Source organism: Oryctolagus cuniculus, chromosome 6 (genome assembly GCF_964237555.1).
Source record: "Oryctolagus cuniculus chromosome 6, mOryCun1.1, whole genome shotgun sequence".
NCBI lineage: Eukaryota > Metazoa > Chordata > Mammalia > Lagomorpha > Leporidae > Oryctolagus > Oryctolagus cuniculus.
In genome coordinates, this window is record NC_091437.1 from 77,845,866 (window position 1) to 77,990,044 (window position 144,179).

General features: G+C 39.5%; 1 pseudogene; it reads right to left on the reverse strand.

The window, feature by feature from the left end:
* Window positions 1–17,811: 17,811 nt before the first annotated feature.
* On the reverse strand, window positions 17,812–77,962 carry LOC103348058 (epithelial cell-transforming sequence 2 oncogene-like pseudogene; annotated as a pseudogene).
* Window positions 77,963–144,179: the final 66,217 nt, after the last annotated feature.

Consider the following 144,179-nt stretch of genomic DNA (forward strand, 5'->3'; position numbering starts at 1 on the left):
CCTTTGCCGTTGGTTCACCCTCCAATGGCCGCCGCTGCAGCCGGCGCACCGCGCTGATCCGATGGCAGGAGCCAGGATCCAGCTGCTTTTCCTGGTCTCCCATGTGGTGCAGGGCCCAAGCACCTGGGCCATCCTCCACTGCACTCCCTGGCCATAGCAGAGAGCTGGCCTGGAAGAGGGGCAACCGGGACAGAATCCGGCGCCCCGACCAGGACTAGAACCCGGTGTGCCGGCGCCGCAAGGTGGAGGATTAGCCTATTGAGCCACGGCGCCGGCCCTCCATTATTTTTATTACCTAGGAATGGCCTAGCTTGACTGGTGAGAATCAGAAAGTTCCTAGACAGAAGCAGAATGTAGCATGGAGCCTACCAAAATCAATATAGTTTATCCACATTAAGATATACACATTCTGGAAGGGTAAGGTTTTGATTTGGCTTTAAATAGTGACCAACTCCCAGTCAAAGCCCAAATCAACACAAACTGAAAGATGGTGGCTCAGTATAGCAGCTAGATAATGTCGAGTGATCAGGGCTACATAGAACTGAACATAGGGAGTGGGCTCCAAAGGAGGCAAAGCAGTCATTTCATTTCCGTGTGCTCTCTAAAAAGGACAGTTTCCAGCAAAGATACCTTCATATATGTGGTCTGTCATTGACTAAAATGTCATTATGTGGTGCATGACTGTACCATAAGGAAAAAAATTGTTTTCATACCACATTTTGAAAAAACAATTCTGAGCTTTAATTCCCTTAATATTGTGAACCCACAACATTGTATGGTAAACTTGGTTGTTTTCTCACAACCAGGCTTTTCCAAGAGATGATGATGATGATGATGATGACGATGATGATAGCAATGACAAAAACTTGCTTTGTAGAAAATAATTGGAGTATATTTTTATTATGAAATTGTGGTCTCTTGAACATAACTTATTTCTGCTGAAGTTAATAACTACTATCTGTTGGGCACCTAATGTGTCTCAAGCATCTTGAGAGGCACATTTTATGTGGAGCCTCGCATGCTTCTGTCTCTGTCGCATGCCATTAAGGAGTATGAACAGTGCAGAATGCAAATGAATTGAAAAGTATTTCCTTCTTTGGAAAGTTTTTTTTAAGACTCTGACAGAGTTTCTCATTTATAGTCTACAGAAAAATTTCTCCCAGTATCTTCCTTTTTCCCCTCAACTGTTTTGAACCCTTGCAGAGCTTCTCAAAAAACTCTTCTGCCCGTTGCTTTTCCACTGCGGTAAAGAAATCTTGGCCTTCAATCAAATGTTTTCTGGTCTCTCATTGTATGTGTTAAAAGGCATATGATAAGAGCCAAGAAGGATGCAATTCTACTTAATGGGTGAAAGTACCGGTTATTTTTTCAGTACAGCAAGACGTGACAAGCTGTCTGATTTCAGAGAAAGTAAATTTTAAGTATATATTTGTCTGCATAGTCTGCCTTTCAGACTAAAATTCAGAGGATAAATGTGGTTCATCTTCTAAAGCATCAATTACAAGTGATTGAAGACATTATTTTTTAAAAAAATAAAAACAGGTACAAATGTTTTATGATATGTGTCCAAAACTTCAGGTTATTTACCAAATATACTTTCTCATTTTCTTTTTTATAGATCCCTGTGTTTATTTTAAATGGCAACATGCCTAGTTAAAACTTTGCATTTCTTTACCTCCAACAACAAGCTGAAGCTATCAGGAAGGTCGTGGAAAACTCTTATATAGAGTTATTTTGGTTGTTTGAGTTCTTCTTGATTTTTTACTCTTTTCATACTTGCATCAGGGATATTTAGGTTCTAGATGTCATCTTTGAACTTTAAGTTGACCTTGAGAGTGGAAGCTGTAAGCTAAGGATGAAAGAGCAGAAGTAGCTGAAATTTCAGTTCAGATTCTAGCATTACAGCTAAAATAAAAAACATGTAAATTAAATTTGAACTTTAGACACATAATAAGTATTTTTATTATAAGTATATACCAGGTAATATTGGGGAGATATTTATATTAAATTTGAATTTCAGATTAGCAATAAATAATTTTTAGTATAAATATATCCCAAATATTGCATAGAGCACTAAAAATGTTCCTAGAAAATTTAAATTTAACTAGGAGACATTTTGGTTTAAAAATCATAAATTCTTTAAATTAACAAAATCAGAGTACAAAAATATGGCAAAGATAGTCTTTCAGTCTATGTGTATGTGAAGTGAGTTTTCTGGAAAGTATATAACAGGACGTTTTATTTTGGACGTTTAAAATTCTAGTGAAAAAAAAAGAAAAGCAGTATAGAGTTATCCTACCCCACACAAAATTTCTCTATTTTTATATTAGCATGATATCTTATTACAAGTAATGGAAAAAGATTAAGAAAATAATGTTAACTAAAATCTATAATCTATTCAGATTTCCTTTTTTTAACCTAATACCCTGTTAATGTCCTATCTAGTATACCATATCATATTCTATTTTGCAATCATGTTTTCTGAGACTACTCTATCCGTAATACTTTCAGACACTTTCCTCACTTTTGAGGCCTTTCAAATTGTTAAGGGTTTATGGTCAGATATTTTGTAGAATATCCCTCAGCTGGAGCCAGTGTTGTGTTGCAGTGGGTAAAGCAGGCACCTGCTAGGCCATTATCCCATATGGAGTCAGTACCTGTCCTAGCTGTTCCACTTCCAACGAAGCTCCCTGCTGCTGTGCCTAGGGAATCAGTGCAAGATGGCCCAACTTGTTGTGGCCATACACTCATGTGGGAGACCTGGATGGCATTTCAGACTCCTGGCTTTGGCCTGGCCCAACCTTAGCCATTGCAGTCATTTGGGGGAGTGAACCAGTGGATGGAAGATCTCTCTCTTTCTCTTTCTCTCTCCCTCTAACTCTGCATTTCAAATAAACAGATAAATCTTTTTTAAAAAGAATATGTCTCAACTGAGTTTGTCTGGTATTTTCCTAATGATAAAACTGAAATAATGTGTTTTAGGGGAGAAGAGCACAGAAATCACATCACATCATAGTCAAGGACACATGCTATCAACATGACATCAACTCAATAATTTTTTAAAGATTTTTTTTTATTTATTTGAAAGACAGAGTTACAGAGAGAGGTAGAGACAGAGAGAGAGGTCTTTCATCTGCTGGTTCACCCCCCAATTGGCCGCAACGGCTGATCTGAAGCCAGGAGCCAGGAGCTTCTTCAAGGTCTCCCATGTGGGTGCAGGGGCCCAAGGACCTGGGCCATCTTCTACTGTTATCCCAGGTCACAGTAGAGAGCTGGATTGGAAGAGGAGCAGCCGGGACTAGAACCTGCGCCCATATGGGATGCTGGCGCTTCAGGTCAGGGCTTTAACCTGCTGTGCCACAGTGCCGGCCCCAATAATTTTTTAATTTAAAAATATTTTCAAAAATTTATTGAAGGAGAGATAGACAGACAGACAGGCTAGTTCGTATTCACGGGTTCACACTCCAAATGCCTACAACAACCAGGGCTTGACTGAGGCTCAAGTAAGGACCCAGGAAATCAATCCAGGCCTCCCGTGTGGTTGTCAGGAACCCAATAACCTGAATCTTCACCATTTCCTCCCAGGTCTGCATTAGTTAGAAGCTGGTATCAGGAGCTGGATTTGAAGATTAAATCCAGGCCCTCTGATGCAGGGCTTCTTAATCAATAGGCTAATTGCCTGCCCCAATTTACCACTATTGATGTTAATCCGAGCATCTGGCTGAGGGAGTACTTGCTCAGGGTCTTTTGCATTGTTACGCTTCCCCTCACTCCTTAAGTCATGTTTTGGGTGATTTTATATATACTCTGCCAATGTCTTTTTATTGACATATTTAGATCATTTACTTTTAATGTACTCACTGATATATTACTTGATATGTTAAGACTAAGTCTGCCATTGCATTTTGTTTGTTTGTTTTCTCTCTGGTTTTTCTAAATTTTCTTTTTTCTTTCTTTCTTATGGATACCATGAGTTTTTAGGGCTTAATTTATATTTATCTGTAGTATTTATATATTTTTAAGTATCTCTCTTTGTAAGACAGTTTTAGTGATTGCTCTAGGCATTACATTATAAATAACTTATGGTCTGTTGATGCCAATAATTACCAACTTAAGAGTAGAAACTTTCTTCTTATAACTCTACCTTCTTCCCTTTATAACATAACTATTTCAAGTATTTCTACTATATACATTGGTGCCTATGCTACAGGGCCTTAAAATGCCTGTTTCAATCATCAAACACAACTCAGAAAACATGAAAAGGAAAGTGCATTATGTTTATGGCCAACATCTATGGTCACATGGCATTGTTGTCTAGTATGGTAACAGTTCATTCATGGGGATGCAGGATTGATTAGGCAGCACCTATGCCATCAGCACATAATATATCATGACAGGCCAGAGCTCCTGGGTCTAACTGTACTAACAGGGCCACCAGGAGAAGCAAGAGGTGCCACCAGAAAGCAGTAATACAGGCAGAGGGCTCTTGATGGAACAGCAGAGGAAGCAGAGGATACAAGTCAAGAAAAGACAGTGGTCTCAATCATGGGGTTCAGTCAAGAGAAAAAAAACCTAGGGGGGCCAGCACCATGGTGTAGCTGGTAAAGCCGCCGCCTGCAAGTGCTGGCATCCCATATGAGCAATGGTTCGAGTCCCGGCTGCTTCACTTCCTGTCCAGCTCCTCATGGCCTGGGAAAGCAGTAGAAGATGGCCCAAGTCCTTGGGCCCTTGCGCCCACGTAGGAGACCTGGAAGAAGCTCCTGGCTCCTGGCTTCAGATTGGTGCAGCTCCAGCTGTTGCGGCCAATTGCGGAGTGAACCAGCAGATGGAAACCTCTCTCTCTCTCTCTTTCTCTCTCTGCCTCTCCTTCTTTCTCTGTGTAACTCTTTCAAGTAAAATAAATAAACCTTTTTTTTAAACTTTTATATAATGAATATAAATTTCCAAAGTACAGCTTATGGATTACAATGGCTCCCCCTGCCCCATAACTTCCCTCCCACCCGCAACCCTACCCTTTCCCACTCCCTTTCCTCTTCCATTCACATCAAGATTCATTTTCAATTCTCTTTATATGCAGAAGATCAGTTTAGCATATATTAAGTAAAGATTTCAACAGTTTGCACCCACATAGAAACACAGAGTGAAAAATACTGTTTGAGTACTAGTTATAGCATTAAATCTCAATGTACAGTACACTAAGGACAAAGATCCTACATGAGGAGTAAGTGCACAGTGACTCCTGTTATTGACTTAACAATTGACACTCTTGTTTATGGCCTCAGTAATCACCCTAGGCTCTTGTCGTGAGTTGCCAAGGCTATGGAAGCCTTTTGAGTTCCCCGACTCTGATCATATTTAGACAAGGTCATAGTCAAAGTGGAAGTTCTCTCCTCCCTTCAGAGAAAGGTACCTCCTTCTTTGATGACCTGTTCTTTCCACTGGGATCTCACTCGCAGAAATCTTTCATTTAGGTCTTTTTTTTTTTTTTCTTTTGCCAGAGTGTCTTGGCTTTCCATGCCTGAAATACTCTCATGGGCTTTTCAGCCAGATCCGCATGCCTTAAGGGCTGATTCTGAGGCCAGAGTGCTGTTTAGGATATCTACCCTTGCCCTGACTGTTGATGAACAACTTAATACGTTACCCCTCTTAGTATTTTTTGTTTGTTTGTTCTACTTAATAGTTTTGGTTGAATACTGTAATCAATACACAGTTATTCTTAAGTGTTGAAACTTAACTGAAGAGTGATCACTGTTAATTATAAGAGTGGGAATAAGAGAGGGAAGAGATGTGCAATTCGGGACATGCTCAAGCTGACTTGCCCCAAACGGTAGAGTTAGAAACATACCAGGGGATTCCAATTCAATCCCATCGAGGTGGCATGTACCAATGCCATCTCACTAGTCCCAGTGATCAATTTCTGCTCACAATTGATCATAATGATAGGACTAAGAGCCAAAGGGATCACATAAACAAGAATAGTGTCTGCAAATACTAACTGATAGAATAAAAATGGAGAGAACAATCCAACATGGGAAGCGGGATACACAGAAAATAAATAAATCTTAAAAAAAAAAAAAAAAAAAAAAAAACTAAGAGCCTCCTTGAACCATTTGGAGAAAGTTTCATAACTCGGATTTCTAGCTACTTTTCCTGACTATACTAAGCCAGGAGGCAGATATTGCTATTGTTGACTTGGTCTATTATACCTTCCTGGTTGATGTGACTGCAGAAACAGATATGTGTCTATTTGTATATTAAAGTTAGTTCATTGTAGTTAGTTGAGGAATTAATGATTATAAAATTGAGAATTCTATTATAATTGTTAGATATGGTCTTTTAACTTCAGTACTTCCTTGTAATAAGATCAGATATCATTGAAAATAAAGTTTGATGATAGAAATCAATGAAATAAAGGAAAATGAAAATACACCATGTTTATTAGTATTTCTGGTCTCAGAAATTTTTTTCTTCCTTTCTGATATTCCAAAACCATACAGTCCTGAAAGATACTTTTGCCAATTATAGAATTGAGTCAATGATTCTTTTTTTTTTTTTTTTGACAGGCAGAGTGGACAGTGAGAGAGAGAGACAGAACGAAAGGTCTTCCTTTGCCGTTGGTTCACCCTCCAATGGCCGCCACGGCCGGCGCACCGCGCTGATCCGATGGCAGGAGCCAGGTACTTATCCTGGTCTCCCATGGGGTGCAGGGCCCAAGCACTTGGGCCATCCTCCACTGCACTCCCTGGCCACAGCAGAGAGCTGGCCTGGAAGAGGGGCAACCGGGACAGAATCCGGTGCCCCAACTGGGACTAAAACCCGGTGTGCCGGCGCTGCAACGCGGAGGATTAGCCTACTGAGCCGCAGCGCCGGCTCAAGTCAATGATTCTTTTAAGCACTTGAGAGTATTGTGCTACTCTTATTTAGATTGTAAACTGTTAAATCAACAACAGGATTTACTGTGCACTTGTTCCCCATGTAGGATCTCTGTCCTTAATGTGTTGTACTATAAGAATTAACAGTAAAATTAGCCTTCAAGCATTACTTTATACTTTGTGTGTCTGTGTGGGTGCAAACTGTTGAAATCTTAGTATTGAGTTGATTTGTATATAAAGATAATTAAAAATTAAGCTTAATGAAGAATAGGATGGGAGAGGGAGTAGGAGATGGGATGGTTTGTGGGGGGGGGGGTGGTTATAGGGAAAGAACCACTATACTCCAAAAGCTGTATTTTCAAAATTTATATTTATTAAATAAATGTTTTCAATTAAAAATAAATAAATAAAAGAAACATGCACAGAAAGAGAAAGTATTGTGCTACTTCCTCTTCCCTCCATGGATTCTGATGGGAAATTGTCTTTTGAATAGTTTTTCCCTTACAGCTAATATATTGTTCGTTTCTGAAGTATTCCAAAACCTTTTGTCTTAGTTTTCTGATACTTGACTACATGTTATCTTGGCACAGATTTATTTGGATTTTTTCTGTTCAGGATTCACTAAGCTTCTTGGCACTATACATTTATGGCTTTTGCCAAATTTAGAAAATATTTATCCATGATGTCTTCCAATCCTCTTTAACTGAATCCCACTTCTCATCTTTGGAAACTATCATGATATGAGTATTAGACTTTTTGTAGTGCCAAGGTTTAATTCACTTTTTCAGGTTATTCTGCCTCTGTAGTTAACTTTCACTGATTTCTATTGTTTCATTTTTTCATTAAGTGATTATCTCCTATGTCCTTTCATTCTGCTCTTAAATTCATATAGTGAGCTTTTCATTTCATGAAATGTTTAATTCTAAAACTTCCATTTGATTCTTTTTATATCCTTGATTTCTTTCTTGATACTATACATCTTTTTGATTGCTCCTAGCATACTCAAAATTGCTCATTGAATGGGCCAGTGCCATGGCTCACTTGGCTAATCCTCTGCCTGCAGCACTGGCACCTAGGGTTCTAGTCCCGTTTGGGGCACCGGGTACTAGTCCAGGTGCTCCTCTTCCAGTCCAGCTCTCTGCTGTGGCCCGTGGGGGCAGCAGAGGATGTTCCAGGTGCTTGGGTCCCTGCACCTGCATGGGAGACCGGGAAGAAGCACCCAGCTCCTGGCTTCGGATCAGCGCAATGCAGGCCGTAGCAGCCATTTGGGGAGTGAACCAATGGAAGGGAGACCTTTCCTTCTGTCTCTCTCTCACTGTCTATAACTCTTCCTGTGAAATAAAAAAAATTGCTCATTGGAAAATATTTATGATGTCTGCTTTAAAATCCTTATTTAATAACTTTAATGTCTTAATCCTCTCAGTTTTGGCATTTGTTTATTGTCCTTGCTTATTTGATATGTGAACTTCTGGTTTGTACAATGAGTGATTTTCTAGTGAAAACTTAGATGTTTTGGGTATAATGTTAAAGACTCTGAATCTTATTTAAATCTAATTTTTTTGTTTATATTTGGAAAAAATGGGATGTGAATCCTAACCCTAATTTCTGGGATATAAATACTACTAATTTTTTAAAACAGCTTTTATTTTTTTTTTTTTGCTTTCAAACTTTTATTTAATGAATATAAATTTCCAAAGTACAGCTTATGGATTGCAATGGCTTCCCCCCGCATAACGTCCCTCCAACCTGCAACCCTCCCCTTTCCCACTCCCTCTCCCCTTCCATTCACATCAAGATTCATTTTCGATTCTCTTTATATACAGAAGATCAGTTTAGCCTATATTAAGTAAAGATATCAACAGTTTGCTCCCACACAGAAACATAAAGTGAAAAATACTGTTTGAGTACTAGTTATAGCATTAAATCTCAATGTACAGCACACTAAGGACAAAGATCCTACATGAGGAGTAAGTGCACAGTGACTCCTGTTGTTGACTTAACAAATTGACACTCTTGTTTATGGCCTCAGTAATCACCCTAGGCTCTTGTCATGAGCTGCCAAGGCTATGGAAGTCCCCTGAGTTCACTGACTCTGATCATATTTAGACAAGGCCATGGTCAAAGTGGAAGTTCTCTCCTCCCTTCAGAGAAAGAAAAAAAGGTACCTCCTTCTTTGATGACCTGTTCTTTCCACTGGGATCTCACTCACGGAGATCTTTCATTTAGGTTTTTTTTTTTTTTCCCCAGAATGTCTTGGCTTTCCATGCCTGAAATACTCTCATGGGCTTTTCAGCCGGATCCGCATGCCTTAAGGGCTGATTCTGAGGCCATAGTTCTGTTTAGGAAATCTACCATTCTATGAGTCTGCTGTGTATCTCACTTCCCATGTTGGATCATTCTCTCCCTTTTTGATTCTATCAGCTAGTATTTGCAGACACTATTCTTGTTTATGTGATCCCTTTGGTTCTTAGTCCTATCATTACAATCAATTGTGAACAGAAATTGATCACTGGGACTAGTGAGATGGCATTGGTACATGCCACCTCGATGGGATTGAATTGGAATCCCCTGGTATGTTTCTAACTCTACCATTTGAGGTAAGTCAGCTTGAGCATGTCCCGAATTGCACATCTCTTCCCTCTCTTATTCCCACTCTTATAATTAACAGTGATCACTTTTCAGTTAAGTTTCAGCACTTAAGAAGAATTGTGTATTGATTACAGTATTCAACCAAAAGTATTAAGTAGAACAAACAAAAAAAAAATACTCAGAGGGATAACATATTAAGCTGCTCATCAACAGTCAGGGTGAGGGCTGATCAAGTCACTGTTTCTCATAGTGTTCATTTCACTTTAACAGGTTTCCTTTTTGGTGCTCAGTTAGTTGTCACCTATCAAGGAGAACAAGTGGTATTTGTCCCTTTGGGATTGGCTTATTTCACTCAACATAATGTTTTCCAAATTCCTAACAGGGATCACTTTTCAGTTAAAATTTAAACACCTAAGAATAATTGTGTGTTAATTACAGAGTTCAACCAATGGTACTAGAACAAAAAAACCACTAAAATGGATAAAGTATTACATTGTACATCAACTGTCAGGACAAGAGCTGATCAAGTCACTGTTTCTCATAGTGTCCATTTCACTTCAACAAGGTTCCCCTTTGGTGCTCAGTTAGTTGTCGCCAATCAGGGAGAACATATGATATTTGTCTCTTTGGAACTGGCTTAATTCACTCAGCATAATGTTTTCCAAATTCCTCCATCTTATTGCAAATGACTGGGTTTCGTTGTTTTTGACTGCTGTGTAGTATTGTATAGAGTACATGTCCCATAATTTCTTTATCCAGTCTACTGTTGATGGGCATTTGGGTTGGTTCCAGGTCTTAGCTATTGTGAACTGAGCTGCAATAAACATTAATGTGCAGACAGCTTGTTTGTTTGCCAATTTCATTTCCTTTGGGTAGGTGTGTTAGTCTCTTTTCTGGTATTAACAATGAAATACTTGACTCTGGGTAGTATTTATTTGGCTCACAGTTCTGAAGGTTCAAGGACACAGTATCAATATTAGAATGGATCTGGATAGGACGTCATGGCAGATAGAATCATGGCAAGCAGTCATGAGAAATAACATTGCAATTTAAGAAGCTAGAATGCAGGGAAGGCCAGGTTTTCTTTTTGTAGTAGACATCTCAGAACAAATAACTCAAGGACCCAAGAAAAATACTTTAATCTCTTCAAAGGGTAGAGTCTCCAATGACCCTGCAATAGGCTCTACCACCTGCCAACATTGCCACACTGGTGACCAAGCTTGCAATATATGAACCTAAGAGGATAAACTATATCCAAATCAAAGCAACGCACCTCCACTGATAACATTCCAGTGGGTTGAATATGTTGTTGCCTCATTACTGACAGGTAGAAGGTGAAATTTACTATTCTCTCCTTGGCCTTCTCTGGTACTCGGGATGAGGAAGGGTTATTGGAAGGAAGTAGGGTTTAGGTTCTTCCCTAACACTTTGCTGTGGCAGGGAAGGAGAAGATGCCTTGTTGCTGAATCCCACATGATCTCCATGGCACCATGTAGTTGAGGGTGGTCGTTACCCCACCACTTAACCACGGTGGAGAAGATAGGAAAACCTCATTACCTCTTGGATAAGAATGGAAATTCAGCTCCCCATGTGGTCTCCACTGGGAGTATGATGTGGAGAGGATTGCTACTGTTCAGCATGGATGAAAGTCTTAGCTTCTACTCAGTTCTCTGATGCCAACCCAGTGGAAGAGTAGAGGATCTCATTAGAATTGAGAAGGGAATGGGGAACACAGTGGCATAGTAGGCTAAGCCTCTGCCTGTGGCAGTGGCGCCCCATATGGGCACCAGTTCATGTCCCGGTTGCTCCTCTTCTGATATAGCGCTCTGATTTTGGTCTGGGAAAGCAGTAGAAGATGGCCCAAATGCTCGGATCCCTGCATCCATGTGGAAGACCCAAAAGAAGATCCTGGTTCCTGGCTTCAGATCAGCCCTATTCTGGTCGTTACGACCATTTGAAAAGTGAACTAGTGGATGGAAGACCTTTCTCTCTGTCTGTCTGTAATTCTACCTCTCAAATAAATAAAGTATTTTGTTAAGAAAAAAAATTGAGATGATGGAAGTCTGAACTCCCTGAACAGCCTTTGTTGGCATGAATAGCTTTTTCATTCAGTTGGGCTAGAATAGTATTATGCAAAGCCTGTGTGTCTAATGAGACTATCACTTTTCTGTTCCTTTGGCTAGAGAGACCACGATTTTGGGGGACTTTAAAAAAAAAATCTGTGACTAGGGGCCGGCACTGTGGCCACCGCTGTGGCCAGAGGGTTAAAGCCCTTGTCTGAAGTGCCAGCATCCCATATGGGTGCTGGTTCTAGTCCCGGCTGCTCCTCTTCCAATCCAGCTCTCTGCTATAGCCTGGGAAAGCAGTAGAAGATGGCCCAGGTCCTTGGGCCCCTGGTACCCAAGTGAGAGACTTAGAAGAAGCTCCTGGCTTTGGATCAGCACAGCTCTGGCCATTGCAGCCATCTATTGAGTGAACCAGTGGATGCAAGACCTCTCTCTCTGTCTCTACCTCTCTCTGTAACCCTGTCTTTCAAGTAAATAAAAATAAATCTTTAAAAAAAAATCTGTTCTCATTGCCAATTCGGGGTTCCAGATTGCCAGTGTAGAATATTGAAGCACAAAGAAAAAAAGAATTTATCACTATGTTTTTCCAAGTCCCTATGGCCCATAGGCCCATAGCAGATCTGTTTTCTCTCTCTCTCTCTCTTTTTTTTTTCCATTTGGGGGCTTCTTATATACTTATTTTTTTGAAATATTTCTTAAATTTATTTTTAATTGACAAAAATTTTATCTATTTATCACATGCAAATTGTCATTTTGAAATATGTATACACTATAGAATAGCAAAATTTAGCTCATTCATATAGGCATTTCCTACAATATTTGTCTTTTTTTAATGAGGACCCTGAAAAACTGTTCTAGCAATTTTCAAGAATGCAGTATGCTCTTTAACTATAGTTACTGTATTGTGTGCTGTGTTAGCTATCATTCATTGCCACAACAAAATACCCGAGAAAACTACTTTTATAAAGAGAAAAGATTTTTTAATGGTTTTCTCTTTCTTTCTTTCTTTCTTTCTTTCTTTCTTTCTTTCTTTCTTTCTTTCTTTCTTTCTTTTGTATTTGAAAGGCAGAGTGAAAGAGAGAGGGAATGACAGAGAGAGAAAAACATCTTCCATCTGCTGATTGATTCCCCAAATGGCTATTGAGGCTGGTCTAGGCAGAATCCAAGAGCCAGGAACTCCATCCAGGACCCCCACATGTGTGACAGGGGCTCAAAGACATGGACCATCTCCTGTTGCTTTCCCAGACTCATTAGCAGAGAGTTGGATGAGAAGCTGGGACCTGAACCATTATCTTGCTAAGAGATGCCGGTATTGCAAGCAGCAGCTTAATCCACTGAGTCATAACACTAGCCCCTAGAAAAAGTTTATTTAGCTTACAATTTTGGGGAGTCAAATGCATAATACAGATATTGGCTCTGGTACAGGTCCCATGACAGGTGGCAGAAGTGAATGGAAGAAGGATCCCAAATGAGCCAGGAAGCCTGGCTCGGGCTTTTATAACCCTTTTATAACCCTTTCTAAAATTTCCTTCTGAGGGCACACCCCCAATGACCTAAGGACCTCTCTGCAGGCCCACCTCCTAAGTAGTGTAATTTGATTAAGCCCTCTTAGCACCATTAACTTATGACTTTGGGATTAAAATTTCTTAATGAGCCCAGGAGTCCCATTTTATTCAAACTGAGGGAGATGTGATAGCATGTGCTATCACAACTTACTCAAGGCTAGGTAATTTATTAAGAAAAGAAGTTTCTATAGCTCACACTTTCAGAGGTTGAAAATTAAAGATTGGGTAGCTCCATTTGTTTGATTTCTGATGACTAGTGGCTTTACAATGGTTGAGTGTGAGTGTGTCAAGAAGAGGTGGTAAGACATAGAGATTCAGGTTTCAGACTTGCTTTTTTAATAACAACTCATTCTTGTGAGAATTAAGCAAGATCTAGAGAGAACTATATTAATCCCTTCCAAGTCTGGCGCCCCATGACTAATCACCTTCCATTAAGCTGCATCTTGTAAAGGTTCTACCACCCCAACCTTGCCACACTAGAGACCAAGACTCCAGCACATAGGCTTTGGGGTACAAGCCACATGCAAACTATACCATGGTAAAATACAGCTCTTGAACTTGTTCCTCCTATCTAGCTACAACTTCGTATGCTTTGACCACCATCTCTCAAAACAACCTCCCATCATCATTTAAAAAAATCATCTATTATTTTTCACTTTATGTTTCTGTGTGGGAACAAACTGTTGAAATCCATACTTAATGTATACTAAGCTGATCTTCTGTATATTAAGATAATCGAAAATGAATCTTGATGTGAATGGAAGGGGAGAGGGAGTGGGAAAGGGGAGGGTTGTGGGTGGGAGGGACGGTATGGGGGGGAAGCCATTGTAATCCATAAGTCGTACTTTGGAAATTTATATGCATTAAATAAAAGTTTAAAAAAAAAAAAAAAACAACCTCCCAGCCCCAGGCAACATAATTCTCTTCTCTACTTCTATGAATTCAACATTTGTAGATTCCATACCTAAGTGAGCTTTGCCAGTATAGTATTTGCCTTTCTGTGCATGGAATGTTTCATTTAAAATAATGTTTTTAGTATTTGCCTTTCTGTGCATGGAATGTTTCATTTAAAATAATGTTGTTGAAAATGATGAGATTTCTTTCTTTTTACGACTGAGTAGCATGTCATTTTATGTATCATATATATAGTATATATATAAATCATATATATATATATATATATATGGATTGAATCCATCCTTGGCTACTGTTAATAGTGTTCTAACTATGAAACTGAAAAAGGATCAATATCCAGAATCTATAAAGAGCTCACAAAACTCAACAATAAGAAAACAATCTAGTTAAGAATTAGGAAAAGGACTTGAACAGGCATTTTTAAAGAGAGGAAATTCAAATGGCCAACAGACAGTTGAAAAAATGCTCAGGATCATTAACCATCAGGGAAATGCAAATCAAAACCACAGTGGGGTTTCACTTCACCCCAGTTAGAATGGCCTTTATACAGAAATCAATAAAAAATAAATTTTGGTGACAATGTTAGGAAAAAGGTACCCTAATCACTGTTGGTGGTAATGTAAACTGGTGCAGCCACTATAGAAGGCAGTATGGAGATACCTCAGAAATCTGAATATAGACTTACCAAATGACCCAGCCATCCCTCTCCTGGGAATTTACCCAAATGAAAAGAAATCAGCATATGAAAGAGTGCTCTGTGCCCCCATGTTTATTGCAGCTCAGTTTACAATAGCTAAGATATGGAATCAACCCAGATGTCCATCAATTAAGAATGGATAAAAAATTATGATATGTATACACTGTGGAATAATACACTGTGGTAAAAAAAAAATGAATCCTGCCGTTTGCAACAAAATCAATGCAACTGGAAACCATTATACTTAGAGATATAAGACATTTCCCAAAGAGACAAATACTATATATTTTCCCTGATATGTGATAACTGATAGAGTACTTACAAAGTAATCTGTAGAACTGAAATTGACCTTTTGAGATGTGTTGATTTTTAACAACCCTTGTCTCTACTGTTGAGGTACAGTATTTTATTCCCTCATGGTATTTATTGAATTCTTTATTTAGTATAGGGTTAATTTCATGAGTATAAAGTTAACTAAAAATAGATCTTTGTAAAAATTAAGAGTGAGAGTAGGAGAGGAAGGGGAAAGAAGTGTGGGAACGTGGCCAGGAAGGAGGGTAGTATGGGAAGTATCACTATGTTCCTGATTCTTTATATAAGAAATACATAAATTCTGTATGTATACTTAAAATAATTTTTTAAAAAACAAAATACATATTCTAAAAAAATAGTGCTGCAACTTGAGGTTGCAAATATCTATTCAATAAGTGACTTCCTTTCCTTTGAATATATGTCCAGTAGTGGGGTTGCTGGGTATTTTTATTTTACATATAGTATCTAGGGATTTTAGTTGCACTGAGTGGAAGGAAGAGGGAAAATACTCATATTCCATCATCTCCAATCATCATCTCCAATGACTTGTGCTTTTATTTGCTAAGTAGCAACCTTTTTTTAAAATTTATTTGACAGGTAGTGTTATGGGCAGTGAGAGAGAGAGACAGAGAGAAAGGTCTTCCCTCCATTAGTTCACTCCCCAAATGGCTGCTACGGCCAGCGTTGCGCCGATCCAAAGCCAGGAGCTGGGTGCTTCTTCCTGTTCTCCCAGGTGGGTGCAGGGGCCCAATCACTTGGGCCATCTTCCACTGCCTTCCCGGGCCACAGCAGAGAGCTGGACTGGAAGAGGAGCAGCAGGGAATAGAACCGGCTCCCAGATGGGATGCCGGCGCCGCAGGCAGAGGATTAACCATGTTAGCCATGGTGCAGGCCCCGCTAAGTCACAACCTTACTAGATTATTACTATGAATTTACCCTGTTAGCTCTATAGGGTCTATATCTAGAATCATTTTTATGTGGGGAAAAAAACCATCTTATATATTTAAGTCATTACTTTGAGAGTATATGTTATTCTTAATTGAATACATTCCATAACTCATCGAAGCAACAATCATAGAAATATTTGAGACACATGAGGAATGTCAAAAATATTACCATCTGATAACACATCAATAGACTCTGAGAGTTCAAATTAAGGTATTTTCATGAAAAGATTTGGAAAGTGGTACCCATCAGGAATACCCTACTTTAATTTTAGTGTGTAAAGCCTAGTAAATATTGAAAAGAGACACTTTTATGTTTCAATCTTTTGTAAAGCAACATCAAATATTCCTAATATTAATGTTCATTTCTACTTTATTGGATGCTTTCTAGGCTAGTGCCAGGAATGGATTAATGTGCTTTTATATTTTAGTTTATTTAGTTCTTACCATGATTCTGTCAGGCAGTTATTCCCACTGTACATATAAAGTGCTTGAGATGCTACGTATTAGGGAACTTGCTAGAACACTGTGGCAAATGTTTAAGCTGGGCTTTCTCTGATTCAAACCTATGCCATGTTCTTTTTTTTTTTTTTTCTATGCCATGTTCTCCTCCTCCTGGGAGCACAGTGGACCTCACAGGCACTTACTCCACCTTCCCTCTCTAGTGTGCTCCTCCTATCATGTTGGCTTATTCTGCAGGCTTTTATCAAATCTCCCTTGTATGAGCTCTATTCACAAGTCTCCATTTTCCCATAGTTCTGGAACACTGCATTCAATAAGAAGCTTACTCCCTGATTAAGATATTCTTTTATTCACTTGAAGTCTTGTGGTATTATTAATAACACAGATGTTAAATCAGTGGTTATTTTGGTTCTGGGACATCACATTGAGAAATAATACTGTTTGAGTTACTTGATGTCCTTCGTAAGAAGGTATGAACTCCTGGGTGGAAAGCTTCATGCTTTTGTGGGTTTTATACTTTTCCTTTCATGATTTTTAATATATTGTTTGCAAGAGAAAATAAAGAAATGAATGTCTAGTGAATTTACAAATGTTCACAATTTAGTGCAAATTAACTGGAAGACAATGATATCATCTGGGAGACATCTAACTTAGCTTAGTTGTGAATTTGCTGCTCTGATTATTTAAACAATTTAAAATTCAGGCTGTAGTTTTTTCTTCTAATAATAGAGAGTCAAAGGAAGAGGAAATGAACAACACTGACTGGAGCTGCATGAAAAACTTCTAATTCCAAAACAATTTTACCTGACTAAAGCTGATATGGGCCTATACAGAAATAGAGATTGTCAGGAAGTGGATTGAATTAATTCACTCTGGGGTGTTTCACTAGAAATACAGTGTCTGGTAGCAACGAGCAGGCAATCAAGCTTTGCTTTGAATCAGCCAGGCCTGGACTGAATCCCTGCTCTCAAACTTCCCAACACTCACAAGTTTCAGAAAGTCTCTGAGTCTCATTTTCCTACCTAAAACATAAAGAGCAATATTTACCTTTGTGCAAATCAAATGATATAAAATATGCAGTGTTGGTCATATATTTGTTCAATAAAAGTCATTGTTATTGCTGTAGGTATGGTTATTCTGAGGCTAAATTTACCTGGGTTGTTTAATATATCCTCTCAACTAGGTTATAGAACTAGTTTGAAAATACTTCTTAATTCCTCCTGACTTGTGACTTTGCATGCCTATGCATCCCATCCATACATGCTCTATAGTCTCGTTGCATTTGGTCAGCCAGCCCTTCTGCTTTTGCAACAACTAAATTAAAGGCTGCTGACACCTGGGTGCAGAACAGTAGACTGAGGCACTTTTGTTAAAATTCTCTGGGTTATGTTATCTGCATATAGTTTTAGTCTTATCATGTCTCCTCAGGAAAGTACAGAAGGCTGGGGTCACTTCTCTGCACTTAATAGTTTTCAGATTGATGAGGTAATTGATGAAGAAGTCGGCATATGTGTTCAACTGGCTTCCAAACATCAGGAATATTTCCCCACACAGTGAGCTGGGCCCTACTCCTGCAATCTGAGTCCAGGTTATCTAGAAACTGCCTGTTGAGAGGTAAAACCTGCAGGATGTCAGAGAAAATGATCTACACATTTGCAGCACTCAGGATTGCTCTGTTCGACAACAATGCTGCTTTCAGTAGCACTATGTAAACGTCTCTCACAATCTGCAGCATCTGCGTATATTTCCTCTCATTCTGTATGAACTCCCTGCAACTCTGGTTCTCTTCTCCTGAGTCCATCTGAGGCTTTCTCTCCAGCTTAAGCAGCACCTCGAGATTTAGGTCATTTGTGCTGAGACAGGGTGTTGTGTCCTGGGCATTGTCTTCTGTAACTTATCTACCTTTCATCAATAAATCGCATGTTCTTCTTGGGTCACATTTTGTCAGAATGACATTTGCTTCAGAATTCTTGCTCTTATTATTATATTTATTTAGCAGAAACCAGGACAAAAATTCCAGAGGGTTGTCAGAATCTTCTTTTGACAATTCCATCAATCCCTCTGCCAGAGCTCTTGCAACTTCTTGGTTATTCAGAATGGTGGTCATACTCACAGCATCAAACATAAACTGCCCTATCATCCTACCACTGATGCTCTTCCTCAGCTCCCTGAAGAGAGGACATAACCATTTCCTCACTGCTGTCAAGGTGTCTTCCAGGAAGTTCACAAAGTGGGACTACATGTGCAGCTTGGCTTCCCTGAAATAGATAGAGGACATCCTTCCCCACGGAGGTCCCAGCTAGTCACTAAGAATGCTTTGGTTAGAGCCAGTTGCAATCCCTGTGGAGGTGGTAAAGAACATACCAGTTAGCTGAGACAGCTGACCAAGAACTTCATTTCTTGCCTCTGATGCTCCAAATGGCACAAACAAGTCTATATGCCCCCCTTCTTCTTCAGCAGCCACATAGCTTCCTAATTTCTCCTACAAGTCTCTCACTTCAGGCTTCACCAGATTTTTAATGCCAATTTTATAGCCTTGGAGCAAATTGATTTGCCTGCTATCTCCATCATCATATATGTCTACACTCTGCACCCTCTGCTCTGCCAGAGCTTTTCCTATGAGATAAAGCAGGCTCTCCTACATTGGCATGTAGGGCAGAAACCACCCAAACTTGATGCATTTGGGCATCCATATGCAATCCTATTCAGTTAAAAACTTCCAGGACCAGCTGACTTGGTCAGCTATATAGACAACTTTTGGATTCAGAAAAAATATATACAGAGAAATGAAATGTGCTAACACTGTAGAGAAATCCACTCTGGCTACCTGTGTCCTTTCCTAAAACCAGTCTTGGACAAATCTTAATTGTGAATTTATGCATTGTGAAAAAATTGTGTGTAGGAATTCTTGACATTGCTTGCTAGTCCAGAAGTCAAGCCAATAACTTATAACAGCAACTCTTTCCTGAGAGCCGTCTATTTAATGTTTCTAAAAGGTGTCCAGGCACTGAAACTTGTGTAGAAGTTCTCCATTTCCCAGCTGATGTCTTAGCAAATTATTTTTATTCACTTCTAGAAGCCACAGGTTTGTTTCAACAGATGTATGATTAAGATCACCAAGAAATAGCCAACATATTAATGTCCATTCGCTTTTTCTCTGTGTGATTTGTGTCTCATGCTCACAAAGAATGAGAAGCCCAGACAAGAAAGGGTGTATGAATCAGAAGTGACTTATTTAAAAAAATAAAAGTGAAGGAGCCAAAAAAAGCTCAATAGTACCAAGAGGACCCCTTAAGAAAGCAAAAGAGAAAGAGAAAAACTTCCAGGAGCACTGAGAGGGGCCTGCAAGAGGGAACCATTTTGAAGGCTGATGGGTTTTATAAGCTGGAAAGGTGGATGTTCTCTTTCATATACGTTTAAAAAATATCCCATAGAAGGCATACTCACTTAATTGAGAAACCTAGGCTAAAGTCTCAATCTTTCTTTATGATCATTTACTTCATTCTTAGTAAATCTGTTTTTAAAGATTTATTTATTTATTTGAAAGTCAGAGTTACACACAGAAAGAGAGGCAGAGAGGCAGAGAGAGAGAGAGAGAGAGAGGTCTTCCATCCTCTGGTTCACTTCCCAGATGGCCACACTGGCCAGAGCTGTGCTGATCTGAAGCTAGGAGCCAGGAGCTTCTTCTGGGTCTCCCACATGGGTGCAGGGGCCCAAGGACTTGGGATTGGAACCAGCACCCATATGGCATACCGGCACTGCAGACAGAAGCTTTACCGCTACACTACAGCACCAGCCCCTTACTTCATTCTTTTATAGTTAACTATGAACTTGGCCTCCTCGCTTACTATCTGCAGGCCCTCAAAGTTTTAAAATTCTCTACTTCTAGACACCTCATAAATGAAATAGAAGCAATGATGATGAGAACTGAGTAAAGCTGTCAAAAGGAATCATGTATAAAAGATAGATTTTCATTTATTCCAACATAGTGACCAGCCAATAAATGTCAACTGGTTTCCATGGTGTTGAACGTAGTTCTATGGGGCCTGCACTGTGGTTAAGCCACTGCCTGCAGTGCTAGCACCCCATATGGGCACAGGTTCAAGTCCTGGCTGCTCCATTTCCAATCTCACGTCCTGCAAATGCATCTAGGAAAGAAGCAGAAATTGGTCCAAGTCCTTGTGCCACTGCACCCACTTGGGAAACCTCACTGAAGCTTCTGGCCTCTGGCTTTGGTCTGGCTCAACCCTAGCTATTGCAGCCATTTGAGGACTGACCCAATGGATGGAAGATTTCTCTCCCTTTGACTCTCCCTCTCTTTCTGTAACTTTGCCCTTCACATAAATAAATAAAAACCTTTTTAAAAATGAAAATAGATCTAACTCTCTGAGATAAAATAATAAAGAAATAGACAGGAGTTCAGAGAGGAAGCTGCTAGAGCTTTGCAAATTTGAAACATAGATATCAAAAACAGTAAGACCAGCTGGATCCTCTGCAGGACTTCAGTCATTGTCACATTCTCACTTTCCCGTTACTCACACACAGTTCTATTGGTTGGTGCTGACGTAGGTCTCAATTTCTAATCTATTCAAGGAAGTGGTTGAACTGAGTACTTCAAAAATATGCTTTTAGTTATTACATTAGATTCTGGGATTTTTTTAACATTTATGTAACATTGAAATGAGAAGTATAAATCTCCTCTTTTGTCATCATCCCCTTCTAACATCTAACTCTGATTTCAGAACCTTGTTCTTGCCAAAGCATTGTTTCTTACTCACACCACATATCCCTATCTTCTCCATCTTTTATGTAGAATTAAAATCGTGCTCTGTCTTACATCAAAATCTTGCTGAATAAAAGCCTGAACCCTGGCCATGGAGAGAGAGAGGAAAAGGTTAGTGAGCTGGTACAGACAGAAGTCAGTTCTAGTGTTCTATTGCACTGTTGGGTGACTGTGTTTCAAAAAAAAGCTAGAGGTGGCTGGCGCCATGGCTCACTAGGCTAATCCTCTGCCTACAGTGCCGGCACCCCGGGTTCTAGTCCCGGTTGGGGCGCTGGATTCTGTCTGGTTGCTCCTCTTCCAGGCCAGCTCTCTGCTGTGGCCCAGGAGTGCAGCAGAGGATGGCCCAAGTGCTTGGGCCCTGATCCCGCATGGGAGACCAGGAGGAAGCACCTGGCTCCTGGATTCAGATCTGTGTGGCGGGCCAGCCACAGTGTGCTGGCCATAGTAGCCACTTGAGGGGTGAACCAAAGGAAAGGAAGACCTTTCTCTCTGTATCTCTCTCTCTCTCACTGTCTAAATCTGTCAAAAAAAAAAAAAAAGCTAGAGGAAAGGACTTTGAATTTTTCACCACAAGTAAATGATAAGTGCTTGAGGAATTATCTATGCTTACCCTGATTTGGAAATCATATGTGTACATGTGTATCAAAATATCAAATAGTACCCTTTAACTATGGACAATTTCATTCATCATTTAAAAACAAAAGCCTGTGCCTCATCTGCCCCTATGCAAATATAGGCCACATTGAGATCAGATTAATCTCTAAATATTCCTTTATCATATCATCTCCATACACATTGCTGTCTATAATCTCTCTTTTTATAAAAAAAATTTATTTATTTATATGAAAGGCAGAGTAACAGAGGGAGAGAGAGAGACAGAGAGAAATTTTCCATTCTCTGATTCACTCCTCAAATGGCTGCAATAACCAGGGTTGTACTAGGCTGATCTCAGTCTCCTATGATGGTGGCAGGGGCCCAGTTACTTGGGCCATCATCTGCTGCTTTCCCACAAGGATTAGCAGGTAGCCAGAACACTAACCCATTCTCTGATGGGCGATGCTGGTGTCACAAGCCGTAGCTTAACTCTCTAACCATAATACTATCCTCTGTATTCTTTTTTTTAATAACAAATATAATGTCATTTCCTTGTTTTTGAAGTTTCTCATAAAATTACCCTATACTACATATTCAATCTTATTCACTAATATTTCATTTTTTTTTTGACAGGCAGAGTGGACAGTGAGAGAGAGAGACAGAGAGAAGGGTCTTCCTTTGCTGTTGGTTCACCCTCCAATGGCCGGCGCTGCTGGCGCACTGCGGCCGGCGCACCACACTGATCTGATGGCAGGAGCCAGGTACTTATCCTGGTCTCCCATGGGGTGCAGGGCCCAAGCACTTAGGCCATCCTCCACTGCACTCCCTGGCCACAGCAGAGAGCTGGCCTGGAAGAGGGGCAACTGGGACAGAATCCGGCACCCCGACCGGGACTAGAACCTGGTGTGCCGGCGCCAAAAGGCGGAGGATTAGCCTAGTGAGCCGCAGCGCTGGCTCAATATTTCATTTTTTTCATTAAGTTTTTACCAAACACTGCATATGCGTGAGTCTTGGGATTCAGTGATGGGAAATTTAAGTGCATTCTTTTCACCTAGGAAGATGACAACTTATAGAAAAAGCAAGTGTGTAAAGGAAGCAAGAGTCGGGTGTTTGGCATATTGTTTGAGATGCTGTTTGGAACATCTTCATTCCATATGACAGGTAGTACCTGGATTTGAATACCAGTTCCACTTCTCATCCCAGCTTCTTGCTAATGTACACTCTGGGAGGCGGCTGCTGGTGGCTCAAGTAGCAGGATGAGAAGACTCAGATTGAGTTCTTAGCTTCCAAACATCTGGGGGAAGGAACCACTATAGAGGAGATATCTGTTTGTTTTTCTGCCTGTCTCATTGTTTTTCAAATAAACAAAATAAAATAATAAATTAATTTTTAAAAAAATAATTACACTGAAGCGGATCACTGTTATATCAGTAACACGAGAAAGAATCACCAGATCAGGTAACTTAGCTGAGTTGGGGAAAGATCAATGAAGCTGAAATCTGCTTTCAACTGATGCTGTAAGGAAAGTATTTGTTGCTGCTGTAAGAGTGGAGCCAGACTGTTTCAGCAGAGGAACAGCCTGTGAGAAGGCCCCAAGAGAAAAGGGCTTTCAGTGAGCTGGGCATCCATCCAAACAACCGGACTACAGTAGAAGGACATGGAGTCGGACGAAGTCAGGAGCATAATCATACTAGACTATTTGGGCAATATTTTTACTAGTCTGGGATAGTACAAACATTCTTCAAAAACATTTATCAATCTGCTAATGTCTGTCCAATGTCCCACATTAGAATACCTGTGTTCCATCCCTAGCCTGACTCCAGATTTCTGCTACTGTGGATCCTGAAAGGAAACAGGTAATGGTCACTGCCACCTGTGTTGGAGATCTGGATTGAGTTCCCAGCTCCCAACATTGAGGGCATCTGAGGAGAGAACCAGCGGATATGATATTCTCTCTCTCTCTCTATTTTATACATATATATATGTATATATAAAATATATATGTATGTACACACATATACATACTTACACATATATACATACATACATATGCATATACACATACACACACTCTTCCGCTCTTCGTGGAAAGTACATAATCTGAAAATTATGCATGGATTTCAAAAATTTTTGCACCAAAACAAACTTATCTTTTATTCCATTTTCCTTGAACTTTTTGAAGTACTCTCACTTTTTGTTCATCTATCAATACTACAGTGTTTTCCTACTTCCATACCATGGGGCTTTCACACATTTAACAAATGCAAAGGCAAAAAACTCCAAATGTTTGGTTATATGTGACAAGGCTTTTTAGACATTTTTAAATGTTAATTTAAACCCAATTTTATTGCCTTTTCTCCATTTTCATAGTGTCTCACTTCATTCCTGACAAGTGAGATGATTTTCTATATTTGCTTGAGATAGAAACTTCAGCTTACAATTTCATGGCAATGCTGTTTCTTGAAATTGCGAAGTTCAAGAAGATAGTAACAGGGATTTTCTCTCAGTCTTTTCCCTTTAATTAACTTGCTTGACACCAGAATTTTCCCAAATATTTAATACAGGTTCTCTTCTTCTACAAGTAAGTAGGCAGATTGTGTGTGAATGGCATTTGTTTGCAAACTGCCTGCAGAACCCATATGTGCAAATGATTCCTTACCCAAACTGAATCCCCTACACAGTTTTAAACTTAAAGTTCCTAGCATGGGAAGATAAAACTGTTCATAAAACCAGTGGGGAAGTTTTCATGACTTTTGGCTACAGAAGGATCCACTCCGGTTCCCAGGGGTGATTTTGTCAAACATAAACAAAGCTGCACATCAGTTACAGCTATAGGAACAGATTTTATTCTGTAAGACAGACAACAGGGAAAAGAGCTGTGTTCCATTCCAATTTTCAATTTGCACAGAGGCGACAGGTTGAATGAGGCTTGGTAGAGTCAGAACTGAAAGATTACAAAGGGCTGGTTATGGTAAGTATGGTTAGGCCAGCTGGCATTGTCAAGTTTGGGTTCTGTCCTCCTGCAAACTAGGAGGCCCAGGTCCTGCTCTTCCTGATGATTCTATTTCCAAGCAATGGCTTTCATGTCCTTGAGAAACATTTCTGAGGTGTAGGCGACACATACAAGCATACTTCAAAATATTCACTGGAAAATGGAATTGAAGGATACATTTATTTTCATGCAAAAAAATATTGAAACTCTTGCACAGTTTTACATAATGTACATTTTCCATGAACTTTTTGAAGTCTTTAAAAGTTACAAGCTCTTTTTAGTAAGTGCTCCAAGAAAGGATGATTGGGGGCCTATGTCAAGTGTTAGCTGTAATGAACAGTACATTATTTTAACAGCTGTGAGCTTTCCAAGGCAGGAATTCAAAAGGTACTGGGTGGTGCTAAAGAATGGAGCACCTGCTGTTGGAAGCCCTACTAAGGCTGTTAGAACCTCTCCCTGGGATATGCCTTTCCTTGCTGAGGGTTCTGCTATTCTAAGTTTCACCCAGAGAAACTCAATCCTTGGCTTCCATATATGCACAAAACAGCTTTTTACAGTTCTGAGCTCCTTACTTCTGACTTCAAGGGCACTGGTTATCCTGATATCATAAACAACGTTGAAGTAAGCAACATGGTCATTTCCTAGCATCTTTTTATTCGAATATTTTTAAAAATTTATTTACTTATTTGAATGTCAGAGCAAGATAGATAGAAAGATATATTATATATAATATAAATATATATAAAATATAAATGTAATATATGTATATATTCATTCCATCTGCTGGTTTGCTCTGCAAATGGTTGCAACAGCTAGGCCTGGTCCAGGCTGATGCCAGGAGCTAGATACCCCATCTGGGTCTCTCACATGGTGGCATTGTCCCAAGTACTTGGACCATCTTCCATTGGTTTCCTAGGAATATTATTAGGGAGCTGAATTGGAAGTGAAGCAGCTGGGACTCAAACCAGTGCTCCAATAGAAGATGCCAGAATTGCAGGCAGCAGCTTAACCTACTGTTCCACACTTGATTATTTTTATGATGTGCTTCTAAGCTCTCTGATTAGGACCTAGGGAGTCTGAGAAAAAACAGAATAAAGGAGTGTATTTGCTCAACAAATTTCTACCTGATTCAGTTACTTTTAATTTCTGTGTATAGTGATCAAAGTATTGACTTAAAACACAAGGGGTATCTTGTTTTATAATTTTTTCAATTTCATAAAAATTTAAATGCATTCACTATTGTCTCATTATACTCTTTTAAACTATCTTTTGAAATAATTCTTTTGTCTTATAATTTATTTTCACCCAGGACAGATTTGTAAACACTCTTTGATTAGTTTTGTAGAAAATCAATAACCTCTAAAATTACGGAAGCCCTTTGCCTATCCCTCAAAATTATTTATTATCCAATTAAAAGATTCCAAAACAACCGCAAATGGCTCCTGAATTTTAAAAGTAGGTTGATGATGATAATAGCTCCCCATGAGACAAGCTGTCAAAAGAATGACTGCCACTTACAATAAATGCTTCCCCATGGGCATTTCAAATCACCAGACTGAGACACTCTATTTCAGACTGTGACTATTCCAAAGTGCAATGTTTTGGAAAAGTGCGAATTTCATTTTTAGACAGCCAGAAGGTCCACATCACTTTCATAAGAGCCATGTTTCAGGGCACTGTTAATGATCTTTAAAAGCCCATTTGCAATCACAGAAGGCAACGAATGACATTCATCTTGTAAATTAACAAGATGCTTTTACTGTTGGTACATGCTTAAGTATGCTTCTGAGAAAGAGAGAGAAAGACAGAGGGAGTCAGAGACAGAGACAGAGAGAGGGAGATAAAAAGAAGGAGAAGAGGGAGAAGAGGAAGAGAAAGTGGAGGGTGAGGAGCAGGAGAAGGAGGGAGGAGAGGAGGGTAACAGAAAAGGAAATGAGTGAAAATAGAAGTCCATCCCTCTTTTCTATTCTGCACGTATCTATCTGTTCAGATCCATTCCCCTCACCCCCACCTTTCCACATAATCCTGTAACCCTGGCATAACCTAGTTCTCTTTCTCTTGCTTTTGGTTGAGTCAGCCAATGTGAATGGATAGATTGGATGAGGCTAGGTGATATTAGCATCTTCATTCCCGACCTGTCACTCTGTTTGGATATAAATGAACTGAGCTCTTGGTAGTGACCATGGCATCTGTTGGGTGGTCCTCTCCAATTGCTTCACAATTTGTTTTTCTACTTATACCTGGGATCTCATGGGGAGTTCCTAAGGCAGGTCAACAGAAGAGTAAAGAATACAGCCTATTGTTGACAATGCTACAATGTAGGCTGACCCCCAGACAGAGGAGGGTATCCATCCTTCCACAGCATCCTCTAAAGTGACTGTGGAAAACAACTATGAGAGAGAATTGTCCCAATGGGCAGAATCTTAGGTAGTTGGTCTCTCCAGACAGAAGAGATGCTATGAGGTATGGATATGCAATGGTTCGAGGACAGTGGTTAATGGGTTATCCAGTTGAGCATGGACCTGAGAAGAACAAGATTGGAAAATACTGGAAAGGATATCTGGCAGGAGCTTAGCGGTTAAGCCCTTTTGTAATGGTACAGAATGTGAGGATAGTTATGCAGTACCATCCAGCAGCAGGCATGCACTATGATGTAGCCTCAAGACTCAGTCAGCCTTTTCCTGCCATGCTTGTGTTTGTTTTCTGGGTCCACACACAAAATCTTGAGAGTAAGGATGGAATGAATTCATCAGTCAACAACTCAGTGACTACTACAACTACTGAGCACCAACTTGGAGTAGCAGAGGCAAATACTGAACCCTCAATATAATGCCAAGACCCTGAAGAACCAGCTGATTGCCTAGCTGCATGTGGTTACATGCTTTTCAGAGTTGAATTTGCCCTCCTTGTGTATGGCACTGGAGATAGTCCCTGACTTGCAATGATTTTTGATTTTCTGACTTCATGATGGTGTGAAAGTGTTACAACATTCAGCAGAAAATTGTTCTTCAAATCTTTAAATTTGGATCTTCTCCTGGGTTAGTGATATGCAGTATGACACTGTCTTGTGTTACTGGGCAGGGGCAGCAAATACAGATCCCAGGCAGCCATGAGATCAGGAGGGGGAACAACAGACTCTCTACAGTGAACTTGTGTTGCTGAACAAGGCATTTTTGACCTGTGAAACCTGTGATACTTTCAGTTTACAATGGTTTATCAGAAGATAACCCCATTGGTAAGTTAAGAAGCTTCTATATCTGTGAACTAACAGAAGGCCTTCTTCATCAACAGGATATCCCTCACACTCAAAATTTTCTCGGATTTTTTTCTCTAATTTGTTGTAGTAGTTTTTGCAAAGAAAATGTGCAATGAACTCATGATTAATTAACATATCTTTTTTTTTTTTTTTGACAGGCAGAGTGGACAGTGAGAGAGAGAGACAGAGAGAAAGGTTTTCCTTTGCTGTTGGTTCACCCTCCAATGGCCACCACGGCTGGCGCACCGCGCTGACCCAAAGGCAGGAGCCAGGTGCTTCTCCTGGTCTCCCATGGGGTGCAGGGCCCAAGCACTTGGGCCACCCTCCACTGCACTCCCGGGTCACAGCAGAGAGCTGGCCTGGAAGAGGGGCAACCGGGACAGAATCCGGGGCCCCGACCGGGACTAGAATCTGATGTGCCGGCGCCGCTAGGCGGAGGATTAGCCTACTGAGCCGTGGCGCCAGCTAATTAACATATCTGACCCACTATTTCCATCAGTCAAAAGTAGCTACCCAGGATGGTGAACTATTTAGGAAAAGGCTCAGTTATTTTATCATCCAAGAATTTATACTATGTGAGTTTGAGACACTGCTTCTAGATTCAGTGTGTGCCTTAAGCCAGAGGCTGATGCATGGTTTTATTCCCTTTTATAGCAAGGATATTCTAGTCAAAAGTCAAGGGAAAAAGGAAATGAGAGTGGCTTCTATTGCTATTAAGATGGCACATCAAAAAGCTAGTGGAAAACTGAAGTGAAAGATGTTTATTTTGTTGGAAAAAATTTGAAATTCATACATAGTTTTTTCACAATATGCATTTTCCATTAACTGTTTTCAGAGTTCTTATATGCATGGATTTCAATTTTCACATTATAAAAACATCTTTTTTTTTGACAGCCAGAGTTAGACAGTGAGAGAGGGAGAGACAGAAAGGTCTTCTCTGTCGGTTCACCCCCAAATGGCCGCTACAGCCAGCGTGCTGCGCCACTCTGAAGCCAGGAGCCAGGTGCTTCCTCCTGTTCTCCCATGTGGGTGCAAGGCCCAAGGACTTGGGCCATCCTCCACTGCACTCCCGGGCCACAGCAGAGAGCTGGACTGGAAGAGGAGCAATCAAGACAGAATCCGATGCCCCAACTTGGACTAGAACCCAGAGTGCCAGCGCCACAGTCGGAGGATTAGCCAATTGAGCCATGGTGCTGGCCAAAAACATCTTTTAATTATATTTCCCCATGAGCTTTTTTTAAAAAATATTTTATTATTTATTTATTTATTTTTTGTATTTTGAAAGGCAGAGCTACAAACAGAGAGGGAGAAACAGAGATAGATTTTCCATCGACTAGTTCACTCCCAAAATGGCTACAAGAGTCAGGTCTGGGCTAGGCTCAATCAAAAAGCCAGGAACACCATCCAGGTCTCCCACTTGATTGGCAGGGGCCCAAGTACTTGGGGAATTGTCCACTGGTTTCGCAGATGCATTATAAGGAACCCATATCAGATGTGGAGTAGTTGGCACTCTGGTATTGTATGCCATCATTACCAGTGATGGCCTAACCTGCTGTGTCATGCAGGCCCCAACAAAATTTTTTAATTCCTCTCATACACGTAGTAACCCATATACAAAATTTTGCTTTCCTTCCTTACTACTTTGGAGAAAATAGATTTGGTGGTTCAATTGGTCAACAGAGGAATTCTTTCCCCAGAGAACACAATCCTGGTCTCATCAAATTGGAAGATTTGACAACATCCTAATCATTTGAAGCACTTCATACCACATCACCAAAGTCTAAGACATTTCCTTGGCTGGACTATTGACCCGAGTTACAGAGGGAAAATTGATTTGTTGATAGAAAACAGTAAAGGGCTAACTATGGAAAATGCAAGATTCTCAAGGATGACAATCTCAGGATCTTGGTCAGTCCCTGATTAAATAATTATATTCAATGAAAACTTTGGTAATTGCTGTGATTGGATAAGGTTTGAGTGTGCCCCCCAAAGATGCATGCTATTGGAGGTTCCATCCTCTGAGTGACACTGTAAAAAGCTGTGGAATCTTTCAAAAGTGCTCTTAGCCTAATGCAAGGTAATTAGATTGACTCTTCCCCAGTCTCCACAAATGATCTCTCCCTCTCTCACATTCTCCTACCATTTCAATGCTATCTACCATGAGGTCCTCGCCATAGCTGAGCCAATGTGGTGCCATGGTCTTGAAACTCCAGAACTATGAGCTGAATAAACCCCTTTTCTTTGTAAAATATCCAGTTGTGGGCATTTACTTATAGCATTGGAAAATGGATGAAGATAGGAACCTAACAAACACATTAACCCCAAAAATCTTGAATAAAGATTTCAGTCACTTCACTAACTAAAGAATCTTCAGCTGACAATATACCTGAGGTGCTATAAGAGTTATGGGAAGGCAGAATGTGTCATGGAAAAATATCTATTAGGGTGATGAATGGCTAACTGCAAAATCAGGGACAGGAGTAGTAAATCCTATGTTGATCAATTACTTTATCCCTTCCTTGCCTTACTTAATAATTGTCATTGGTGGTTGCTAACATTGTAGGTTTTGGAAGGGACTATGTTTGGATTGACATCACCCCATGATAGCACATCAGATACCACAGAGATTCAGGTGACTTCTGCATTGGAGACACAACATCAGCATCCATGCAAAGACGTCCTGATATCCTGAACAGAAGACAAGAGCAGGGTGTAGGGGAAAAGGAACTGCCCTGGACCTTCTTTGCTTGGCCCTCCTGTGTAATAGGTGCAGTTCTTCATCCTTCTCCACCTTTAGGCTCAGAGTGATATCACTAAGGACCCTTGCCTTACAGCTTCCAGTTGAGTTTTGACAATGGGAGTCACCAGGAGTTGAGAGGTCAGTATAGAGAAATGTTAAGGTGTTCAATTCCCTGGTCCCAACCTGATGGCCCTGTGGCTTGGCAGTGGCTAAATTCCCTACTGAAGGCCAGAGCTGTTCTCATCAGGACCAGAGTGGCAGCTGCAGCCTGTCCCCACCCACTGCCTGCCCTTCCCACAAAGAAGAGTCCTGAAGGGTTCCCGCCTCAAGCCTGCCCCAACATTGCAGGTAGTCCCTGTAATCATTTGTGTGTGTCTGTTACTTCAGCTAATAAATACACATTTCCATAGATTCCCTTTTGTAGGAAGGCAAAGATTCAAGAGGAAAATAAATTCATTTTAAAGTTCTCCAAGTAGACTTTTTTCAACTCAAGAGTGAAAAAATTATTCCTAAGAACTAGACCCATAAGGAGAGAATTGTCTGTGAATATCCCTCCAAAATCTCAAACACCTCTTTATAAGATGTTACCAGTTTCCCATCTACAAAATCTCCATATTTGGCCCTTCTTCATGTGTCATGAAGTCATATTATGCAATTAATCAGTAGTCAAGTAGTCACATACGCAAGTAAGCATAGATACAAAAAGTAATGCAATTATTCCATCTACAGGAGTGTCGCTCAACAGTGAGGCATCTGGAGTTGCTCAAAGTTAATCACATGAGGGGACAGCATTGTGGTGCAGCAGGGTGAGCTGCTGCTTGTGATGCTGCCATCCCATTTTGAAGTGCCAGTTTCAAGTTTCAGCTACTCCTCTTCTAATCCAGCTTCATGCTACTGTGTATGGTAAGATAGTGGAAGATGATTTAAGGGCTTGGGCCCCTGCCACTCATGTGGGAGATCGGGATGTCTTCAGCCTGGGCCAGCCCTGTCTGTTGTAGCCGTGTGGGAAATGAACTAACAGAAAGGAATCTCTCGTTCTGTCTGTCTCTCACCCTCTCTCTACGTTACCTTGCCTTTCAAATAAATAAATAGATGCATGAATAAATAAATATTTTTTTGACAGGCAGAAGGGACAGTGAGAGAGAGAGACAGAGAGAAAGGTCTTCCTTTTGCCGTTGGTTCACCCTCCAATGGCCGCCGTGGCCGGCGCACTGCGGCCGGCGCACCACGCTGATCCGAAGCCAGGAGCCAGGTACTTATCTTGGTCTCCCATGGGGTGCAGGGTCCAAGCACTTGGGCCATCCTCCACTGCACTCCCTGGCCACAGCAGAGAGCTGGCCCAGAAGAGGGGCAACCGGGACAGAATCTGACGCCCCGACCGGGACTAGAACCTGGTGTGCCAATGCCGCAAAGTGGAGGATTAACCTATTGAGCCACGGTGCCGGCCAAATAAATAAATCTTTTAAAAAGACTATCTTGGGAGATTTCAATCAATTTTCAGAAATGTTTGCTGTGACATAAACCATCGTTGCAGTAAGTTTGTAAGGATGTAAAGTAGCAATATAAATATGATATTTTAGAATGCAAAATTTACTTCTCAATTTTGTACAGATGTGACTTATAGTAGCTTATGAATAATTAAAATTATCATAGAACTTCATTGCCTAATATTATGTCATGACAAATGGCATTTTTCCTACTATATATTCTATTGTAAATAGCAATATTGGAGACATTTAGTTTTAAATAGATTACTATTAATTCTCAAAGAAACAAAGCAGTCATCAATCCTTGTTATTACACTATCTACAAAACATGGAATGAATTGATTTGATTAAATTATCTAGGAAATTAAGGCTATTTATACAACAATACAATCCACTTTGATTGCAAAATATTCTTTGTTGAAATTAAATTACTGCTTTCTTTTTTAAAAAAAATTTAAATCTGTATAAGGTGAACAAATTTCATGTATGTCATACATACAGATTTAGGAGCATAGTGATACTTTCCACCCAACTACTAGTGACTCCAACCTGTCCACACTCTCACAATCCCTTCTCCTTCCTGTGTTATCCTTTCTTTTAATATTTATGATAAGCATGATTAATTTGACATTAAGTAAAGAATTAAAAAGAAAAATTCCTGTTCCTTAACTGTACACCAAGGGCTGTAAACAAAGAGATTATGGGATATGTACAACATGGAATACTACACAGCAAAAAAAAAAAAAATGAAATCCTATCATTTGCAACAAATGGACGCAATTGGAAAACATTATACCTAGTGAAATAAGCCAGTACCCTCAAAACAGTTACCATATGTTCTCCCTGATCTGTGCTAACCAATAGAGTACCTAAAAGGTAATCTATAGAAGTGAAATTGACACTTTGAGTTACAAAGACTTTGAACAGCCCTTGTCTTGACTGTTGAGGAACAGGTTTTTGTTTTGTTTTTGTTTTTGTTTTTTTTTATACTGTTTGTTGAACTCTCTACTTAGTATAGGGTTAATCTTATGTGTATTAAGTTAATTGAAAATAGATCCAAGCAAAAAAAATATGAGTGAGAATAGGAGAAGTAAGAAGGGTGGGTGTATAGGTGGGAGGGATGGTAGTGTGAGAAGAATTATTATGTTCCTAAATTTGTATTTATGAAATACATGACGTCAGTATACATTAAATAAAAGGTTTCTGGGAAAATAATTGATTATAAAAATGTCTACTTCTCTACTGTTCTTTACATTGTTTGGACTCTTAGTTACCATAGATCAGGGAAAACACATTTATTTGTCTTTTACGGACTGGCTTATTTTGCTAAGTATAATGGTTTCCAGTTGTAAAAAACACTTTGTTGCAAAAAACAGCGTTTCATTTTTTTTTATGACTGAATAGTATTCCATAGTGCATATATATCACATTTTCTTTATCCAGTCATCGATTTATGGGCATCTGGGTTGATTCCATATCTTAGCTATTGGGAATTGAGCTGTAATAAGCATGGGCGTACATATAACTCTTTCATATACTGATTTCATTTTGTTGGGTTGATTTGCTGGAGTAGGTCAGCTTGGTCATATTGTATATCTGTGATCAGGTTTCTGTGGAATCTCCATTATACCTTCCACAATGGCTGTACTAGTTTGCATTCCCACCATCAGTGTATTTGGAATCATTTTTACTATATCCTTGCCAAGGTCTGCTGTTTGTTGATTTCTGTATGACAGCCATTCTAACTGGGTTGAGGGGAAACCTAATTGTGGTTTTTTTTCTGCCTTTTTTTAAACTTTTATTTAATGAATATAAATTTCCAAAGTACAGCTTATGGATTACAATGGCTTTCCCCCCATAACGTCCCTCCCACCCGCAACCCTCCCTGATGATTAGTAATCCTGAGCATTTTTTCAAGTTTTTGTTGGTCATTTGAATTTCATCTTGTGAAAAATGCCTGTTTGGGTCCTTTGCTAATTTCTTATGTGATTTTTTGTTTTGTTGTTGTTGTGGAGTTTCTTGAGCTCTTTACAGATTCTAGATATTTACCTTTTGTCAATTGCCTAGTTTGCAAATATTTTCCCCCATTCTGTCTCTTGTTTTTCACTTTGTTAAGTGTCTCCTTTGCAGTGCATAAATTTCTTACCTTGATGAAATCCCATTTGTCTATCTTTGTTTTTATCACTGGTCCTTTTCGTTTTTTTTTTTTTTCCCCGAGAAGTCTTTGCCTTTGTGAATGTCTTACAGAGTTTCTCCAGAGTTCTTCTCTAGCGATTTCATAGTATCAGATCATAGATCTAGATCCTTGATCCATTTTAGTTGATTGTTCTATAAGATAAGGGTCTTGTTCCACACTTCTGTACATGGAGAACCAATTTTCCCAGCACCATTTGTTGAAGAGATTGTCCTTTCTTGAGGGACTGATTTTAGCCCCTTTATCAAAGAATAGTTGGTTGTAGATGTGTGGAGTGATTTCTGGACTCTCTATTCTGTTCCATTGGGCTCCATGTATATTTTCATGCCAGTAACAACTTGTTTTGTAACTACACTGCATTATATGTATTGATCTGGTATTGTGATGCCTCTGGCTTTGTTTTTGTTGCATAAATTGCTTTAGTTATTCAGGGTCTCTTGTGTTTCCATATGAATATTAGCCGTGTTTTTCTAGATATGAGAAGAATGTTGGTATTTTGTTTGGGATTGCACTGAATCTGTTAATCGATTACAGTAGTATGGACATTTTGATTATATTAATTCTTCCAATCCACAAATGTAGAAGATATTTTCCATTTTTCATGTTTTCTTCTATTTCTTTCTTTAATGTTTTATAGTTTTCATTATAGAGATCATTCACTTCCTAGGTTTAATTAATTTCAAGATATTTAAATCTTTTGTAGCTATTGTGAATGGGACAGATCTTATAAGTTTTTTTCTCAGCCATAGCATGGTCTGTGTATACAAAGTCTATTGATTTTTGTATGTTGATTTTACATGCTGAAACTTTACTAAACTCTCTAATGAATTCCAACAGTCTCTTAGTGGATACTTTTGGTTCTCCTATCTATATAATCATGTCATCTGCAAATAGAGATAATTTGACTTCTTCCTTTCCAATTTGTATCCTTTTGAGTTATTTTTCTTGCCAAATGACTCTAGCTAAAACTTCCAGAAGTATATTGAAAACCAATGGTGGCCGACGCCGCGGCTCACTAGGCTAATCCTCCGCCTTGCAGCACCGGCACACCGGGTTCTAGTCCCGGTCGGGGCGCAGGATTCTGTCCCGGTTGCCCCTCTTCCAGGCCAGCTCTCTGCTGTGGCCAGGGAGTGCAGTGGAGGATGGCCCAAGTGCTTGGGCCCTGTACCCCATAGGAGACCAGGGTAAGTACCAGGCTCCTGCCATCGGATCAGCACAGTGCGCTGGCCACAGAACGCCAGCCCCGGCGGCCATTGGAGGGTGAACCAACGGCAAAGAAAGACCTTTCTCTCTGTCTCTCTCTCTCACTGTCCACTCTGCCTGTCAAAAAAAAAAAAAAAAAAAGAGAGAAAAAAAAGAAAAGAAAACCAATGGTGAAAGTAGTCATCCTTATCTGTTTCCAGGTCTTAGTAGAAATGTTTCCAATTTTCCTCATTCAGTAACATGATAGCTGTGTGTTTGTCATTTATTTCCTTGATTGTGTTGAAGGATGTTACCTCTATAGCCTTTTTGCTTAAGGTTTTTATCATGAAAGGATTTGTTTATCAAACGCTTTCACTGCATCTATTGAAATAATCGTATAGTTTTTGTTCTTCAAAATTTGTTAATGTGATGTATCACATTGATTGATTTGCTTATGTTGAAACATCCATGAAATGGATGCAACAAGATGGAGGAATTTGGAAAACATCATGCTGAATGAATTAAGCCAGTCCCAAAGGGACAAATATCTTCTCTGGTCATGTCCATTAGGAGTCCTATGCACTTCTTGTACTTTGATGTACAGGAAGATTTCCCTCCAAATTAAGGAAGATTTCTGTTATTATTTCACTGTATAGGCTTTTTAATCCATTCTCTCTTTTCACTTCAGGAACTTCTTCTTTTTAACTTTTATTTAATAAATGTAAATTTCCAAAGTACAGCTTTTTAATTACAGTGGCTTTTCCCCTCCACAGCTTCCCTCCCACCCGCAACCCTCCCCTCTCCTGCTCCCTCTCCCCTTCCATTCACATCAAGATTCATTTTCAGTTCTCTTTATATACAGAAGATCAGTTTAGCATATATTAAGTAAAGATTTCAACAGTTTGCACCCACACAGAAACACAAAGTGTAAAGTACTGTTTGAGTACTACTTATAGCATTAATTCACATTGTACAAGGACAGAGGTCCTATATGGGGAATAAGTGCACAGTGACTCCTGTTGTTGACTTAACAAATTGACACTCTTGTTTATGGCATCAGTAATCACCCTAGGCTCTTGTCATGAGTTGCCAAGGCTATGGAAGCCTTTTGAGTTCACCAACTCTGATCATATTTAGACAAGGTCGTAGTTAAAGTGGAAGTTCTCTCCTCCCTTCAGAGAAAGGTGCCTCCTTCTTTGATAGCCCATTCTTTCCACTGGGATCTCACTCACAGAAATCTTTCATTTAGACCTTCAGGAATTTCTAAGACCTGTGCATTTGGTCATTTGATAGTATCCCATAAATCTTAAACACTGTTTTCAATTTTTATTTTTCTTTTTTGGGGGGCTGTTCTGAGACATTTCTAAAGATCTGTCTTCTAGCTGGGATATTCTCAATTCTCCCTCATTAATTCTGTTATTAAGGCTTTCCACTATATTTTTGACATACTAAACTTTTCAATTTTTGTATTTCATCTTGATTTCTCTTCAAAATCTCTATCTCATGAGAAAATTTTTCATCCATGTTATTTATGAATTTCTCTAACTCATGAATTTGCTTCTCATTGATTCTGAATAATCCTATGATCATTCTTTTAAATTCCATTTCCTCACATTTTATCAATCTCCTTCACATTCTAATGGTGAAACGCTGTTGTGGTGCTTTGTGGTAGTCATGTTGTCTTCCTTATTCTTGATTATTCTATTTGTCCATTTATTTTTAGACATTTGTGGAAACATATTTGGTTTTATCCACTGATGGGTTTATCTTTGAACTACATGTCTATGGCTTAGTAGAGTGTCTGCTCCTTCAGTGAATACTCAGTGGTGTGTGCTAAGTGGAGTCAGGGAGCTCTGGTCAGTGCTCAAGGGTGGGACAAGAATCCAGGGTGACACCCAAGTTGGGTGGGGTATATCTACTCTATTGTCAGCAGCAGGTGATCAATGCCTGGCATTTACCCACAGTGGCTATAACCCTCACCCATGCTGGAGCATGAACCACACACACAAAGGATCTGTGCAGTCCTCAGTATAAGCAAATAACTATGCAATGATCCACTCCAGGCAGTCAGGGAGCTCTGAGCTTCTGATGCTAAAAACAATGATTACCGAGAGACCCAATTACACTCCATTGCCTTCTATGGAGTCACAGAACTCCCACAGTCACAGTACACAAAGTTCCTGAAGTCATGAGGTATATAGGCTTCCCTCTCTGCCTGTCAAGACTTCCCCTTCCGCAGAGAAAGCATATTCTTTTTTTATAAAAATATTTTATTTATTTATTTGAAAGGTAGAGTTACAGACAGTGAGAGAGAGAGAGGTCTTCCATCTGCTGGTTCACTCCTCAAATGGCTGCAACTGCCGGATCTACGCCGATCTGAAGCCAGGAGCCAGGAGCTTCTTCCTGGTCTCTCAAGCAGGTACAGGGGTACAAGGACTTGGGCCATATTCTACTGCTTTCCCAGGCCACAGCAGAGAGCTGGATTGGAAGAGGAGCAGTCGGAACTAGAACCAGCGGCCATATGGGATGCCGGTGCAGCAGGCAGAGGATTAACCTACTGCACCATGGCGCTGGCCCCAGAGCATATTCTTTTCCAGAGCTAGCTGCCTGTGTGTGCTCCACTTTGGCTGTTAGAGCCTGTGATAGGTTGAGAGGATGAGGGTACCTCACAGAAATAAGTGAGTTCCTTGCCCCCTGTCAACCCTCCCAGCCAGTCTCATAATCAGTGGGAAATGAGGATTTTTCCCCCTGGTAAAATTTCCTGGTCCCGTGCAAGCACCACTGTAGTCTCTATTGGTGTCAAGATAGTGCCTTCTCATTTCTGGTTGCCAGACATCCTAGTCAGAGGGTGGAGAGAAGAACTGTGCTTTTCCTTTGCTGGATTAGTTGGGTATTCTGCCCCTTGCTAGGGCTCCAAGATGAACTCAAAAGTCAGTTTGGTCTGTAAGGATCTCCCTCATGCAATATCACCAGTGGTTCTTGTTGCCACAGTTTGTCTTCACCTTGCCCTCGGAAGGTGATATCTCCTCCAGCCCCTGGCTGCAGGAGTTGTCTGCGGTTTGCCTTGTCACTGCTGCATGCCTGCTGCTTCCATGCTGCTCCACGATGTCTCTTTCTTTCTATAGAATTACCCCTACAAACTTCTTTCCAACTTTCCCCTGGGAATATATTTTCTACACTTTTCTTCTGTCTTCCTTTTTCAAAATCAACACATGTTTCCCCTATTCAGCCATCTTGGAATCATCTAAATTTGCTGTATTCATCAAATTGTTCTACTCATTTTTAATCACCAAAGCTACTCTATATTTTTCTCTAAGACAAAATCAAATCACCCTTGTGATGAAAATCTCACTTTTCCCCCTCCCCTAGCTCCTCTCAGCCCACAGTTTTTTCACTCTTCATGGTATTTCATGTCCCACCTTTTCCAACATTGCCAATACTTGGTAGGGGTCTTTGCGTGTTCAAGGTCCTTCTTATTGCCTTTCTCATCTGCCAGTTAGGATCACTTATTTGGTTACAGAGCTTACCAAAGAGTAACAAGTTATCCAGAAGCAGAAAGCTTCTTATGATGTACATGTAGGTTCCAATATGTACTCACACATAGAGAATACCACCATATAATCCAGCTATCCCACTCCTTTGAATATATTCAAAAGCAAAATCAACATATGAAGGTGTCGCTCCCCCTCTTCGTGGGGGAGCAACACTGAACCCTGCGCTGTTCTTTCGTCTGCTCGGCCCTCCCCGGGTTTGCTGCTGGTTCTTCCCGGGTTGGCTACTATCCCTTCCACCTCCGTGGAAGGGCAGTTCCCCCTGGCCGCATTCCCCACTTCCGCAGGGGAGCGGCACACCGCCGGCCGGCTCTCTCGGGGGCTGCACGGGTGTTCCTTCAGCTAGATGTTCCCCATAGATGTTCCTGGTGCATGCCGTCTCTCTCCTCCCTTATAGTCCTCTTCTGCCAATCCCAACTCGGCTGCCCACACGCCGAGTACGCTGCTCTCCTCCAATCAGGAGTAGTCCTACAGTTTATTGGTTGAACTGGAGGCAGCTGGGTAGAAGCTGTTTTCTCCTCTCCCAGCGCCATATTGTAGGAGAGCAGATGCATAGAATAAGTCTTAATTCCAGTAACTTAGTCTAGTCCGAGCTGCTCCCCACAGAGGAGAGCAGATGCATAGAATAAGTCCTAATTCGAGTAACTTAGTCTAGTCCGGATTGCTCCCCACAGAAGGAAATGCCTGAACTCCAATTTTTACAGCAGCTCAATTCACAGTAGTGAAATGTAGAATCAGCCTAGATGTCAATCAACTGATTACCAGATAAATAATTGTGTGATATATATATATGTATATATGTGTATATATATGTGATATATATATATATATGATATATTATTCAGGCACAAATAGAATGAAATCCTGGTATTTGCAATAAAAATGAATGGAGCTGGAGATCATTATGCTAAGTGAAATAAACCACATTCAGAAAGACAAACTTTTTTTTCTTATTTCAGGAAATTAATATGGACAGAGTACAGAAACTGTATAGATGTTATATCATTCAGCATTTAGTTGTAAATATTGTTTCACTGAATTTTCTCCTGTACATGGCACTATGCCATTATTTCCCCATTTTCAAAAATGAAATAAATGCTCAATAAACATTTATGTTAATTTTTGGATAAATAAATGGTGTCATTTACAGCTTTTCACTTCATTTTGTACTTGTGAACATGCACAAGACCAAGTCCTGCTGGGCCACTCCACTGCTTATGCAGAGTGTCTCTTTAATTGAACACTGACCTTTGACATGTAGGAATAAACCTGAGCTCACAATGAATGGCTTTGAAATTTAGTGCTGGCATAGTTTCTAGCCTAATGTGTTCTATGACTCAATTTCCTTATTTGTGTCACAAGAACTGAGATGATTTTCCAACCACAGAGGACTTTATTGAGACTAAAATTATATAACAGATAAATGACTGCCAAAAAATATCATTAATCAGAGTTGATTTCGGACCTCTCCTCAAAGGGAACCATACCCCAGGCTATTGTGCTCCTATAGCTACAACTATAAAGGATGAATTTTATATCCAGAAACTATTCTCCAAATAACTGCTCTGGTCTTCATTGATAACTTTCTTCCAAAGGCTATCCACTGATTACATGCACTGATTGCAATACTTTAAGATCAGCCTGGTTTTGGTCTATAACAGAATGATTGGCAGGTAATCAAGAGCTTGGAGATTCATGGAGTCTGTGGGGAGCAACTGGGAGCAACTCGGACTAGACTAAGTTACTGGAATTAAGACTTATTCTATGCATCTGCTCTCCCACAATATGGCGCTGGGAGAGGAGGAAACAGCTTCTACATAGCTGCCTCCAGTTCAACCAATAAACTGTAGGACCTGCTCCTGATTGGAGGAGAGCAGTGTACTCGGCGTGGGGTAGCAGAGTTGGGATTGGTGGAAGAGGACTATAAAGGAGGAGAGAGACAACATGCACCAGGAACATCTATCTGAAGGAACACCTGTGCAGCCCCCGAGAGAGCCGGCCGGCGGTGTGCCGCTCCCCTGCAGAAGTGGGGAAAGTGGCAGGGGGCCCGCCCCTCCACGGAGGTGGAGGGACGGTAGCCAACCCGGGAAGAACCAGCAGCAAACACGGGAGGGCCGAGCAGACAAAAGAACAGCGCAGGGTCCTGTGTCGTTCCTCCACGTAGAGGGGGAGCGACATAATGGTGCCGTGACTCGGATAGGAAGCCTAGGCAGGGTTTAGTGTCGTTCCTCCATGAAGAGGGGGAGCGACATAATGGTGCCGTGACTCGGATATGAAGCCTAGGCAGGGTTTAGTGTTGTTCCTCCATGAAGAGGGGGAGCGACAGGAGTCTACATTTTCTTCATAATCTGAGGCTATAACTTCATCTGATAAAGCAGAAGTTGTGTGTTTAATCTTCATGATTAGGGAGTTTGTATACTGTCAAGAGAAAAATGACTGTACTATCTTCTAATTACACAGTGAACCAATAAAGTGCAATACTATAAGACATAAGTTAAATGACTTTGCTCATTTTTTCTATAAAGGCTGGAATGCAGATCATATCTGACATAATTGAGCAGTGAAACTACCACAACAAAATCTAGAATAGAAGAAAAGCAAGGGACTGTGTTTTTCTCTGGCTGTGCCATCCCAACTGCTTGAGCTGTACAAACACATACATGATTTTGCACATGTAGAATCATACTCGTTTTCCATTGCTTACTCTTTAAAGTTTCCTTCTGAATATGCTAATCTCAAGGGAACCGTGGGGATAGAGAAGCTTCAGAAATCAGGAACATGCCAGAGCTGAACGAAGAAATGTGCTTCGGAGATGGCAAAAGGTGTTTCCTGTCTCCTGCTCTTTAAACAAAGAGAAAGAATTCCTGAGAGATATACAGTCTGGTCAGCCCTAGGCATGTCTTGTGTGATTGCATACTCCAAGCTTATTGAAGTCATCTAAGCAGCACCCAAGTATTTGTTTTAGCACTTATATGTCATACACATTTCTAAATACAGTGAAAATTATTTTGTCATAGCATGTTGTCAAATATATTACAGTCTTTAATTCCCTTAGCCTTATATTGCGAACACAAAACATTGCATTGTTAACTAGGTTATATTACTGCAATTGGGATTTTATAAACAACTATGATGATGACTTAATCTGAAGGATAGTTATACCATATGATTTAGCAATCCCACTTCTGCGTAAATATCCAAAGAAAAGGGGAATCATTGTGTTGAAGAGACATCTGGGTTCCATGTTTATTTTAGAACTATTCACAAAAGTAAAGATAGGAAAATAACCTATGTCTCTATCAACAGAATAGAAAAAAAAACCTATGATATACATATGGTGAAATATTATTAGCCCCCAGAGAATGAGATCTTGCCATTTACCACAATATAGATGGAGCCAGAGGACATTATGTTCAGTGAAATAAGTCAGACTTAGGAAAATAATTTGCATTCTTACTCATACAGGGAATCTTAAATATTGGTCTCATAGAAGTAGGAAGTACAGCAGTGGTTACCAGATCCTGGAAAGGCAGGAAGCAGGGATAGGAAGAGCTTGGTTACCAGTGCAAAATTATAATTAGGTAGGAAGAATAAGCTCTAGGGTTCTAGCATAATGTAGTGAACGTTTCAAAATAGGTAGAAGAGAGGATTTTGAGTATTCTCATGACCAAGAAATGATAAATGTTTGAGAAGATGGGCACACTAATTATCCTGATTTGACCACTATGAATTTTATGCATATATCAGCATATAACACTATATACCATGGATATGGATAACTTAATGTATTATTTAAAAATAAAATCCTAAATAAATAAGATCTTAGCAAAAAAGTAGAATGTGTTTTAATATGGAGCTATACCCTCCTGACCCTGGCCCTGATTTCTGCTATGAAATTTATTCAGTAGAGAGTTACTGTATATCTCCATCTTAATTTTTCTGGAGGGAAATTTTAGAAGCATTGGTTAGAAAGACTGTCTTTAATGTTATGATTATAGGAGCAAAGGAGAAGGCCATGAACAGAGAAGTGTGTGGGAGTCAGAGACAGATTTCAGTTCCTCTGAGGTTGTCTTTAGAGTATGTCTTTTTCAGAAAAGTTATGTTTTTTTCTGTTTTTGTTTTGTTTGCATTTTCACATCTACCCTGCTCAGCAATTGGCCTAAGGACTTAGGATAAAAGAAGAGAGATCATGATTGCCTGTTCATTACCTGTTGTGCCTCCATCCTAATGCAGTATTTGACAACTACACATCTCTTGCCTCCGGCCTGAGATCACTCTCTTATGAGGTATTTACTACTCTATGAGCTATTTGGTGCCCTATTTATTCAACCTTGAATTCCAGGTAAGTTAACATTCTTTAGAGTAGTCATTTGATTACTAGGAGTTAAAAGTGACACAGATAAAGTGCTCTTCTTTTCTCTCCTGGTAGGACCATGACCAGCAGCTTCTATGGCTTTGTGGAAGCAAGTGCACCTGGGACCAAGCCAGGGCCAACACAATATCCTACCCTCTTTCCTGCCTCCTCTTTGTGCTGACTCATACTTTTCAGTATTTTTCACACCTTCATAATGTTAGCATACACATTTTTACCTCAGGCTCTATTTTTGAGAAATCTGAACTAAAAATGGGAGTGTCATTAGATGTGAAGTGAAAGTCATGAAGTTAATAAGGTAGAGGAACTTTGAGCTGGATGAAGGAGATACTTCTATATCAACCTTGAAGTCAATCAGGAAGGCAAAAAGATTCAAGTTGATTTTTTAAAAGTTCTTTTTGTAGGGAGAGAATGATTCTGCGGGGGAAGCAGGATACACAGCAGACTCACAGATTGGCAAATGCCCTAAACAGCACTCTGGCCTCAGAATTAACCCTTGGGGCATTTGGATCTGGCTAAAAGGCCCATGAGCGTCTCACAGTCATGGAAAGCCAAGACACTCTGGCAAAAACAACCTGAATGAAAGATCTTGTTGAACAAGATCCCAGAGGAAAGAACAGGCCATCAAAGAAGGAGACATCTTTCTCTGAAGGGAGGAAGGAACCTCCACTGTGATATGGCCTTGACTAAATAAGTTCAGAGTTGGTGAACTCAAGAGGCTTCCATAGCCTTGACAGCTCATGGCAAGAGCCTCAGGTGATTACTGACGTCATAAATAAGAGTGTCAATTGTTAAATCAACAACAGGAGTCACTGTGCACCTGTTCCCCACATAGGATCTCTGTCCTTAATGTGTTTTACTATGAAAATTAACAGTAAAACTACTAGTCGAACAGTACTCTATATCTTATGTGGTTGTGTGGCTGCAGTCTGTTGAAATCTTTGCTTAGTATATACTAAGTTGATCTTCTGTATATAAAGATAATTGAAAATGAATCTTGATGAAGAGTGGGATGGGAGAGGGAGTGGGAAATGGGATGGCTGCAGGTGGGAGGGAGGTTATGGGGGAAAAAACCACAACAATGCAAAAGTTGCACTTTGTAAATTTACATGTATTAAATAAAAAATTTAAAAAGTTCTTTTTGTATATGTTGCTATAATCTCAATATCAGCAGATTGTGGCAGTGGAAAGGGACTTGATGGTACAGCAGAAGAGGAATAGATTGGAAGTGGCATTGGACTTCAAGAGGATTCTTGAGCACGGAGTGAGCCATGGCAAGTGAGAAAACACTTCCATCAGAGATGGGATATTCTCCTCTATAGCATGCATACAAATAATATAAAATTTAATTTAATTTTCCAAGAAAGTCAGTTTCTCCACTCTTTGCTTTCTTCAGTGTCTCCATAACTGTAGGTTTATTTAAGTTCCAACCTCTGCTCTCTTGTCTTCCTTACTCCCTTCAAGATTGCATCTAGAAGGGACATATACAAGTAGGGAATGTGTACAGTTTGAGAGGAGCCACTTCGTTTCTTCTGGAATAGACACAAGCTTCTAAGGTGCATTAGTCCAACTTTTCCAGACAGATATCACCAATAGGATAGATACACAGATTTAGCTAGTGGATGGATAGATAGATGATACATAGATGATGATGAAGATGGATGGTAAATGATAACTAGAGGTGATGGATAGATAGATAGATAGATAGATGTACATGAATAGATAGATAGATGGCTAATAAAGAGAGAACTTATTAGGAAAATTGACTAATGTAATTATGGATGAGATGTAATTATTGACTGACATAATTGTAAGATGTCTGATGATAGGCAGTGTGCATGCCGGAGACAATAGGATGCCAGTGTGCAGCTCAGTGTAAACTCCAAATCCTTAAAACCAGTGAAGCCAATTATGCAGTTTCCAGTGTGAAAGCAAAGGCCTGAGATGGTGGAGTGAGGGGAACACTAGTGTAACTCCTGGAGACCAGAGGTTAGAAAACCTAGGATTCTGTAGTCCAAGGACATGACAAGAAAAGAGTGCCAGCTCCGAGAGAGAGGAAGACGGGTGCAGGGGTGGGGTGGAATTCTCTTTGCCCTTTTTTCTTCCATCTGGAGCCCAGATGATTGGATACTGCCTGTCCTATTCATTCCACTGACTTCCTTGCCTATCTTCTCTGGAAGCATCCTCACAGACACACCCAAAAGTAATGCTTTACCAGTTTCCTGGACAGTTTTTAACCCTACTATGCTGATACCTAAAAATCATTTCACTAGGGTAAAGTGGAGCCAACCAAAAAGGAGGTCCCAGAATCACAATAAGAAGCAGTTTTAATCTTCCCTCACTATAGAAAGCCAGAATTGTTTGAATTAGTGCCACTTTCTACCAATGGTTGAACTAGTACTGAAACAGTGTTTTTACACTTTGTGTTTCTGTGTGGGTGCAAACTGATGAAATCTTTACTTAATATATACTGAATCGATCTTCTGTATATAAAGAAAATTGAAAATGAATCTTGATGTGAATGGAATAGGAGAGGGAGTGGGAGATGGGAAGGGTGCGAGTGGGAGGAAAATTATTGGGGGCGGGAAGCCAATGTAATCCATAAACTGTACTTTGGAAATTTATATTTACTAAATAAAAAAAAGAAAAAAATAGCAGCAAAACCATCCACATTAATTCAACATGCATCAGTAGGGAACCTTGCTTTATTCCAGGTATCAAAGGGGCAGAGATAATGAACCAAGCATTGCTACTCTTTTATTGTAGCAGGTTGGTTCTCCAAGGGGACTTTTGAACTATCATGACTGTAGTAGGGTTCAGGGTTGACAATTATGCAAAAGTTATTTACCCATTCTCCTCAGCAGTCCATCTCGAACACACACAACATGTCATTCTACGAAGGGAAATCATACTCTAAACATCTAAGCTTAAAGGAGACTCTTTTCTTTATTTTTACTGCCTGATAGCCTCATTTGCCTAGCATGTATTAAACTCTGTTACAAAAATGGGCTATGATATGTTTACTTGGAATTCTCTAACTTTATTTCTCACTAGCTAGAATTTTATTTTTTTTCACTAAATTATCAACTGAATTTGTCTTGTTTCCATTCCCACACAGGTAGGAATATACTCCTATTTCTAACAATGATAGCTTCATTCCTAACACCTCAATTCAAAATACTGGTTCAGCTTTGACGAGTCTTTTTCCCTTGTCAAAACTCAGTCAAAAATTCCTCATCTCAGTCTTGTTCATTTCCAGTGTTACCATTAAAATCAAATCAACCCTTGAACTCAGCAGCTAAATTTATAATTAAATAACAAAAACTAATTTAAATAAATAAATGAGGGGCAGACGTTTGACAGAGCAGCTAACCAAGTTCCTGTTTGAGATGCCAAATTCCATGTGAGAGTAACCGATTTGAGTCTCATTTCCTCTGCTACCCATCCAGCTTCTTTCCAATGCATACCATTGTTGGCTCAAGCACTTGGGTCTCTAGTACTCATGTAGGAGATATGAGTTGAGTTCTAGGCTTCTGGCTTGGGCCAGGCCTAGCCCTAGCTTTTGGAGGCATTTGGGGAGTGAATCAGTGGATGAAAGATCTCTCTGTGTCTCCTTTGCCTCTGCCTTTCAAATAAAGTAAAAATAAATAAGAAAAAATTACCATTTAACCTCATATTTTGAATACCTCTCACTCTAGTGTGAGCCCAGCTTAAACATCCTCTGTGTCACAAAACTCTTCTAGTCAGAAGCCTCTTTTGGGTTTCTGTTTCTCAACCAAGTCACTGGGATTTAGTTCAAATCTACTGAAGAGATAGCTTCAAATCCTGGCTTCATCACTGACAATTTTTGTGACCTTGAACTAATTGCTTAACTTCCTTGGATCTCCCTTTGTTCATAAAAGTATAAAATTCCTACCCTGTAATATTATAGTGAAGGTTAAAAATCTACCCAAATTTTATACATTTTCTAAATTTCAAGTCAAATGTTATACCCTGCATGGATTGTTAATACTCTACTCCTCAGTCATTGCCCTACTCTCCGAATTCAATCAAAGTACTTTGCTGAGCCAAATATTACATAATAGTTGACAGGGTGTATTAAATGTCCCAAATTTGTTGTTTTTGTATTCTCAAATACTTTGAAAATAGCTTCTTTTATAATTCTCTGTATCTCTTATAAATGGCTTGGTGCAGTAATTATTCAAATTTACTTCAATCAATACTTGCTGATTAATTGAGCAATTTATTAAAATTGGGCTTGCTCATCTGTTGTACCTATAATGGTAAGCTATAAAATTCTTATCTTTTCTTTTGCTTATAAGATCAAAACATAACATGCATCTTTTAGACACTAGAATTTATTTATTACATGACTACTAGATACCAGGCATTTTTCCAGGAACAGAAAATTCACCATGACACCAGAAAGAAAAGAAAAATCAATGGATAATTTCTGATTTTGTAGAGCTTTTATTCTTGTAAAGAAAGAAAGAAAATTAAAATAACATATCTACCATGTCAGGATGTGACAAATATTAAGTAAAAATATAGACCACAGTACGGCGACTCAGATGTGGGAGGGGGTGAAGAGTGGGGTGGACAGCAGATAGGGTAGGCCTCACTCCAAAAGCGATATTGGAAGTACGGTATGACCCAGGTGGTTGAAGGATGACTGCCTACTGTGTGAAGGCCAAATGTGTGCAAAATACTCTCCTTATGAAATTATCCAAATTAATATTCACAGTAAATATCTATGCAAGTATGAACTATTCTTTCCATTTTTGAGATAAAGTACCTTAGGCCTGAAATATTTTTAAGGCTCTTGGATGTTACAACCTTCTGTATATTGAAGATGATTCAAGTCATTGCCTAAAAACTTTTTAAATTGCCTTCCAGAATTTATGGAGCTAAATTTTGCATTTTTATGTGTAAAGAAATTTCTTTTATCTTATTTAAATCATGTAGCCATTTTAAGTAGTAGGTGTTTTGTTTGTTTGTTTAAACACTGCTACAAGTGAAAGTTGAAACTTAGAAAGTTTAATTTTCAAAAGTCTTATTGCAGATTTAGGTTTATAATTAAGTTTAATTCAAACTGCTGCTGTTTCCACCAATTCAGTTAACTTGTTTACTAAATATTCTTCAGTACATCCCAGGAATACACAAATTATGTTCCAGACTCCAGAATTTCACAGGGAAGACAGACTAACAAAGACTCATTTAGAGCAAGCAGTGTGGTGCATCAGGTTAAGCCACTTTGGATTGCCCATACCCCATACTGGAATACTTTATTTGAGTCCTGGCTACTCCAGTTCCAATCCAGCTTCCCACTATTGCACCCTGGGAGGCATCTCATTATGGCCCAAGTGCTTAGGCCCTTGTCACCCAAATGGAAGACCCAGACAGTGTCTGTCCTCTGGTTTTGGCCTGGCCCAGCCCTGGCTGTTGTACATATTTGGGGAGTGAACCAGTGGAAGGAAGATTCTCTCTGTGTGTCTCTCACTGTCACTATGATGTTCAAGTAGATGAAAATGAATAAACATTATTAAATAGAGCGACACATATAACACAAACCAATAAATTCAGTGATTGAGGCATGATTTTTGGTAAGATTTTAGTGGATTTATTAGTATAATCTATATACAAAGTTATGTTATTTACAAATAGAGATGCTTGATTTTGTTCTTTCTAATCTGAATGCATTTTATTTCATTTTCTACCCTAAATATTCTAGAGTAGCATCTCAACTAGAGCTGACAAGAGCTGACATTCTGTTATGTTCTGAAATTTAGGGAGGAAGATATTAGTTTCAATCATTAAATATAATCCTAGGATGCCCTTTATCATGCTGAAAAAATTATAGTTTGCTAAGGGAATTATGATGACAACTTTTGTTAAATATTTTATTCATCTATTGAAATGATCATTTGCTGTTTTTATCCTTTCTTCTACTAATGTAATGTATTGCATTAATTAATTTTCATAAGTTGCATTCTTGGGATTAATCCCACTTGTTCATGGTATGCAATCCTTGGCTACAATGCTTCTAATTTTCTAGTGATTTGCTAGTAACTTTTTTTGAGTATGTTTTATCCACAGTTACAAAGGATATTGGTCTATAATTCTCCTTCTTTGTGATGTCTTTGTCTGGTTTCAGTATTAGAGTAACATTAGATTCATAGGATGAATTGGAAAGAAGTTCCTATCCCTCTGTTTTATTGAACTAGTTTTTGAAAGTTGGCATTAATCCTTCTTGAGTCAGTTTTACTAAATTGTTTGCTTCTGAAGTTTGTTTTATTTATGCTATCAGACTTTATGCATTAATTACTTATAGCATTCATTGTAATCATTTTGCTTTGGTAAGATTGGTATTAATGTCTCCTTTTTCATTCCTGATTTTAGTGGTTTAAATATTTCCCCTTTATCCTCTTTTTTTCATTGGTCAATCTAATTAAAGTTTTGCCAAATCTGTTGTCCTTCAAATAATCCAACTTTTTCTTCTGTTGGCTAGGTTTTGTGGTCAAGCTTAAACAGTAGAGAAGTGCCACCCAAGGAAAAGACCAATGTATGAGTTAAGGTCACCAGGAAGAGACAACATGCACACCAGATTCAGGCAATACAGTGAGGAGAGACAGTATGATATAGCACACTGAGATGACTGAGGAACACTGCACAAATGCTTAGGCAGAACAAAGGAGCAAGATATTCCTAGATGAGCTCATATACTTGGCACATATTTGGGGCATTCTTTATCAGTTAGAGAGGGAGGGGAAGCCTTTGACAAATTTCTGGGGCTCTCAATAAGTTGATTCTGACAACTTTTATTCATTTTCTAATAACTTATAGTGAACAGAATTTTCAGAAATTCCTATCCCACTGTTTTCACTGATTCTACTCTACTTAAATGTAAAAGTTACTTTAAGAATTATTCTTGAGTATCAATGGTATTTTTAGTTATATAGATTTTAGCATTAAGATAAGTTACCAATAACAAAAAGGTGAAACATTATAAAAGTGGGTGTGGAAAATGGTGAAAATTTTGGCCAATTAAGCCTATTTCCTTCTTAAATCAATTAATTTTAGAATGCATTGTATGTGTATATGGTATATTATTAAATAAAAAAGTTTAAATCTGTTGATGTCTTTACTTAATATATACTAAATTGATCTTCTGTATATAAAGATAATTGAAAATGAATCTTGATGTGAATGGAATGGGAGAGGGAGCAGGAGTTGGGAGGGTGCGGGTGGGAGGGAAGTTATGGGGGGGAAAAAGCCATTGTAATCCATAAGCTGTAGGTTGGAAATTTATATTTACTAAATAAAAGTTAAAAAATAAAAAATAAAAAGTTTAAATCAATATTTTCATAAATTATCAGAAAAGTATTATGGGGGCTGGTGCTGTAGTATAGCGGGTAAATCTACCACCTGCAGTGCTGGCATCTCATATGGGCACAAGACCTTTCCGGAATTCATAGTGCATGTTCTTTGCAGAATTGCTCCTATAACATTACCTTAATTGCCTTCTTTTCTTTTTTAAGATTTTTTATTTATTTATTTGACAGGTAGAGTTACAGACAGTGAAAGAGAGAGACAGAGAGAAAGGTTTTCCTTCCATTGGTTCACTCTCCAAATGGCTGCAATGGCCAGAGCTGTGCCGATCTGAAGCCAGGAGTCAGGAGCTTCTTCCTGGTCTTCCATGCAGGTGCAGGGGCCCAAGGACTTGGGCCATCCTCCACTGCTATCCCAGGCCATAGCAGAGAGCTGGACTGGAAGAGGAGCAGCCAGGACTAGAACCGGCGCCCATATGGGATGCTGGCACCGCAGGCGGAGGATTAACCTAGTGCGCCATGGCGCCAGCCCGGCCTTATTTTCAATCTCAGTTCTGTAAAGCAAAATCCCGTTTCTTAACCATTTTTCTTTTTCCTCACACATTATCATGATAACTTGCCTGTGTGGTAACTAAAAAATAAGCCTTCCAAAGTCCTACTGTATAGTTTACTCAGTATATAGAAATAATATCTATAAGTGAGTCCATTTCTTTTACTTTTATAACCTGATTTAGCAAAGAACACTATAACATTTTACAGTGATCTCGTTTCTGATGTGCTTTTGTTGCATAATAATCCTGAGGTTTTCAAGATTCATTTTTAATATTATTTATACTGCCCATGATCATTTTTACAAAATGCTGCATTACTGTCCAGCTCAGAGAGTCTAAATCACGTTAAGAAGCTGAGCAGTAGGAACTGGCCTCTTCTGCCCTTTGATCAGGCGCTGACATGCGGAAAGCATTTGTAATTGCTGTGCTCTGCACCCTCTGCTTGAAGTTAGTCCAGGACTAACAAAGAGGACACAGCTGCTATGTTAATGACAGAGGGCCAACGTTCCCCTGGAAAATGGAGGTTTTTATCTGGGTGACAAAGGAAGAAAAACATATTTCCAAAGTAGCCTTCTACAGGGAGGTCAGAGCCCGTGGCAGACAGCAGGATTCCAGGCAAAGGGCAGAAGACAAGCTTCAAAACCAAAGGCAGACGGAGGATACTGACTGAACAGAGTATGCATCCTTTTAATCTTGCATGCTTTGAATCTTTCAGGGCTTTAGAAATGAGTGAAGATTATCTTGAGTGCTCACTCCTTGCCAGAAACACTTTCCATTATTTCTACCACCTCCTCTGAAGAGTGTAAATAACCAGAATGGAAAGCGCTAAGCCAACTACTTGTGATTGGTTTGGCTCTTTCCCGTGGGCGTGTCTGCTACCCAGGATTCTGAGCACGTCCTATTTCCTTCTTCACTTTTCGTTTATCTCTGTGGTTAGACAGTGATTACACAAAAAGGGCAGTGACACATGGAAAGAAAAAAGGAAATGTGTGATTTTCTTTCACAGAGCAGTTTGAATAAAAGTGATTTTGCTTCATTTTATTTTATCATTTTACTTGCATGAATAATTTTGATTTTCTAATGGTTGAGATCTTCTAAAGTGTGATGGCAGATACATTTGTATTTTATGTCTCCAAATCACACACGCAAGGAACTTTGCAAAGGCAGACTGCTTTGTCTGGCAATGGCATACTGTCACAGAAACCTTCAGGTGGAGATAGGGCAGCTCCCCAGTTTCAATGTCTCTGTGCTTTCCTGGAGAAGAAACAGGCTTCTGATTCATTGGGAAACTGACCTCAAATAAACATTCTCAGTTATAAACAACAACAGCACATTTTGTGTGTAGATTTTCTAACAAAATCCCAGCCTCGCATTTATGGAGAAAATGCAAAGTCAAATCAGGAGATTCTGCTTTAGATCATATTATTATCTGAATTGCCACCAGTAATTACCTTTTTTTTAAGTGAATGGAGCTAGGATTTGTTTATGAGAGAAAATGAATTAGAGATGTCTAAGCATCCCTCTGAGGACTCTCAGGAAGGGATTAAAGTAGTGGTCATGCAGGCTCATGGCCCTTTAAGGACATCACAGTAGAGGGTGGTGTGGCAGTGGTAATAACAGAGAAGCAGGTGATGTGAAGTGCATTTTATTCTGGGTAAAGACTGACTTAATTAGGTTCACATTTAAGCACTTTTTAAAAAGTTATTTGTTTGAGGCCGGAGCCGCGGCTCAATAGGCTAATCCTCCGCCTTGCGGTGCCGGGAAACTGGGTTCTAGTCCCGGTTGGGGCGCCAGATTCTGTCCCAGTTGCCCCACTTCCAGGCCAGCTCTCTGCTGTGGCCCGGGAGTGCAGTGGAGGATGGCCCAAGTGCTTGGGCCCTGCACCCCATGGGAGACCAGGAGAAGCACCTGGCTCCTGCCTTCGGATCAGCGTGGTGGGCCAGCCGCAGCGACCATTGGAGGGTGAGCCAACAGCAAAGGAAGACCTTTCTTTCTGTCTCTCTCTCTCACTGTCCACTCTGCCTGTCAAAATAAATAAATAAATAAATAAATAAATAAATAAATAAAAGAAAAGAAAAAAAAGTTATTTGTTTCAAAAGCAGAGTGACAGAGAGACAAAGACCTTCCATCCACTGGTTCTTTTCCCAAATGGCTCTACTGGGGATGGGCCAAGCTGAAGCCAGGAGTCAAAAAGTCCACACTTGGGCCGTCATCCACCACTTTCCCAGGTGCAAGCTTGATTGGAAGCAGAACAACTAGTTCTGGAACCGATACTCTGATGTGGGATGCTGACATTTCAGGCAGCAGCTTAACCCACTGTGCCACAACGCTGACCCCTCACATTTACTCATTTAGAGCTTTGTTCCAATAGATATTTGGACTACATTTTCAGGAGTTGGCACTGAGCTGGAAATTGGGATTATAAACTTGAGTAATAATAGTTATTATTCTGATCAAATTGAGATTAGGAGCTGAAAGCTTAGCCAAATATGTAATGATTAAAAAAAAAAGTCCTCTCCCCACCCAAACATTCCCAAAGTGCTGCCACCATATGAAAAATGCTCCTACACCCTAGGGTGGTTTTGTCTATTTTTCCTCTACCTGTTTTATAATCCTGGAATTAATGGGCACTTGTAGAAGTACCTTCCTTAGAGGCAAGATATTGCTATTGATGGTAAAAAAAGATTCTTTTTCTTCAGTAAACAATTTTATCTTATTAAAAACAACTCTGTTCATAGATTAGGACTTGATTTCTTAAAGTATCTTAACTATTTCTGAGAAATGTTACATGTACAAAATATTTTCTAGGAGAGTGTTGCTATCAGTTTGAATGTATTTGTTTCTCAAAACAATTTAGAAATTGTGAACCATTGAAGCAGCTACTTGGTATCTCAATTTTTATGCTTGCTAAGAAATTAGAGTTTTATGAAGCATCAATTCTTCCATTCTGTGCTGAAGTTAGTGTCCTTTTGGGAATAATTTTATATGAAAAGAGTAAGCCAAGGGTTTTGCCTTAGAATTTTTCATATAATCACAAAGGCTTTTCTAATTTTCCCCAGCATAGCTCAGTGTAGCAACATAGCTTCTTTTATTATCAAGGAAATGGAGATAATTAGTCAATGAAATTTTAGAACAATTCCTTATTTGTGTAAGTGCATTTAAGCAACTTAGCTTTTTAGCATCAAGGAAATGGAGATAATTAGTCAATGAAATTTAAGAATGAGTCCTTAACCGAATAAGCATATTCACGAGGTAAATAATTTACTTTAAAAATATCAGAAAAGTTTAGGCTTATTTTACATAAACATTGATGTAACCCACCTGGAATGCGTTTGCTTCATTCCTATCTCAGGAGATTGTAATTAGAAATTGTCTCTGGCCACTTCTATGGCTCAGTAGGTTAATTCTCTGCCTGTGGCACCAGCATCCCATATGGGAGCCAGTACTAGTCCTGGCTGCTCCTCTTCTCATCCAGCTCTCTGCTATGGCCTGGTAAAGCAATAGAAGATGGCCCGAGTACTTGGGCCCCTGCACCCATGTGGGAGACCCGGAAAAAGCTCCTGGCTCCTGGCTTCAGATGAGCACAGCTCCAGCCATTGTGACCATTTGGGGAGTGAACCAGCAGGTGCAAGACCTTTCACTCTATCTCTCACTCTCACTGTCTATAACTCTACCTCTCAAATAAATAAATAAAAGCTTTTTTTTAAAAAAGGAATTGTCTCATTTATTCCTTTCCACCTACAATCTGCATTTTTAATTCAATACTTTCGGAGATTTATCCTTGTTGATATTTGCAGTTTGGTTTCATTCATTTTAATTTCTGGTTAGTACATTGGTGAATCAACATAACATATATTATTTATCTACTCTGTTAATGCTCATTTAGAGTCTCTGAAAATGTTACAAATAATGCTTCAAGATACCCTTTTGACATGACAGATATAGATAGATGGTAGATAGGTAGGTAGATAGCTAGCTAGATAGATGAATATATTTTATTCAGGAAGGTAAATATATCTCTTCCAAGGAGAGTATAGGATAATCTACAAGAGACTGAAATAAAAACTAAATTTTAAAAGTGTGTGAACAAAATTAGAACACCAACAAAGATAAAATATAAAAAAGTGTTGAAGAATATGATAACTTAATTGAAAGGTTCACAAGTAGGGTTCAACAGTAAAGGTGATCAAACAGGAGAAAGAATCAGAAAATGCAAAGATAGATCATCTGAAATGGAAATGTCAAAGGAGCAAAAAGATAAAAGGATAAAGAAAAGGGGCCGGCGCCGCGGCTCACTAGGCTAATCCTCCGCCTAGCGGCGCCGGCACACCAGGTTCTAGTCCCGGTCAGGGCACCTGATTCTGTCCCGGTTGCCCCTCTTCCAGGCCAGCTCTCTGCTGTGGCCAGGGAGTGCAGTGGAGGATGGCCCAGGTGCTTGGGCCCTGCACCCCATGGGAGACCAGGAAAAGCACCTGCTCCTGGCTCCTGCCATCGGATCAGCGCGGTGCGCCGGCCGCAACGCACCGGCCGCGGCGGCCATTGGAGGGTGAACCAATGGCAAAAGGAAGACCTTTCTCTCTGTCTCTCTCTCTCACTGTCCACTCTGCCTGTCAAAAAAATAAATAAATAAATAAATAAATAAATAAATAAAAAGGATAAAGAAAAGTGAAGAAAACCTAAAGAACTTATGGGACATCATTTTGTGGATCAATATATGTGTTATGGGAGTTTCAGTAGCAGAAGAGAGGGGGAAAGGACAGAGAGAGTATTTGAAGAAATAATCAACAGAAACTTCCACAACACTGAAAACAAAATGGATATCCAAATTCAAGACTCTCAAAAAACTGGCAGTAACATAAGCCCAAAGAGTATGACAGTGAGATACATTATAATCAAACTGTAAAAAATTGAAGGTAAAAGAAAATAAAGGAAGAAAGGAAGGTCACTAAAATTTGAAAGGAAGAAGTAGGGTTATCTCTTTTTGCAGATAACCAAATCCTATACAGAGAAAACCCCAAAGATTCCACAAAAGAAATGACATAGATAATAAATAAATTCAGCAAAGTTACAGTATACAAGATCAACACATAAAAATCAGTTGCAAATCTATCATCTAACAATGAATAATCCAAAGGGAAAATCAAGAAACTAAACCAATCAAAAGAGAGTAAAGAATATTTAGGAATAAACCTAATGAAGATAGCAAAATACTTCTACATGCAAAATATCACTGAAAGAAATTATAGAAGGCATAGATAAATAGAAAAGTCCTGTGTTCATAAATTAAAAAACTCAGTATTGTTAAAATGTCCCAGTGACATTTTTTACAGAAATATTAAAATTCATATGGAAATAAGAACAGTGTCTGCTAATAATAATTGATAGAATTAAAAAGAAGAGAACAATCCAACATTGGAAGTGAGATACACAGCAGACCCATAGACGGGCAGATGCCCTAAACAGCACTCTGGCCTCAGAATCAGCCCTTAAGGCATTCGGATCCAGCTAAAAAGCCCATGAGAGTATCTCAGGCATGGAAAGCCAAGACACTGTGGCAAAAATGACCTAAATGAAAGATCTCTGTTAATGAGATCCCGGTAGAAAAAGGGGTCATCAAAGAAAGAGGCACCTTTCTCTGAATGGAGGAGAGAACTTCCAATTTGACTATGGCCTTGTCTAAATAAGGTCAGAGTTTGTGAACTCAGGAGGCTTCCATATCCTTGGAAGCTCATGACAAGAGCCTCAGGTGATTACTGACATCATAAATTAGAGTGTCAATTGATAAATCAACAATAGGAGTCACTGTGTACTTGCTCCCCATGTAGAACTTCTGTCTTGAATGTGTTGTACCATATGAATTAACGGTAAAATTAGTCTTCAAACAGTACTATATAACTTTGCATGTCTGTGTGGGTGCAAACTGTTGAAATTTTTACTTAGTGTATACTAAGTTGATCTTCTGTATATAAATATAATTAAAAATAAATCTTAATGAAGAATGGGATGGGAGAGGGAGTAGGATATGGGATGATTTGTGTGTGGGAGGGTGGTTATGGGGGGAAGAACTACTATAATTCAAAAGTTGTACTTTCGAAATTTATATATGTTAAATAAATGTTTTCTATTAAAAAATTCATATCGAATCTCCAAGGTTTCTCAATAGCAAAAGTAATTTTGATAATAAAAAACAATTTAAGAGGTCTCCAACTTCTAGATTTGAAACATATTACACTATGGTAATAAAAACAATGTGACATTGCCATAAAGATAGCCATATAAACAAATGGAACAGAATACATAGCTCAAAAATACATCTTCACATGTAGGCACTCAAGTGATCTTAAACAAAAGTTGAACACTACACAATAGGGAAAAGACCCTCCCTTCAATGAATGGTCTTTGGTCAACTGGATATGCAAAAGATTAAATATGGACATTATGCCATACAAAAGACACTCCACAAAATGAGTTAAAGGTCTAAACATGAGATCTGAAATATAAAATTTCTATAAGAAAACATAGTGGGTGAAGGTACTATTTTAACATAAAATGGTGAAGGTACTATTTTTTTAAGATTTATTTATTTATTTGAAAGTCATAGTTACACAGAGAAGGAGAGGCAGAGAGAGAGAGAGAGAGAGAGAGAGGGAGAGGGAGAGAGAGAGGGAGAGGGAGAGGGAGAGAGAGAAGTCTTCCATCTGCTGGTCCACTCCCCAGTTGGCCAGAGCTGCACCAATCTGAAGCCAGGAGCCAGTAACTTCTGAGTCTCCCACATGGGTGCAGGGCCCCAAGGTCTTGGACCATCTTCTACTGCTTTGCCAGGCCATACTGGATCAGAAGTGGAGCAGCCAGGACTTGAACTGGCACCCATATGGGATGCTGGCACTGCAGACGGCAGCTTACCCACTATACCACAGCACCAGCCCTGAAGGTATTATTGAGCACAGAATTCAAGTTCCTAAAAAATGAGATCACCAAATTATCCAACAATCCCACTTCTGGGTATATATCCAAAAGAATTGAAACAGTATCTTGTAAAGATATATGCATTTTCATTTTGTGGTAATATTATTTATAATGGTCAAGATGTAGAAGCAACTTAAATGTCTATTGACAGATGAGTAGACAAAGCGAATGTTTTATATACATAAAATGGTATATTATTCAACCTTAAAAACATAAATTTTGACACCTGTTAAACATAGATTAAGTTTGTGAACACTACGCTAAATAAGTCAACCACAAAATACCAGTACTGTATGATTTAATTCATATGAAGTACCTAAAGTAACAAAACTCACGTGGACAGAGTAGAATGGTGGTTGCCAGATGTTCAGAGGAGGAGGAAATGGAGAGTTGTTCAATGCAGAGCTTCAGTCACACAACATAAGCAAATTCTAGAGACTTATTTTACAGCAATATGAACATGTTTAAGACTATATATTGCATACTTAAAAAATTTTAGGAGGCATATTTATGCTGCATGTTATTTTTTTAAAGATTTATTTATTTATCTGAGATGGAGTTGTAGGCAGAGAGAGGGAGAGACAGAGAGAAAGGTTTTCCATCAGCTGGTTCACTCCCCAAATGGCCCCAACGGCAGAGCTCTGCTCTGATCCGAAGGCAGGAGCCAAAAGCGTCCTCTGGACCTCCCATGTGCGTGTAGGGGCCCAAGTACTTAGGCCATCTTCCACTGCTTTCCCAGGCCATAGCAGAGAGCTTGATTGGAAAAAGAGCTTCTGGGATATGAACTGGTGCCCATTATGCTACAGAACTGACCCCAGTACATGTTATTTTGTATATATAGAGATTTATTTATTTATTTATTTATTTGAAAGTTGGAGTTACACAGAGAGAGAAGGTGAAGCAGAGAGAGAGAGAGAGAAAGAGAGGTCTTCCATCCGCTGGTTCACTCCCCAATTGGCTGCAACTCCCGGAGCTGTGCCAATCTGAAGCCAGGAGCCAGGAGCTTCTTCCAGGTCTCCCACATGGGTAGAGGGCCCCAACGGCTTGGGTCATCTTCTACTGATTTCCCAGGCCTTAGCAGAGAACTCAATCAGAAGTGGAGCAGCCAGGACTCGAACCAGTGCCCATATGGGATGCTGGCACTGTAGGTGGCGGCTTAACACACTATGCCACAGCTCTAGCTCCTGCATGTTATTTTTAGTATGGTAAAAAATGTATAATTATTTTGAAAAAGCCACATATTGTATTATTCCAATTACACCAGTTCTGAAAAAGATAAAACTATGGGGAAAGTATTGTAGATTAATAGTTTCTAAGGTTAGGGGAAGAGAGAGAGATGAATGGACAAGGCACAACAGATTTTTCAGGCAATGAAATTATTTAGTATAATACTATAATTGTGGATATGTATCATTATCCACTTGATCAAGCCCACAGACATACAACTTCAAGAGTAAATTCTAATATAAACTATGGAGCTTGGGTGATAATGATGTGTCCACACAGTTTCTCCAACTGTAACAAATATTCCACTTTTGGTACAGCTTACTGATAGTGGGGGAGGCTGTACACTGTGTAAGTGCTGGGCAGGGTGAATGTGGGAACTCTGTAGCTCCCACTCAAATTTGCTGTGAACCTAAAACTGTTCTAACAAATGTAAAAACAATTTTAAATTTTAACCAAAGCTTAGTCTGTATTCCTGAAGCATGCTTTCTGTCAGGCTATCATCCTGAGGGTGTGACAACCTAGCTAGTCTGGGGCTGTCCTAAAAAAAAAAAAAAAAAAAAGAATGACACATCATAACCTGGATAGCCAGGGTGGGTCCTGAATTTTCCAAAATTTCCAAATAAGCCTATCATCCTCTATGCCTTTCATCTTGGCCATGACCCAGTAAGTGGCTTAGAGGAACTCTTTCATTTCCTTGAACTACTGCTTAAGTTAGTGGTGTATATGGATCAGCAGAAGGTGAAGCAGAGAGACATGTTCATCAAATTACATCTGACCAGGAAAGCCAGGCATATCACACAGACGTCGAATGACAACAGATCCATGTTGGTAATAGAGGCATCCTTTAAGAAGAGGAGGGACTATGGCAAGAGGGAGAGTGTGCCAACAAGAAGGTCTGCAAGCAACTCAAAGTTCAGGCAGAAGAAAGCTTTTCTCTTATGTGCAGGAGTTAGCAAGCATAGGAAGAACTGGAGGTGGCAGATGAGATGAAGGAGTGTTCTGATGGGATAGTTGGTCTGGGAATGTTTTTCCCTGAGTCAGCCATTAAGTAGAGGTCGTTCTGTGTTTAGTGTTCAAGGGTAGTGCTGAGCTCAGGGGTTGAGGAGAGGAGAGAAGTCTAATCAAAGACTGAGTAAGTAGAGTTTGCAGGCATTCTGTTCACTATAATTAATCAGCAGGACAAAGAGTTCAGCTACTCATTCGTGAGGCAACAAATAGGCTGTTGGAAGAGTTGCTTCAGCTTTGTCATAGGTGCACAAAGGGAGCATCTATGAGTCTTATCTGAGTCATATAGACTAAACTGGTCTTTTGTAGAAATATGGTTCTCCCAACCATTGAACTGGAATAAATTGGCCTAAAAAGGCTTCTGTACATGAACCAAAATTTATATGGAGAAATGTAGTGAACTGCAACCTAGCTTGGTACATAAACAAACTGTAACCCACCCTAAGAAGATTCCCTTGTAAACCAGCATCTGAGTTTCAGCCAATCATAGCAGCTGAACTTCCAGATAATCAAAGGCTGAAGACTACAAAATTAAGCCGAAATAAGGCAAACACCAGATTGCACTTACTGGGTCATCTCTGTGTATCATTTCTTGTCTTTGTGCTTTAAAGGTAGTTCACATGGGAATGAGAGGACATTCAGAAATAAGTATTCTTTGGATTTAGAGTACTACACTGTTCCAGAACCTTTGTCTTGTGTGAACAAACTTTGTTAAATCGATCTGCTTTTAGTTTTTCTTTAAACACAATACAAAAATATAAAAGGGACCATGACTGCTTCTGGAAGCAAGGGCTCAGGTAGAGCAAGTAGAGCTTGTCATTGTCCCAGAGTCACTTCTAGAGTCATGTGAGTCCAGTAATCTAATCAACAAGTAGGGTCAACAGTGATCAGCCCTGAGAGATGGTAGGGGTTGTGGGCACATGCTCCATATCATATGGCTTCTCCTACGCAAAGTCAACTGAGCATTATTGTCATGTTTGAATCGTCCAGATAAGACAGAATCTGATCATCAGCTCATGAGTGAGTTCTCATAGTGTTTGATTCTGAATAACAGGGTTCTTTCTTTGTGCCCGTCTCCCCCCCAGGCTGGGAGTGAGGCAGTAATGGTGGTGATCTGTAGTTGCAGCCTTATCCTGTCTATTCCCTCCAGTACGCATACCTGGCTATAGACAGCTACGTGAGTCAGCCAGACAGCTTGATCAGTAACCACAATCTTCTTTCATAGTTCACAGCTGGATAAAGGGGTGTCCTTAATATGCAGGGGTTAAGAGTCTCATCTCTGCCCACTGCTCAGTTTGACATTGCTCAGACTCCATTTCTGGAGTTTCTGCTTAGCTAAACACCAGCATATTAGCCTGAGGTATTTGTGTGGGTGGGGGAACCTCTGTGAACTGAGGATCTCATTTTTTTAAGATATTTATTTATTTATTTGAGAGGCAGAGTTTCAGACAGAGAGGGAGAGAGACTGAGAAAGATCTTCTATCTGCTGGTTCACTCCCCAAAAGTACACAATAGCAGGAGCTGAGCAGATCCGAAGCCACAAGCTAAGAGCTTCTTCTGGATCTCCCACACTGGGACAGGGGCCCAAGTATTTGGGCCATCCTCCACTGCTTTCCCGGGCTATAAGCAGAGAGCTGGATTAGAAAAGGAGCAGCAGGAACATGAACTGGTGCCCACAGGGGATGCTGGAGCCACAGGAGGAGGCTTAACTCACTATGCCACAGTGCCAGCCTGAGGATCCCATTGAGTCAGCAGTTTTACTTCAGGGACCAGAATGAAAGGTAGTTTCCACACACAGGGAAAGCTAGTGCTTGCTTATGTAAAACTCAGGTGCCAGAGGGGACAAAGCAGTGGTGTTCATTAACTATTCCCTGTGTGATTATAAAGGAAACTCCTTGAGTTCTTTCCACCCATCAGTTGTAGAGTCCCAAGTAATCTGTTTGGTTACCATGTCAGAATCCCAAGTCAGGAACTCTGGTGGGATCCCTCTGACTGGAGATTGCTGACTCCTTTCTCCAGAAAGTCAGATCAGCAAACATCTTCATCAGTTACAGACACTTGTTCCATCTGGTACTCCCAAGGGAAGAAAGTGAGATCAACCCCACCATCCACCAGGCCAAGTGGCTGGGAAGCCACCCTTCACATGATTTTCTACCTGGCAGGAGGCTGCTTCTGGACCTTCAAAGTGTGTGTCCACTCTGGTTTCTCTCTCCTGCAGCGAGCTTATTTCTGTGCACCCATAGGGAGCTTGTACCTCACATCTTAATCTGCCAGGAGACAGTCCTGTCACCTACATCTCTACCTGCTGCTCTCCCCCATTAGGACAACCTCTCCATACACATATGAGATGGGAACTAGAACACAGTGTTTCTATTTCAGTGAAGAATTCACATGAAGAAACAATAAAAACAATGCAAAGTTACTTAATCTTCTTTTACATTTTTTCCCTTTATTGTAAGTTTAACTAAAACTTTATAGCTTAAATTCAACTTTTCAAGAGCTATGAGCACAAGTTCCACAAGTATGGTTATCTCCTTTCTGGAGATTAGGAAATGGGGGTGGTGGTGGTGATTGTTACTGAAAGAACAACTGATACCTGATCCTTTTTGGCTCCTCATCTGTCAGGGTCTTAAGCCTGAGGCTGGCCCCTGACCAGCAGGGGACAGCACAAGCACTCCCTGACAAGGCAAATGGGAGAGGTAAGGTCGACGGGTCAAGCACACCACAGCAAGCACCCGTGAGTTCTGTCGAAGCAAGAATTACTTTATTGAAGAAGTGTATAGGCTTATAAAGCTTACGAAAGACATGCGCAGTAGGGGAACCAATCAGCGAAAAGGTCATGCAGGCATGGGTGGACCACGCACAGGGGCACATAGGGATCATGCACTGTCCACGTGTCCGGAACTAAAGCAGACCTATCCCTGCAGGTGGTCCAATCTTGTGTGGCTTAACTGCAGCGGCCACAAACACACACCCCCGAACATCCGCCAGGCACCATGTTGTTAGGGACTATTTTAGACAATGCCCAATACTCATCTGTTCATCCTCTAGTGTCTGGGGAGGGGTCCATGGATCCAGGGACCCTTTCTTCCCCAATCCATTCATCGAAATTCCACCTTATACCTCCATCTTCATACCTTGCATACTTTTCCCCTTGGATTCCCATGTCCAAAAGAACTGTAAATCCAGTCTCTCCATTTCCTGAAGTCTGCCAGCATAACTGGCGTTTAAGAGTCCTTGACCATACCTCAGCACTGATCCTTCCAGCAGCTGAGATCAAGGTTGAGAGAGCATGAGGGACTGAGGGGTGGGAGAGAGTGTCTCCACACCACTGAGTCCCTTGGCAAGTTGGAAACGGCTGTGAGAATTCCTCAGCTCCCACTCTCTGATGCTGGCATGAAGAGCAGCCTAGAAGACAGAACAAAAACCAGAAGAAATAATTGACTGCTGTTTCAATCTCCGGCCAATCGCCTTAAAAAAGACATCTTTTCCTATCATGATGAGTGAGAGGGAGAGACAAAAAGAGGAAAAAAAGCCAGTGCCGCGGCTCACTAGGCTAATCCTCCACCTTGTGGTGCCGGCACACAGGGTTCTAGTCCCGGCCGGGGCACCGGATTCTGTCCTGGTTGCCCCTCTTCCAGGTCAGCTCTCTGCTGTGGCCAGGGAGTGCAGTGGACGATGGCCCAAGTACTTGGGCCCTGCACCCCATGGGAGACCAGGATAAGTACCTGGCTCCTGCCATCGGATCAGCGCGGTGCACTGGCTGCGGTGCGCCGGCCGTGGCAGCCATTGGAGGGTGAGCCAACAGCAAAGGAAGACCTTTCTCTCTGTCTCTCTCTCTCACTGTCCACTCTGCCTGTCAAAAAAAAAAAAAAAAAAAGGAAAAAAATGTAGTTCTGTGGATGAAAAAATATCAATTCAAGGTATGTGGTTTTATTCCACTAATGTTGATTCACTCCCAGAGCATAGTAATGTTGTCTGGAATTTCCCACCCTCACTGAAAGAAGACCAAAGTTGCACCTTCAATGCGGATGAATGCGAGGATGGAGGTGAGGATAGTTCTCAGGCTAATGTGCTTCTAGGCCTCAAATAGCTTTGAGAGAGTTGGATGATATTTCTACCAGATTAGTATAAGCTCTTTAGGGGTAAAATGTTCCAAAGAGAAGGATAGAGGATCCTAGAAGAAGGGGGAGAATAGAGGGGTAAATCAGGGTATCCTTCAAAGGCAGAAATTCGATTGGAAGATTTAAAAGGAAAATAGTAATTTAGCCAGGAAGTCATGTATTATTTTTAATGAATTATTATAGACATTTTATGTGCATGTAAAAATGTGTATGCATTTTTAGGATTAGAGATGGATTGTCCAAGGAATTTCATGCTCAAAGCAGCTTTCACTGATGCTTAGACATTTATCAGCTCCCATTAGGAGTAAATTACTGGGAAGCTTGAGACTCCGCTTTAAAATAATTCGCTGATTTATTCAACAAGCATTTACTTAGCATCTACTGTGTGTCTAAGCACTTTTTATGAAATGTGTAAAGTAAAATTTGTATTTACAAAGTAACTTTATAGGAGTTATATTCAAATATAAAGGAGTTATATTCAATAACTCCTCTTAATAATGGAAATGGGGCACACCATTGCCTGACTGATTACTCATAAATGAATTAGCTTTTGCAAAATCCCCCAAACAACCCCTATTTCTCACAGGGATTCAATTCCAAGCCTTTCTGCTTATTTTCTTCTTCTTTTTTAATATTTATTTATTTGAAAGGCAGAGTTACAGAGAGGCAGAGGCAGCAAGCAAGAGAGGGAGGTCTTCCATCCTCTGGTTCACTTCCCAGATGGCCATAAAGGCCAGAGCTGTGCCAATCCAAAGCCTGAAGTCAGGAGCTTTTTCTGGGTCTCCCATGGGGGTGCAGTGGCCCAGGGATTTTGGCCATCTTTCATTGCTTTCGCAGACCATAGCAGAGAGATCATAGCATCAGAAGTGGAGCAGCCAGCATTATAACCAGTGCGCATATGGGATGTTGGCACTGCAGGTGGAGGCTTTACCTGCTGTGCCACAGCTCTGGTCCCTCTGCTTATTTTCAGGCAATACACTAAAATCTAGTCTGGAGAATCTTTTACCAAACTGATTTTTTAAAAAAATCCTATCTCTGATCTGGTCAAACTGGAGTCTTCAATGCTCCAAACTTGGACATATAGAAGACTCCTTGCAGTCACATCAGAGTTCATCTGCTTCTTCTCAAACACAGCAGCTTACAGGACTTGGCTGAAGGGGCCAGTGCTGTAGCACAGTGGATTAAGCCATGGTCTGCAGAACTGGCACCCATTTGAGTCCCAGCTGCTAGACTTCTGATCCAGGTCCCTGCTAAGCACCAAATGCTTAGATCCTTGCAGCAATGATGGAGACTTGGAAAAAGCTCCTCACTCCTAACTTTCAAATAATAAATCAATCTTTAAAATTATTTAATGTTTGCTTCAATCTTCATTGTATCTCTCACTCCTCTGGTCAAGAAATTACTTTTAGTCTGTATATTTGAAAAAAATCAACCTATGGGATCCAGTATTGTGGCATAATGGGTAAAGCTGAAACCTTCAGCACTGATATCCCATATGTGTGATGGTTTGTACTGGCTGCACCACTTCTGATCCAGCTGCCTGCTAAAGGCCTGGAAAAAAGCAGCATGAGATGGCCCAAATGCTTGGGCCCCCACCACCCACCTTGGGAGACCCAGATGAAGTTCCTGACTCCTGATTTTGACTTGGCTCAGCCCTGGTCATTGTGGTCCCTTGGGGAGTGACCCAGCAGGTGGAAAAACCCCTCCCTCTTTGTAACTATTTAAAATAAATAAAAGCATCTTAAAAAAGAAATCAACCTGTATCTTAAAATTTAATGTACAGCTGGGGGCGGAGCCAAGATGGCGGAATAGTGAGGGCACGCACCGATAGTCCGGGAAAATTTAGTTTAATAAAAGGGGAGTTACGGTAGCCGCAGAAAATAGAACCAAAAAAAAATTGCAGGGGAAACCCTTCTGGATGGAGCAGCCGTGAATCGGAGGACCTACTGGGAGAACAAGGTCGCCCACCGCGCGGAAGCCAAGTCGCAGGACCGAGCCACAGAAGCCCCAGGGTCTGCGCAACAGTGCTCCAAGGGGAGTGCATGCCACACAGACAACAGCGGGGAGACTTGGGACGCTCAGGGCTCCGAGTCCACACATCGGCGCTGGAAGGGGAGGAAGAACCAGGCAGAGCTCTCAGGCCGCACCCATCTCAAGCCTCCAAGGCTCCTCCAACAGCAGGCAGTCCACTTAACACGGACACAGTATAAAAAAAAAAAAAAGAAAAGAAAAAAAAACGCACAGTGACACAAGAAGAATTAACTATGCCGAGTAACAAACACAGAAATAGAGGGAGCAAGATCAACAATGACACTATGATGCCTCCAAATAAGCAAAACACCCCAAGCCAAGAGTATGAAGATGATGAGATAGAAGAAATGCAAGATACGGATTTCAAAAAATTTATGATAAGAACATTTAGAAGTTTTCAAAAGCAAATCCTTGAACTACAGAAATCCTTAATGGACAAGATTGAAAATCTCTCTCGTGAAAATGAAATTTTAAGGAAGAGTCAAAATGAAACTCAGAAACTAGTAGAACAGGAAAGTGTAATAGTGAAGAGAAATCAAAATGAAATGAAGAGCTCAATAGATCAAATGACAAACACATTAGAAAGCCTTAAAAACAGAATGGGTGAAGCAGAAGAGAGAATATCGGACTTAGAAGATAGAGCACAGGAAAACATACAGTCAAACCAAAGAAAAGAAGAGGAAATTAGAAACCTAAAAAATATTGTTGGGAATCTACAGGATACTATTAAAAAAACCAACATTCGAGTTCTAGGAGTTCCTGAAGGCATGGAGAGAGAGAAAGGATTGGAAGGCCTTTTTAGTGAGATACTAGCAGAGAACTTTCCAGGTTTGGAGAAGGACAGAGATATCCTAGTACAGGAAGCTCATAGAACCCCCAATAAACATGACCAAAAGAGATCCTCACCACGACACGTGGTAATTAAACTTACCACAGTGAAACATAAAGAAAAGATCCTACAATGTGCAAGAGAGAAACGTCAGATTACTCTCAGAGGATCTCCAATCAGACTCACAGCTGACTTCTCATCAGAAACCCTACAAGCTAGGAGGGAATGGCGAGACATAGCACAGGTGCTAAGAGAGAAAAATTGCCAGCCCAGAATATTATATCCTGCCAAGCTCTCATTTGTGAATGAAGGTGAAATAAAGACCTTTCATAGCAAACAGAAATTGAAAGACTTTGTGGCCACTCGTCCGGCCCTGCAAAAGATACTTAAAGATGTGCTACACTCAGAAACACAGAAACACGGCCATCAATATGAAAGAAGGGAAAGGAAGAACACCTACCAGTAAAAGAGCATGGGAAGCTCAAAGCATATACTAGAAAATATTTCCGGGAAAATGGCAGGGCAAAGTCACTACGTATCAATAGTCACAATGAACATTAATGGTCTGAATTCTTCAGTTAAAAGACACCGTTTGGCTGACTGGCTCACAGAACACAACCCAACTATTTGTTGCCTACAAGAAACACATCTCTCTAACAAAGAGGCATGCAGACTGAAAGTGAAAGGTTGGAAAAAGATATTCCATGCCAACAGAAACCAAAAAAAAAAGCAGGTGTAGCCATATTAATATCAGACAAAATAAACTTTAATACAAAAACTGTTAAGAGAGACAAAGAGGGACACTATATAATGATTAAGGGTTCAATTCAACAGGAAGATGTAACTATTATAAATGTATATGCACCTAATTACAGGGCACCAGTCTATTTAAAAGATATGTTAAGGGACTTAAAGGGAGATTTAGCTTCCAATACAATAGTACTGGGGGACTTCAATACTCCACTCTCAGAAATAGACAGATCATCCAGACAGAAGATCAACAAGGAAACAGCAGATTTAATTGACACTATTGCCCAAATGGATCTAACAGATATCTACAGAACTTTCAACCCTACATCTACAGACTTCACATTCTTCTCAGCAGCGCATGGAACCTTCTCTAGGATTGATCACATACTAGGCCATAAAGCAAGTCTCAGCAAATTTAAAAGAATTAGAATCATACCATGCAGCTTCTCAGACCGCAGCGGGATGAAGCTGGAAATTAGCAACTCAGGAAACCCCAGAAAGTATGCAAACACATGGAGACTGAACAACATGCTCCTGAATGAACACTGCATCATTCAAGAAATCAAAAGAGAAATCAAAAACTTTCTGGAAGTAAATGAAGACAACAACACAACATATCAAAACTTATGGGATACAGCAAAAGCAGTATTGAGAGGCAAATTTATAGCAATAGGTGCCTATATCAAGAAATTGGAAAGGTACCAAATAAATGAGCTTTCAGCACACCTCAAGGACCTAGAAAAACTGCAGCAAACCAAACCCAAATCTAGTAGGAGAAGAGAAATAATTAAAACCAGAGAAGAAATTAACAGGATTGAATCCAAAAAAACATTACAAAAAATCAGCCAAGCGAGAAGCTGGTTTTTTGAAAAAATAAACAAAATTGACACCCCATTGGCCCAACTAACTAAAAAAAGAAAAGACCCAAATCAATAAAATCAGAGATGAAAAAGGAAATGTAACAACAGACACCACAGAAATAAAAAGAATCATCAGAAATTACTACAAGGACCTGTATGCCAGCAAACAGGAAAACCTATCAGGAATGGATAGATTCCTGGACACATGCAACCTACCTAAACTGAACCATGAAGACATCGAAAACCTAAATAGACCCATAACTGAAACAGAAATTGAAACAGTAATAAAGGCCCTCCCAACAAAGAAAAGCCCAGGACCAGATGGATTCACTGCTGAATTCTACCAGACATTTAAAGAAGAACTAATCCCATTTCTTCTCAAACTATTCAGAACAATCGAAAAAGAGGGAATCCTCCCAAATTCTTTCTATGAAGCCAGCATCACCTTAATCCCTAAGCCAGAAAAAGATGCAGCACTGAAGGAAAATTACAGACCAATATCCCTGATGAACATAGATGCAAAAATCCTCAATAAAATTCTGGCCAATAGAATACAACAACACATCAGGAAAATCATCCACCCAGACCAAGTGGGATTCATCCCTGGTATGCAGGGATGGTTCAACATTCGCAAATCAATCAATGTGATTCACCACATTAACAGACTGCAGAAGAAAAACCATATGGTTATCTCAATTGATGCAGAGAAAGCATTTGATAAAATTCAACACCCTTTCATGATGAAAACTCTAAGCAAATTGGGTATAGAAGGAACATTCCTCAATATAATCAAAGCAATTTATAAAAAACCCACAGGCAGCATCCTATTGAATGGGGAAAAGTTGGAAGCATTTCCACTGAAATCTGGCACCAGGCAGGGATGCCCACTCTCACCACTGCTATTTAACATAGTTCTGGAAGTTTTAGCCAGAGCCATCAGACAAGAAAAAGAAATCAAAGGAATACAAATCAAGAAGGAAGAAGTCAAACTATCCCTCTTTGCAGACGATATGATTCTGTACTTAGCGGATCCAAAGAACTCTACTAAGAGACTATTGGAACTCATAGAGGAGTTTGGCAAAGTGGCAGGATATAAAATCAATGCACAAAAATCAACAGCCTTTGTATACACAAGCAATGCCATGACTGAGAAAGAACTGCTAAGATCAATCCCATTCGCAATAGCTACAAAAACAATCAAATACCTTGGAATAAACTTAACCAAGGACGTTAAAGATCTCTACGATGAAAACTACAAAACCTTAAAGAAAGAAATAGAAGAGGATACCAAAAAATGGAAAAATCTTCCATGCTCATGGATTGGAAGAATCAACATCATCAAAATGTCCATTCTCCCAAAAGCAATTTATAGATTCAATGCAATCCCAATCAAGATACCAAAGACATTCTTCTCAGATCTAGAAAAAATGCTGCTGAAATTCATATGGAGGCACAAGAGACCTCGAATAGCTAAAGCAATCTTGTACAACAAAAACAAAGCCGGAGGCATCACAATACCAGACTTCAGGACATACTACAGGGCAGTTGTAATCAAAACAGCATGGTACTGGTACAGAAACAGATGGATAGACCAATGGAACAGAATTGAAACACCAGAAATCAATCCAAACATCTACAGCCAACTTATATTTGATCAAGGATCTAAAACTAATTCCTGGAGCAAGGACAGTCTATTCAATAAATGGTGCTGGGAAAACTGGATTTCCACGTGCAGAAGCATGAAGCAAGACCCCTACCTTACACCTTACACAAAAATCCACTCAACGTGGATTAAAGAACTAAATCTACGTCCTGACACCATTAAGTTATTAGAGAACATTGGAGAAACCCTTCAAGATATTGGCACAGGCAAAGAATTTCTGGAAAAGACCCGGGAGGCACAGACAGTCAAAGCCAAAATCAACTATTGGATTGCATCAAATTGAGAAGTTTCTGTACTGCAAAAGAAACAGTAGGAGAGTGAAGAGACAACCAACAGAATGGGAAAAAATATTTGCAAACTATGCAACAGATAAAGGGTTAATACCCAGAATCTACAAAGAGATCAAGAAACTCCACAAAAACAAAACCAACAACCCACTTAAGAGATGGGCCAAGGACTTCAATAGACATTTTTCAAAAGAGGAAATCCAAATGGCCAACAGGCACATGAAAAAATGTTCAAGGTCACTAGCAATCAGGGAAATGCAAATCAAAAGCACAATGAGGTTTCACCTCACCCCAGTTAGAATGGCTCACATACAGAAATCTACCAACAACAGATGCTAGCGAGGATGTGGGGAAAAAGGGACACTAACCCACTGTTGGTGGGAATGCAAACTGGTCAAGCCACTATGGAAATCAGTCTGGAGATTCCTCAGAAACCTGAATATAACCCTACCGTTCGACCCAGCCATCCCACTCCTTGGAATTTACCCAAAGGAGTTTAAATTGATAAAGAAAAAAGTGGTCTGCACCCTAATGTTTATTGCAGCACAATTCACAATAGCCAAGACCTGGAACCAACCTAAATGCCCATCAATGGTAGACTGGATAAAGAAATTATGGGATATGTATTCTTTAGAATACTATACCGCAGTAAGAAACAACGAAATCCAGTCATTTGCAACAAAATGGAGGAATCTGGAACACATCATGCTGAGTGAAGTAAGCCAGTCCCAAAGGGACAAATACCATATGTTCTCCCTGATCGGTGACAACTGACTGAACACCAAAAAGGAAACCTCCTGAAGTGAAATGGACACTATGAGAAATGGTGACTTGATCAGCATAGCCCTGACTGCTAATGGACAACTTAATACATTATCCCTCATAGTATTTTTTTTTGTCTGTTCTACTTAATATGACTGGTTTAATTCTGTAATTATCACACAGTTATTCTTAAGTGTTGAAAATTAACTGAAATGTGATCCCTGTTAAACATAAGAGTGGGAATAAGAGAGGGAAGAGATGTATAATTTGGGGCATGCTCGGGCTGACTTGCCCCAATTGGTAGAGTTGGAAACATACCAGGGGATTCCAATTCAATCCCATCAAGGTGGCATGTGCCAATGCCATCTCACTATTCCAAGTGATCAATTTCAGTTCACAATTGATCATAATGAAAGGACTAAGAGTCAAAGGGAGCACATAAACAAGTCTAGTATCTGCTAACACTAACCGATAGAATAAATAAAGGGGAGAGTGATCCAACATGGGAAGTGAGATACTCAGCAGACTCATAGAATGGCGGATGTCCTAAATAGCACTCTGGCCTCAGAATCAGCCCTAAAGGCACTCGGATCTGGCTGAAAAGCCCATGAGAGTATTTCTGGCATGGAAAGCCAAGACACTCTGGCAAAAAGATCTCTGTGAGTGAGATCCCAGTGGAAAGAACAGGTCTTCAAAGAGGGAGGTGCCTTTCTCTGAAGGGAGGAGAGAACCTCCACTTTGACTATGACCGTGTCTAAACAAGATAAGAGTCGGAGAACTCAAGGGGCTTCCATAGCCTTGAAAACTCATGACTGGTGCATAGGGAGATTACTGATGCCATGGACAGGAGTGTCAAGTTGTAAAGTCAACAACAGGAGTCACTGTGCACTTACTCCTCATGTAGGATCTCTGTGCTTAATGTGCTGTCCACTGAGGCTTAATGCTATAACGAGTACTCAAACAGTATATTTCACTTTGTGTTTCTATGGGGGTGCAAAAGATTGAAATCTTTACTTAATGTACACTAAACTGATCTTCTGTAAAAAAAAAAAAAAAAAAAAAAAAGAAATTATCAATTCCCAACTTGACTCTCACTGGGATTAAACATGACAATAGGTCTGATCTGATTTCATCATCATTTAAAAAAAATCATCTATTATTTTTCACTTTATGTTTCTGTGTGGGAGAAAACTGTTGAAATCCTTACTTAAGGTATACTAAGCTGATCTTCTGCATATTAAGATAATCGAAAATGAATCTTGATGTGAATGGAAGGGGAGAGGGAGTGGGAAAGGGGAGGGTTGTGGGTGGGAGGGACGGTATGGGGGGGGAAGCCATTGTAACCCATGAGTCGTACTTTGGAAATTTATATTCATTAAATAAAAGATAAAAAAAAATTTAATGTACATTTTTTTCTTGTTGGTTTGTCTACCTTTTCCAAGGACTAACCAAGGAACCATTATGCATCCCTATTATTTAGAGCTTACAAATAATTAGATAATTTTTCTATAGACCATAAACTACTGATCCTAGCACACAACATTGAAATACTAGGAGGAAAATCAAAGCCCAGGGAGGGCAGCCCTATTACTTTTAGTTCTTTTTTTTTATTTTGACCTTTTGTTTGCTGTTCCCATCCAGTAATAGTGACCATCATTTCTCAATCCCAAACTGAAGCTCCTGGTTTGATAAAAGGTATATGTGCTGCTTCTGGGACTGAGACAACTTAAGCCATAAAGGAGAGTAAATTATGGTACATCTTTATATTTTAATGGGACAATGTGGCAACACATTTGAAACTGAGACTGTTCTCAGCAGGGAATTTGCACTTGGTAATTGCTGAATAATATTTTTGTGGAATCAAATGAAATCCAAATAGATACAGGCAATCTGGGATGTAGCGTATGTTTTTTTTTTTTTCAGCCCCCATAACGCGGATGATTCCAATACCAGCCTCAAAGTAGAGTAAGGGCCCCTGAGAGTGAGGTGGGAAGGCAAACAGTCAGCTCAGACATTCACAGCCAACCTAGCATTTTTCCCAATGCAATTTAGCATTTCCAACAGTAGCTGCTCATTTGTCTTTATGAGTCTCATCTCAATGCTTTCTTCAAGGAACCCTGGTTTCTGCTGATGTATTAGGTACATCTACAGACAGGATCCTACAGATGGCAAGCACTCCAATATGCACAGGTTGCTGGGAGAGGAAAGCTCTGTTAAGAAACTCTTTCTCATGAGGCATCTGGGAGCAGCTGCCAGCTGCTGAGCATGGGGGTAATGATGGGCAATGACCACGTCTAACTGCTCCCAGAGATGCCTGAAGTGGTCGAATGGGAGCCCAGGCCCACATACACTCCTAGACTTCAGTACCATGATTCTGCCTAGAATAATGTCTCTACTTGATTTAATCAGTGAGAAGGTTCACAGTTAAGAGGAATTTCTTCTGACATTTAGCCACAAATTATGTCCAAATATTTAAGGAGGTTATGTCACCCATTATATGGTCCCTTTAACTAATGTTTTCTGGAACAATGAATAATTTATAAATCTGAAAATAGGATCATAGTATGTTTCCTAAGCATGCAGTACTCCAAAAAGGGAGAATTAGGTCAACAATCTGATTTTACTAAGTTAAAATTATTTATAGTAATTTCTTTTCTGTTCATTATGTATTTTTTCTTTTATAAGAAAGTAATAGCAATATGAGGGTGACAACTTAATTTAATGCTTTTTAAAGGCTATTCATCAAGTTCTACAAGTCCTACATAGCTAACAGACTTAAAAGAAAATGTTGCTTATGTTCTCCTATGAATCATCTTATAATGGAAAAGTATTAATCAACTTTATGTTAATTCATTTAATATAAATCTTGTCATGTGATGACAGAGCATTCAGGCCAATGGATTAAACTGTACAAGACATTATTTGAAATGCTAGGGTCTCTAGACAATAATTAACTAACTAAATCAATTCAAAGTATTTCCTCTTTTTTAAAAGCTTTCACCAATTTGGCCCACCATAAAGGCATGAATGAGTGATGTTACAGTGATGATGGAGTAAGTCACCTGAGCATGGAGAGCTTGATTATTTGTGGCACGAATTGGCCCACCATGGTGTAGGTCTCTGACTCCATTCCCTCTCATAATTTCTTTTCCACATTGAAAGGTGATATGTTCTGGAGAGACAGTCATCAGCAGGCATCATTTCTTGAGCTGCTAAAATTAATTTAATTTTAGAAAGCATTTAGAGGGATAAATCTGTAAATATTATAATTGTACCTGTCCTGGATATTTTATGTTTGTATCAGTATGAAACATTTGACTATGTAGGTTATATTGTCATATGGTTTTTGTTTGTTTTTTTTTTTCAGTCTATTTATTTGAAAGAAAATAACTTAGACAATTCCTGGAAAATGGGCTTTTTCCAGTTAATTTTTAAAAGATTTATTTATTTATTTGAAAGGCAGAGTTACACAAAGGCAGAGACAGAGAGGGAGGTTCACTCCCCCAAAGGCCACAACAGCCAGAGCTGGGCAGATCAGAAGGCAGGAGCCAGGAGCTTCTTCCAAGTTTGCCATGTGGGTGCAGAGGCTCAAGAACTTGGGCCATCCCTCACTGGTTTTTCAGGATGTATCAGAGAACTGTATCAGAAGTGGAGCAGCCAGGACTTGAACCACCATCCATGTGAGATGTCAGCACTGCAGGCAGCAGCTTTACCAGGTACACCATATAGCCGGCTCCTCCAGTTAATATTTTTAAAGTGTTCTCATTTGGTTCTCTTTTCTATCCCCTGAAGAGATTTTATTATTTTATGTTTATTTTTTATTTTTTTGCTTAAGGTATACAAATTTCCTGTATTTCATACATACAGATTTAGGAACATAGTGATACTTTCCACCCTACTCTCCCTGCCACCCATACTTTCACCCTTCCTCCTCCTTCCTGTGTATGCCTTCTCAATTTTTACAATGATCTACTTTTAGTTTACTTTATATCCATAAGATTAACCCTACACTAACTAATGAGTTCAACAAATACTAAGAAGAAGAAAAAAAACACTGTTCCTCAACAGAAGAGACAAGAGCTGTAAACAATCACTGAATCTCAAAATGTCAATTTCACTCCTATAGATTATGTTTTAGGTACTCTATTAGTTACAACAGATCAGGGAAAGCATATGGTATTTGTCTTTTTGAGACTGGTTTATTTTGCTACGTATAATGGTTTCCAGTCGCATCCATTTTGTTGCAAAAGATAGGGTTCCTTCCTTCCTTCCTTCCTTCCTTCCTTCCTTCCTTCCTTCCTTCCTTCCTTCCTTCTTTCCTTCCTTCCTTCCTTTTTTTTTTTTTTTTGATTTATTTATTTGGAAGGAAGAAAGAGAACTTCCATCATTGGTTCACTACCCATGTGGCCACAAAAGGCAGAGCAGGGCCAGGCTGAAACCAGGAGCAAGGAACTTCATCCACATCCCCCATGTGTGTAGCAAGAACACCAGTACTTGAGCTAATAGCTGGTGTTTCTCAGGCTGACTGACAGGAAGCTTGATCAGCATCAAAGTAGCAAGGACTCCATCTGGCTCTCTGAGGGGGTATGGACATCCCAAGCAGTGGCTTAACATGCTGTACCATAACTGGCCATTGTCACGTGTTTTTTGACCATGTCAGTAGGCTTACAATGATAACATGAAATATCAATGTCCATGCAAAATTGTGTTTCAGAGAAAAAGATAAATGTAACATTGTCCCTGAATCCAATTTACATGTTTTTGTAGCAATTAAATCTACTTTTTTTTAACAGATTTATTTTATTTATTTGAAACACAGAGTTATAGAGAGAGGTAGAGACACAGAGAAAGGTTTTCCATCTGCTGGTTCACTCCCCAGATGGCCGCAATGGCTGGAGCAGTGCCTATCCGAAGCCAGGAGCCCAGAGCTTCTTCTGCTCTCTCACGTGGGTGCAGGGGCCCAAGGACTTGAACCATCTTCTACTGCTATCCCAGGCCATAGCAGAGAGCTGGATCAGAAGAGGAGCAGCCGGGACTCGAACCGGCACCTATTAGGGATACCAGCAGTTCAGGCCAGGGTGTTAATCCACTGCGCCACAGCACCGCCCCCCACCCCTGAGAAAACTTAAATAACAGAAAGTATTATCTTGTGCCAAAGAAGCATAAATATGTCCAATATTTAAAATAATAATCAAGATAATTAAATGACTTAATTTCAATGTTTTATTGACTACACTTTAGGTATTTGTGAGTATATGACTCTTAATTTTTTGAAAGAAGGAAGGAAGCATGGAGATGAAACTTAAAGCTCCCCAGACATTGTTATTAATTTAGGTATATTTATTTCCTTCTACTCAACAAACACTTTCGTGGATTTTCCACATTGTTTTTCACTAGAAAAGAGCTCTCTGAAATTAGGGACTATTAGATATTTGTGGCAGAGGCAGTTTGGGGTATGTACTGGACCTGAAATGTATTTGTTCACTCAGCTGGAGACTAAACATTAAAAAATTATAGAGTCTCAGCCCTTAACCTGCTATGTAAGACCATGTGGGGGTTGTGATAGAGTAAGAAATATGTATTTGTTTTTTTCCCAGTTCCTGGCACATAGCTTCTAAAACCCTGGTAATCTAAAAGTGATGAGTGTCTTCTGTGTTCCGATTAGATAACTGATAGGTGAGTCCAGTGGACAGCTTCAGGATAGGGGCTGGTCATCAAAGGAGCTGACTGTGTGAATGGTGAATGTACAAGGGTATTAAAATAGTTTATGGAAAATGGAATTAAAAGATAAGTTTATTTTGGTGCAAAACATTTAATATAGTTTTAGCATAATACATATTTTATGTGAGTTCTTTTGAAGACCCCTCATATTTGCCAGGTTTGTGTTGTTGTAACAAAATAGCTGAGTCTGGGTACTTTATAAAGAAGAGATTTATTTACCTGGAAGTTCGGGAGCGCCAAGAGCATGGCAACATCATCCTGGTGAGGAAGCTCAGGAAGCATCATAATGCAGCAGAGAAGTAGAAACAGAAGTGGCCACATAAAAGGGGCAAAATGCAAGGGGTGGCAAGAAGTAGTCTCACTTTATAACAACTTCCTCTCTTGAGAAGGAATTCATCCGAGTTACCAATATTCATCGCTTCTGGGGCAGTGCTGCCATGACCTTGTTACCCTAGGCCCTGCCTCTTAAAATTCCCATGACTTTATTTTTTTAATCAATTAATTAATTTTCTAAGGAATACAAATTTCATAAGCACAACTTTAGGAATATAGTTATTCTTCCCACCATACCCTCCTTCCCACCCACACTTCCACCCCTCCTCTTCCACCCTCTCCCCTTCCCAGTTCCATTCTCCATTAAGATACATTTTCAATGAACTTTGAATATGGAAGTCCAACTCTATACTAAGTAAAGATTTCAACAATTTGCACACACACCCACACAAAATAAAAACTATTTGAGAACTAGTTTTACAGTTAACTCTCATAATACAACTGAGACTGGCTTATTTCACTGAGTGTGATGTTTTCCAGATTCATCTATTTTGTTGTAAATGACCAGATTTCAATTTTTTAATACTGTGTAGTATTATATAATGTCTATATCCGATAATTTCTTTATTCAGTCTTTGGTTGATGGGCATTTGGGTTGATTCCATGTCTTAGCTATTGTGAATTGAGTTGCAATAAACATGGGGGTGTAGATAAAATTCTTTTACTTACTGATTTCGTTTCTCTTTGGTAAATTCCCAGGAGTAGGATGTCTGGGTCATATCCTATACCAATATTCAAACTTTTGAAGTATCTCCATATTGTCTTCCACAGTGGCTTTACCAGTTTACATTCTCACCAACAGTGGATTAGGGTACCTTTTTCCCCACATCCTCACCAGCATTTATTGTTTGTTGGTTTCTGGATGAAAGCCATTCTAACTGAGGTGAGGTGAAACCTCATTGTAGTTTTGATTTGCATTTTCCTGATGGCTAGTGATCATGACCATTTTTCATGTGTCTGTTGGCCATTTGGATTTCCTCCTTTGAAAAATGTTTTAGTCCTTTGCCCATTTCTTAACTGGGTTGTTTATTCCGTTGTTGTGGAATTTCTTGATCTCTTTGTAAATTCTGGTTATTAATCCTTTATCAGTTGCATAGTTTCTCCCATTCTGTCAGTTGCCTCTTCATTTTCTTGAGTGTTTCTTTTGCAGTACAGAAACTTCTCAATTTGATGTAATCTCATTTGTTAATTTTAGCTTTGATTGCCTGTGACTCTGGGATATTTTCCAAGAAATCTTTGCCTGTGCCAATGTTTTGCTGGGTTTTCCCAATGTTCTCTAATGATTTGATGGTGTCAGGTCATAGATTCAGATCTTTAATCCATTTTGAGTGAATTTTTCTATAAGGTATAAGGTAGGGGTCTTGCTTCATATTCTGTGTGGGGAAATCCAGTTTTCCCAGCACCATTTGTTGAAGATACTGTCCTTGCCCAGGGATTGGTTTTAGCTCTTTGGTCAAATATAAGTTGACTGTGGTTGCTTAGATTGATTTCTGGAGTTTCTATTCTGTTCTATTAAAGTACCCATGCTTTAAACACTCCCATACTGAGTACCACACTTGCAGCACATGAACTCTTGGTGGACACTCTCAGACCATCTCTAATCCACATTCCCAGCCACTCCTCCGCCCTCTAGGAGAGAAGAGATGCTGTAGACAAAGATAATCACTACTGGCCAATTATTTAATCAATTGTGACTGCATAATGGACCCTCCACAAATCCCTAAACAAAAGGTATAAAGAAAAACCTCAATGGTTGCTGAGCACATGAAGGTGCTGAGAGGGCAATGTACCTATAGAGGGCACACAAACTGTGCTCCTTCCCCCTGCCCCACAGCTTGATACATGTATCTCTTTCCATATTGTATATTTACAATAAACCAGTAATTTCAATACCAAGTAAAGCCTTTCCCTAAGATCTCTGAGGCATTCTGGTAAATTATTGAACATGAACTGAAATGAGAGGCAACTCCTGATTTAGAGTCAGTTGGTCAGAAGTGTGAGGAGGCCCAGGAATTCTTAATAGTCCCTGAAGCAATAGACATCTTCAGGACTGAGCCCTTTAACTTTTGGGTTATGAAGCAACTGCAGGTAGATAGTGTAGGGATGGAATGGAATGTTACTGAATTGAGTTGTATTGAATTGAATGACACCCACTTTGTGTCTGGAGAGCTGGTGAATTGATTATTGTGAAAAAACATCCTACACATTTAGAGTTGGAAATGTGATGATGGAAAACATTTTGTAGGAGTAGAATGGGTAACTCTGTACCTAAAGGTATCACTTTGTGAGTCCCTATAGAACTACTGATGTAGTAGAATATGCATTAAAAAAATCAGAGTTTAGTCCTATTTCAGTATTTTACTAACTATGTGCTCATGACTAGAATCTTCAGAGACCATGAAGAGAGTTTGCAAAGCCCCATAGTATAGATCAAGGTCCCCATCTATTAATGGGTTGTAGCTGAATTCTTTGTTATTTGTTTGGAACTATGAACACTTCACTCATGGAGATTTTTGGCTTAATTTGGAAGCGTATTTAACAGCTAATGTAGCCATGCTGTAGTCCAGTTCTGAAACCTCCTGATACTGAAAACACAGCTCACAGTCTCTGAATGCTACAGGGTACCAGCAGGTCCTCCTTCTATGACTATACCAACTACTCAAAACTGCACAGTGTGTTCAGACAAGGAACATGCATACAAACACTCAGCCCCCAGCCCACTTCCCAAGCAGACCACTCTCCTATGAGACCAGCTAGCTACATCAAGAAGAAAGGATAATTCTTCCTTCCCTTCATGTCCTGTTCCAAAACAGCAAATGACCAATTGTTTGATCTTTCAATTGATGTGCTAGAAATTATATCTCAGTGTTGGTGTTTAGCATTTAGTTAAGACACTGGTTAATAAATGTGCATCCAATATCAGAGTACTCTGATTGAGTCTTGGCTCCAGATTCCTGCTGATATGCAACCTATGATATAAAGGATAGCTTAAGTAGTTGGGTTCCTATAACTCATATGGGAGACCCAGATTGAATTCTTGGCTTCTGTCTTCAGCCTAGCGTGGTCTTGGCTGTTGTGCGATTTTACTTTATCCTCCCATTCTTTTTCTGCACCCATCAGATAAATAATTAAAAAAAAAAAAACAGAAATTGATTGTAGGCACTGGTGTTGCGATGTAGTTGGTAAAGCATCTGCCTGCTGTGCATGCATTCAATATGGCACCAGTTCTACAATTTCAACCATTTCATTGTGAAAGACAGGACTTCATTCTTCTTTATGGCTTACTAGTATTCCATAGTGTACATACACCACATTTTCTTATCTAGTAATCAGTTGATGGACATCTGGGTTGATTCCATATCTTAGCTATCTTAGCTATTGTGAATTGGTCTGCAATAAACATATGGTTATAAATAAATCTTTCATATGCTGATTTCATTTCATTTGGATAAATTCCCAAAAGTGGATGGCTGGGTCATGTAGATCTATTTTCAAGTTTCTGAGCAATCTCCACAATGTCTTCCATAATGGTTGTGCTGTTTTACATTCCCACCAACAGTATTTTAGGTTACCTGTTTCTCTACATCCTTAGTAGCATTTGTTATTTTTTGATTTTTGGATGATAGCCATATCAACAGGGGTGAGGTGAAACCTCATTGCAGTTTGAATTAGCATTTCTCTGATGGCCAATGAGCCTGAGCATCTTTTCATGTGTTTTTTGGCCATTTATGTTTCTTCCTTGAAACACTTGAATCCACTTCTTAACTGGATTGTTTGTTTTGTTGTTGTTGAGTTTCTTGAGCTCTTTATCTATTCTGTATATTAACACTTTATCAGGTAAATAGTTTGCAAATATTTTCTCCAATTCTGTTGGTTCCCTGTTTACTTTGTTGAGTATTTCCTTTGCTATGCAAAAGCTTCTTAGCTTGATGTAATTCCATTTGCCTATTTTTTGTCTTTATTGCTTGTGCTTCTCGACTCTTATCCAGGAAGTCTTTACTTAGGCCAATGTCTTGCAGTGTTTCCCTGCTTTCCTCTAGTAATGTGATGTTTTCATGTCTTAGGTATAGATTCTTGATGAATCATGAGTTCATTTTTTATAGAATGTAGGATAAGGGTCTTGTTTCATACTTCTGCATGCAGAGATCTAATTTTCCCAACAGCATTTGTTGAAGAGACTATCCTTTCTCCAGGGAGTAATTTTAGCTCATTTGTCAAAGATTAATTGATTGTAAATGTGTGGATTAATTCCCTCATATATTTTTAAATTGACATCTAAATTCTTATCTCAAATGTAATAGATGCAATTTATAGTTTTTGTATATTATATGAGATTTAATATATTTTAAAATGCACTTGATGTAGCAGATTGAAAGCCCAATTTATAAAACCTATCTGCTATACAAAACTTCACTGAAAGTCCTCATAGTAAAATAGTTAATTCAAAATTGTTTTGCCATAAAATTTTCAGCTTCCAGGAAAAATGCCATTATGTGTCCGAAACAGCAATTTTTCTGAATCTGAATTCTAATACACATAAGCTAAAATAAGGTGGGCATAGAATCTTTTCCTGGGCTTATTACCTGAATGAAATCGTATATGTATGTGTATATATATATATATATATATATACACACACACACACACACACATATATATATATATAAATGGTATATATAAATCATATATATCATATATAATAAATATCATATATATACATCCTATATATAAATATTTGTATGTATATTTTTTCAGGAGCTTTATATTTTTGAAAAATCTCTCTGTTTTGGTCTCTTAGTTTTTTATACCCTGATAAATGCATTATAATAAGATTCATGTTGTGAAGGTGGTGCACTTTTTTTTTTTGTAAAAAGGAAATGATCAATGAAAAAAGGGAGGTAGGAAAGGAGATAAACTGCAGGAGTTGTTCTCAGATAGATCAGCTTTGAAAAAGACTGCAAGGAGGTTGAGCATTTAAAGAAGGATTTCCTTAAAGTTGTCTAAGCAATATACATCTGAAAAGTATTCAAGTATCCTCAGGAATATGCATACCTCATTTAAAGATATTTAGACTGAGAATCCTCACAAGGTTAAAAACAAAATGTGCAGTAGCTAGTTTGTCTTCATTGGGAGAAATGAGACAGAAAGAGCATTTAAGAAAGTGTTCACTCCTGTGAGCTCCAGCACCTGCAAGTCCTCAGAGTAAAATTGTTTGCCATAACCATGCACACAAAAGGCAAAGGGATTTCCTAATAGGACTACTGTCACTGAGTGGCTTGATGGAATGCTGACAATGAGGTTGTGAGGTTGTGTCTGTGCTCTTCAGAAAATTGCAGTTGATTAGCAATATTCAGCAGAATGGGAAAGTGGTTACCTAAGTCTCACATCAGTCCTCTCACATTAAAATCAGAATAATTTGACCAAACAAGTATATTTGAATTTTATTTGGTTATCTGTTTAGCATTTGGTTCCTATAATTTTGAATGCAGCTACATCCTAAGAATGTACTTCTTAAATGGGTACTATACAAGATATTTTTACTTTACTATAAACATGATATCATATGTAAAATTTCACTGCATAAGAAGAATTTTCAGCTCTTTTATCAATCAAATGGAAAAAATAAGATTTATTCACTTACTTATTACTGGATAGATAATTTAGGAAGAGCATGCACATGCTTTATTAAAGGAACTTAGTTAATTTTAATGTTGCTGGAAAATAAAGTGCAAGATATAAGCAGTAGAGAAAAAGCTGGACTGATTAGAAGGTACTATGCATTGAAGGGTTTTGTAAGAATTGATTCTTTTTTTTTACCTTTTTTTTAAGCAGGACTCTAATGAATTTCAACTACTTTACAACAGAAATAAGAACTGTGTTAATGGAAATGGGATGCAACCTGACTCTAAATGTGTTAGTGAAAATTTCATCCAAAAGTTTCTGAAATAAATCAGTACAACTTCACCACTGAGCAATCTCACAAAGAATAAATCAGAATTTTGATGTTTAAACTCTCATCTGAAAGAGCTGGACTGCTTTTATTTGTTGTTTCCTTAATACCAATTTGGGCAAAAACAAAAAAAGAAATGCCTGTATGTATCAGTATCAATACAAATGGAGTTTTGTCACTTTGTTTTATATCTTCACCACACCAGTAGTTGAGAATAATATACTATTAAAGTTTTAATGACCTATGACTATTTATAAATTTACTGTATATAAGTTAAATAATCATCTTTTCATTTGGTTATTGTTTACAACCTTTGCCTGTATTTCTAGTTGATTATGGTCTTTTCACTTTTCAAAAAAAAATTTCTGGGGTTTCTATTCCATTCCATTGATCCACATGTCTATTTTTGTGCTAGTACCTTATTGTTTTGATTATAATTGTACTGTAATATGTCTTGAAATCTGGCATTATAATGCCTCCAGCTTTTTTTTGTTTTGTTTGGTTTGGTTTGGTTTGGTGTGGTTGTTTTTTTGTTTACAATTGCTTTAGCTTTTCAGGGTCTCTTGTGTTACCATATGAATTTTAACATCATTTTTTCTAAATCTGAAAAGAATATCCTTGGTATTTTGATAGGCATTGTATTGAATCTGTAAACTGCTTTGGGTAGTATGGATATGGTAGAATTTTTTCCATTTTAGGATATCTTCTTCTATTTCTTTGTGTTATTGGTCTTATTGTTTCTTAGGAATACCACCCGGGGCTATTTTTTTTCAAAAAGATTTACTAATTTATTTAAAGTCGGAATTTCAGAGAGAGAGGGAGAAACAGAGAGAGATCCTCCAACAACTAGCAACCTCCCCCCATGGCTGCAAACACGTGGCCAGGCTGAAGCCAGGAGCTAGGAGCTTCATCTTGGTCTCCCATGTGGGTGCAGGGGCCCAAGTACTTGAAACATCCTGTTACTTTTCCCAGGCAATTAGCAGGAAGCTGGGTCAGAAGTGGAGCAGCTGGAACTCAAAGGAGCCCATATGGGGTGCCAGTGATGCAAGCAGGGACTTTACCCACAACGCTGGCTCTCCTGGTGCTATTTTAAAATTTAGTGCTTTGTTTAAGCTTAAAATACTCTCCACAGTTCCACATTTCTCTCTCCACAGTTTTGTGTTTCTCATATCTTCTCCATCATCTTTTGGAGTTATTTTTTTTTTTTTACTTCTTTTTTCTCCCCAGAATTGTTTTACTGCTTTCTGGGTCAAATAATTTCATGTGTTTTTTTTGTGTTTTTTTTTTTTTTTTTTTTTTTTTTTTTCCCAATGGTCTCTGAGATTTCAGTCGTGCTTTAAGAAATATTCCACACTATAGGCTATGTTCTCAGTCTGGGCCTGCCCTCTTTGGCTGCTGGACCACTCAAATGAGTTCCTATCTCCTGTTGCTCTGAGATCTGAGACAGTGCCAATACCACAGGAGTTGGCTGGATGGGGAGACCTGGACTGTTTCTCTATAGCTTCCCATTCTCAATGAGGCTTCAGCCTAGGAAAGATTCGGTCCATCCATCCTCCTCCCTCCAGATCATTGGAAGGTCAAGAGGAGTTTGCATAACTAAGCCAGTGGGCCCCAAACTTCTCCTTGGGATTCCCAGAGCATGAGATATTAAGCTCTTTCTGGGATTTATCAGCACCATATCTTGAACTCTAGTCTCATTTTTGTGATTATCGATGTCTATCAACAGATCTTCAGGGCTGTCCATGTCAGTCCACAAGTGTCAGCAGCCGGCTGCCCAGGAGAGGCCAGTGGCTGAAGCTAGGCGTTGAGGCACTAGAAGCTGGGGAGAATGACAGCTTCATGAGTTGAGTCTTTGTCTCCAGAAACACAGCCTGCATTTTTATTTGTTTTAACCTTGACTTTTACCTCTTGAGAACATTTAGGATTTTCTTCCTAAACATCCTATGTATCTATTGTTTACCTTAAGTATTTATCTCTAAGTGTTTTTCCGTAAGTATTTTATTGCCCTTATAGATATTATCAGTGAAATGTTTGCTTCTAATATGATTATTACCACTAGTTTGTTATTTATAAAACATTTTTAAGATGCATTATTAATTTATTTGCAAATAATGTACTAAGTTAAATAATATTAAAGGAAAATAGCTATGCTTGCCTTGATTCTAACTTTAATGAGATGGCTTCCTGCATTTCCCCATTAAGCACAATGCTTAACAGATATGTTTTATTGGGTTTAAAAAGTTTCCAACTATTTATACTGCTATGCTTTAAGTGTTTATGTTCATTCCAAAACTCATGTTAAACTATTAAATTTCCAACATATTAAATTTCCAGTACAGCAACATTAAGAAGTGGGTTTTCAGCAAGTGGCTATTTCCTGTGAGCAGAGCCTTCAAGAATGAGATTAGTAAATGTAGGAAATACCTGCAAGGAATGGCACAGCATTTTAACCTTTCCATCTGCAAGTGAGGACACAGTGTTCATTCCCTCAGGCACACCAACAAGGTACCATCTTGTGGGCAGACAGCAGCCCTCCCGAGACACCAGGTACGGTGTCTTCTCGTGGACTTTCCAGCCTCCAAAACCATGAGAAAGTAGATCCTATTCTCTTTCTTTAAGATTTATGTATTTGAAAGGCAGAGTTGAGAAAGAGAGAGAGAGAGAGAGAGAGAGAGAATTTATTCCATTTGCCAGTTCACTCTCCAAATGGCCACAACAGCTGGGAGTGGGCCAAGCAGAAGCCAGGAGACAGGATCTCCATCCAGGTCTTCCATGTGGGTAGCAGGGGCCCAAGTAGCTGGGTCAGCTTCTGCTGCCTTCCTAGGCACATTCCTAGGGAGCCAGAGCAGAAGCAGAGCTTTTGAGAGTCAAACTGGTTCTCATATGTGATGCTGGTGTTGCAGTTAATGACTTAACCCACTGCGCCACAAGTCAGCCTCAAAATCCTATTCTTTGTACATTACCCAGTCCCAGATATTTTGTTATGGAAGCACTAATGGACTGAAACACATATGTTATTCAAATTTTTTGAATAAAATATATATTGAACTCTTTTTTTTCAATTTTTTGACAGGCAGAGTGGACAGTGAGAGAGAGAGACAGAGAGAAAGGTCTTCCTTTTGCCATTGGTTCACCCTCCAATGGCAGCCACGGCTGGCGCGCTGTGGCCGGTGCACCGCGCTGATCCGATGGCAGGGGCCAGGTACTTCTCCTGGTCTCCCATGGGGTGCAGGGCCCAAGTACTTGGACCATCCTCCACTGCACTCCCTGGCCACAGCAGAGAGCTGGCCTGGAAGAGGGGCAGCCGGGACAGAATCCGGCACCCTGACTGGGACTAGAACCCGGTGTGCCGGTGCCGCAAGGCGGAGGATTAGCCTAGTGAGCCGTGGTGCCGGCCTAGATATTGAACTCTTAAAAATATTTCAAGATGGAATGATACATATGGTTATTTTTGTATTTAATGATATGATAAATCTTTATTAATGTTTTTTTTAATTGACAATACCTTCATATTCTTAAAATGAAGTACACTTAGGTATATTATTTTAAAAATATATTTTGGGGCTGGCGCAGTAGGTTAATCCTCCTCCTGTGGCAGCAGCATCCAATATGGGTGCCAGTTGTAGTCCGGCTGCTCCTCTTCCAATCCAGCTCTTTACTAATTTATGAAACCTTACCATTGGAAATAAAACTACTAATAAATCTAATCCTTGTCTTGATGTTTGATGAGATGGTAGTAGGAAGGAATGCACATGTAATAAGGATACCTAACTAAAGCTGTACAGAGTCCATTTCACTGATCAGGGAGAACATATGATATTTGTCCCTTTGGGACTGGCTTCATTCACTCAGCATGATGTTTTCCAGATTCCTCCATTTTGTTGCAAATGACCGGATTTCATTGTTTTTGACAGCTGTATAGTATTCTATAGAGTACATGTCCCATAATTTCTTTATCCAGTCTACTGTTGATGGGCATTTAGGTTGATTCCAGGTCTTAGCTATTGTGAATTGAGCTGCAGTAAACATTAATGTGCAGACTGCTTTTTTGTTTGCCAATTTAATTTCCTTTGGGTAAATTCCAAGGAGTGGGATGGCTGGGTTGAATGGTAGGGTTATATTCAGGTTTCTGAGGAATCTCCAGACTGACTTCCACAGTGGCTTTACCAGTTTGCATTCCCACCAACAGTGGGTTAGTGTCCATTTTTCCCCACATCCTTGCCAGCATCTGTTGTTGGTAGATTTCTGTATGTGAGCCATTCTAACTGGGGTGAGGTGTAACCTCATTGTGGTTTTGATTTGCATATCCCTGATCGCTAGTAACCCTGAACATTTTTTCATGTGTCTGTTGGCCATTTGGATTAGCAACAAAATGGAGGAATCTGGAAAACATCATGCTGAGTGAAATAAGCCAGTCCCAAAGGGACAAATATCATATGTTCTCCCTGATCGGTGACAACTAACCGAGCACCAAAAAGGAAACCTGTTGAAGTGAAATGGACACTATGAGAAACAGTGACTTGATCAGCCCTTGTGCTGACTACAGAGGAACAACTTAATACTTTATCCCTTTTAGTAATTTTTTTATTCTACTTCATACTGTTGGTTGAACTCTTTAATTAACACACAATTATTCTTTGGTGTTTAAATTTAACTGAAAAGTGATCCCTGTTAAATATAAGAGTGGGAATAAGAGAGGGAGGAGATGTACAACTTGGGACGTGCTCAAGCTGACTTGCCCCAAATGGTAGTTAGAAACGTGCCAGGGGATTCCAATTCAATCCCATCAAGGTGACATGTACCAATGCCATCTCCCTAGTCCAAGTGATCAGTTTCAGTTCATAATTGATCATAATGATAGGATTAAGAGTCAAAGGGATCACATAAACAAGACTAGTGTCTGCTAATACTAACTGAAAGAATTAAAAAGGAGAGAACGATCCAATATGGGAAGCGGGATACACAGCTGACTCATAGAATGGCAGATGTCCTTAAATAGCACTCTGGCCTCAGAATCAGCCCTTAAGGCATTCAGATGTAGCTGAAGAACCCATGAGAGTATTTCAGGCATGGAAAGAAAAGACACTCTGGCAAAAAAAAAAAAAAACAAAAACAAAAAAAAAAACAAAAAAAAAAAAACAAACCAACTTCTAAATGAAAGATCTCTGCGAGTGAGATCCCAGCAGAAAGAACGGGCCATCAAAGAAGGAGGTACCTTTCTCTGAAGGGAGGAGAGAACTTCCACTTTGACTATGAGCTTGTCTGAATAGGATTAGAGTCAGCGAACTCAAGAGGCTTCCATAGCTTTGGCAACTCATGACAAGAGCTTAGGGGGATTACTGACGCCATAAACAAGAGTGTCAATTTGTTACTCCCCATGTAGGATCTCTGTCCTTAATGTGTTGTCCAATATGAATTAATGCTATAACTAGTACTCAAACAGTATTTTTCACTTTATGTTTCTGTGTGGGTGCAAACTGTTGAAATCTTTTTTAAGGTATACTAAATTGATCTTCTGTATATAAAGATAATTGAAAATGAATCTTGATGTGAATGGAATGGGAGAGGGAGCAGGAGATGGGAGGGTTGCGGGTGGGAGGGAAGTTATGGGGTGGGGGGAGGCACTGTAATCCAAAAGCTGTACTTTGGAAATTTATATTTATTAAATAAAGGTTAAAACAAATAAAGCTGTATAGACTGTAAGACAACATTACTCCCTGAAAACATATTATTTGCCTATTTCAGAGATAATAAAAATTACTAGCTTTAATTTTCTCTAAAAGTTAAGCATTACTTTAAACTGAAATAGAAATGACTCTTGACCATTTGTCCATTCATATTTTAGACTAAAACTTTATTATATGAGCAATTCAATAAATAATCTTATGATTAACTGAAATTATTCCGAAGCCATGGGGATATTGCTGCATGATAACTTATGAAAAGGACACAGTGCATTCCTATTAGTTAACTGACTACAAGACACTCTAACATCTGAAAATTAAATAAAATATCTAGAAGATGGGCAAATGGGCAGCAGCAATTTATAAAGGGGACAAACTGGCAAATCTGTGGTTTCTCTATTGAACTACAGCCCTCTTTATAGGTAATGAGTGTCATGATATTTATGCTGTTTGCTGTGGTCGACAGAAATTTGTTATCCTTTTAATAAATGATTCCATCACTTGTTTAGTTTACTTTTGTTTGCCTGTTAATTTTTATTTTTTGCTTTGTTTGTGTACACTTAAGCAACATCAAATGAAAAGTTGACTAATTAACAAATTTTTATGATAAATAATAAATATATATTATTATTGAACCAATTCTTTGATCCGAATAACTACCTAACAATTGCCAGGTTTCAACCATCTTATGCGTTCAGAGAATCTGTCCCCTTTGGACAAAAATAATTGATATCTGTATCCAAATCTCTTTCTATATCCATATCTTGGAGGTTTAGTTTGACTGTTTTTATAAAGTTAGATAATGAACATAAATTCTTAGCATTTAGAACCTAATCTCTATTTAAATTGATGCAAGGTGTTTTGTTCTTGACCAAGTATTGGTTTGTGTTATGCTTTGTTCTTCACATATTTTCTCAGCATTTTATTTTTTCTCACTCTGCTTTAAGTTTGCAAAAGCTGGGAATTACAGTAGATGTTGAGCAAATTCATTCAGCATCAAACACTTATTGAAAGCCCTTTCCTACAGTAGGATCTGCTGATGTATGAGGGAGTCAAGATGTAAAAGGCTCTGTTTCTGTCATCCTACTGTGGAGCAGTCAGTACACGGACTCAGTCATTTTTCCTTTTTGAAAGAGTGAAGGTAATGAGGCAAATTTTATGACATATTCAAAAATCACCCCCCTTCTCCTGATTTTGACCAATTTCTGAAGATATTCTGGTTTACAAAATTACTGCTGCTCAGAACTGAATATCTTCTGAGACGAAACTTCAATCATAAATTCCAACCTATTTCTAAATTAGATAGGACCCTAGCAAGATACCTAAGACTTTTGCTGCGCAATAGTTCTACCTTATCCACAGCTGTCATTTCTGCATTTTAATGCTGTGCAGTCAACAATGGTATGAAAATAGTACATGGCACATTCCAGAAGTAGATAATTTGAGTTTTCAAGTACATAACATTTTGAGAAGTGTGATAAAATCTCGCATTGTCCTGCTCATTCCTCCATGGAATGTGAGCCCTCCTTTTGGTTAGAGCTAAGTAGGGTCAGCTATGAAAAGGAAATCTGGGTTGAGCTTCATGATAAAAGCCACTACTTGGGAGTGCCAGTTTGAGTCCAGATGCTTTCCTTCAGTAATGTCTTCCTGCTAATGTGCCTGAGAAGGCAGCATATGATGGTCCAAGTGCTTGGGTACCTGTCACTTATATGGGCAGCCTGGATGGAGTTCCAGGCTCCTGACTTCATTCTCGTTAAAGCCTGTTTTGGGAATTTGGAGAATGAACCAGTGATGGAAGACTTCCCTTCTCTCTGTCTCTACCTCACTCTGTGCGGCTTTGCCTTTCAAATAAACAAGTTTTAAAAAAAAGGAAATCCAGCTCAGTCCTCACACCCCTTTTCTTCACTGCACTCCCTCATGAATGTATAGAGAAAGTTGCACATCTTGGAGGCATCTATGCCTTTACTGGAAAGAGTCCTTAAAGAATGTTGGTGAATTTAGCTTTAATAGGAATACTATTGGAGCTCTTTTGAATAGCTCAAATTAAAATAGAGTTGCATAATTTTAGTGTATTAAAATCATAAACTCAATTTAAAACCTGTTTTTATCACTAAACCAAAAGAAATTTGTGTATATACAAGCCAAAAGTAGCGCTTGCCAGGGTTACCTATTTGTTTTCACCACTATTGTCTCTCTTAAATTACAATGTTTGAAAGACGTTGAAGAGGGAGCTTTGTAAGAGCAAACAAAGAAGACAAGTAAAGAAATTTTTATGTTTGAAGTGTGTATTTAGTTACTGAGAGGGAACAAGTGAGGGAGTTCAGGGGTGAACAACAAACCCTTTTTCTAAGCACATAGAAGGGGAAAATAAGAGAATCAGAGAAATGTTACAGTTGGAAGGCCCTGAAAGAGTCTCACTGATGGCAAAACTCAGTAAGAAAATTCAAGGCCATGACAGAACTAAGGGAAACCCACATTTTCAGAGCAAGTACAGACCTACGTGACTAGGTCTTTCATATGTCTTGGATTCTAGTCTGTTGTTTGTTACTATAACACAATATCAGGTGCAGAGAAAAGAAGACAAATTAGTTCACAGTTCTGGAGGTTCAAAGAACTGACTCTTGAGGTTATATTTTCCCTGGCAGAATTCCAAGAGGGCACAGGGGTACAGGGTATCACATGAAAAGATACAGGGAATATATGTGTGTGTGTGTATGTGTGTGTGTCCTCTGGTCTCTCTCCCTCTTTTTATAGAGATACTAGTGTTTAATCATGAGAGCTTCCTACAGAAGACTTTACCAAATCCTAACCATTTCCCAAAGACCCTATCTCTCAACACCATAATTGGATTAATTTTCCACTCTCTTAATACTAAACAAGGGGATTACATTTCAATATGCAATCCCTTGTTGGACATCCTCAAACCAGATTCAAAACACAGTATCCTTTTATTTCACGTTCAAGTCACTGAAAAAAATTTCATGGTGCAAAATCCTTTTATATTCTTTCAAAGCCTATGGAAACTTCATTTCCACCTGCTAATGATTGACATTGGGCAAGCATACCTACTATCTTAGGTAGTATGGAATAAACACCTACATAATGAAGTAATCAATTTATATGTTTTCTGACTCTTTTGGCATGAGGGGAAAATTATCTTTTACCTGTTCCTAATAAAAAGCGTGATGATACATTGCTTTATAACCTGTTGATGACAGCAATATTTACTCTTTCAAACACAACATTGTATAGTTTTTCCAGGGGCCCAATTTGGCCATTGATAATAGCTACAAATGTTATCTATCCAATTTTCTATCAATTGCCAGCCTGTGAAGGCATAGAATATCTTATCTCTAGCTCAGACCTTTTCCACAGATTTTTAATATAAGTTTATTTAAGTGGGAGGGGGAGAAAGAGGAGATAAAGAGAGAGAGAGAGAGAGAGAGAAAGAGAGAGAGAGAGAGAGAAACTCTCCAATCCACATACACTGGTTCATTCCCCAAATGTCCACAACAGCCAGAGGGCTGAAGCTGGGAGCCAGGCACTCAATCCAAGCTTTCCATGTTGACGGCAAGGAATCAACTACTTGAATCATCCTCGCTGCCTCTCAGTGTCTGTATTAGCAGGAAGCTGGAGTCAAGAAATGGAGCTAGGTATCAAATCCTTTTATTCTGAAGTGGGATGCAGGCATCCTCACACTGGCATTTTAACTGCTAAGTGAAATACCCGCCCTTCCCACAAGTATTTGGTGATAACAAGTAGAAGGCCAACAAGACTTACAGCCTCGGCTCAAAACTGAACCATCTGCAACATAATGCAAATGCATTATATTTTATGAATATTATATTATATTATATTATGCTATATTCATTATATTATACCAGAATTTAGAGAAAAAGATAGATAGCATTGTATGGTTTCCAAAGTCTAAAATATAGTGTTTTTTTTTTTTTTGACAGGCAGAGTGGACAGTGAGAGAGAGAGACAGAGAGAGAAAGGTCTTCCTTTGCCGTTGGTTCACCCTCCAATGGCCGCCTCTGCAGCCGGCGCACCGCGCTGATCCGATGGCAGGAGCCAGGATCCAGGTGCTTTTTCCTGGTCTCCCATGGGGTGCAGGGCCCAAGCACCTGGGCCATCCTCCACTGCACTCCCTGGCCATAGCAGAGAGCTGGCCTGGAAGAGGGGCAACCGGGACAGAATCCGGCGCCCCGACCGGGACTAGAACCTGGTGTGCCAGCGCCGCAAGGTGGAGGATTAGCCTATTGAGCCACGGCGCCGGCCAAAAATATAGTGTTTTTTTGAAAGATTCATTTTATTTATTTGAAAGACAGAGTTACAGAGAGAGGTAGAGACAGAGAGAGAGGTTTCCCATCCGCTGGTTCACTCCCCAGATGACCGCAACGGCCAGAGCTGTGCCAGTCCGAAGCCAGGAGCTTCTTTTGGGTCTCCCACGCAGGTACAGGGGCCCAAGGACTTGGGCCATCTTCTATTGCTATCCCAGGCCATAGCAGAGAGCTGGATTAGAAGAGGGGCAGCCGGGACTAGAACCAGCGCCCATATGGGATGCCGGCATCTCAGGTCAGGGCATTAACCTACTGCGCCACAGTGCTGGCCCCTAAAATATAGTTTAAGAAAATGAAATCTGGCCAGCGCTGTGGCTCAATAGGCTAATCCTCCACCTGCGGCTCTAGCACACCAGGTTCTAGTCCCAGTTGGGGTGCCGGATTCTGTCCCGGATGCTCCTCTTCCAGCCCAGCTCTCTGCTGTGGCCCAGGAGTGCAGTGGAGGATGGCCCAAGTGCTTGGGCCCTGCACCCACATAGGAGAGCAGGAGGAAGCACCTGGCTCCTGGCTTTGGATCAGAGCAGTGCGCCGGCCTTGGTGGCCATTTGGGTGGTGAACCATAGAAGGAGGACCTTTCTCTGTCTCTCTCTCTCACCATCTAATTCTACCGGAAAAAAAAAAAAAACCATGAATTTCAAAAGTACTTTGCATCAAAATAAATTTACTTTTTATTCCATTTTCCAAGTTTTTTGAAGTACCCTCATACACAGTTTTAATTTCCTAAATGAATGGATTTTATTTGCCATCTGAGTTTCCATTAATACTTGCATCAGTAAGCATTCAGAGAAGCAGAGCTCTGCCGAGTCAGAGCCTTCCAGCCAGAGACCATGAATAGGCTCAGTGCATATGCAAGAGAGTTTGCACGGGGCCTTGGTGCCACCATAAGGACTTAGGTATTATGTTTTGAACAGTTTGGAACCCTCAGAACTTTCCAGATATTCCAAATACAAGTAAAATGTTCCTAATGCTCAGTTTGTTTCTGAAGATATGCAATATTTTTGTGTTCATGCCTCAAACAGTGATTGTCATTTTAATTCATCTTAGGGATTTATTTTTGTTATTAAAGGAAAAAATCAGTTTCAGAAAGCCAGATTTTATATGATGTCCTTATCAAAAATTGGATGAGTCCCCAGGTCTCTGGATTACTAATGGTGTACCTCGTACCCTGGGGACTGAACTACATTTGTGGGCCCATACATCATCTGGTCCATTTGTTTCACTATGGGGACCACCTCAGGATGAAAATTCCTGAAGAGATGGGCGTTCCTTACACTCTGTTCCCTTGCTCCTGATACCCAAGGCTGCCACCACACCCTCCTTAGAAGCCCCATGCCATATGACTAGCTGTCCTCTGAGGGGTGGGGTAACCCAGCCTATTTCATCAAGATCAATTTCAAGATTGCTTTTCTGTCCTGTTGGGAGTTGATGTGAACACATCATGCTCTCCTGGGTCAGTTTCTATTCCTGATTCCAGTTACTTGCACCAGGCAACAGATAACAGCTCAAGTAGCGGCATCCCTGTCACCCATGTAGGAAGCCTGGCCCAACCCTGACTGTTGTAGATACTTGGAAAGTGAACCAGTGGATAGAAATTATCTCTCTCTCTTTCATAAATAAAACCTAAAACATTTTTAAGTAAAAAAAAATTTGTTGGCTTCCGTAGATAAATTGTAAAGGACAGGAAGTTATTTGGAACAGGCGTTGAGTGACAACTGCCTACTTTCTTATTTTTGTCTCTCTCCGCTTCCAATCTGGCTCCCTGCTAATGTGCCTGGGAAAGCAGCAAAAGACAGCCCAAGTGCTTAAAATATTTTTAACAAAATCATGTAATGGTTGAGGAGAAACAAATCCATTTGTGTAGTTTTTCTGAGGACTTTTTTTTATTGGAGTGAAATGGGCATTTTGAGATTTGATGAGTGCTTACAGCCCTTGTCTACTGTCGAGGAACAGTGTTTTTTCTTTTTACTATTTGTTGAACTCTTTACTTAGTATAGAATTGACCTTATTAGTATAAAGTAAACTGAAAGTAGATCTTTGCAAAAATTAAGAATGGAAATAGAGAGAGGAAGAAGGGTTGGAGCATGATCAGGAAGGAGAGTAGGATGGGAAGTATCACTATGTTCCTAAATCTGTATATATGAAATACATGAAGCTTGTATACCTTAGGGGCTGGTGCTGTGCCGTAATGGGTAAGGCTGCCTCCTGCAGTGCCAGCATCCCATATGGGCGCAGGTTCAAATCCTGGATGCTTCACTTCCGAACCAGCTCTGTACTATGGCCCAGGAAAGCAGTGGAAGATGACCTAAGTCCCTGGGCCTCTACACTCGCGTGGGAGACCCAGAAGAGGACCCAGGCTTCTGACTTCAGATTGGCGCAGCTCCAGCTGTTGAGGCCAATGGGGGAGTGAACCAGCAGATGCATGACCTCTCTCTCTCTCTCTGCCTCTCCTTCTCTCTCTGTTTAACTTTGACTTTCAAATAAATAAATAAAACTTGTATAACTTAAATAAAATTTAAAAAGCGATTTTTATAGAACGCAGTTTGAGGAGATGCAGGAACATCACCACGATTTAAACTGAAGTGGCAATCTAGCTTTAGATGAATAATGGGGCACTGATTTGATTCAGTGGCTTGAGGAACAAGAGGCTGCAAGACAGATAACTGCAGGAGACTCAGCTGTGGTGCCACAACCTAAAATAGTTTCAATGTGAAAAGTAGGAGGCTTTTGAGATGATTAAGGGGCTACATTTTAAGAGTAAGATTTCAACTCTAAGTTTGCTTTTCAAAACTGTCACTAATTATGTTATAGGCTATAGAGGAATCGACTTACTAAAATGAGGTGACTTGATAGACCTACCTGAAAATATTTTATTAAAGAAAAGAATTCCAAAATAGTCAGTGCCACCTCCTCAAAACCCTATCTAAGTGAACTAGTGTAGGGACATGGGGACAGATGAGAAATCTTTTGCCTCAAGTGTAGTGAATCTAGATGCTGAAGTTCTGAGACTCTGGGAATGTCAGGGGGCTAGGTCATGACCTTAAGGAATATTCTTTGGATGTCCTTGGCTCTGGGCATTGCAGCTGAAACTCTCATGCCTTTGTTTTGTTTCCAAGCCTCCTCTCTACCCCTCTAACCCTGGCTTGATTCTGAAAACCACATAATGTTTTTTTTTTTTTTTTAAATAAATTCTGAAGTAGCCAGAACTGATTGCCGGGTTTTGCAAACAAGAATACTGATGAATGCAAGCCCCAATCTTTGTTTATTTGGTATAGATTTAATCAGCAAATTCTAGACATATGCATTTTAAAAAATAGTTAACAATGGTCACACCATTAATTACATAGGAGTTTGTGGATTTGACAGATATGTAACCGTTATCAATATGTTTTCTGTGAGAAAACAGGTTTCACACCCTATCGTGACTTTTCAAAGAACTTTGACAAAGATTAGCTATTTATTAGTAAAGGGTTTCTGAATTAGCAAAAAGAGGAGGCTTTTTTTCCAATACAAAGAAAATTAACTGCTTAAAAATAATTTTGTTCACAGTAAGCTTTCTGACTATCAAATTCCCAGCTTAGCTTTCTTAAAATGACTGTTATTATCTCAGTTAAGAGACTATATATAGGAGCTCAAATTTTCAGCAGATTGATGAAATGTCAGCTCCTTTAGAGAATAGATTTTCAGTAATCCATCTGGTAATGGTCTCTGTTTTTTTTAAAAGCTTGATATTTCAAAATAAAAGACAGAGGAAAATATTTTAATCTCTTTGCCTTATTATTTTGACGTGATGGCATATTTATTCAATAGAAGATCTCCACAAGTAATTGCAGTTTCCATTAAAGCCATCTCTCATGTTCATCTGTCAGTCTGGATTTGCTGTAGTTCGCGTCTCATTCTCTGGTTTACCTACAAAGAAAATTTTGATTGGAATTTAGCACTTTCAAAATTTTCTTGTAACTCTTTGCCTCTTCCTCAGAAAGGAAATTCTTTAAAATGGTGGACTTGACTAGAAGTTTAACATGAATGCAAAGTTGATGAAAGATTATCTCAAGGTCCTGGAGCTAATCAGTGACAAAATCAGGATGCTAACAGAGATGTTAGGCTCCACGGTCATGTCCTATTTCCGGTAAAGTACTGTCTTTGCTTAGGTATCATTGTTTTAGATTATTTTCCTGGGTAAAATATTGCATTCTTTTTTCCTACTTGGACATGCACTTAGTGGTTTTTAATTCTTCTATACACATTAGGGAGCTTAAGTTAATAAATCACAGATTGAATTTATTTTAATATCATTTCTTCTGATACAAAAATTTAGAATTTTTTTCAAAAGTCATATATAACATATACTTGAGAAATCTAAAAGTTAACTAAAATTATTTTTAATGTTTGATATTACCATGTTATAATATTTAAAACGTTAATTTCAATGCATTGTGAGTATGCTAGACTTTTCCTTAAACACCCTATTATCATGTGATTTTTGTCCATTTTGCATTTTTTTTTTGACAGGCAGAGTTAGACAGTGAGAGAGAGAGACAAAGAGAAAGGTCTTCCTTCCATTGGTTCACACCCCCCAAATGGCCGCTATGGCCAGTGCACTGCGGCTGGCGAGCTGCACCAATCCAAAGCCAGGAGCCAGGTGCTTCCTCCTGGTCTCCCATGCAGGTGCAGGGCCCAAGCACTTGGGCCATCCTCCACTGCCTTCCCAGGCCACAGCAGAGAGCTGGACTGGAAGAGGAGCAACTGGGACAGAATCCGGTGCCCCATCTGGTACTAGAACCTGGGGTGCTGGCACGGCAGGCAGAGGATTATCCTAGTGAGCTGCAGCGCCGGCCTGTTTTGTATTTGATTTCTACATTAATTTCCTGAGGCTGATATTACACAATACTGTAAATTGGTGGCTTGGAATAGGAGCAATTTGTTGTCTCACAGTTCTGAAGACCAGGAGTCTGAAATCAAACTCCCTCTGAAGACTCTAGGGAACAATCTGCTCCAGGCTTCTCTCCAGTGTCTGCTAGTTCCCAGGACTCTGGCAGTATTATTCCAATCTTCACATGGTGCCAAGTGTTCTGTAAAAATACTTATCTGTCTGCCTGTCTGTCATCTACCTACCTACCTACCTATTGTTACATAATAGGAAAAGCAAAGGAGAGGGAGGGAGGAAAAATGAAAGAGAGAGAGAGATCCTTCATCCAGTTGTGTTGAGGTTGGTTTCTTCCTGAGAGGATTCGTTCTGAGAGGAGGAGCGTGGTGGGGGCAAGAGGCTCGGAGTCACCACACAGACGCCGGAAGTCGGGTGAAAGCAGGCCAGAGGCAAGCAACCTGCAGACTCGTTTATTTCAGTTGCTACAGCTACTTATATAGCCAAGGCAGCCAATCCGGTCAAGGGGCAGTCTATGCCCTAACAAATCACAGCCTGTTGCCAGGCAGTTTCCAAAGCCATCCAATCACAGCCTGTTGCCAGGGACTCTTGTTGCCAGGCAGTTTCTGAAACCATCCAATCACGGCCTCCTGTCAGTCAGGCTGTTGTCATGTGGTTTCCAAAGCCATCCAATCATGGCCTGTTTGCCAGGCAGTTTCTGTTGTTAGCGGCCATCTTGACAGGACCTTTTCACCTCAACGGCCATCTTAGCATGACTTTTTCACCTCCTCATTCCACCACATACTTGTTCACTCCCCAAATGCTGGCAACTGATGATGTTGAGACAGGCCAAAGCCAGGAGCTCATAATTCCATCTGCGTCTCAACCATGGGAGGCAGGGACTCAATTACCTGAGCCATCAACTGCTAAACCCATGATGCACATTAGTAGGAAGCTGGATCTGAAGCTGAGTAGCTGTGACTCCAGCCAGGAATTGGACACAGTACCTGGGACACAGGTACTGGGACACATGCATATAAAGATATGGTTTAACTCTCAGAGCCACAATAGATGTCCTTGTGTCCTTTTTAAAATAGACAGCAAACATAAGGGATTAGGACCCCATCCAGCCCCAGAATGACTTCATAAGTAGTTAAATCTACAATGGCTGCAAATTCCAAGTAAGATCACATTTTGAAGCTCCAGGGGTTCGAATTTCAGCCAACACCATTCAGCCCATAACAAATTTCCAATATTGTTGGTGCCAAGTGATTACTCAAATCTAGCCAGTGTTTCTTTATCTGAAATCTAAGGATTCCCGTGCTAGCAAATTTTCTTCCATGTCTAGAAGTTCTCAAGTTGTGAAGATGTGATACACAGTGACTTCTACTTTAGATGAAAGTCCTGGGGATATAAAAGGGATTTGAATTATTTTATTGTGCTGTTATACCTGCATTACTTCCAGCTCCAATCTAAGCTCAACGACATCAAAATCAAGCCCAATTATTATAAATTCTACCTCAGTTTGAGAATAGGAAAGAGTATCTCAGCCAATAACTGAGGTAGTAAACAAGAAATGAAAGCGGGCACTCAGCAATGCCACATGCTAATTCCATCGAAAATCCCAGGAAATAAATATTTGAGAAAGGTGAAACCAGATCATAGGTGTAGCTAAAATAACAGATACTGGAGAGGTTTGGATTTGGAAAATATTGAATTGGACTTGTTCTCTACCTAAAGTTATCTTAAATTTTAAATCCTGATAATTGAGCTCCACACATTCCTCTAATAGCTGGAGCTATGTGGAATCTTGAGGTCTCATGAATACTATATTCATAAAGTCTTCTCCAAGTACAATAGGACTTCGTGGTCTCTGTTTGAGGACATGATACTCACATTCAGAAGGAGGTAGGGGCTTAAAAACTGTTGGATACAAACATAACAAAAGGACTAGTTTTTTGTTCACTCCATTATTCCTAAAGCTTTTCTTGCCTTTTTTTTTTTTTTTTGACAGGCAGAGTGGACAGTGAGAGAGAGAGACAGAGAGAAAGGTCTTCCTTTTTCCATTGGTTCACCCCCCCAATGGCCACTGTGGCTGGCGAGTTGCAGTCAGTGCATAGCACTGATCCAAAGCCAGGAGCCAGGTGCTTCCCTGGTCTCCCATGCAGGTGCAGGGCCCAAGGACTTGGGCCATCCTCCACTGCACTCCCGGGCCACAGCAGAGAGCTGGACTGGAAGAGGGGCAACCGGCACAGAATCCGGCGCCCCGACCAGGATTATAACCTGGTGTGCCAGCGCCGCAGGCGGAGGATTATCCTATTGAGCCACGGCGCCTGCCTAAAGCTTTTCAAAGAAATTATTTTTTAGGTTGAATGTCAAAGGCAAGACTAACATGTAACAGTTACCACACTAAAAATCTTATGTGATCCACCATTTGCAAACAAAGATAGAAATACAAGTTAATCAAGAACAAAAAGAGAAATCCAACTCCATACTATGCACAAGAAATCCACTGAAAACAAGTTATCACAGAATGGCTGAAGAGAATGGCTGGGTAAAGATGCTAATTTTATTAAGATTTATTTATTTGAATGGAAGAGTTCCATGAAGAGTAGAGATAGATGGGGTGGGAGTGCAGAGAGAGATTATCCATCCCTTGGTTTATTCCCCAAATGGTCACAATGGCTATATCTGGGCAAGGCCAATGCCAGAAGCCAGGAGCTTTATTCGGGTCTCTCATTGTGCATATAGCGGCTCAAGGACTGGGGCCATCTTGAGCTGCTTTCCCAGGTGCATTATCAGGGAGTTGGATCAGATGTGGACTTGAATCAGCACCCATATGGGATGCCAGCATCACAGGCAGAGATTTAACCTACTTTGCTATAATGCTGGACCCAAGACACTGTTCTTGATTACAGAAGAATATTGCTTTCTGTTGTGGTAAAGCAAAATTAAAGTTTAAAAAAGATTCAGTTCCCTAGCAATAATGGCTATATAAATATTAAAGACAGTCAGAACCAACTGTTTGCCCTTTGTTAAAAGGCATTGACTAGTCAATATTGACTGATATTTACACATTGAACCTAAAAATCCATTTGCCTTTGCTGTTGGAAGTTATGAGAATGTTAACAAGATCATCAGAACACACTAATGATGTGCTGTTCTTCAAAAAGAACGTGATGTTACCGACCTAAGGAGTAAGGTTTGAATGATCAAAACACTATATCTTTCTGGCAAACAGTATGACATGACAGTATTCTTATTGGGGGGGGGGCAGTGGTTGTTGGGGTTCAGGTAGAGTCCCATGCAGTCAAACTAGGAAGAAAAAGAAAAAGAGAGAGACAAGCGGAATATCTTCTTTTCTGACCTATTAAAGTGAAACACGTGCCTTCTTGAGTATTTTCATAAATTGTAATTAGGCTGATGATTCTCACCTGTGACTCCATAGCCCAAATTGGTATAAGGGTCAATTACAACATTTGAAAAGTCTTTATTGCCAAGGGATTGGAGTTACTCTACTGTAAAATATCCTTCCAATCTCTGTCATTAAACTTCCTTCTTTGAATTAAGTAGACTCTTTGGTAAACCTTGGCTATGCATACCTCTGAACATGTTTGGCCTTTGTTTTCTGCCTGCACTCAGACTTGTACAACAAGGGACAACCCACCACATCTGAAGTGAGATGCTTTACCTTGATGTCAGTTGCACAGTGGTATTGTCAATCAAGAATATATTCAGTGCAGTATGAAGTCAAGTGTACCAATTTGTACCCAGGAAAATCTGTGCCAATGGCCCTCAAAATCTGACTTGTGGAACTTCCAAGGGGTTGGTGAGGTCAAAAATTCTTCATACTAAATTCTCTACCACACTCTCAGGCAACACCAAATGCCAGTTTCACTTAAAAATGTCCTTGATGAAGCAGAAAAATAATAATTTTCTTAAATATTGACATAAGTATATATTTTAATATCATGTGTGATAAGGTGAGAAAGAAACACAAAACATTTGTACTACATACTGAAATACAGTGGTAAATTGCAAGAACAAGTGTATGCATGACTGGATTGTAAGTTGAATGAGCCATTTATTTTCAAAAATAACATTTTTACTTGAGACGATTGACAGATAAATGATGGGTATTTAGCCTTGAGTACTAGGCATTTTCTTTAAAATGAACAGACCAAGCCTGTCACTTCAATGAAAATAACAAAACATGAGCTTTCAAGTGAGCATCAGAACTGTGGAAAGCCTGTACAAATAGTGCAAGCCTAACAGCTTCCTGATAGTTTTCTGGTGCAATTTGTGGTGGTATTAATGAAAGTGATTTTTTCTATTATCAAATAAAATGCGTCAATATTTAGAGGATCTGTATAACTCAATGTGCCAGGATCTTGCTGATGTGCATGGTGTGATGCTTTCATATCCCTTTGGCCAAAAGATTCTTCCACATTGCAATACACTTTAATGGTAGCATGAAGAACTCTCTAAAATAATTTCAGATTTCACATCATAAAAAAACATTTAAGAAAATTCTGCTTGTCTGATTTTGGTGTAGTATCAAAAGAGATCCACAATTATCCCAGGTGATTATTAAAATACTCTTTTCTTTACCAGCTACCTGTCTGTGTGACATTGGACTTCATGTATTTCAAATAAAAAATATATTGCAACAAATAAAACAGATAACTAAATATGAGAAGTGCTCTCCAATCTGAGTCCAGACATTAAAGTGACTTATAAAATTGTGAAAACTGTTTCCACATTCACTTCATACACAGATGTTATATACATACAGCTATATGCTACTTTTTCTTGGAAACAGAGATATGAATATCACCAAGTGGGGGATTCACAATAGTGACCTAATGTGGGGGAAAGAAGGGTATATTGTGACGTACATGGTATGATTCATTGAAACAATATTTGTAACTATATACCAAATGACATGATATTTGCAATTTGCACAAATTTTTTTACTCTCTCTATATTATCCTTCATAAACAAGACTATAAAAAAGAAACTTATAAAATTTTTGAAGATTTTATTTACTTATTTGAGATGTAGGTTTACAGAGAGAGAGAGGGAAAGACAGAGAGAAGTCTTCCATTCGCAGATTCATTCCCCAGATGGTCACAATGGCTGGAGTTGATTCCATCCCAAGCCAGGAGCCAAGATCTTTCTCCTGGGTTTCTCACATGGGTACAGAGGCCCAGGTACTTGGGCCATCTTCCACTGCTTTCCCAGGCCGTAAGAAGAGAGCTGCACTGGAGGAGGAGCAGCAGGGATATGAACTGGCACCCATATGGATGTTAGCGCCGTAGGTGAGGCTTAGCCTACTGTGCCACAGCACCAGCTCCTATAAAAATATTTTAAGCAATATTTTTCATTTATATTTATCATATAAATGACTATTCTGAATGAGTATTTTATACAAGTAGGGAATGTTCATTTCACTGTTAATTATTCTGAAATTTTAGAGATTCCAAAATTGTACTCACTTTACTGGAAATCTCATTGAAATACAAATTTAAATGCTCAGTTATCTTGCAACAAATTTTTGAAACAATGCCGCTCTTCTTATTATTTATTTTGCTTTGGAAAATATGATTATGTTTCATAAAATATGTTATTTATATTTAAAATTGATATGTTTATGTTTATAATTTTGAATCAATTAATACATATTTTAAGATACATCAGCTTTATTTTATAATATGGTACATATTAGTAGATATCATCCACACACATAAAGGCTCTTATGGATCATTAACAATTTTTCAGAGGTCAAATAGACACAATGTTCAAAAAGAAAAGAAAGAAAAAGAAATCCTTGACCTCCATAACATATAGAAACTCTATTTTTCAATATAAAATAAAAAGAAGAATTGGACTCATGACATAACTGAGACGTGATAAATATTTCAAATAAAAATGTTTTTTCTTCATTTGGCTTGTTCTTTCAGCTAAGATAAATTTTATAACCTGAGTCACCTAAAAATACCTGCTTTAATATACACTTCTTGTTCAGAATAAGCATCCAGATATAAAATTGTATCCATTAAAATAAAAGCAATAGCTCTATCAAATTCAGCCCAGGCTACTATTGGGCATGGTTGAAACCAGTGTATAATGAGAAGTTTCCCGGCTAAGGATTTCATTATCCATTATCAAGAACTGTGCTCTGTCTTCCTCAACACAACCAGATAAGAGACCTTTGATGGATTATCCACACAATTTGAATACACTCCAGACTCAGCATGATTTTTAAGAACTAAGACCTGTTACCTGCTCACTTTTCACAACATGTGATATTTTCTTACTATAATTTATAATTTATTGAACTGATACTCTTAGGGGTTGTGTAACATCTTCAAGCTCACAGTTATTGAAAAGGTTGGAACTTAAGCACCATTCTTCTGATCTAATGTCCCTGATGGATAGTTCCCCACAACAAAGAGTCCTTGAACTCTGGCTAGAATGTTAGCCCAGTACAATATAATCTCACCTGCCTTTTTAAGGCCTTTTGAAGGGATGTCATTATAAGGATGAAGGTTAGGGATCACTAATGGTGTGTGTTTCAGGATCTGGTATAAATTGTGCCCTGACTTATATATCCCTGTGTTTTGATATTGTATGGAAGAAATCTAAAACAGTGATCTACTTAAAACTATTGAAAGCTATGAATATTTAAGTTCCATCTGTTCCTCCCACCCCTCACCCAAAATCTGAATAACTCTTAGGTTTTTTTTTTTTTTTACATTTTAAGCTTTTATTTAGTGTTAAAAATGCATAGGAAAGTGAGAGCTTTATTAAGAGAGAGAGGTAAATCTGGGTTCATACGGAGCACCAGGAACCAGACACATGGAGGAGCATCTAGGCCAGGAAGCCTAGGGTGGTTAGCCTGAAGGCTATGCGCCCTGGAGGCACAGGGCTACAGCAAGCCCCCTCCTGGCAAGAGGCCAGGGAAGAAGAGAGGGGTGGACACACCATGTCCCAGGCTTTTAACCCACTTCCAAAGGGGAGTGGTTAATTAATCTGATTGGCTGGTGGGCACCCAGGTGTGGCCAGGTAGGACCTGAGGTCACACAGGGCATGGTGAAGGTATCAGGTAGGGCGTGAGGTCACAGAGGGGAGTGGCAAAGGCATGGTCTTCCAGCTCACAAACATAATCAATTTTAGCCTGTATGCCTGCCTACTTCATTCCCCTCTCAGAGACTCCATCCTTAATCCTAAGGGAAGTTGATGGACATTGAATCATTTCTTCCGTAACTGATTCCTGCTTATGAGGGGCATAGTGCAGGCCCTGCCTATCCAGGGTCTGGAGGTCTCTGCCTATCCTATCTAACAAATTTGTCTTGTGAGCTGGAACAGTCTCAGTCATTGCCAATGTCTATGTCCCTGCATGGTCAGTTACTCCCAGAAGTTCTGAAACATATAAGTTGTTAATTAGCAAAGGCAAAACTGAAGCAAAACCAATTGTAGGTGAGGTACCCCTTTAGATGAAAAGAATGTATTTTACAGATTCCCAGATAGTGGGTAGTCATAGGCTACCCTTATGTAGATTATAAACCCATTTTAAGTATAGAGAATTATAATACAAGAGCCCATCAGGTAGCTTTATTATCAGTAACAGTTCCCAGAGATAATCAAGGAAGGCAGGTACAGTATGTTTGCCTTAAGGTGTAGCAGTCTTGATGTGACAAAGGTAAAACTTTACTTATCCTTTTTGTTTTGAAGTACTTAAGGTTTCTGATTGGCTATAGGAACAGTCAGGCATGTCTTTCACATTCACCTGTGAAGACTTAAGAGGAAGAAGTTTAATCCTAATTTTATGGAGGTAGTTGTGCTCAACAGCACCTGGTAAGGTCTCTTTTATTTTATTTAAGTTGAATCTGATCTGAAGAGGATCTTCTGAATGGTTTGCTTAGGAATTTCTAATATTAGAGTTTCTCAAAAACTCCTTGATTCCTTGGAACACCTTTTGCAGCTCCCTTGTACAGCACAATGTCTGTTCCAGAGGCTTTTAAGCAAACACAAGGCTTAGAATCCAAATCCTGAAATCCATAACAACTTTTGTAGCTACCCTTTTCAGTATGGGGTCTGCATCGGGGCCTCTTTAAAGCTATATACAAAAGTTTGGAATGCAAATCTTGGAATCCAGATTCCATAAAACACTGTCGTCAGTAATTCCCAATACTGGAGCTTTATTTAGAAGCTCCTTAGTTCTCTGGAACAACTTTTTCAGCTACCCTTTTCAGTACAGAGACTGCATCAGGGTGTCTTTAAAGTTATACACAAAAGTTTGGAATCCAAATTTTGGAATCCAAAGTCCACAGAACTTTGCCATTCTCAGAAATCTCCTCGGCTGCCTTTAAATATCTTACCCTATGTTAAAACATACTAGATAGGAATTTCACAGAGGGACATGTATGCAAGATTTTACATTTGAGGCACTTACTAAACCTTAAATAAATATCTAGGAATACAGGCAATGGAACTTGACACTTAGAAATAGCTAGAACTTAGGATGTATAATATAACACAATAGAACAAAGTAAATCATTGGGATCAAGTTTTACCATTAAAGTTAATACTGTAGCTCTTTTGAGAACAGAGGTCCTGCATGGGAAGTTAGTACACAGTGACTCCTGTTGTTAATTTAACAATTAACACTCTTATGTGTGACGTCAGTGATCGCCCAAGGCTCTTGACATGAGCTGCCTAGGCCATGGAAGCCTTCTGAGTTCTGCAAACTCCATCAGTATTCAGTCAAGGCCATAAGCAAAGTGGAAGTTCTCTCCTCCCTCCAGAGAGAAGTACATCCTTCTTTGATGGCCACTCTTTTCCACTGAGGTCTCACCCAGGGAGGTTCTCCACATAGGGACACTTTCTGCACAAGTGCCCTGGCTTCCCACACCTGAAATGCTCTTGTGGGCTTTCTAGCCAGACCAGAATGCCTTTAGGGCTGATTTTGAGGTCACTGAGTGCTACTTGAAGTGATTGCCTACTTTATGAGTCTGCTGTACAGACTCCTTCCCATGTTGGAGCATTTACTCCTCTTTAATTTTATGATTATTAGTAGTAAACGCTTAATCCTATTTACATGATCACTTTAACACTTAATCCCGCCTATATGATCACTTTAAAATTTAAGATGTTACCATTACCATCTAGCCCAAGGCGATTTGTGATCCCATAGCAAATTTTAAACTGCACCCTTAGAAGTAAGTCCGTAAGAATAAATGCAGAGCTATACAGCTTTACAGTCTCTCTGTAGACCAAGCACCAGGAACCAGCCACATGGAGGAGCATCTAGGCCAGAAAGCCTAAGGCGAGTGGCCTGAAGGCCATGCGCCCTGGAGGCACAGGGCTACAGCAAGCCCCCTCCTGGCAAGAGGCCAGGGAAGAATCAAATTGGCTTGGGTCAGTTTTCAAAAATTTATATCTAAATCTATTCTCAAGTATCATGAAAATCTTAGAATATGTCTAGTTTGTAAGTAAAACTGATACAAATAATAGAGTTGCTTGTCATTTGCCTATTTAAATAACATAGAAATTGGATTGACTCTCACTTCTTAGTTTACATACTTCTATATTCATCAAAATATAAAATTTTGATTATTAAGTACAATTCAAATTATAGAGTGAACACGTATTATATTTTAACAGAAAAAGGCTTAAAATAAATAAATAATAAAACTAAATTTAATACTGAAACATATCTACACCTACAACTTCTTGCTACAACTTCATAATTTCAAATTTGAGGGCAGAATAGCATCATTATTTATTTAATAACGTAATATGTAACTGTTATTTTCTTGAATTCATATTTTAATTTTATGTGAATATGAAATTTTAAAAATATAGAATTATAATTCTTTTTTTAAATATTTCTTTTTTATTTGACAGGTAGAGTTACAGACAGTGAGAGAGACAGAGAGAAAGGTCTTCCTTCCATTGGTTCACTCCCCAAGTGGCCGCAATAGCCGGAGCTAAGCCAATCCAAAGCCAGGAGCCAGGAGCTTCTTCCAGGTCTCACATGTGGGTGCAGGGGCCCAAGAACTTGGGCCATCTTCTACTGCTTTTCCAGGCCACAGCAGAAACCTGGATTGGAAGAGGAGCAGCTGGGACTAGAACCAGTGCCCATATGGGATGCCGGCACTTCAGGCCAGGGTATTAACCTGCTGTTCCACAGAGATGGCCCCAAAAACTAATTATAATTTAAGTTTAAAAATTAAAAGTAAAAGATGATGGCATATAGAGCATATCAGCAAAGATTTTTTTTTCCTATGTTTATTAAAACTTGGTGGTAGCAGGGATGTGTGTGGGAGAACTAGACTATAAAAATAACTCCAGAATTATTTAAAATATGCGATAGGATCAGACATTTCCCTGAAGGTTGAGATGCTCCTAAGGCATCCACAAGTATTTCAGAGCACTCGGGTTCGAGTCCCAGCTTCACCCCCAATTTTAACTTCCTGCTAATACACACCCTGGGAGGAAGCTGGGTGATGGCTCTGATGGCTGTGTCCCTGCCATTCGGTGTAGAAGACCTCAGTAGGGTTCCTGGCTCCTGGCTTCAGCCTGGTTCAGACCTGGCTTTGTGAGCATCTGGGGTATGAACCAGCAGATGGGAGCACTTGCACTGTCTCAAATTTAAACATAGTAACAAAATAAAATAAAATATGAATAAACACTGCAGCAATGAGAGAAAGATCAGATTGTCAGAAAGCAAACCTGTGGCTGCATAATTGTGTTATGGATTCTGACCTCAGAGCTCTGTACCCTTCCCATGTTTAAGAAAAGAAGAAATGTCAAGAGGATACGTTTCACAAACAGAATGAAAATGCAAGTAACCACGGTTCCTTCTATTGCCTTTCATTATTGCCAAAAAAAAAAAAAAAAGGCTGCCATTTCCAATATCAAAACACATCTCTTCTATTTATCTTTTCCTTAACTCCATGTATACTGTGAAAATCCACAGACACACAAATGTAACGTATAGGAGTGAAATGGATACCTTGGTTTGATTGTTTTGCGTAGCCCTCGTCTGTCTTCCCATAGAACAGTGGTCTTTCTACTTTCTTCTTGCTGAATCCTTTATTTGGTGAAGGATTAAGCCTTTTGCTATACTGTAAATTCACAAAAATTAAAAGAAAAAAATAGAAAGGAAAAAGGAAAGAGGGGACAGAGGATAGGAATAATCATTGTGGGCTTAAAATTATATATATGAAGTACATGAAATATTTTATTTTATATAAATAAAAAATAAATTCAATTTCAAATAGCTGGAAATCTAAAAAAAAAGATCTGTTTACCTTAAAAGTCAACTTTTTTACTTCCTGCTTAGAATTCCCCTCATGAAACTTCCCATATGCTATCTTTGAAAAAAAAAAAAAAAAAGCGGACGGTAAGAAGAGTGCTCTTCCCTTATCAGCTTTCTTCCTTTTGAAATGAAAGAATCATGTCTTCTGTACTCTAACTGCACAGAACAACTCCAGTGGACAGTTTTGTTCATAAAACAAATGCCTTCAAAGCAAATGTTAATATGAACATTTTTTAATCCAAGAGAGCTTTTGGACCAATGCTTCACAGTTTGTAGATTTCATATTGACTTGTCAGATAAATTTGAAAATACATATTTACAAATGACATAAATTTTCAGGCTGATAGTTTTATAGTTGGCAAGATTTATTATTTAAACAGCATGTGCATTCATGGAAAACTATAAAAATGATTTACTGAAGGAACTGCATAGTTAACATTCAACCACTGTTGCTCTATACTTGGAATGGATCAGAGTTAGCCTCACTAGTTCTCGTTCACAAGCCTATAGGACATTAATAAATTCACTCGTGGATTCAATGCACAGTGTACTCTACCATGTGTCTGCATAGGATGTAGTTTGAGAGACCTGCACGAGAGAAGGGGAGATGGTTTCGCATCTGACTTGTCTCATGAGTTGAAGACTTGGGATGATTCACTCACAGGAACCTGGAAAGTCTTCCTTTGTCTACATACTTCCTGGTGTGTGCTTCGTCATCTGAAATTGTATCATAATGTATGCATTTCTTCATGATAGTCTTCCTTCCTGAATTGCAATGTAAACACTTTTTGACACAATAACTTAACAACTATTACCAGTTGATATTATGATGATAAGATATGGGGGCCTGCCTGCTCCCCAGCCTGCCACCCTGTTCACTGTGACCACCCAGGTCACTCAAGAGCAAATGAAAATTTCTACACCTCTCATAGAGTGTAACATGTTATCATACCAAATAATTCTGTGTAATGGTCAACCCTTTCTCATAGGATGATGGAGTGCTTTGAAGATGAGACCATGTCTTAATTTTTTCCAGAGCCAGAATCAAGCCTCTCTCCTAGCATGGATATTTAGGATTCAGCATGTGTTTTCCAATATTCATACTTTTAATATAATGGTGACATTTGTTCTTCTTAAAACACAAAGTCAAATCTGAGGAGTTGTGTTACAGATAAAAGATTCAGCATTTGTGAGCATTAACAAATAAAATACTTAATATCTAAACATTATCTTAAAATTTTGTTCTAATGGAATACTATATATTCATGAATAAGATTGAGATTTGTAGTCTAGGAATGATATGCATATAGAACAATCTCCAAAAGTATAAATATTAAAGTTATACAGAATATTATATATTATTATTTTGATGATTAAATATTTTAAATGTACATCTACACATACAGATTTTTGTGTGTGTATTTTATACATTTTCTAGTGTAGCCTCTATTTTTATAATTAATATGCTATAGTGGTCAGTGCCACGGCTTACTTGGCTAATCTTCCACTTGCAGCGCCGGCACCCCAGGTTCTAGTCCAGGTCGGGGCACCAGATTCTGTCCCGGTTGCTACTCTTCCAGTCCAGCTCTCTGCTGTGGCCCGGGAGGGCAGTGGAGGATGGCCCAAGTGCTTGGGCCCTGCACCTGCATGGGAGACCAGGAGGAAGCACCTGGCTCCTGGCTTCAGATCGTCACAGCACTGGCCGTAGCAGCCATTAGAGGGGTGGACCAATGGAAGGAAGACCTTTCTCTCTGTCTCTGTCTCTCTCTCACTGTCTAACTCTGCCTGTCAAAAAAAAATGTTATAGTATAACAAAATATGATTATAAAATACATTGATATATTTAACAGTACATTATTTATTTAAATATGAATTTATTGCTTAATAGATTAAAAACAACACATTAAAATTATAATCAGTTGCTTCCTGCTAAGATAGATGGATCTAGGAGACAGAGGACATTACCTTTTCTTAATTTTGGATTTTGTACCATGTTCATATATTACCGACTTTTAAAATAATTAAATATACTAGCACGTAACTATTATGTGTGTGTGTGTGTATTTTATTCCTATTACAAATTTTTAGTTTATTTGAAAGAGAGACAGAGAACTTCTATCCACTGGTTTATTTCCTCAGATGCAAATACTGGGCCAGGCCAAAGCCAGGAGCCAGGAACTCAATCTAATTCTTCCATATGGGTACAAGATCTCAATTCCATGAATCATCATCTGCTGCCTCCCAGGGTATGTTACCAGGAACACAAAAGTGAGACTCAAACCCAGGAGTTCTGATATAGGATATAGGTATTCCAAGTAACATCTTAACCCCTATGCCTAATGCCTGCCCCACAAGGGTACTTTGAAAGTTTGTGGGAAAATGAAATTAAAAGCTAAGTTTAGGAAGCATTCTTCTTTTTATTTTATTTAATGAATATAAATTTCCAAAGTACAGCTTATGGATTACAATAGCTCCCCCCCATAACTTCCCTCCCACCCACAACACTCCCCTCTCCCACTCCCTCTCCCGTTAGGAAGCATTATATATGGGAAAGCTGGTTCAAGATCCAGCTACTCTGTTTCTAATCCAGCTTTGGCTACTGCATCCTGGGAAGCACCAGGTGATGGCTCAAGTGTTTGGGCACCTGCCACCCCCATTGAAGATCTAGGTGGAATTCCAGTCTCTTGACTTCAGCTGATCCACTCTCAACTGTTACAGGCATTTGGGGAGTGAACCAGAAGGCAGGGGTACTTTCTGTCTGTCTTCTTTTTGTCTCTCTGTGTCTGTCTCTCTCAAATAAAAGAAATAATAATAATAAATCTATATTTATTTTGTGCAAAATTTTTTGAGATCCATGCATTTGAGGAGTCATCAAAAATTCAATGAGAAATGCCTATTATGAAAAAAATTGAGTTTGGATTTTAAAATTTCACTTTTTAAAAATAAACTGATCTTCTATTTCAATTTTTACGCAGTTTTTGAAGTATTATATGTACATACTGAATTTACAATTAGCACATGATTATATGTATATCCATCTACCTATACATGTACAAAAACATATATGAACCCAATTATGTTAACGCTACAATAAAATAAACTACCATCTCTGTTTCCTGGAGTATAGAATTCTATCAGGATGGAATGGACTCAGACACGCTATAGTTGAAAGAGACATAACTGCAATGTACATTCAGATGCAAGTGCTGAGTTAGGTGGGAGGAACTCCATCAGGTACTCAGGAGTGCCGGTGTCAACCAAGGACCAAGCAAGGTCAGAGTCTGGCCATTCCAGCAGGGATGTCCTTGCTGGTGGGATGTTTGGAGGGATCCAGGCATGGCCAATATGTTGAGGTTCAGACAGGCATGTGGCTCTGGTGCAATAAGACGGAGGGTAATTTTGAAACCAGGTCATGGAATCAGAACAGACTGACCTAGTTCTATGTTACATAAGCTACAGAAATAAATGCTTTTTTTGGGGGAGGGGGGGGGAGTTGGGTGTGGGGAGCAACCTGGACTGGACTGAGTTACTGGAATTAAGACTTATTCTATGCATCTGCTCTCCCACAATATGGCTCTGGGAGAGGAGAAAACAGCTTCTATGCAGCTGCCTCCAGTTCAGCCAATAAACTGTAGGACTTGCTCCTGATTGGAGAGCAGCGTACTCGGCGTGTGGGCAGCCGAGTTAGGATTGGTGGAGGAGGACTATAAAGGAGGAGAGAGACGGCATGCACCGGGAACATCTAAGGGGAACATCTAAGGGGAACACCTGTGCAGCCCCCGAGAGAGCCGGCCGGCGGTGTGCCACTCCCCTGCGGAAGTGGGGAATGTGGCCAGGGGGAACTGCCCTTCCTCGGAGGTGGAAGGGATAGTAGCCAACCCGGGAAGAACCAGCAGCAAACCCGGGGAGGGCCGAGCAGACGAAAGAACAGCGCAGGGTCCTGTGTCGTTCCTCCATGAAGAGGGGGAGCGACATTGGGTGTAGCACATTTTGATGCAGCAGTCAAGACATTTCTTGAGATTCCTGGATTTCATATCAAAGTGCATAGTTCAAGTCCTGGCTCTGCTGCCAATCCAGCTTCCTGCTATGTGCACTGCAGGAGGCAGCAGGTGATAGCTCAAATGCACATCCACCTAGAAAACCTGGATTGAACTCTGGACTCCTGATTTCAGCTTGTCTTGGTCCTGGCTATTGTGGGCATAAGGCATGAACAAGTGAATAGGTAATTTCTCTGTCTCTCAGTGTTTTTGTAAAATAAAATGAAAATAAATAAATAAAACCTTTGTTTTAAAGAAAGAAGTAAATGCTGTTACAATCCATGATGAGGAATGGATTTCTCCAATTCCCAAAGAAAGATTGTGCCTGCAGCTGGGATGGTTGCCTAGTTCCATTTATTGGGGAAAAGAAGCATGGCAAAAAAGGAAATTCATCATTACAAAATATCTATGCATCGCATTTAGAACTCCATGCTCGTTTGGTGGCTCACATATTGTATAGAAAATATAAAGTAAGAATGAGCTGGTAACTTCACAATTCACTAATGTATACTTTGTTCCATAATTATAGCTAGTATAATAATTTAGTCTTACTTTAGTAATCAAAATAGCTGTATCAAAATAATTTGCATGTTAGTTCCTCTTTTATATTTTTTATTGTTGATTTCTTTTTATTTCAATAGAATTCCCCCAAACTTGGAGAATATTGATTTGACTTCCAGTGGCTAAATAATACATTTAGTATAACTCTAACCTTAAATGAGATTTTTTGCAGGAATACTAATTGTCTTGCTCTAAATAATAGGTGCCTTTAGGTCTCAGAGCAATGTACTATTTGTTCCCCTACCCAATGCCTCTGATTATTTAAAGCTGTAAGCGGTGTTTTATATCAGCCAAAATAAGCTCATTTGATGCCAAAAATGCCATTCAGTGTCACCCTCCATGCCTACTTAACAGTTTGTATGTAGACACAATTAGAATGCTTTTCATTTCATTAGAAAGTTGAGAAAAATGGGTTTTAAGAAAAAAAAATCAGTTGAGATTGCTCTGACTGGTATGAAAGCAGACCTTGACTGTACAGTGATCCTGTGGAAGAAACTGAGCTCACAAAACCAAAATGTCATGGGATTTGAGGTCATGATTAGTGGAATAAGGTTCATGTTAGTGACTTGCATCACTCTTTGAAGTCTCTGGTCTCTCACTGGTATCTAGGTGGCAGCCAAGATACAGGAGGAACACGAAACAGCACTTTCTTCTTCTCCTCCTAAAAGAAGCTAAGAATAATCAAACCGAGAAAAGCAAGTTATGGAGGCAATATTGTTCCTCCTACTTCTAACATTTCAGTGAACATACACAACTTCCATGCTACATCATACTCTGGCATTGCCAACAGCCTCCTTTGATCCAATAAGTAATATTTACTTAGAAGGCTCGGGATGGAGAATTTTCCTATGCCTGGAGTTTAAACTCCAATATGTGTTGCCATGTCTCTGACAGGCTTAGATTCTGGTTTTCTATGCTTGTTTCCTGGTTATTATATAGGCAGTCATGATGTTAAGAACAACACTAGTATTTACATCACTGTGGCTGTGGAGCTGAAGTTAAGCACAAAGCACCTCAGTCTAATGTCTTGTTTTGTCATAAACATCTGTCTCTGATCTGCCTTTCTAGGTACAGAATTTGTGAAAGTCAAATGCAGTAAAATAGCTTTTGTTCTATGAAACACATACCATTTTGAGGAGGCAATTATTAGTTCTGTGTCCCCAGGGATTACTAAGTATACAGCCCATGGTTTCTGTTTAATTGTTCTGCCCTTCAAATTGAAAGAGCATCCTTACTGGTGGAAAATATTTTATTACCTGAAGAGGGATAAAGAAATACTTGACAGGAAGCGGGAAGGCCATGAAACAGAAAGACAGTGAAGCTCATTATGTGTGAGCTGTTAAGGAAGTCAAGAAATGGTGACCAAAGAAATGAATATGCTGCACATTTGGTGCTTTTCCTGCTACTTTTGGATGATCACAAACAATCCTTTTGGAACAAAAATTTCCCACAATATTATTTTTGAAACAACAAAGAGTAGGTTTATGGAAATAGTACCCTCCACAGTGGTGAATCTTTATGGATGAAGAGCACTAAATCATAAGGAATAGTGATATCATTTGAATAGGATGTGTCATCATCAAAACTTATGTTGAAATTTAATTGCCAAGGTAATGGCATAAAGAGGTTGGGGCCGGCACCGTGGCTCACTTCGTTAATCCTCTGTCTGCGACGCCGGCATCCCATATGGGCGCCAGGTTCTAGTCCCGGTTGCTCCTCTTTCACTCTGGCTCCCTGCTGTGACCCAGGAAGGCAGTGGAGGATGGCCCATTTGCTTGGGCTCCTGCACCCGCGTGGGAGACCAGGAGGAGGCACCTGACTCCTGGCTTCGGATCAGCATAGGCTGCCTTAGCGGCCATTGAGGGGGTGAACCAATGGAAGGAAGACCTTTCTCTCTGTCTCTCTCTCTCACTGTCTAACTCTACCTGTCAAATAAAAAAGAATAAAGAGGTGATAGTTCCTTTAAGAAGTATTTGGGATCGTGAATGGATGAATGATTTTCTCATGGAAGTGGATTTGGCTGTCTAAGGAGTTTGGCCACATTTTCTCTGTTCCTCTTGGCTGTTTCCCCTTTTTCCTCACTTTTCTGCCAGATGTAGAGTAACAGGTGGCCCTCACCAGAAGCTGAGCAGAGGTTGATGCCATGCTCTGGGACTGTCAGAAATAGGAGCCAAAATAATCCTTTTTCTCTTCATTAATTTGATATAGCAAAAGACCAATAACTCAGAAAAGGGAAAGGAAAGCAGTAGGCTCTGTGGGAGCCCAGAATGGCCAGTGCATTTCAGCATTTCAGGAGGCCACAGACATTGAGGCTGTGGACTGGGATGCAGTCACCTGCAGACCCATGAAACACATTCAGAGGAGGGCTGCATTGTATTCCCACAGCCTTGCTCAGGGCATAATGGACATAGTAACGACAGGCAGGAACTGAAGTCGAAAGACTCACACGTGAGTCTTGACTCAACAGTTTCTTAACTCACCACTTGGAACCTAGGTCTCTTCAGACTTTAAATAGCCACAATATAGTTTCCACATTTTTATGAAGACTAAGAGACATAATGAGAAAAGGCACTTTAGAAACCATACTATCTCCACAAATGTCAAGAGGTCAGCAACTACTCTGTAGTTTTGAAGAAAGGGGTAGATACTAGAAAAGAAGACAAGGACAAGCATTATGGTACTGCAGGTTAAGCTGCCATTTGTGACACTGGCATCCTATATCAGAATTTTGATTCAAGTGCTGGCTATTCAACTTCCAATCCAGGTTCCAGTTCTATGCCTGGGAAAGCAGCCCAAGTACTTGAATCCCTGCCGCCCAGATGGAGTTTCTGGATCCTGGTTTGACCCTGACCAACTTTGGCTGTTGTGGGCATTTGGGGAGTGAACCAACAGATGGGAGATTTCTCTGTCTCTGTCTGTCTGTGTGTGTGTGTGTGTGTGTGCGCACACACACACATGCATCACTTTGCCTTTCAAAGAAATTAATTAAAAAAAACAGAGGACAGATTGTAACAGGCACATACCTAGCTCTGTCAACTAAATTGCTTTCTTTGTAAAAACCAGAAGCATCACTACCTGAGTCCATCAGTTATGTTATTTAACAGCCTACACTAGAACAGTTCCTTAACTCCAACTAGCAGAACATGTTAAACCTTCCTTTTGTGTTTCTACTCATAAGTTTTCATTCCATGAATTTTGAACAAATGCCACAAGTCTGTTGTTCTCTAGGTTCTTTCAAAAGGTACTGTAAAACTAAGCAATGAGTTCCTTGTTTTTCTTCCTGCTTTCCATCCTGTTGATGCAAGACATTTCCCTCATGGCTCAGTCAAGTGAGAAATATGCCATGACATGAAAATTATTGTAGATGTCCCGTTACAGAATTTAGCCAGTTGAAGAAAGGATAACATCCTGATGGCCATTACTGCTAATTCCTGACAAAGAACTTGCTGCTTATGCTAGCTACTCATGGGATGGAGTGAGGAGGCAGATTGGATCAATGCCGCAAAAACAACTCAACCAGGATTCAGCATAATTTAAGGTCATCATTGGGATCCCTAATGGATACTAGAAATCCATGCCTCAGAAAAATTAGGCACAGGAATGTACAGACAAAATGTTGTGCTATAATTTTAGGGATACATAGATCTTAGACCCATTACTTCTAATTTCGAAAGGTTAACCATGGCATAATTTATACTGTGCAACTGGTGCTTCTATTATGATAGAGTAAGAAAGAAGAAACACAGGTACAGTCAATCATCCCTCAATATCCAGAGAGGACTGGTTCCAAGATTCCCCATGGATATTAAAATCTCATGATGCTCAATTTTTCATATAACATAGAGCAGTATTTGCATGTAATTTGCATGATATACTCCCAGAAACTTTAAATCATCTCTAGATTACTTATAATACCTAGTGCAATGCTAATGTTACATAATTATTCCATTGTATTGTTTGGGGAAGATTGGTAAGAACAAAAGTTTGAAAGCGTTCAGTAGAGATGCTGTTTTTTAACAATAGTTTTGATCCAAGGTTTGTTGAATCCATGGATACTGAATTCATGGATATGGCAGGTCAACTTATTTAGAAAATGAACCTAATTTTTTAAATTGAGCTTGAAAACACATGTATTTCAAGTAAGTTTACAAAAAAATCAATCAATCATTAGTCAACCCACCCAACTATTCAAAGTGTCCACTGTTGTAGGCATAGATACAACAGAAATTATTAATATATGGTCTCTGGCTCACAGAAGGAGGAGAACCAGAACAATGAAAAAAACATCAAAGGTGGAAACAAGTTACAGAGAGAAGATACAGGAGTGAACCATGTCCTCTTCTAACTTGGAACTACTAGTTCTTTCTGTTGCTCCCTGCACAGTTTGTTCAGGTGATTGAAATACTCCATCTGTTGGAGCATAATTTAATGAAGGATAGGTTTTCCAAGTCAAAGCATTCTAACACAGACCCCAATATACATTGTTAGAATTAGTAAATGGGGCCAGCGCTGTGGTGCAGCATGTTAACGCCTTGGCCTGAAGTGCCAGCATCCCATATGGGTGCCGGTTCGAGTCTTGGCTGATCCACTTCCGATCCAGCTCTCTGCTATGGCCTGGGAAAGCAGCAGATGATGGTCCAAGTCCATAGGCCCCTGCACCCACATGGAAGACATTGAAGAGGCTCCTGGCTTCAGATCACCACAGCTCTGGCCATTGTGGCTAACTGGGGAGTGAACCTTCAGATGGAAGATCTCTCTCTCTCTCTCTCTTTCTCTCTCTCCCTCTCTGCCTCTCCTCTCTCTGTGTAACTCTGACTTTCAAATAAATAAATAAATCTTTAAAAAATTAATAAGTAATTGAACTAGGAAACCCAAACCCATTTTAATTCTGCTCAGATGTGATTTATTTATTTATTTTTAAAGATTTGTAGGGCCAGCACTGCTGCATCCCATATGGGTGCTGGTTCGTGTGCCAGCTGTTCCACTTCCTATCCAGCTCTCTGCTATGGCCTAGGAAACCAGCAGAAGATGGCCCAAGTCCTTGCACCCATGTGGGAGACATAGAAGAAGCTCCTGGCTCCTGGCTTCAAATCAGTGCAGCTACAACCATTGTGGCTAAGTGGGGAATGAATCAGCGGATGGAAGACCTCTCTCTCTCTGCTTCTCCTTCTCTTTCTGTGTAACTCTGACCTTCAAATAATCTTTAAAAAATATTTATTTATTTATTTGAAAGATGGAGTTACAGAGGCAGAAAGAGAGAGAGAAAGAGGAGTCTTCCATCCACTGGTTCACTCCCCATATGGCCATAACAGCAGGAGGTTGGTAGATCCAAAGCCAGGAGCCAGGAGCTTCTCCCGGATCTCCCACCTGGATGCAGGGGCCCAAGGTCTTGGGCCATCTTTTGATGCTTTCCTAAGCCATAGCAGAGAGCTGGCCTGGAACCAGCTCCCATATGGGATGCCAGAACTGCAGTCAGGCGGCAGCTTTACCCGATATTCCACAGCATCGGTCCCTCAGATGTCTTTTAAGTGCAGCCATCAGGGGATTAGCAGCTCCAGGAAGAATCCCTGCAATGCTCTCCCTTTATGGAAAAATAGCTCAGGGTTTAGTCAGAATCTCTTTGGGAGAACTTGGGTCTTAGATTCCAGTAGGTAGGTATAGATTGTGATGATTGGTGCCTGTAAGTTCTCCGAGAATATCATTTTTGCCTGATCTCTCAACCCACTGTTGGGACTGCTTTATGCTGGCTGTGCTGAACACAGGACAATGACAGGGAACAATTAAAACCTGGGTCCAGCTTTCCCTGGCAAGACATTTAGACACTGCAGCCCTTCATGAAACTTAAGAGAAAAGTGAATCCTATAGGGTAATTTAAATAAAGTCACAAACATGACATGAAACAGTAACACCAAGGAAACTTCCTTTAGCACACCATGCCTTTAAGAACAAAAATTAGCACAGGCATTGAGGTGCAGTGGGTTTAGCCACTGCTTGGGACACCTCCATTGGGACAGGAGTAGGAAATGTCTGGCTATCAGGCTGTTTTCGACCCACAAAACCATTTAGTCTGCCAAGGCAATTTTAAGCAGGATTCAAAATCCAATAAATCTATAGCAAGCAGTTGATAATTTTGTATGGTTCGTGAATGCTGTTATAAATATACAAGTGCCCTTGGCAGAAAAATTGTTCCCCGCCTCTGCTTGTAGGTTCAAGCCCCAGCTATATGGCTTCCAATTCAGTTCCCTGTTAATGTGCCTGGGAGGCAACAGATGATGACTCCCTGCTATCTATGTGAGAAACCCAGATGAAGTTCCTGGCTACTGGCTTCAGCCTGGCCCATTGTTGGATACTGCAGCCATTTTTGGAGAGAACCAGTGGATGGAAGATTCTCTCTTTCTCTCTCATCATTCTTCCTTTCAAATAAACAAATCATAAAAAAAATTTATTATGAAAACCAACATAAAAAGTAGAAGCAGTAGTGCTATGAACTCTCATGAATCATTATATCATTGGCTCAACCACGGTCAATGTTGTTTTATGTAGAAGCCCTCACTACCATCAAATATCCTTTTATTTGCAGATATTTCAGGCTAGATTTGTGAACAATAAGTACTCTAAAATATATAATTTTATTATAAATGAAATTGTAAATTAATGTTAATTCTTTCATGTCATCTAATGTATAAACAGTTTAAAATTTTCCAATTTTATAATTTATTTTTTGTTATTATATATAGGATATCATGAGATACATGTATCACAATTGCTTGATATGTCACTTAAATATGTTTGATTTCTAACTTGATCTGTATTTGTAGAGTTTTATTTATTTATTTTTACCTATTTGAAAAGCAGAGTGACAGAAATAGAGAGAGGTAGAAAAATATCTTCACTCCTCAAATGCATGAAATAGCCATGACTGAACCAAGCCAAAGCTTAAAGCCTGAAGCACAAAATTTGGAGTGAACCAGTGGATGGAAGATTCTCACAATGTGAGAAACAAGGAACCAATTACTTGAGCCATCATTTGCTGCCTCTCAGAGTATGCCTTAACAATAAGCTGAAGAGAAGGAAAGATGGGACATTCAACCCCTCACACTCTAATATGGAATGTAGACATCCCAAACAGCTAAGCCACAACACTTTCTATTTGTTTGTTCATGCAATTCATTTGTTGACAAAACTCACCACTTCTCCTGAAGGGGTATGAATAGTTGATTTCCATCATGTTCTTATTGGGATGTTCCTGTTCCCTACCTCCCACCTCTGATTCCTTTTCTTTATTGTGGAACAACCACAATACACAGTACTAGGACAGACTAGATTCAAATTGGTCTTTTTGGCAAAACTGCTTGGTGAGTGTTGGGTATACTTCCACTGGGAAAGGCATAGCCTGAGTCACTTCTTTTGTGATGTTAGTGGCTGTTGATAAATGTTGCCTAGGTTTATTAATTCATTGCAAGTAGACTATTCATTAACAGTAGACGTTGGCCTTTCAAGACAAAGAAAGATGTGGAAATTAGGGGATCTTTGGCTGCCTCTTCTGTTTCCTGGAGTCTCACTGTTGACTGGTATTCTGTGAGACACCTGACTCATGCCCTACAGAGCTTTGCCCTATTGGGTTAATTAAGAATGAGCCTAATTTTTAAGATTTAATATCAGAATCCAAGGAAACATAGGGCAGAAATGTAAATTATTTCTAATCATGGGCTTGATAAATGCTTATGTATATATTTATGTATGCATATAAATATTTACATATGTATTATTTTATGCCTTAGTTTTTTTATCACTCTCTAAAGTAAATTTAATGATTTGTGGCTCAGTAAATTGTATACATAGTACAAAATCAAAACTGGATGTTATCACATTTCCCCAGTCCCTAAATTTTCCTGTCTGGGTGCAACTATTGTCCAAGATTGTGTATATTATATTTATTTATTTTACTGAGTATATAAATAAATAAGAATATGACTATAGCATTATCTATATCTTTAATGTGAGTTGTTTATGATATCTTATTATAGAGATAATACCTAACCACTGTGAAAAATCCAAATATCATAGAAAAATGTGAAGAATAAACTGAAAATTTTCTGCATTTATCTCAAACAGATAAGCTTTGTCAATACAATTATATTAGTGGATTAGTGCAGGGATTCTGTGAAGATAAAGCATTGGAGGTCCAACAAACATTCAAAATAAAAAAAAAGCAAAGTGCTAGACACATTTATGAAATTCTTCAGCTATTGAAATCTGACCTGAAAGATACTGAAAAATATAAAACTATAGACAAGAGATTAAAAGATGATTAATTAACCCATATGAGTTAAAGAAGAGAGAAACTGTCTCAGATCAAAAATACCAACAAAGTGGATGAACCAAATAGGGATAGACATACAAACATGAAGAGAAATTGATAGGATCTGTTGGAGGACTAGTCACATGACTTGGGAGTTAAGATTATAGCACACTGTATGAGAAGTTTGCCAGTTTCTGTACATTGTTCTGTGAAAAATATGATGACTTAGATTTATAAACTTTTGACACTTTATTAACACTAAAAGTATCTGCCTTTTCTTTAGTAGAATATGTTCTTTGGGGAGATTATACATTTCAAAATAGTTTGAAGTTCATAATAAGCATGTATTATATTCTTTAAAAAACATTTTCTGAAAAACCATTGCAATTTTTTCCCTTTTTACATACTGTGTTAAATGCTTAATTGTGGTATGTTTCAAAGATCCTTTACTTGAACCATGATGGACTCATATAGCTCATAAACATTGAGAGCTTATTGCAGATAAGGTACCACACTAGGTATTGGGGATATATTGGAAATTTTGGAGTGGTGCACTAAGTTCCTCAGCCAGGAAAGCATGAAAATATTTTCAGACCACAATCCCTTGATCTCCTGCCCTCAGTGGAGCCCCTGGGTGGACACATTCTCACCCTCATACACATACTCCCTCACCCTGGGCCAAGAAGGAATAACAGCTGTGATCTCTAGATGAGGGCTGTGGCAGGAAAATTCAGGTTCCTCAATGACTCCTGATATTCATACCATAAGCAATCTCTTCCTGTTGGATGTGGCATTAGCCTAGTGCCTTACTTTTACAATAGAATATGGCAAAGTTGACTGGATATTCGTTCTAGGATAGTTCTCAAAAGTTCCTGACTACCATCTTGCAAGCAGTCTCTGTGTTGCCTCCTCCACTTGCAAGCAAGCTTCCATATGGGAGAAGCCCACAAGGCAAGCACTTGAAAGTAGCAGCTAGTCAAAAGCCAGTGAACATGGATACCCTCTAGGAGCCGTATCCTGCCCACAACCATATAAGCTCCAAAGCCGATCTTTTTCCATCAAGCCTTCAGATGAGACCACATGCCCTCACCTGAGAGTTTGACTGCAGCTTTACCTATGTAGCTGTGCCAGCATCCTGATCTATGAGACTATAGTGTATTTTGTTTTCAGTTGCTAAGTGTTGTTGTATTTTCACAGGCAGTAGCAGATAATGCAGTACTGTAGAGCTTCATCCAAATCTACCTGACCTTTGTTCTCAAGAACATCTCCAAGCTCCGGTGAACACAAATGGAAGCAAAGCCTGTAATTGGTAAAGAAGACAAAACCAAATCTTAGGAGATTTTAACTCATCCTTAAAGTTTACTGTAGCTTTTAATAATATTTTAAAATGACAACTTCTTTCTTAAGGGGAAATTGGTGGTTAAAGTGTGAAACTATGCCCCTGGTTGCTATAAATTCTATGTCATAAATTACTTGAGATTAAGAAAAATGTCACAGAAATATAACAACCAGAACTAATAGCTTTAGGACACAGTCAATTGATATTTGAGTGAAACTCTTCTTTTTCCCTTCTAGCAACTTTCCATGACATAAAAAATAAAGAAGTGAAAGAAGTTTAGAGAAATAGACAACTGCTTTTAGGTTGCTTTGGGAAATTAGTTACTTTATTTAATACCTCTGTAGGCCCTCTATAAACTTTCTAATGTTGTTTTATTTCAAATTGGATTCTTCAAATTTATTTATTTATTTATTTATTTATTTTATTTGAAAGGGGAAAGGAAGAGGGAAGGAGGGAGGAAGAGAGGGGGTGAGAGAGAGAGAGAAAGTGCTTCCCTTCCATCCATTAGTTCACTCTGCAAATCCCACAACAGCTGGGACTGGGCCAAACCAAACCAGGAGCCAGAAACTCAATCCATGTTTGGTGCACAGATGTTTGAGACACAACAGTTTGAGCTATCACCTGATGCCTCCCAGGGTGCATATTAGCAGGAAGCTAGAATTGTGAGTGGAACCAGGACTCAAACCCAGGTACTGTGATTTGAGAGACAGCTGTCTCAATCAGTGTCTCCACTGTCACACAAAATACCTGCTATGTAAGTTGCATTTTAATGATGAAATAACATTTTCTTACTGGATTTCCAAAAGTACAAGCCTCAAAATATGTTATATAATTGTTTTTCTACTTCTGTGTTTTTCCTATATGATTAAATAATGTATACATCCATCTTTTAACTAAATATATTTGATATCATTTCCAGTATTTAGACACATATAAAAGAGGTAGAAAGAAGGAAATTAATAGTCTTAGTTCAATTAAAATAAACTTTTTTGGCAGGCAGAGTTAGACAGTGAGAGAGAGAGACAGAGAGAAAGGTCTTCCTTCCATTGATTCATCCCCCAAAGGGTCACTATGGCCGGCACGCTGCACTGATCCGAAGCCAGGAGCCAGGTGCTTCCTCCTGGTCTCCCATGTGGGTACAGGGCCCAAGCACTTGGGGCATCCTCCACTGCCTTCCAGGGCCACAGCAGAGAGCTGGACTGGAAGAGGAGCAACCGGGACAGAATCTGGCACCCCAACCAGGACTAGAACCTGGGGTGCCAGCGCCACAGGAAGAGGATTAGCCTAGTGAGCCACAGCGCTGGCCCAATCATGCACTGGCCCAATCAAATTTAAATTTAGCTATATATTTACTGATATCCAGGCAAGAGGGTCACTATTCATTATTTCAGCCTACTATCTTATTCAGCCTGCTATTTAGCTGTTATTTTGCTGAATAGGAGAATGAATGAATGACATCTCTAATTTCTCTTCCTGAGGCTGTATGTCAACTATAGAGTGACATTTTCCATAAGGGAAATTAAAATAGAAGTAAGAATAAGACTTTTCAATTTGAACTTTGATTTCTTTTTTGCCTCTTTAGCCATGAATCACAACAGTCAAAATATAGAATCAACCTGGATGCCCATCAGCTGATGACTGGATAAAGAAAATGTCACACACACACATAGATATATATGCTATGGAATATTACTCATGCATCAAAAAAAATGAAATCCTGTCTTTTGCAACAAAATGAATGCAACTGGATGCCATTATACTTAGTGAAATAAGCCAGTCTCCAAAAGATAAATACGATATGTATTTCCCTTATCTGTGGTAACTAATAGAATACAAAAAATGTAACGTATATTAGCAAAATTGACATTTGGAAGATTGATTAGTATTTACAGCTCTTATCTCTACTGTTTTGGAGCAATGTTCTATTTTTCTTACTTTTTGTTTAATTTTTTACTTAGTGGAGGGCTAATCTTGTGATTATAAAATAAGCTGAAGATGGCCGGTGCCACGGCTCAATAGGATAATCCTCCGCCTGCGGCGCCGGCACGCTGGGTTCTAGCCCCGGTCAGGGCGCCGGATTCTGTCCCAGTTGCCATTCTTCCAGTCTAGCTCTCTGTTGTGGCCCGGGAGTGCAGTGGAGGATGGCCCAAGTGCTTGGGCCCTGCACCAGCATGTGGAGACCAGGAGAAGCACCTGGCTCCTGGCTTCAGATCAGCGTGGTGCGCCGGCCACAGCACACTGGCTATAGCGGCCATTGTGGGGTGAACCATTGGAAAAGGAAGACCTTTCTCTCTCTCTCTCTCTCTCACTGTCCACTCTGCCTGTTAAAAAAAATAAGCTGAAGTTAAGTCATTGTAAAAATTACAAGAAAGAATAAGAATGGGGGAGAAAGGAGGGTGAAATTAGGGGAGGCAGGGAGGATAGGGTGGGAAGTATCACTATACCCCTAAATTTGCATATACAAAATACATGAAATTTGTTCACTTTATATAAATAAACACATTAATAATAATTTAAAAAAAAGAAATGTGAGAGACATGGCTTGTGCTGACCAGATAGCAAGGTACTCCTACATTTCTCAGCCCTTGGCACCAGGTGGAATCAGGCAACTAATTCTTATCAAATGTCTACGGATGTTAAGAATAGTTATGCTTTCTTTCCTCTCTCCCTCTCATTCACTTAATTATAGGCATAGAAATAAATGTCTCTGGGTTAGTGGAATTGGAATATGGGAGTTACTTGAGACCCTGAGTCACTGCTGGGAGAAGAAGCATTCAGGAGATCCCCTTGAACTGCATCTAATGGTGATCCAAGCAAGAACGATGCTTTACTGCAATGAGTCCCTGAAGTTTGATGTTTACTTCTGACTGCTGACTGGGCTTGCATCTTCTGCTGCCTGTTGGCTAGAACCGATGGTATCTCCAAGCACTCAGGCACTTTTTCACCCTTGTACCTCAGAGATGGCAGTAACAGATCTGCCAGTACATGCACGGTAAAGGCCACATGCTCCAAGGACATTTTCACTAGAGGATGTGAGTTACCCAGGCACTCTATACTGGTTTGGATGGCCATTTTTTTCCCTAAGTTACGACTCGGAATACTGGGTATTTTAAAACAGGACAGGAGTGTTTCTCCCAGAATATAGATGAGTCCTAAGGGGGACCCCTCTCAATGAGAACTGCTGTGCATTAAATTGTGTAATCTGGTGTGATGGTGGTGACTTATGTTTCAATTTGCCTGAGCCACAGGATTCCCAGCCATATAGCTAAACATCTTTTCTCAGTGCATCTGGGAGGGCCTTGCCCAGAAGAGAATAACATTCAAATTGGTAGACTGAGTAGAGCATGTGGATCTCCACAACATGGGTGAGCATTATCTGATCCATTGAGGGCAACAATTAAACAAAAAGGTTGGAAGGTTGAATCACGTTCTCCCTCTGTCTGCCTTACTGCTTCAGCAATGACAGCATCTGTCTTCTCCTGCCCTTGGACTTAGATTTACATCATTGATATTCCTGGTTCTTAGGCCTTTGGACTCAGACTGGAATTGCACCATCAGTTTTTCTGTGTGTCTAACTTGTAGAAAGCAGAACATGAGACTTCAAGACTTCTTAGCCTCAATAATCACAAGAACAAACTTCTTGCAATGAATTTCCCACTTAGATGATAGATATAGATATGTAGATAGATAGATAGACAGACAGACAGATAAATGCACATATCTCCAATTGGTTCAGCTTCTCTGGAGACTTCCCACTAACACACCTTAGAAAATAAACTCAACAGTGCACTCAAGAGGCTTGGAATCCTGAATAAATAGAGACACAGTGACTCATCTGACAAATAAAGTATGGGATATGGGCAAACCTAGGCTTTTTTGAGGGTATTAAAATCATTATGCTATAAAGATATCTGATTTATGCCATAGCCAATATATCCAAAGTGTTATGTGATACTGCTCAATGAGGCAATGCAAGAAGCCTTGGTAAAAGTGATATTGTGGGAGCTGATGAAACTTTAGCTAGTATTGATTTTGACAATCAAATGCATTGGTAAATCACTCATAGTTTTCAAGACATTATTTCATTGAAGAATTCAACAAAAAAGTTGTATACTTGATTAAGGATAGGTTACATATGGTCCTTAATCTCATCATTGACAGATATCTTAAAATTTACATAATTATAGATCAAGAGGGGAAAGAATTATAAAGTGAGCAGAAAATCTTGAGAAAGTTTGTACTGCTATTATTAAATGAGACAGCACCCAGTTAAAATCCATGTGCATTCATCCTGCTTATTTTAAAAGTTTGGAATCTATACATTTTGGCTGTTTTTCTGACTGCACGCCATTGCAACGCCACTAATGGCCATCACACTAGGGGTGATTGCTCTCTGTAAGAAGACCTTGCTCAGACCATAGACCAGGGAGGCAAGGCAGGAAAATTCATTGCAGCAGGCCCAGGCTTGGCCCAGTTGTCTTGCTGAGGCAAGAGTTTTGTCTTTACTGCCCTGATCCCTTGTCAAGGAATGAGGTCTACTGACTAACAGTGTTACTCTGTGGCAATTGTCTCTAGACAAGTTTCAGGTATGTGTACCTAATGCTTATTATTTTTATTGATTAAAGTGCATCTCGGCAACATTCTCAGAAGGCATTGCCATTGGAGCTGATTGTATCGCATAAGTACACCCACCTGCAGTGCAGGGGATAAGAAGCTCTGTTTCCTGGTTCTGAGGATCCTGTGTATCTGCTGGTGAAAGAGAGGAGGAATGTTCCTGGAGGACCCTTCAGAGAGAGTACCACTGGTGCACATACCTCCCTGCTCTCCAGGTTCCTCCTTGCTTTGAAGCAGCCTCCACTGGGATGCAATTCTCTCTTTTGTGCTGTTGCAAGGTTGGATTTTTTTCTTCCTACAATAATTTCCATTTGTAAGCATGGCCATTTTCAGTCCTGCCAGTCTTCTTTAGTAGCCAAGTCTTATATAATTGCCATTATTAGAATGGTTTCTGTCTCCCCATTTGTCTGGGATGATGCTTGACCATGGTTGGATGTATGGACTAAATGTAAGTAGAGGACACACGTGCTCTTTTTAGGAGAAAGGGAAAAAGCCAAAATTATTTAAATAAATAACAGCCAATATAATTAAGTTATTTTGGTTAACCAATAAAATCAAATCTTGCATTTTCAAAGGCAAATTCCAACACTTGTAGAGGGGTTAGCATTGTGGCACAGCAGATAAAGCCACTGTCTGTGATGCCAGCATCCCATATTGGTACCGGTTTGTGTCCTGGCTGCTCTACCTCCAATCCAGCTCCATGCTGATGGCTTAGGAAAAGCAGCAGAAGGCCCAAGTGTTTGAGCCTCTGTCACCAATGCAGGAGACCTGGATGAAGCTCCTGACTCCTGGCTTTGGCCTCACCCAGCACTGGCCATTGCAGCCATCTGAGGGTGAATCAGTGGATGGAAGGTCTCTCTCTCTATCTTTCTCTCTCTCTCTCTGTCTTTCTCTCCCTCTCCCTCTCTCCCTGTAACTCTTACTTTAAAAATAAATAAATCTTAAAAAAATGCTAGTAGAGAAAGAGAATACAACTCTAAATTCTGTTTATAGATATTGGCATACCATTAATTCTTAATATTAGTTGCTGATATTTATTGAGTGCTGTTGAGTGTCCACAGGACGAAATGCTTAATATGAGTAGTTTTTCATTCACCTATTCATTTATTCAACAGATATAAAGGTACTTCAAAAAGTCCATGAGAAATGAAATTAAAAGATAAGTTTATTGGGGTGTAATAAAATTTGAAATCCAGGTTTTTTTGTAATGTATTTTTTATGAAGTTTTAAACCACTAATAGTTGATGAGCTCTTACTTGTTGGTAGGTAATGTTTCAGATGCTGGGGAGACACCTGATGTGTTCATCTCAGCCTCTCTGTGAGTTGGGTACACATCTTGATTTCACAGATAACAAAACTCAGCTTTATTGAAGTTGCAACTCAAATCCAATTGGTATTCTAGAAAAACTCCAGGAATCAAGTCCCATCCCTGATTCTTGTTATCCCTTCAAAACTATGCCTTGCTCCCTGAGCCACAGTGGCCTCCCAGGCAAAATGGGCATGATAATACTCTCCTTGCCTGTTTCACATGGAATGTAGCTAACGGTCAAACCAGAAAATGTACACAAAAATACTTTGCAAGCTGTAAAAGATATTATTATTACATGCCTAAAGAGTACCTTTGTAACTTAAAATAAGTATGTGTATCTGAGTTTAGTTTTTCCTGCAGTTTGATCTTCTTTCATGAGAATCAGATGTAGGCTTTCTGAAGGAAGCAGCCTGTAGATACTTCTACTAAGTGAAGTAGGTTCAAGCCACAGCAAACTCTTCATTACTTCATGGCAGATGGTGGCACAGCCATGGAGCTATGACAAGCACAGCTTTTCTCCTGACACACAGAAGAGCAAAGCTCTTGAATCAGACTTTGTTCATTACCCATTCAGTTTGATTTTGCAATTTGACCTTAAAAACCATGAGTTATGGCAATAGGTTTTAACCAGTATAACTCTGCCCACAGGCAGAAAAATGGACTTAATGACCTTCTAAGTCCCACTCTGGCAGGCTTAGAATTATGTTGTCTGTAAATGCTTTGGGAACTAATTGCAACAGAGCATCTATCAGCACTAAAAATGAGTTTCAAAAATATAAAATGACTATGTCCACATCTTAGGCCCTGAAAGCATGCATTTGCTTGTTTCTCCAACATGTTCACTTGAATTTAGGGAAAAAATCATAAATAATGTTGTTTTTAAATTTAAAATAAGATTTTCAAGTTGTAGAGCAGCTTGGAGCCTATACAATAGCAATTATTGTATAATTAAAAGTCAGATGGTTCCTGGCCATAAATGTCATGACAAAGACTGCTTCTTGGATGGATGGTTTTCAGGGACACTGGAAACGTGTAAACAGCCTTCAGTTATAGAAGATCCTCTCATCAGGACATCATTTAATTAAAGAGGCACAATGTATTGTTTTCAAAATAGTTCAAGCCTTAGCATACAGCTTCAGAAATCTGGCTAGAGCAAAAAGAACAAAATGTTTGGAAAAGAGCTGATTAGTCACTCATAATAATATGGTACTGGAATCTTGTTTTCATTTGAAGTTGATTTCTCCAACTCTTGCTTCCAGTGAGGAGTAAAGAAAAGGAAGCTCTGTGAATCTAACAAGAACTCAGACATGATTGCTGGCATTGACTGTGAAGGGGTTGTTAGGAGCTGAACTCTGTTCTTCCCTCTTCCCCCAAAATAACTTGAAGTCATAACTTCTGGTACCTCAGAATATGATCTTTTCACAGAGCGCTGTGGCTCAGCAAGTTAAGCTGCTGCCCACAGTGGTAGCATCCCATATGAGTGCCAGTTCAAGTGCAAGCTGCTCCACTTTTTTTTTATAACTTTTATTTAATAAATATAAATTTTGAAAGTACTTTTGGATTATAGCAGTTTTCCCCCCCATAACTACCCTCCCACCCACAAACCATTCCATCTCCTACTGCCTCTCCCCTCCCATACTTCATTAAGATTCATTTTTAATTATCTTTATATATTGAAGATCAACTTAGTATATACTAAGTAAAGAGTTCAACAATTTGCACCCACACACTTGTATCCAGCTTCCTGCTAATGTGCCTGGGAAGCAGTGGAAGTCAAGCCCCTGCACCCACATGGGAGACCCAGAAGAAGCTCCTGGTTCCTGACTTTGGCCCGGTCCAAGCTTGGCCATTACAGCCATTTGGGGAGTGACCTAGAGGATGGAAGATCTCTCTTTCTCTTTCTATTTCTCTCCTCTTTCTCTGTAACTCTTTCAAATGAATAAATACATTTTAAAAAATTAGATCATTAACTTGGTTCTTAATTCATTTTGACTATGTCCTTATTTTTAAAATAGTAGGGATAAGAATAAACAGACTTAGACATTAGCACAGACTGTCACAAAAGGAAGAGACACCATGAGAATACCAGGGTGACGCTGTCACAGGCCAGCATCTAAGGCCACCAGACCCAAGAAGAAGCAAAGAAGAAGTCTTCTTCAGATTTCAGACACAACACATTCTTTGGGCCTCTAGGACTATGAGGCAATGAATTTCTGTTGTTCTAATCATACAGTTCATGGTCCTTTGATACAGCAGCCCTAACAAATGACCACAAGACTCTTTCTAAAGAAATCAACCTAATGTAGTCTTTAAGAAGATACATTTCAAAGTTAGTGAGCAAAATTTTCTTTAAAAAATTTTTAATCTATATTTATTTATTTGAAATACAAAATGACAGGAAAAGACACACACACACACACACACAGAGATCTTCCATGTGCTCGTTTACTTCCTAAACACCTGCAACATCCAGAACTGGGCCAGGCCAAAGCCAGAAGCCAGGAACTCAATTCAGTCTTCCTACTTGGGTGGCAGGGACTCAAGTACTTGAGCCGTCACCTGCTGCCTCCCAAAGTGTGCATTAATATGAAGCTGGATTCAAAAGCAGAGCCAGTGCATGAACCCAGGCACTCTGATATGGGATGTGAATATCCCAAGCAACAAATTTAGCAATGCACCAAACACCTGCCTCAAGTAAGATTTTCCTGACCATCTTGCCTTTAGATACTGAGAATACAGACCTGAAAAAAAAGCAATCTAGTCTCATCTTTGGCAGAGCTCAGCATCAAGCAAAGAAAGAGACAATGAACAAAGAGACCAATGTATAAAATGAGTACAGAGTTGGTAAATGCTTTGAAGTAACGAAAGTAAGGTGATAGCTAAAATACAGGTAAATGTTGTAGAATGTCTTTCTGAAAAGGTGGCATTGAGCAAGATACAAAAGCAACTATTCTTGTGACTATCTAGGAAAAGAGGACTCTAAGAGAAAGAATTGGATGTATAGAGGACATGAACTAGGAACAGAAATATTCCAGGAATAGAACAAAGAATGTGGAAAGAGAGGCTTGAATGCAGGGACCATGATAAGACATTATGTTTGAAGAGTGTGTAGAACCACACGAGTCATGGAGAAAACATCTAGATTTTAGTGGATGGATGGAAGAAAATCACAAGTGTGTCTTAAGTATAGGACTTATGTGACTTGTTTACACTTAAAAGATGTATGGCCCAGTGCAAAAATAAATGGAGACAGGAGTAGAAGCAAGGAAGAAAAAATTGGCCTGGGTTAGTGTGATAGAGAGTGGGGTGAGAGCAGTGGTTAACTTAGGACATAGAACTGGTATACAGAACTAGATGATAAATTCACTCCAGCTGGTGGGAGTGAAGAAAGGAAGGAATTTAAAATGACTATTTTCAGACATACAATTCAGTGGTGATATCATTAAATGAGATGCAGAGAAGTAGGTTTGGTGATAGAGAAAGTGGAGTCATGTTCCATTTTGGGCATGTTTAACTTACAATGTCTTTTAGGCATATATATAACACTGTGGAGTAAGCAGTTGTTGGAAATTTAGAAGAGAGATTAATACTCAAAATATGAATTTGGGAATGGTTAGCAAAAAGGTGGTATTTAAATACACAGACCTGGATGAAACTGCCTATGGAAAAAGAGAAGAAATGGAGGAGGATTGAAGACTTTATCTTCGGCCATTCCATCTTGGCCAGAAGAGGAAGAGTCAATAAAGGAGATTATAGTGGGGCTGATGCTGTGGTGTAGTGGGTAAAGCCACCGCCTGCAGTACTGGCATCCCATATAGGTGCCGGTTCATGTCCTGGCTGCTCCACTTCCCATCCAGCTTTCTGCTGTGGCCTGGGAAAGCAGTAGAAGATGGCCCAGGTCCTTGGGCCTCTGCATCCACGTGGAAGACCCAGAAAAAGCTACTGGCTCCTGGCTTCGGTGGCCATCTAGGGAGTGAACCAGTGTATGGAAGACTCTCTCTCTGCCTCTCTGTAACTCTACTTTTCACATAAATAAATAAATCTTTAATAAAAGAGATTGTATTAAGTTTGGGGATTTAGTGACTAAAGAAAAGAGAAGCCCATGACACAGTGGTATTGAACACAAGCTTTATCGGTAGTGCTTAAACAGAGAAAGACAAAAAAGGAAGTACATACTATCAGGAGACTTTCCAGAGAGAACAGTGCAGGGCACCACCTGGAAGATAGAGACAATACTAGAAAGGGACTTCATTGGCCCTAAGTGACTTTTTTAAGAAGCACAATGGTGCATTCAGGTGAGAAGACTCAGGAAGGCAACAGAATTTTGGGGTGGCTTATTTGGCCACAAGGTTTAAGTTATGTGTGACTAGCAGATACTGTGTGCAAATTTTGCAGGACATACCATACAAGAAGGCTCTAAATTGCCAAAAATAAGACTTATCTGGGCTATTGGATGGGTAAAAATTTTAATTTGGCACCCTTGAGCTTTAAGCCAAAGGGCCTTTCCTGCTGTGAAAAAGTGAACAATGTAGAGGCCAACATACAAGGTACAGCACTGGTCCATTTATATAACATAGTACAAGACAATAAGATTCAAGAATAGGAGAGAGTAATTGAGAGAAACTGAAAGAACTACAAAACAAAGACAGGAGGAAAAGATGAGTGAGCAAGGAACACATGGAAAGAATGTGAGTGAGAGAGACAGGGATAGGGATAGTGACTTGGAAAAGGAAATTTCAAGAAGGAGCAAGGAGCCAACTGCAGCTGAAGGGTTGAGCAACATGAGGACAAAGAATAGACCCTGGATCTGGCTTAACAAGATGACTGATGATCATGATGACAGTGGCATAATGATCAGGGAGCATTAAAAAATGGAAGTAGAGATATGATTGTCTATAAGTCTCACAAAGAGAAATTTGCAAATTTTCAAGGCATGCTGCTTGAGGGAAAGCTGGGAAATAGGTTGGCTGGCTCAACAATACCAAGCGACATGAAACTGCTTTTAGGGCCTTTTTAATGAGAAATATTGCAGCATTCTGTGTTGATGGCAGGGGAGGGGGAGCATCCCCTCCCTGGTTTCCTTGGTCATGTGGAGGGACCACCACCAGTAGGGATCTACTAGTCCTATTTCTCAAGTTAGTGAACCTGTTCTGTTAAAAGTCTGAAAGTATTGGGCAATTGTTTCTTTTCTTCTCTTCTTTATGTGCCAGACCAGGAGGAGGCAGCCATCCTGGGTGTTTTTATTCTAGACCTAGGTTTTATTTTAGGAAGACTTCTCTAAGGTCTAAACTGGAATAAGAAGCAATGGGCATTAGCAAGCCCTTTGGCTGACAATTTAAATATCTACAATGGATTTTCATCTATGATGAAAATGTTATTTCCATTAGCCTATCTCAGTCAAGTCTGACTCAGTTGATCCCAAACTTCAGAGGACAATAAAAATGCATTGTATATTGACTTGCAAAAAAATACGCAGTTTGGATGTTGGCAAGAGGGATGTAGTAGAATGGGAAATGAATGTTGAGGGTATGAGAAGGAGAATTGTAATTGAAGGAGCCAAGACATTAAATAAACCAGATCTTAAATATTGTCCATCTGTTGTAATAGATGACAAAGTAAAATATAAGGATACAGATGCAAATAGAGGAGGGAAACAGACACAGGATCAAATTTTGAATCCATTGCAAACTGCATGGTCTTGGGACTATTACTTAATCTGAATTTTCTTTCTTTGTGAAATGAGAGTGATATTTATTAATATAAATTGTGGAGCATACATGAGATTTCACATGCAAAATACATAGCTCCATGTCTGCTTCCATGTAATTAGCAAATAAATAACATTATCAATAGTAGTGCATTTATCATAATAAATTTTCACATCAGATCAGATCAAGTGTGGAAAAGTATGAGGTCATTCTTCTGGTGTCTAGCAAAATTGTTACATTTTCAACTTGCATATTCATAAAACCAAAGGGATCTTTCTGAAGATTTCCGCATAAAAGACTTTTTGACCTTTCTTTGGTGAAAAACATTTTTGGTGTTGGATGTTCAAAAGGTCTGTTTGGTGCTCACTTCAAGCAGCATCAACACAGTGTTCTTACTTTTAGAAAGTATTGGCCATCTGGAGGAGATGATTGATTGTCTGTGTCATACTTCAGTTCCAGGAAAATTTAACTTCACTTGAAAATGGAACATTTGTAGAGAGCCTGAGAACAGGCTTTTTATTTCAGACAGTTTGAGAGCCTGCAGACAGATACATTTTGCTTCTCCAGATTCTTTTTTTATTGATCCTATAGTTAAGACAGAAGTGTTTATGAATTGCAATGTTTTTTCTCCAACAATATGCAATGAAAGACTGAAGGGCTGCTTCAGGAGAGCGTATTGCTTTTAGTCCACACTAGCTACCATGTAACAGAACTTTGTATGTCAGAAGTATTAAGAACAGTATCTGACAATTCCCTGTAAAAGATACTACACTCAGACTCCTCTAAAGGTTAGCTTTTAGAAAGCCATGTAACATGTGATTTGGTCTTCCCTTTTTCCAAGGCAGGGTTTTCTGTTGTTATTGTTGCTGCTGTTTTAAATATTAACATATAATATATATACAATAAAAAGCCTACATTGGGTCCTCTGTCTAGCCTAGCAGTTAGGGTCCCTGTGTCCCACATTTGTGTACCCAGGTTTGATTCCCTGCAATGACTGCTGATTCCAGCTTTTTGAAAATGCAAACCCTGAGAGGCAGTGGTAGTGAGTGATTTAGTTGGGTCTCTGCAACTCATATGGGAGACCTGTGCTGAGTTCCCGGCTCTCAGTTTCAGACCTTGCCTAGTCCTAGCCACTGTGGACATATAGGGAGTGAATCAGCAGATGGGAGCTAGCTCTCCCTCTCTTTCTCTCGGTTTTCCTGTAAAATAAATAAATTTTTAAAAATCTAACTGAATTTTTAAGTACACAGCTAAGCTTTCAGTTCTATTCACACACACAAACACGCACACTCTCACCATGAAGAGTTCCTGGCATCTCTCAATAGCTAATCACTGTTAGTCCTCTTCCTCAACACTAGGCAAACACTTTCTTATTTTTATCCCTACAGATTATTTTTGCTTGTGTTTGGATTATGATAATATAGGATAATGTTTTCTTTATATGGGACCTGGTTTTTCACTCCAAAGCATATATTTAAATTAATTCATATTAGTGGTATACACAGTTCATTTCTTTTAATTGCTTATTACCTTGCTGGCATATCATTCTTTTTTTTTTTTTTTTTTTTTTTTTTTTTTTTTTTTTTTTTTGACAGGCAGAGTGGACAGTGAGAGAGAGAGACAGAGAGAAAGGTCTTCCTTTTGCCGTTGGTTCACCCTACAATGGCCGCCGCGGCCAGCATGCTGCGGCCCGCACACCACGCCTATCCAAAGGCAGGAGCCAGGTGTTTCCTCCTGGTCTCCCATGGGGTGCAGGGCCCAAGTACTTGGGCCATCCTCCACTGCACTCCCTGGCCACAGCAGAGAGCTGGCCTGGAAGAGGGGCAACCAGGACAGAATCCGGCAAACCCGGTGTGCCAGCGCCGCAAGGCGGAGGATTAGCCTAGTGAGCCGCAGGCGCAAGCCTTTTTTTTTTTTTTTTGACAGGCAGAGTGGACAGTGAGAGAGAGAGACAGAGAGAAAGGGGCATATCATTCTTTTACGAATTGTGTGATCAAGCAGTTTTCCAGTTATTTATTAGGATATCTGTCTTTGTATTGTCAACTGTAGAATTTATTTACATGTTTTTTTGAGATTTAAAAACTAGTTTTATTAGTCAAAGATCTCCAGGTAAAGCAGCATGGAGGGGAGGTGTCAAGGGAGAAAAAACTTGAAAGGGTTGGTGATAGTGGGGTTTTTAAGCACAATTTTAGAGGAAATAAACCCTTGACAATCAGATTGACATTCAGTTACAAGGCGGGGGCAAAACCCATTAAAGGAAGTAACTTGCAATCTTTTACTTGTCTGGCTTGTTCATGATAAAACAAAAAAATCCATACAAAAGGGTGGGATAGGTAACTTGTTTTCACAATAAACTGTGAGCTCAGGAGGATGGAATCACCACTCCCTTGCTATTTTTATGGTAAAACTGGGAGATTCCTAAGGAAATGCACCCCAATTTCCACTGACTGTCTATTAGACCATCTGACTCCTCACATTCCCCCCTCAAGAAAAATGGACCCTACCTTCTGTTAGGGGAACTGGGCAATGATTGCTATGACTCCTTCACGCTGACAAAAGGTGTCATTGGTAGTGGGAATTAAGACAGGGTCCTAGCAGGAGGTGGTTTCTCAGCAAGACATGGCTTCCTGATGGGGACAACAGTGCCAGCTTGCAGAAACTGCTTCCATGTGATGTTTCATGTGCATGGCCATCTAGAATTTCACTGTTTCAAGTCTGAAGAAAATGAATTTAACAAGCGGTTTAAACTCACAGGGTCTAAAACAAAGGGCAGAGTCATTATTAGAGGACCTAAGAAAGGTGCTGTCTGAACCACGAGCAAGTTTTCCCATTGAGAGGTCAAATTTTTACTTTTTAAAAAATATTAGTGCATTTTGTCCTAATGTAAGTAATTTTTATCTACACTGATGTTAAGAAGGTGAGGCTGGCCAGTGGGGCTGAGAATCTGTGGGCCTCTTCAGATGTAGATAGAATGTCCTTCACAAGAAGGCTGTCAGCTGTGGCTGAAAAGTCTGTCTCCAGACCAATTGGCATCTCCCCTACTAATGGCTTCTTTTGCTGCCTGTATGACATCGCAGCTTTAAATCATACTTTCAGTGTGGGTGCAATCTTTCACTCAGAGCTGGCAGGGGAAGGGGCTGAGCCCAAGGGGAGGGTCTGACTGGTTTGAGGAGATCCAGTCTAACTTGTGTGACCTTATGGCTTTAAATCACACCTCCAGGGTGGCTGCAATCTTTCACCCAGAGCTGGCAGAGGAGGAGAGGCGGGGAGCTGAGCCCCTAAAGAGATAGTTTTCAACAGACTCCTGCTATCTTTATGAGCTCCAAGCCAATCAACATATATATGTAAAACCCCCTGCCCAATGGGCACCCCCAATAGGATAACCCAATGAACAGATAGTAAAGCCTTAAAAACCCAGGATACTTCCTCAAAGTCAGTGCCCCACTCAGGCACTCTGCCTGGTCTTCTTTCAGACCAGACACTTTCTCTATCACTTGCCAATCAAATAAAAGTTTCTTCCTCTTTGCAAATTGTTCCTGGCTTTTTATTTCTATACTAAGCTGAGGAAAAGATCCCATGAGACTCACTCCATCAACCACCCTCCCGTCCGTGACTGGTTACAGAAGGCATTCCTGTGTTTTCTTCAACAAGCTGTAGTGGTTTAACTTAGCATATCTATCTGTCTTTATATTATCTAACTGTCTTTCTGTCTGTCTATCTATCTATCTATCTATCATCTATTTATATTTATGGAGAGAGAGAGATGAAAGTTCATGCATATATGTTTATATGTAAAAACATGTACAATAAAGAGAGAAGAGTTACAGTTTACATGTGCTAAAATTCGTCTTTTTCCAGTGCACTTGATGAGTTTTTGGCAAAAGCAGACAATCATATAACTTCCAACACAAGTAAGGTATAGTACATCTTCATCAACTAGGAAGATTTCTAGTTCTCCTTTTCAGTAATTCCTACCATTTCTCTTACCTCTGATCCCTCTTAACTACTGATGTTTTCTTTTGCTTTAGTACTGCTCTTGCTAGAAAGTCATATGAATGGAATGATGCAATCTATGGTTTGTTTTTGTTTTTGTTTTTGTTTTTTTACAGGCAGAGTGGACAGTGAGAGAGAGAGACAGAGAGAGAGAGAGAGAAAAGTCTTCCTTTTGCCATTGGTTCACCCTCCAATGGCCGCTGCGGCCAGCGCACAGCGCCTATCTGAAGGCAGGAGCCAGGAGCCAGGTGCTTCTCCTGGTCTCCCATGGGGTGCAGGGCCCAAGTACTTGGGCCATCCTCCACTGCACTCCTGGGCCACAGCAGAGAGCTGGTCTGGAAGAGGGGCAACCGGGACAGAATCCGGTGCCCTGACCAGGACTAGAACCTGGTGTGCCGGCACCGCTAGGCGGAGGATTAGCCTATTGAGCTGCGGCGCCGACCTATAGTTTTTTCTATTTGCGTCTTTCACAAAGCAGCATGAGGCCTTTGACATTTATCTACATGTTGCATGTATCCTTAGCTGATTCTTTTTCTAGGCAAGCAGAATTTGAATGCATAGATTTACTGCAATCTGTTCTTTATTCATCAATTGATGAACATTTAGGTTACTACTGATTTTGAGCTATTATGAATAAAACATCTTTCACCATCTGTGTACAAGCCATCGTGTTCACATTTATTTCCTAATCATATGGAAAATACATGTCAAAGTAATAGAAACTACGAAGCTGTTTTTCAAAAAATGACTGTACCAATTTACCTTTTTGACAGTAACATATGAATATTTCTATTGCTCATATTGTCCTCAATACTTGATATTTTCATTTTAGCCTTTTTCAATTTTAACTATCCTAGTAAGTGTTCAATGATACTTCATTGTGCCTGTAATCTACATTTACATGCCAACAAAAACAATGAGTATCTTTTCATGTGCTTGTTGGCTACTCACATATCTGTTTTATTGAAGTCTCTCTAAAAAAATAAGAATTCTATACATAATGTAGACATGCTAGCATATCTCTTAACAATTTGCAAATGTTTTCTTCTGAACTCAGGGCATGTTTATAAATGAATGCTGAATTTTGTCACATCCTCTTTAATGTACTTGTGGAAATAATCATGATTTCCCTTTTTCATTATGTTGAAATGATGGTTTATTTTGTTTGATATTTGAAGGGTAAGCACTTTGCATTTATGGGGTCAAATCTCATCTGATGGTGATATTTGCATACATTGGTGAGTTCTATTTGCTAGTATTTTGTTGATGCTTTATATCTATGTATATGAAGATATTGGCCTGAATTTTATTTTTCATATAAAGTCTTTTCCTGCCTTTGGTATGAGTGCAATATAACTTTCATAAGAGGTTTATAATGCTTTGATCATTTGAAATAATCCATTTTTACTACATTATTTTCTCTATTCATTTTCATTTCTCTATTTCATTGATTTCTGCTGTTTATTATTATCCCCTTTCTGCTTATTTTGAGTTTAATTTGCTTACTTTTTCTAGTTTTTTAAGGTGATAGTTTAGTTAGCTTAGATCAAAGGCTTTTTTTTATAAATTTGATATCAATTTTAGAAACTCCTAATCTGTTTCTATCACATTGAGGTTGGTCATAAATGATTATGCATTTTTAGCATATGCTTTTCTGAATTTGCCATTTTTTTCTTTTCTTCTATTTACATAGTGATTGTTTTGACTGGTAAAACCAATCTTCTATCCATGAGTTTAACCTCATAGCCCATGATATAGCCATCTTTTTTTCTTAATTTTTTTAAGATTGATTTATTAGAAAGGCAGAATGAAACAGACACACACACACACACAGAGAGAGAGAGAGAGAGAGAGAGAGAGAGAGAGATCTTCCATCTGCTGGTTCTCTCCTCTCCTCTAACGGCCAAAACAGCCAGGGACTTGTCCAGGCCAAAGCCAGGAGCCAAGAACTGCATCCTGATATCCCACATGGGTGGGAGGGGCCCAAGTACTCTGTTTATGTGCCACTACTTTTCCAAGTGCTTTATCTTCCTCTACTTTTGCCAATTTTGATCTGGATCAGAACAGTGGGATGCGAACCAGCACTCTGATGTAGGATGACAGTGTTACAAATGGCGACTTAACCCATTGTGCTACAATACTGGCTCTCATTTTTTGTGTATTGCTGGATTTGACTTACTGATACTTTGCTAAGGATTTTTGTGCCATGTTATCAGGGATGTTGGTCTATAATTTTCTCATATCTTTGTGTTTGGGATGTTAGAATTTCATTGGTCTTATGAAAAGTATACTTAGAAGTATTTGTCCATCTTATATCTACTAGAAGCATATATGTATTAGTTATATTACTTTTTTTAAAATCCAATTGATTTCACCATTGAAATCCTTATATTCTGGAAGAGTTATTTGGTTTCACTTTCATTTCTGGATAATGAGAAGATTTTTTGTAATGAATTAATTTCTTTAGTACACAAACGGAAATCAGACTTTCTGTTTACTCTTTTGTTAGTTTGGTATGTGTTTCAAGGAATTATGCATATCATCAAAATGAATGAGTTTACTTATACAAAAATGTTCATAATATCACTTATTACCATTTTAACATCTTGCAGGTCTGTAACTTCACTTTTTTTTTCTTGAAACCAATAAGTTGTGTATTTTTTCTTGATTAATCTGGCTGAGTAATTATTAAATTTATTAATTGTTTCAAAGAGCAAATTTTGGGCTAATTTTCTCTTTTCACTTCATTGATCTTAGCTTTTATCTATTTTTTCTTTTGCATATTGCTTTCATATGTTCTCTTCTTTCTAGTTTCTTCAAGTAGAATCTTATATTATTAATTTGAGAACTTTATTCTTCTCAAGTATAGGCATTTATAATTTTCCTGAATTAGTGACATTCCACAGATCTTGATATATTGTGTTTTTACTAATATCAGGTATAAATATTTTATAGTTAATCTAGTTATTTCTTCTTTGATCAATTTGGTTGGCTGGTTTGTCTATTTTTTAGAAGTGAATTAAAATTGTAGGGCATTTTCTGAGTATTTTACTGTTACTGATGTGTAATTTAGTGCTATTTTAGTCAGAGAGCAGAACGCATATTATTTCACCCCTGTTAGATTTATTGAGGCTTCTCAAATGGTCCAGATGTGGTCCATCTTGGTAAACGTACCATGGACAATTGAAAATAATGTATATTATTTTATTGCTGGGTGAAGTTTTCTTTAAATGTCAAATACATCAAATGGCTGATTTTATTTTTTTAACCATTTACAGTCTTCCTGATTTTTGCCTACTTGTTTTGCCAATTACAATTACTCAGAAATATTTGTTAAAATCTCCAATCGTGATAGGAGGTTGTGTGGACTTTAATCACTCCTGTCATAGTTTAATTCATACATTTTAAGTTGTAGTATAGGTGAACATGTAATTGAGTTTACTATAATTATTCAAGTGATCCTTTCATCATTATGAAAAATGTATGCTTATTTTAGTTAATTATTATTATATTGAAATAATAAATTTTCAATAAAAATTGCTCATATTAATGGAGTACTATATGTGGTCTTGTTATATATATACTGTGGGGAGCAAACCGGACTGGACTGAGTTACTGGAATTAAGACTTATTGTTGGCCGGCGCCGTGGCTCTCTAGGCTAATCCTCCGCCTAGCGGCGCCGGCACACCGGGTTCTAGTCCCGGTCGGGGCTCCGGATTCTGTCCCGGTTGCCCCTCTTCCAGGCCAGCTCTCTGCTGTGGCCAGGGAGTGCAGTGGAGGATGGCCCAGGTGCTTGGGCCCTGCACCCCATGGGAGACCAGGAAAAGCACCTGGCTCCTGGCTCCTGCCATCGGATCAGCGCGGTGCGCCGGCTGCAGCGGCGGCCATTGGAGGGTGAACCAACGGCAAAGGAAGACCTTTCTCTCTGTCTCTCTCTCTCTCTCACTGTCCACTCTGCCTGTCAAAAAAAAAAAAAAAAAAAAAAAAAAAAAAAAAAAAAAGACTTATTGTATGCATCTGCTCTCCCACAATATGGCGCTGGGAGAGAAGTAAACAGCTTCCGCACAGCTGCCTCCAGTTCAACTAATAAACTGTAGGACTTGCTACTGATTGGAGGAGAGCAGCGTACTCGGCGTGT